Genomic DNA, 141,442 nt, shown 5'->3' on the forward strand with positions numbered 1-141,442 from the left:
CAAGTATACAGCAAAGGAACACATATATTCATTTTCAGCTTTTTTTCCATTACAGGTTATTACAAGATATTGAGTATAGATCCCTGTGTAATTTGTGCACTGGGGTATGTCCATAGTGAGTAGTTTAGCTCCAGGGATGCAAACCAGAAACCATTCTTTTCACAGATTTCACAGAATATACATGAGGTGGAGTAACACAGAGGTTATGTGGGTGCGGGAAGAGGGAGAAGCCATTTTTCCCCTCCTTTAGAGGACAGAGCTTTTTGACGTGAATGTGGTGCAGGATTGCTGCTGTTGTTGTTTAATCACACAGTGGTGTCTGACTCTTTGCAACCCCACGGACTCTAACCCACCAGGCTCCCCTGTCCATGGAATTCTCCAGGCAAGAATATTGGAGCGAGTTGCCATTTCCTTCTCCAGGGGATCTTCCCAACCCAGGGATCAAACCCGCATCTCCTGCATTGCAGGCGTATTCTTTACCACTGTGCCACCAGGGAAGCCATGGTGCAGGATTAGAGCCCAGTTAAGGCAGCCCAGAGGATGAGATGGTTGAATGACATCACTGACTCAACAGACATGAGCTTGAGCAAGCTTCCAGGGGTTGGTGATGGACAGGAAAGCCTGGCGTGCTGTAGTCCATGGGATCGCAGAGAGTCAGACATGACTAAGCAACTGAACTGAACTGACCTGACCTGACCTGAAGGCAGCCCTGGAGAGTGGAAAGGAAGCAAAAAACAGAAACAAGATTTTACCTTGTCACTGTTTCTCATCCAGCATTTTCTTCATCTAGATCTTGATAGGGATTGCTCCAAGTCTCCCAAGACTGAAACAAATTATAAAATGTGAAAAATAAACCATCAAGCCAAAATTTCAGAATAAGGGAGTGACTTGCTAGTCTACTTGGTATCTTCAAATTGTAACTGTTCTTTTAACATTCAAGCTGGTTTTAGAAAAGGCAGGGGAACCAGAGATCAAATTGCCAACATCTGCTGGATCATCAAAAAAGCAAGAGAGTTCCAGAAAAATATCTACTTCTGCTTTATTGACTATGCCAAAGCCTTCGACTGTGTGGATCACAATAAGTTGTGGAAAATTCTAAAAGAGGTGGGAATACCAGACCACCTGACCTGCCTCTTGAGAAATCTGTATGCAGGTCAGGAAGCAACAGTTAGAACTGGACATGGAACAACAGACTGGTTCCAAATAGGAAAAGGAGTACAACAAGGCTATGTATTGTCACCCTGCTTATTTAACTTCTATGCAGAGTACATCATGAGAAATGCTGGGCTGGATGAAGCACAAGCTGGAATTAAGATTGCCGGGAGAAATATCAATAACTTCGGATATGCAGATAACACCACCCTTATGGCAAAAAGTGAAGAACTAAAGAGTCTCTTGATGAAAGTGAAAGAGGCGAGTGAAAAAGTTGGCTTAAAGCTAAACATTCAGAAAACTAAGATCATGGCATCCAGTCCCATCACTTTATGGGAAATAGATGGGGAAAAAGTGGGAACAGTGGCTGACTTCATTTTTTTGGGCTCCAAAATCACTGCAGATGGTGACTGCAGTCATGAAATTAAAAGAGGTTTACTCCTTGCAAGGAAAGTTATGACCAACCTAGACAGCATATTAAAAAGCAGAGATATTACTTTGCCAATAAAGGTCCATCTAGTCAAAGCTATGGTTTCTCCAGTAGTCATGTATGGATGTGAGAGTTGGACTATAAAGAAAGCTAAGAGCTGAATAATTGATGCTTTTGAACTGTAGTTTTAGAGAAGACTCTTGAGAGTCCCTTGGACTGCAAGGACATCCAACCAGTCCATCCTAAAGGAGATCAGTCCTGGGTGTTCATTGGAAGGACTGATGCTGAAGCTGAAACTCCAGTACTTTGGCCACCTGATGCGAAGAGCTGACTCATTTGAAAAGACCCTGATGCTGGGAAAGATTGAAGGCAGGAGGAGAAGAGGACAACAGAGGATGAGATGGTTGGATGGCATCACTGACTCAATGGACATGGGTTTGGGTAAACAGGGAGGTGCTGATGGACAGGGAGGCCTGGCGTGCTGCGGTCCATGGAGTCGCAAAGAGTTGGACACGACTGAGAGACTGAACTGAGCTAAAGCCAAGTTCCTTGAACTGGTGGTTAACTAGCTTTCTGTGTGATAAGGCTTCTTTTCCCTCCCTCCACCCTTAGAGTTGCTTTTGCTCCTTCTCAGGACAGAGCAGGGCCAGTGCTTGCCAGCAATTTATCATTGTGCAGATTCATACAAGAAATCTTTTCTCATGACACTTCTGTCTGTTGGAAAATTTGTGTAATAAATAAATCCAAAGTGTGTGCTCTATGGCTGGCACCCCCAGGTAGGCAGGACCCCAGGTGTGTCGTGGGGCTGTTGTCTACCTGTAAGGCTGATATGTGGCTAGTGTTGGCCTGGTGGTAGGCAAGGTGGGGTCCTGGCATAACTAGGGGACTGACAGGGGCCTACGGCAACTGCAGCCTGCTGGCTACTTGCCTGGGGGTTCCCAGGACTGGTGCAGACCCAGGCTGGGTCCCAGCTGCTAAAAAATTTAGAGGAAGGACTCTAAAATAGTGCCAGTCAGCACCTTTGTCCTCATGGTAGAATGAACTCTGCAGAAGGCTGTTGCCAGCATCTATGTTGCCAGGAGTTTTGGTTGCTTCCAGTGACTCTCCAAGACCAGTGGGTAGGTCTGACCCAGGCTCCCTTTAAAGGACTGCTTCTGCCCTGGATCTTGGAGCTTGCGAGCTCCCTTTTAGAGCAGAGTCTCTGTTTTCTATAGCCCTCTGGCCTTCCTGAAAGTCAGCCCTGCTGGCCTTCAAAGCCAGGTATTCTAGGGGGTTCATCTTCTCAGTGCAGGACGGGGCTAAGGAACCCACTGTGGGGCTTGGGCCCTTCACCCCTTCAAGAGAATCTTTCCAAAAGTGATTATCTTCCTGTTTGTGGGTTGCCTACCTGGAGGTGTGGGTCTTGACAGCACCATGCCTTTGCTGCTCCCAGCCTTATTGTGGATCCTCCTTTATATCTTTAGTTGTAGATCTTTTCTGTTAGTCTTCAGGTTGTTCTCATCCACAGTTGCTCTATAAATAGTTGTAATTTTGGTGTGCCCGTGGGAGGTGAGCTCAGTCTTCCTACTCCACCATCTTGGCAGTTTCCCTTTTCCTATCCTTCCTGGTTGCAGCTCCCAAACCAGCTCCTGGTGAAGAGGATCAAAAAATGTACTGGGAAAGGCAGCCTCGCGCATGTGGTCTTTCAGGAACGTACGGAAGGGCTTTCCCAAGAGCCCACACACCTGTGCTGGGTTTACCAACTTGCATGGGAGTAGAGTTCCCTGTTTCAGACTCTCCGGGGGCTCCTTCGTTTTTCTTAAGTGCCTGTGTCCGTGCCCACAGCACTCTCCCAGCTTTCTGTAAGTCAGCCCACCTGTGTGGGGTTAGAGTCTGGGTCCTTCTACTGCAGCACAAAAGACAGGGCGTGCAACCACTCAACCCTGAATTGTTTGCTAAGTGGATCAGCTGGCCCTGGGGCCTGACATATTGCAAGGAGCTGGATCTTATGCATACTTTCTCTCCTCTTGCTAGGAATAAATGCTGTGTCACTTGAGCTTGGTGTGTGCGTTGTCTGTTCTCAGTGACCTCAGATCACGCACTGGTTTCTTCTCTGGGTGACTGCCCTTTAGCCTTGGCCTTGGCCCCACTCATGTTGTACTCTATCTGCAGCACAGCCTGACCATCTAGTGGTCACCCAGGTGGTGTAATAACCTGAATAATGGCCCTTCAAAGATGTTCACACCCTAATCCTCAGAAACTGTGAGCATCTTACTTTAAATGGTAAGAGGGACTTTGCAATGGGATTAAATTAAGGATCTTGAGTTAAGGAAATGCCCGTGGATTACCCAGGTGGGTCAATGCAATCACAAGAGAGGCAAAAAAGGGTGAGAGTTATGAAGATGTGATGACAGACAGAGGGAGGAAAAGGAGATGTGATGAGAGGCCACAAGTCAAAAAAGGCAGATAGCCTCTGGCTGCTAGAAAAGGCAACATATATTCCCTTCTACAGTCTCAAGGAAGAACTGGTTCTGCTACCATCTTGATTTTAGGCCAGTGAGATTGATTTTGAACTTCTGACCCCCAGAAATGCAAGATAATAAATTTGTGTTGTTTAAAGACATGAAATGTGTGGCAGCAATAGGATGCTAATAAAGACAGCTGGCAATCAGACCCAAGAACCTTCTTTCCAGCAGGCAATTCACAGGCAGGAAGAAGGGAGCTAAAACGTATTGAGTGCCCTGGCATGTGCAAAGTGAAACGGTACACATAGCACATGTGTTCTGCTTGGTATGACCGTGTAACAAGCAGGGACTTGGAGAAATCAAGAAGCCCAGGGCCTGAGAGGAGTCCAGCTCTAGCTGCGTGGATTTGCATTTCTGAACTTCACTGTAGCTCATGGCAAGATGCTGGTATTAACCTTGTTGTTTTGAGGACAAGACTATATCTAAAGCACTTATGATAAAGTATTACTAATATTACTATTATTGTTATTATCACAACAGCAAAGCATGGTGTCCACACGGCTCCTATTAGTGTCAATAAGGCCACATCTCAGTTTTAAATAGTCCCTCTTTGTTTCCTGGTTCACTGGCTACTCCTTGTTACTATGGCCTGTTCCTATGGCCTCGGCTCCACCATAGCATTGCAAATGGTAGTTGCTTTTAACTCTCCTCTTAAAGACAGAGACCGCAAAGATAGTCCCCTCTCCCCACCCCACTGGAATATATGGAATTTCACTACTTGTTGCCTAGAGGGTGCTTGGGCAAGAGCAAATTATACATGGATAATGGTATTTACAAGGCCTTTACAGTTTTCTGAGCTGCTTCCCCATTTTTTTAATGAAATATTCTTTTCTTAATAAAAAATATTTATTTATTTGGGTGCACCACGTCTTAGTTGTAGCCCATGGGTCCTTTAGTTGTGGCATGTGGGATCCAGCTTCCTGACCAGGATCAAAGCTGGGCCCCCTGCATTGGGAACGTGAGTTTTAGCCCCTGGACCTCCAGGGAAGTCCCTTCCCCCATTGTTTGAGAGATCCTTAAGGGCTCTCAGGTGTCTGCCTCTCTCACTATTGAGCAAAACCTCTCAATCTTGCTGTTCAAGAAGCAGGTTAGCCAACAGTGGTTTTTCTGCCTGCCCCCATCTATTTTACTAGAGAAACCACCTTATAATGTGGCAGAAAATATTAGAATTCACGAAAGATATTCCAAAGAATTGTAAATAAGTTAGATTAGTTTTGCCTGTGAGATGTTCCTCCTGAGGTTGAGTGATGAAGTGATATTTTTTGGAATAAAACAAAATACCACTGATAAGCTGGCTGAACTGGGGAAAATTATTTAACCTCTTTAAAAATGTGTGTATATGTATGTGTCTGTGTGTGTGTGTGTGTGCACAGAAGTAATATTCCACATGCGGGTACTATATAAATAGCATGTGTAAAAAAAGTACACAGTAAATAACCTGTTTCCTTTCTTTTGTTAGTTTATATGTGCTTATTTTAAATTTTGACTGCTTTCCTGTTTCTGTTTTGACCATTGTTTAGGTGTATCCTCAGTTTTTCTTTCCCCTAATTGTGGGTACGAGTTTAGTGAGGTCTTTCCTGACAAAATGAATAAAAAGAAACAATGACTATAAGAAGGATATAGACAATTTCAGTTTGGTATATTGGTCATCATGTAGGATAATCATTCATATAGAACAATGAAAGCTTACTTTGCATTTTTATGGTGGATGAATCCTTATAAATGTTTATTATTGCAAATACATGAAAGTTACATTATAACTACATACTCTACTTACATGAAGGAATTTTAAAGAATTCACTCAAGTATAGAAATACAAACATCTAATAGCCTTGTTCCTCTTTGGGTTACTTCTCATAGTGAAACAGAAACAAAAGCAGTACCTTAAAAGAAAATATAAAAAGCAAGAGCTTATGTTTGTTCCGGAAACAGAATTCAAATTAAACTTAAGAAGGAAGCTTGCTTCATCTTGGGAATCAAACTGTATACAAATAAATCGGAAAAAAAAAAAAAGCGAGTTATGTAATGTTGGTTGATAAGGAACTTAACTGTTGATGAGTCAGTCATATAATTAATTTTACTTTCACTAAAATGAAACTATTTCTTCTCAAGTGGGGCAAAAATTTTCACACTTATGGGTCTACATACCTCATTAATTCAAACTCTCCTGGGTTATACAAGATTGATATTTTGACTGGGTTTCATATTCACAAAAGTATTGAGAGGAGATGATTCTTGATATCAGGTGGCCCAGGGGGTGCTAGTGGTAAGGAACCCGCTTGCCAATGCAGGAGACCTGAGACCCAGGTTTAATCCCTGAGTCTGGAAGATCCCCTGGAGAAGGGCTCAGCAACCCACTCCAGTATTCTTGCCTGGAAAATCCCAGGGACAGATGAGCCTAATGGGCTATAGTCCATAGGGTTGCAAAGAGTCAGATAGGACTGAAGTGACTTAGCACAATTCTTGATAGGTGATAGCAAGGCATCTGGCATTTTTAAATGGTCACCTTTTTAAAAAAATACTTTATTTTAAGCATTTATAGATTAAGAACAAAATCTAGCAGAAAATGGAGTGAAGGATTTCCCTGGTGGTCCAATGGTTAAAACTCTGCACTACCAATGTAGGGGACACAGGTTTGAACCCTGATTGGGGAACTAAGATCCATATGCCACGTGGGAAGACCAAAAAAAAAAAGAAAGTAGAGAATTCCCACATACCCCCCTACTCCCATACATGCACAAATTCCACCACTATCAATATCCCACACCAGAGTATTATACTTGCTACAACTGATTAACCTACACTGACACATCCTTATTACCCAAAGTCCATAGTTTATATTAGGGTATACATAACTCTTGGTGTTGGACATCATGTGGGTTTTGACAAATCTGTAATGGTGTGTGCCCACCATTATAGCACCAGACAAAGTACTTTCACGGCCCTAAAAATCCTCTGTGCTCTTTCTCTTCATCCCTCCCTCCTCTCTAACTCCTGGCAACCACTGAATGAACTTTTTACTGTCTCCACAGCTTTTCTTCTTCCAGAATGTCATGATATTTGGAATCATACAGTATGTAGCCTTTTCAGATTGGCTTCTTTCACTTAGTATTATGCATTTAAGTTTCCTCTATGTCTTTTCATGGTTCGATAGTTCATTCCATTTAGAGTTGAATAATATTCCATTGTCTGAATGTACCAGTTTATTTACTCATTCACCTACTGAAGGACATCGTGGTGGCTTTCAACTTTTGGCAATTATGAATAAAGTTGCTATGAACATTCATGTAAAGGATTTTTGTGGACATACATTTTCAATTCACTTGGGTAAATAAACAAGAAGTGGGATTGCTGTATCATATAGTAAGAGTACGTTTAGCTTTGTAAGGAATTGCCAAGCTGACTTCCAAAGTGGCTGTACCATTTTGCATTCCCTCCAGCAATGAACGGGAGTTCCTCTTGCTACACATCCTCTGCAACATGTGGTGCTTTCAGTATTTTGAATTTTGCCATTCGAAGTGTGTGGTGGTATCTCTTTATTATTTTAAAATTTCAATTTCCTAATGACATGTGATGTTAAACATCTTTTCATATGCTTATTTTCTATTTGTGTATCTTTGGTGAGTTTTCTGTTCAAATCTTTTGCCCATTTCCCAAACAAGTTGTTTGTTTTCTTATGTTGAGTTTTAAGAATTCTTTGCAAAATTTGGATAACAGTCTTTTACCAGATACACCTTTTGCAAATATTTTCTCCCTGTCTTTTTTTTTTTTTTTAAATAAAATCATAGCACACAACCTGGTACTAAGCCTTGATTTTGGGGTGGGGTGGCTTGATGGGACAATATCAGGATGTTAGGGTATGTTGACTACGACCTGGAAACTTAAGTAAAATCATATGAGTGAGAAGCTTCTACCAAGTGTGGCCTGTCTAAAAGGCAGAGAAGGAGGAAATACAGCTTATCTAAGAATCATTTTGCTATGACTATAAATCCAATATGGTTGAATGACAGACAGACTTGAGCTTTGCAGAGTTAAAAAGCTGGATTCTTTGTACTAAACTAAAGTCAGAGGAAGCAAAGAAAAGGGAAAGGGGTTGGATATAAGTTTGAGATCTGGAGGAGTCTGATTCCTCAGCCACTAACACAACCTTTTGGGGCTCTTTTTATTGACAGAGATGACAATTACCCCCGCTGTAGAAACCATTCCATGATGCCTAGCATGGTGTAAGGGGAAGAGATGAACCAGTCTTCTCCAACCCAGGCTATAGTTTTCCACTGCCAAGTTTAATGCTGAAAACTTACAGAATGGATGGAGCTCTAGAACCTGTTGCTATATGACAGAACCCCCCAGATTTAGCTTTTGACTCCAGAACCATAAGTCATCAAGATCTGTGGAACTGCTGCTGCTGCTAAGTCGCTTCAGTCGTGTCCGACTCCGAGCGACCCCATAGACGGCAGCCCACCAGGCTCCTCCGTCCCTGGGATTCTCCAGGCAAGAATACAGGAGTGGGTTGCCATTTCCTTCTCCAATGCATGCATGCATGCTGAGTCGCCTCAGTCGTATCCAACTCTGTGTGACCCTATGGACAGCAGCCCACCAGGCTCCTCCATCCACAGGATTCTCCAGGCAAGAATACTGGATTGGGCTGCCATTTCCTTTTCCTGAATAGATGTGAATCAACAAAGGCTAACAGAAGAGAAACTGCAAGTTTATTTCCCAAGAAACCAAAGGCCTCTTTAGGTCATCTGAGGTAAAAGAAAGTAAAAGTGAAAAGCTAAATAAAAAGAAACTTACTCCTAAATGGGCTAATTCTGGGAAATCAGAACTGAAGAAATAAGCACACATTCAAACAGATCCCTACAGTCACTCTTCTACCCAAACACCCAGACATGTGCAAGGAAAAGCCATCTCATGAAAGCACCTTATTTTATTTAAACTCAAAAGAGGTGTGAGTGAATTCATGAGATAGTGTTACAGGCATTTATTTACTTCTGGGATCTGGATCTATAGTACACTGATCCTTCTCAGACTAAACTGAGAATACTTCAGGTAAATTTTGCCAGCTAACCTAGGTACACTTAGGTTCATCTCTTTCCTTATTTGTTTACTCTGGTAAAAATACATTTGTAAATCTTACACCTAATTTTTTTCCTTCTTTTCCTGATTCTATCTTCAAAAACCAAAGAAAATCAGAGAGACTAGAGATCAGAAAAGGAGAACAGAAAAAGGAAGAAGAGAGAAAAGAGAAAACACGGGAAAAGGTCTGAACATAAGGAATATATCTCCTTAATGTGTTTACTATAAGATGAAAACATTATAAAGAATCAGTAGGGCCATTTTCTAAAGAAAAGAGGAAAACATTCCTCATCTTTACAAATTAAATATATAAGTATGGATATTTATTTTCTCCAATGCATTTTTTTTCTTTGAAATAATGATAATTCTTTGGAAAGACCCTTGGGGTTTAAGAACATCAGCTTCTGCCCAGAGTCAGTTCCTTGTTATTGTGACTTTTTTTTTCTTTCATGAAGCAGGATAAGGTAAATCTCTTTTAAGTCGTTTCCTCTTTTCTTTCTTTTTAAAAACAATTTTATTTATATATTGGCTGTGCTGGGTCTTTGATGTTGCTTGGGCTCTCCTCTAGCTGCAGTGAGCAGGGGCTACTCTCTAGTTGCGGTGTGCAGACGTCTCATTGTGGGGGCTTCTCTTGGTGCGGAGCACAGGCTCCAGGCGTGTGAGCTTCAGTAGTTGCAGCACCCAGGCTCAGCAGTTGTGACACACAGGCTTCATTGCTCTGCAGCATGTGGGATCTGCCCTGACCAGGGAACAAACCCATGTCCCCCGCATTGGCAGGCAGATTCTTAACCACTAGACCACCACGGAAGCCCCAGGATAAGCTAAATCTTGACAGGCAAAGCATTCAGTTAAAAGGATTTGGTTTTGTTTGCTTGTTTCTTTTTGTTTTGCACTTGCTGGGGTAGAATGAGAGAAGGATTAATCAATTTCTTTCCTAGGTCCAGCTGCCTCTCTCTCGTTCACCTTTGGTAAGGCTTCTCAGTCACTCATGAACTTCCTGCCACCCAATGGTATGAAAGGAAAGTAGGCTTCAGTCCAAAATATCCCAGTGGATTTTCTTTAGCACTGGAATCTCTACCGAATAACTTTCCTTAAAACGTTTGCCTTTTCCTAGGTGAAGATGCCTGGTAGAAAGATGGGCAGAGGTCCAGAGGCCAGAGATAGGTTGTTTGGTTCCCTTTTCTGCCCAGAAAATCTAGGTCCCATGGGGACACAGTTCTGAGCTATATAATGAGTGTATGCTGATGTGCACTGAGGGAGAAGCAGAATTTCAGAGTCCTGAGAAAACTTTCTCCCCACGTCCCTGAGGATGTGACTGGCATGCTGATTTTGTTATAAACACAGCAAGGACCAAGAAATAACTTATTGTTTCTCCTTAAAATTCTGAAAATTCTAGAATTCAACCCAGACAAATCCATACTAAGTCACTTAAGGCAATCAAGGCCTATGAGTCTGTGTGTTGGAAGTTTCCCCTCAAGAGTCAGTCTAACAGGCAGGTGTCCCTGTCTGTTCAAACTCAGCCAAATTCCCTGAATGACCTCTAAGAAATCTCCTCCCTTCTTCCCTCCCTTGGTCCTGCCTTCCCTCCCTCCCAAAGACAATGCAGACAGGAAAATAAGAGCAGTAATTATACTTTGAGTTCTCCAGAAATAAATAAATATTATTACTTTAACAATTAGTTATCAAGATATAGATAGACAGATATTGCATAGGGTATATATTCATGTATATAGTAAATGAATATATATATATATATATAGTTTACATGTATGTATCCTGAGAGCTGTAGGAATAGCTTGTCTATCTTATGGTTCTCTTAGATGAGAACAGTATTTTCCCTTTACACTTTATTCCTCAGGTAAAGAGAACACGTGGGCCATGAATTCAGCTGAGCTGGTACAGTCATCTAGAAACGCTCCCTCAGTGGCTAACACTCTCCTTAACTGATTAACTGCTTCCCTGGTGACTCAGATGGTAATCTACCTGCAGTGCAGAAGACCCTGGTTTGATCCCTGGGTTGGGAAGATTCCCTGGAAAGGGAAATAGCTACCCACACTCCAGTGTTCTTGCCTGGAGGAGTCCATGGACAGAGGAGCTAGTGGACTACTGATGGAAAGTTAATCTGGAATTTGCCAAGGACAGGGTGGAGTTCTTAGATAAGTTTTGAATTGAGTCCAAGATTTTATGAGACTGCACGTTTCTTTTCAACTTAAAAAAAAAAAAAAAAAAACTGAACAGAAGCTTTAATAATCTAAAAAAGAAAAAAAAAGTCTTTCCCTGCGTGGAGAGGAAATCCTGATAAACATGACAGAGAAGGGAAAAGGAATAATAACTTTTAAACACTAGCTTTAGAAGTAGGTGAGCTCAGAATGTGTATTTAGAATTTTCAGGTAGCTTGCTTTTATTTCAAGTTGCTGCTTCCTCTCACAGGCTGCAGTGCAAAACTGTTGGTTTGTGATTTTGCCCCGCCCTGCAATTTGAGGGCACCGAATTTGACCCTGTTGCTTTTTTGTGTTGCTATGAGATATATTCAGAGGGGGAGGAAGTGTGCACTGATCAGGCTTATTAGAGTAAATCTTACAGGTCTGTAGAGCCTAGAGTTCTATGAGAAATAAAGGCTAAACAGGGTTTATAAATCCTGGTGTATGCTTCTGTGGTCTTCAGCCTTCCCCTGACAAGAGTGGAAATTGAGAACTTAGGTTAAGAAATAGAAAGTGAAACTGACAAAGCTATTTGAAATAAAACAACTCATCTATGCCCTCTGTCGACTCCCCAGCATAGTACACTGGGTGGGACAGGAACTTTGAGAGGTCCTTTTACTGGTTTTCTTTCTGATACAGAATTCAAATGCTAGAACCTTCTTGAGCCTGGGGGGTAGGGGTGAAGTGGAAATGTGACCTTGATATCTCCCTCTTGCAGGGATGGTGTGCACCCCTCTAGGAGGGAGACTTCAAAAAAATGTCACAATAGAAGGCCGTGTATTCAGTGGAGACATTACTTAGATGTTAACATGGTCAATAAACTTCTAACTTCCCCCACTTCTTTTCATCCTTGGAGACAGCTGTAAAGAGAAAAGGATACTTCCCTTTCCTAAGTCTAAGGGGGTTCGCTCCAGTTACAGCACTGCTGCTTGTGAGCTGGGGTTCCTCGGGTGAGTCATTCAGTTTGCTGAGTCTGAGAGTCCTCCTCACCTGTTTCTCCTCCACGTCCCTTGTAGGGTATAGTTCTGGCGAGGCAGAAAAGGAAAGACGACCTCAACAGAAGTAGGTTACCTTTATTTATTTATTTATAGGTGTTCAAGCTGGTTTTATTTATTTATTTATTTTCAATTATTTTTATTAGTTGGAGGCTAATTACTTCGCAACATTGCAGCGGGTTTTGTCATACATTGACATGAATCAGCCATGGAGTTACATGTATTCCCCATCCCGATCCCCCCTCCCACCTCCCCCCTCACCCGATTCCCCTGGGTCCTCCCAGTGCACCAGGCCCGAGCACCTGTCTCATGCATCCCACCTGGGCCGGTGATCTGTTTCACCATAGATAATATACATGCTGTTCTCTCGAAACATCCCACCCCCGCCTTCTCCCACAGAGTCCAAAAGTCTGTTCTGTACATCTGTGTCTCTTTTTCTGTTTTGCATATAGGGTTATCATTACCATTTTTTCTAAATTCCATATATATGTGTTAGTATGCTGTAATGATCTTTAGGCAAAACACTCTCTGACATGAATCACAGCAGGATCCTCTATGACCCACCTCCCAGAATATTGGAAATAAAAGCAAAAATAAACAAATGGGACCTAATGAAACATAAAAGCTTTTGCACAACAAAGGAAACTATAAGTAAGGTGAAAAGACAGCCTTCAGATTGGGAGAAAATAATAGCAAATGAAGCAACAGACAAAGGATTAATCTCAAAAATATACAAGCAGCTCCTGAAGCTCAATTCCAGAAAAATAAATGACCCAATCAAAAAATGGGCCAAAGAACTAAACAGACATTTCTCCAAAGAAGACATACAGATGGCTAACAAACACATGAAAAGATGCTCAACATCACTCATTATTAGAGAAATGCAAATCAAAACCACAATGAGGTACCATTATACGCCAGTCAGGATGGCTGCTATCCAAAAGTCTACAAGCAATAAATGCTGGAGAGGGTGTGGAGAAAAGGGAACCCTCTTACACTGTTGGTGGGAATGCAAACTAGTACAGCTGCTATGGAGAACAGTGTGGAGATTTCTTAAAAAACTGGAAATAGAACTGCCATATGACCCAGCAATCCCACTTCTGGGCATACACACTGAGGAAACCAGATCTGAAAGAGACATGTGCACCCCAATGTTCATCGCAGCACTGTTTATAATAGCCAGGACATGGAAGCAACCTAGATGCCCATCAGCAGATGAATGGATAAGGAAGCTGTGGTACATATACACCATGGAATATTACTCAGCCATTAAAAAGAATTCATTTGAATCAGTTCTAATGAGATGGATAAAACTGGAGCCCATTATATAGAGTGAAGTAAGCCAGAAAGATAAAGAACATTACAGCATACTAACACATATATATATGGAATTTAGAATGATGGTAATGATAACCCTATATGCAAAACAGAAAAAGAGACACAGAAGTACAGAACAGACTTTTGAACTCTGTGGGAGAAGGTGAGGGTGGGATGTTTTGAAAGAACAGCATGTATATTATCTATGGTGAAACAGATCACCAGCCCAGGTGGGATGCATGAGACAAGTGCTCGGGCCTGGTGCACTGGGAAGACCCAGAGGAATCGGGTAGAGAGGGAGGTGGGAGGGGGGATTGGGATGGGGAATACGTGTAACTCTATGGCTGATTCATATCAATGTATGACAAAACCCACTGAAATGTTGTGAAGTAATTAGCCTCCAACTAATAAAAAAAAAAAAAAAAAAAAAGAAGAAGAGGTGGCAAAAATACACAGAAGATCTGTACAAGAAAGGTCTTAATGACCTGGATAACTAAAATGGTATGGTCACTCAGCTAGAGCCAGACATCGTGGAGTGCAAAGTCAAGTGGCCTTAGGAAGCATTATTACGAACAAAGCTAGTGGAGGTGATGAGCTATTTCAAATCCTAAAAGATGGTTCTATTAAAGTGCTGCACTCAACATTCCAGGAAATTGGGAAAACTCAGCAGTGGCCACAAGACTGGAAAAGGTGTTTTTCTTCCAATCCTAAAGAAAGGCAATGCCAAAGAATGTTAAAACTACCGCCCAATTGCACTCATTTCACACGCTAGCAAAGTAATGCTCAAAATTCTCCAAGCGAGTTTTCAACAGTACATGAGCCAAGAACTTCCAGATTTTCAAGCTGGACTTAGAAAAGGCAGAGGAGCCAGAGATCAAATTGCCAACATTGCCAACATAGAAAAAGCAAGAGAGTTTTAGGAAAATATCTACTTCTGCTTCATTGACTACACTAAAGCCTTGACTGTGTGGATCACAACAAACTATAGAAAATTCTTAAAGGGATGGGAATACCAGACCACCTGACCTGCCTTCTGAGAAACCTGTATGCAGGACAAGAAGCAACAGTTAGAACTGGACATGGAACAACCCACTCGTTCAAAACTGGGAAAGGAATATAAGACTATATATTGTCACCCTGCTTATTTAACTTATATGCAGAGTACATCAGGCGAAATGCCAGATTGGATGAAGCACAAACTAGAATTAAGATTGCTGGGAGAAATATCAACAACCTCATATGTGCAGATGACACCACCCTAATGGCAGAAAGAGAAGAGAAAATAAAGAGCCTCTTGATGAAGGTAAAAGAGAGGGAAAAGGCTGGCTTAAATTCAGTATTCAAAAAACTAAGATCTGGTTCCATCACCTCATGGCAAACAGATGGGGAAAAAGTGGAAACAGACAGATTTCATTTTCTTGGGCTCCAAATTCACGACAGACAGTGACGGAGGCCATGAAATTAAAAGACGCTTGTTCCTTGGAAGAAAAGCTATGACGAACCTAGACAGAATATGAAAAAGCAGATACATCACTTTGCCAGCAAAAGTCTGTATAGTGAAAGCTATGGTTTTTCCAGTAGCCATGAATGGATGTGAGAGTTGGACTATAAAGAAACTGAGCACTGGAGGACCGATGCTTTCGAACTACAGTGCTGGAGAAGACTCTTGCGAGTCCCTGGGACTACAAGGAGATCAATCCAGTCAATCTTAAAGGAAATTAACCCTCAATGTTCATTAGAAGGACCAGTGCTGAAGCTGAAACTCCAATACTTTGGCCATCTGATGCAAAGAGCTGACTCATTGGAAAAGACCCTCATGCTGGGAAAGATTGAGGGCAAGAAGAGAAGGGGATGACAGAGGATGAGATGGTCAGATGGCATCACTGACTCAATGGACTGTAGCCAGCCAGGCTACTCTGTTCATGGAATTTTCCAGGCAAGAATATTGGAGTGGGTTGCCATTTCCTTTTCCAGGGAATCTTCCCAACCCAGGAATCAAATCCACATCTCTTGTGCCTCCTGTATTGGCAGGCAGATTCTTTACCAACTGAGCCACCGGGGAAGCCCCAATGGACATGAGTTTGAGTAAACTCAGATAGTGAAGGACAGGGAAGGCTGCTGTGCTGCAGTCCACGGGGTCACAAAGAGTCAGACTGAGTAACTGAACAGCAAGAACAACAAGAGATGAAAATAGTATCCATATCAAGAGGGTTATAAATAAATCAAAGTAAATTTTATCATCATTACTATGATATATGATTAAATTGGTTTTGTTCTACCTCAAGGAGTCACATTGTTTAAGGAGGGATGGTTTTACATTAAAAATGAATTAGTGTTATAAACTCTCAAAAAATGAATAGCATAGTGCTAACCAACTGATCTTCCAATCTACACAGGACATCAGTAATCATCTGCATTGTCTAATCCTCATAAAGACTCTGAAGTAGGCAGAGTAGTACTCCTATGTCAGACATATCAACACTGAGACCCAGATTGGTGAAACAAGCCCCCAGAAGACAAGGAGAGACCAGAGTAGAGCTAAGGTTTTCTGACTCACAGACCTGGCAGTACCTGCTCCACCATGTCACACTGGCCATGGTATGCACAGGGCAACTTCTGGTTAAGTTTAATCGTTAATTTCTATGTGCGTCTCTGGTTTCTGCATTGATATGAGTTGGGTCCGTCACCCTGTTTCAATCACCCATGCTCTTTTCATCAATCAAACTGTGCTGGTCAGTGAACTTTTCCACTTACACACATGTACTCATAGGGTCCTTTTCCTGCCAACCTTCAACACTAAAATCATATTCTTCATCCTTCGTAAAGTATTTCCTAATTTACTTCATGTAGTACTCTGTTTAAATTTTAGCCTGTTTTGAATCCTGATAACTGTTTGTTCTCCCACTTACTTGTACTTATAAAGCTGTTTTGCATTTCAATTATTTGGGGCAATCATCTTCCCCCTATGCTTCTATTATTTATCTTAAAATCTCTTATAGTACCCAGCATAATGGTTAAAAATGAAAGATGCCTAATGGGTGTGTATTGAATAAATGAATGAGTTAATGATGTAACAGCTAAACGTTTTTAATATATATTTATGAAACGAGCTTGAGGGCATACATCATAACACACAGTAATACCTTCCTTGGTTGGGATACTTGAATGTAGCCTGTGACTTGCAGATTCTACTTGCATTTCACTCATGAAAAATTTTTTGAGATTTGAAAAACAGGATTCTTGCTCAGTTGTCCTTGGGTCTGATCTCATTAATATACTGGAAACTAATTTGCTCCTTTTTGCGGGCACAATTGTTCCTACAGGCCACAGAGATAAGGCAGTCACAGAAAATCCCCTGAATGTCAAAATGGGTCAGAGAGCCAAGCCAGAGCTCATTGGTGGCAAGTAGGCAGACAACCTTTCCCCAGGTGGGTCACAATGTTCCTGCCCACAGTAACATCCTATTCAACTGGTTTGTTTCACAGACTTCTCCATATAGTTAAGGAGACTGGTAGGAAAACTCTCTTAGGTGTGGCATAGTTGATTATACTATCTAATGTAAAATGTGGTCTTAGAAATTGGGTGAATTATCCATTTTGATTTTTATGCACTTCAATTTTTTAATGTCCCCTTTTCTGACCTAAAGATGAGTTTCGTATGACTTGAGATAATTAATACAATATATTTTATCTATTAAGAGTGTTGAACTAAGTATGCAAATTACAATATAAAATAGCTTTCTACTTTGAACCAAAGAACTTGAGCTTTTAAAAAATAAATTTTACATTTAAAAGTTTAAAAGACAAAAGGCCTTAGTTCTTTTTGGATGATAAGTCATTTTTATCTTCTGAAATTCTCAGTAACATCAAAGGTAAGTGGATGTGAATTTTGCCATCAGGGAAGTACGATGGGAATTTCCAGAATGTTATCAGAGATGAGTGCGTCAGAGGTTTGGAGGTGAACCAGATGAAACATAAACAACAGCTGAAGACCAGATGAAATAAATAACAGATTGGCTGATCTTAGAACACTTGCTGAGAAGAGTTATGTATTAGTCTGAGTCCTCCCAAGAAATAAAACCAATAAGAAATAGGAGATATATATTCAAACATACATATACACACACAAACAAATATATGTAGTTGACCCTTGAACAAGTGGGAGAATAAGGAATGCCAGCCCCCACCCTCTGATCCCTTATAGTCAAGATCTGTGTACTGCTATCTCTTCCTCAAAAACAAAGAATTGATTAATGACTCACCCAAGGACAGGAAGCTGAAACAGTTCAAATAAAATCAGGACTAAAACCCTAGTTCTGCTGATTCTGCATATTGTGATCTTTAATGGAACACAAACTTTTCCCCATGCTTTGTTAATATAAAGATCTATAAAATGAAAATACAGGCACTATATTTATTGGAAAAAATCCACATGTTTATAAGTGGATCTGCATAATTCAAATTGTTCAAGGGTAACTGAATAAATATCTGTATATACATGTATATATTCAGATATTTATAATATGTGAGGGTAATATATGTATATACACATATGTTTATATGTATATACATATATTTTCAGATATTTATAATAAGGAATGGGCTCATGACAGATGCCGAGCCTCCCGTGATCTCTAGTCTGCAATCTACAAACAGGAGAGTTGGTGGTATAATTCTAGTTCAATTTCAAAGGCCTGAGAACCAGGAAAGAAAATGGAGTAAGTTCCAGTCCAAGTCCAAGTTCAAAAGCAGAGAAGACCAATGTCCCAGCTCAAAGACAGTCAGGCAGAAGGAAATCCCTTTCTATTCACAGGCAGTCAGCCTTTTTGCTCTAGTTAAGTCTTAGTTGTTTGGATGAGGCCACCCACATTGGGGGCTTCCCTGGTAGATCAGCAGGTAAAGAATCCACCTGCAATGAGGGAGACCTGGGTTCTATCCCTGGATTGGGCAGATCCCCTGGAGAAGGGAAAGGCTATCCACTCCAGTATTCTGGCCTGGAGAATTCCATGGACTGTATAGTCCATGGGATTGCAGAGTCAAACACGACTAAGCAACGTTCACTTTCACCCACATTAGGGAGGGCAATCTACTTTACTCAGTCTACCAAGTCAGACGTTAATCTCATCCCAAAACACCCTTACAAACACTCAGAATACTGTTGGACCAAATATCTGGACTTCCTGGTCCGGTCAACTTGACACACAAAATTAACCATCACTTGTTTTTTAATAGGATATCCTTCCACTGCCCAAAACAATCAATGCAGCTTTTAGGACTTCAAAGTCAGGATCAGAAACTTACCTTCTTTGGGTTGAAGTGATGTGATGAAAGATCACAGAGCACAGACTTTTGAGTTAAATTGATCTGGATTCAAATCCCTTGTCTCAGCCACTTTCCAGCTATGTGATCTTGGGTAAGCTAGTTAACCTCTCAATTCCCTCATCTCCAAAGCACAAGATACTGCAGACTGTTAGGGAAAATTATTGCAATATGCTTATCACATATATAAGCATTTAATACATCATATCTATTATTATTATTGTTTCCCTCGGGATTTATATAGTGATAGTGAAGTCACTCAGTCATGTCGACTCTTTGCGACCCCATGGACTGGGGTCTACCAGGCTCCTCTGTCCATGGGATTCTCCAGGCAAGAATACTGGAGTGGGTTGCCTTTTCTGGATTTATATAGCATTGTTCTAAAAAAGTAATCTCTGGGTACTTGGTATTTTAGGTAAAACAGAAAATAGTTTGTACACGGAAGATAAATCAGAGTAGCTTGAATGTAGTATTTTTTAAGGTATGTCCAGTGTTCTTTTAAAATCATCAAAGTGTATCCAAAACTTTTGGTAAAGTCTTAAAAATCAAACCAGATCATGATGTTATTACTTACTATGCTCCATCTTCCTCCATCATGTGCTTTGATCTGATACATCCTGAATCTTCACTGGGTGTCTCATATACCAGATTTGGCAAGGTAAGCCAAAGAGGAAATAGGACACATCTCCATTGATGGACAACAAAGTGTCCCCTTGTTTACAGAACTCTTTCCCTTTTAGATCATGCCGATTTGGAAACTGAAAAAAAAAAAAAAATCATGATGGGTTGGGACTACTTACCTATTACATAGGCAAGACACTGTACACTGTTAGGGGAAAATATTGCAATATGCTTGTCACATATGTAAGCATTCAATACATCATATCTATTATTATTAGTGTTTCTCTCAGGATTTATATAGCATTGTTCCAAAAAGTAATTATTGGGCACTTGGTACTTTAGCTCAAAATTCTCCAAGCCAGGCTTCAGCAATATGGGAACTGTGAACTTCCAGATGTTCAAACTGGTTTTAGTAAAGGTAGAGGAACCAGAGATCAAACTGCCAACATCCATTATTGGATCATCGAAAAAGCAAGAGAGTTCCAGAAAAACATCTATTTCTGCTTTATTGACTATGCCAAAGGCTTTGACTGTGTGGATCACAATAAACTGTGGAAAATTCTGAAAGAGATGGGAATAACAGACCACCTGACCTGTCTCTTGAGAAACCTGCATGCAGGTCAGGAAGCAACAGTTAGAACTGGTTCCAAATAGGAAAAGGAGTACGTCAAGGCTGTATATTGTCAGCCTGCTTATTTAACTTCTATGCAGAGTACATCATTAGAAATGCTGGGCTGGATGAAGGACAAGCTGGAATTAAGATTGCTGGGAGAAATATCAATAACCTCAGATATGCAGATGACACCACCCTTATGGCAGAAAGTGAAGAAGAACTAAAGAGCCTTTTGATGAAAGTGAAAGAGGAGAGTGAATAAGTTGGCTTAAAGCTCAACATTCAGAAAACTAAGATCATGGCATCCGGTCCCATCACTTCATTGGGAAATAGATGGGGAAACAGTGGAAACGGTGGCTGACTTTATTTTTTTTGGGCCCCAAAGTCACTGCAGATGGTGACTGCAGCTATGAAATTAAAAGACACTTACTCCTTGGAAGGAAAGTTATGACCAACCTAGACAGCATATTAAAAAGCAGAGATATTACTTTGTCAACAAAGATCTGTCTAGTCAAGGCTATGGTTTTTCTAGCAGTCAGGTATGGATGTGAGAGTTGGACTATAAAGAAAGCTGAGCACCGAAGAATTGATGCTTTAGAACTGTGGTGTTGGAGAAGACTCTTGAGAGTCCCTTGGACTGTAAGGACATCCAACCAGTCCATCCTAAAGGAGATCAATCCTGGGTGTTCATTGGAAGGACTGATGTTGAAGCTGAAACTCCAATACTTTGGCCACCTGATGCGAAGAGCTGACTCATCTGAAGACCAACCGTGATGCTGGGAAAGATTGAGGGCAGGAGGAGAAGGGGACGACAGAGGATAAGGTGGTTGGATGGCATCATTGACTCAACAGACATGAGTTTGGGTAAACTCCGGGAGTTGGTGATGGACAGGGAGGCCTGGCATGCCGTGGTTCATGTGGTCACAAAGAGTTGGACACGACTGAGCGACTGAAATGAAATTGAACTGATACTTTAGGCAAAACAGAAAATAGTTTGTAGATGGACGATAAATTAGAGTAGCTTGAATGCCTACATAGAACTTTATGTTCTTTTGGGGCACAGATTCATTATAGTCCCAGGGAAAAGAACAAATGCTGACCACAAGGACAGACAGAACACTATTTATCCTTTTAACCTAGTGTCTTACTCCCTTTCAGCAAAACTAGGCAACTAATTCAGCTTAATTATAATTGATGTGGCTATAGATTCAATCCTGGAAGTGAATCTTGGAGGCAGCAATAATGAAGCTTGTGTAGGCAACAGGGACAGGGCCAAGTAAAGTTATAAAGCAGTGATTACTGCTTGTTGGTGGCCTTCATCTTCTATTTTTACATTTTTCTCTTTTCCAGGCCAACTTTCATTACGTACTTTCCTTTCTTTTCTGTATTCTCTCAAGGTGTTCTATTCTCGTTGCACTTATGCTGACGTATTTTGGAATTAGTAACTTGATACTTTACCCTTCTGGGGCATTTGGCTTTTAAACAAAGATAATTACATAACAATGCCCAGCACAGAGACGTATGTCTTCTGACTTGGGTTTCAGTTCCATCCCCCATTCATTAGTCAGTACATATCTTTTCAGAGTCTCAGTTATTTACCTGCAAAATCAGTACAATTAAAATGACTTCCCAAGTTGAATGAAGATTAAATAAGATGTAGTTGTTGTGTTTTTTAGTCTCTGTCATGTCTGCCTCTTTTGCAACCCCATGGACTCCTCTGTCCATGGGATTTTCCAGGCAAGAATATTGGAGTGGATTGCCATTTCCTGCTCCAGGGGATCATCCTGACCCAGGGATCAAACTCACATCTCTTGTGTCTCTTGCTTGGCAGGCCAATTCTTTACCACTGGGACACCTGGTAAGCCCTTTATAATAGCTCTAAGTTATTCCATAAATGTTTACACACTCCACCAATCCTGTTTGTGAGGTAAGTGATCATCAGTAGTGGTGTCATATAATAATACAGGGATCCTCCCAGTGTGTGTGGCATCAGCGGCAACAGCATCACCCAGGACCTTGTAAAAATATAAATTACTGGTCTTAGTCCCAGACCTAGTGAATCAAAGATTTGGGAGCCAACAATCTGTGCAGCAGTCTATGTTTTAACAAGCCTTCCAAAGGATTCTAATACATGCTAAAGTCTGAAAACCACTAAAGGGGCATATTCTTACATATGCATTTTAATGCTAGGAACACCATTCTCCACTTCTTCACCCTACACTCCACTAGAAAGGACTTTTTTTTTTCAGCTCAGTGGCCTCAGACTGGGGTGCAATGATGCATCAGAATGACCCATGAAGCTTGTTCAAAATCCCTATGTCTAGGCCCCACACTGGATTCACTGAATCAGAATCTCAAGTTTGGGAACCACTGATCACACCACTGGGGCTTCCCAGGTGGCGCTAGTGGTAAAGAACCTACCTGCCAATGCAGGACACATAAGAGGCACAGGTTCCATCCCTGGGTCGGGAAGATCCCCTGGCGGAGGGCATGGGAATCCACTACAGTATTCTTGCCTGGATAATCCCATGGACAGAGGAGCCTGGTGGGCTACAGTCCATGGGGTCACAAAGAGTCTGACACAACTGAAGCAACTTAGCACGCATGCACAATCACCCATCAGTTCAAAACGGTGAGAAACCACAACTGGAATTGAGATCAGCAAACCTGAAGGGAAAATGTTCGTCATCTGGAGACTGTGATCTCTGAGGAAATCAGAGTTACTTTTGGACCTGATTTTATTTAGATGGTTGCTCACTGGGAACAGGGAGAGAGGGTTTTCTTATTGTATATAGCTGGGTCACATCTGTGGCAACTTCAGATGTAGATAAGAGTGAGTCTGTTGTGAGGTATCTACACACTTTCTCAAAGACTCTACTTCCATCCATTGCTCATGCTAAGTGGCCATGTCTTGTAGTTACCCCGGGCCAAATGATTACATTCAACCCATATCACTGGCTGGCTAGCCACCAATAAGATCTCTCTCACAGAAATGTGCACTTGCTACCTTCAGTAGGCCTTGCTACTCAAAGTGTGGTCTGCCCACCAGCAGCATTTGGGGATTATCTTTGGAGTCTCAGGACCCATGTAGACCTGCTGAATTAGGATCTGCATTGTAACAAGATCCCCAGGTGATTTGCATGCAGATTAATGCTTGACCGGGCTGGCTTAAGAAGCATAAACATTTTAGAAAGTCAGTAGTAGGTGCTTTAACCCTATTCAGAGTTGATGGTCACTTTTGATCATACAAACTTAAGATGGATTAATAAAGCAAGCCAAGAAAGCCTGTCTGCTGAGAGAAGTTAGGTATTTGGAAGGACAAGAAGGAAGAAGCATGAGTTAGATATACTAGGAGACAGAAGAAGAAGACTGGCTTCTTGAATTTTCAGTACCAAACTCCCTGAGACCAGGCTTTCTTTCATTTTTTATCTTGGATGTACAGAAGATTTCTGGTTGTATCCTTACAATAAACCTCCCCTCTTACTTAAGCTAACCTGAATGAGCATCTATTTCTTACAAGACATGACTTGCAAAGATATGGACTAAATCACCACTAAAAGGAAATAAGAATAGATATGTGGAGTCATTTTGCATACCCTATACTGTATAGATTTTATTTAAGAGTAGATTGATTTTTTCTTTACTCTTTTTAAATATTAAATAACACATAGTCATTATAAGATTTCAGAGGGAAGCAAAGTTGTTACTACTCCCTGGAAGTAATCAGTTAAGTGTCTTGTATAATCTTTAATCATTTTTCTATGCAGCTACCCATGATGCCCCCTGCTTTTATTCATCTTGGCATCAGTAAAATAACAGAAAGCCAATAATCTTATTAGCAATATGGCTAGAGAGATGCATTTAATAATATCAAAAATTTAACTTGTAAAAAGTGAAAAACCAAAAACCTTAATCAAATAGAGGTGGGAGACCAGAGCAAGGGTGCTCTTGTGCCCTGTGGCAACAATAGAGCCCAACAAGAAAACAGAAGCTTCTCAGGCAGCTCAGTAGGTAAAGAACTCATCTGCCAATGCAGGAGACACAGAAGATGCAGGTTCAATCTCTGGGTTGGGAAGACCCCCTGAAGGAGGAAATGGCAACCCAGTCCAGAATTCTTGCCCGAAGAATCCCATGGACAAGAGCCTCAGTTCAGTTCAGTTCAGTTGCTCAGTCATGTCCAACTCTTTGCGACCCCATGGGCTGCAGCACGCCAGGCCTTCCTGTCCATCACCAACTCCCAGAGTTACTCAAACTTATGTCCATTGACTCGGTGATGCCATCCAACTATCTCATCCTCTGTCGTCCCCTTCTCCTCCTGCCCTCAATCTTTCCCAGCATCAGGGTCTTTTCAAATGAGTCAGTTCTTCACATCAAGTGGCCAAAGTATTGGAGTTTCAGCTTCAGTATCAGTCCTTCCAATGAACACTCAGGACTGATTTCCTTTAGGATGGACTGGTTGGATCTCCTTGCAGTCCAAGGGACTCTCAAGAGTCTTCTCCAACACTACAGTTCAAAAGTATCAATACTTCGGTGCTCAGCTTTGTTGAAAATCCAGCTCTCACATCCATACATGACTACTAGAAAAACCGTAGCTTTGATTAGATGGACCTTTGTTGGCAAAGTAATGTCTCTGCTTTTTAATATGCTGTCTAGGTTGGTCATAACATTTCTTCCAAGCAGTAAGCATCTTTTAATTTCATGGCTGCAGTCACCATCTGCAGTGATTTTGGAGCCCCCCAAAATAAAATCTGTCACTGTTTCCACTGTTTCCCCATCCATTTGCCATTAAGTGATGGGACTGGATGCCATGATCTTAGTTTTCTGAATGTTAAGCTTTAAGCCAACTTTTTCACTCTCCTCTTTCACTTTCATCAAGAGGCTCTTTAGTTCTTCTTCACTTTCTGCCATAAGGGTGGTGTAATCTGCATATCTGAGGTTATTGATATTTCTCCCGGCAATCTTGATTCCAGCATGTTCTTCCTCCAGCCCAGAGTTTCTCATGATGTACTCTGCATAGAAGTTAAATAAGCAGGGTGACAATATATATAGCCTTGATGTACTCCTTTTCCAATTTCGAACCAGTCTGTTGTCCCATGTCCAGTTCTAACTGTTGCTTCTTGACTTGCATACAGATTTCTCAAGAGGCAGGTCAGGTGGTCTGGTATTCTCATTTCTTTAAGAATTTTCCTTAGCCTCCCAAATAATAAAAATAAATGAAAAAAAAGCGCCTCCAAATAATAAAAACAAACAAACAAACAAACAAAACCCTCCAAATAATAAAAATAAATGAAAAAAAAAAAGCCTCCAAATAATAAAAACAAACAAAAAACCCTCCAAATAATAAAAATAAATGAAAAAAAAAAAAAGAATTTTCCACAGTTTTTTGTTATCCACACAGTCAAAGGCTTTGGCATGGTCAATAAAGCAGAAGTAGATATTTTTCTGGAACTCTCTTGCTTTTTTTGATGATCCAGTGGATGTTCGCTACTTGATCTCTGGTTCCTCTGCCTTTTCTAAATCCAGCTTGAACATCTGGCAGTTCACGGTTCACATATTGTTGAAGCCTGGCTTGGAGAATTTTGAGCATTACTTTACTAGTGTGTGAGATGAGTGCAATTGTGTGGTAGTTTGAGCATTCTTTGGGATTGCCTTTCTTGGAATTGAAATGAAAACTGACCTTTTCCAGTCCTCTGGCCACTGCTGAGTTTTCCAAATTTGCTGGTCCATTTTGAGTGCAGCATTTTCACTGCATCATCTTTTAGGATTTGAAAGAGCTCAACAAAGAGCCTGGTGGGCTACAAAGAGTTGAACACAACCAAGCACAGAACAACAAGAAAACAGACTCTTTTCTTCCCCACAACAATTCAGACAACGAAAAGCCACCAGCTCTTTGTTTACTGCATGAAAGTCAAAGTCGCTCACTTGTGTCTGACTCTTTGTGACCCCATGGACCATACAGTCCATGGAATTCTTCAGGCCAGAATACTGGAGTGGATAGCCTTTCCCTTCTCCAGGGTATTTACTGCATAGTCCTCCCAATTTCCTTTTCCTCTCTGTAAAAGCAGTCTCCTTTCCCTGCCATGTTGGGACTTGCATGTGGATCATCTTGGCTGCAGACCATGAATTGCAATTCCTGTTGATCCCAAATAAACTCATTTTTTGCTGGAGAAATATTTGGTTGCCGACTTATTTCAGGTCAACAAACCCATAACTTAAAAAAGAAAAAAAGTTCTTCTTTAGCTTTAAATAGTCCTTTGAGGCAGGCAGTAGGGTAAGCACTATTACTTTCATTGAGTGAACATATGGATACACTAAGGTTTAAAATAATGTCCTCAGTTTTCACCAAAATTGACTAAATAGCTGAGTTCCTATTGTATTTGCCTTAACATAATTAAGGACATTTTTTCATTAAGTTGCAAGGAGGGATTTTTTTTTTTTTTTAATTCAGTTAGGGAAATACCAGCCCCAAGAAACTGGATTGCCTCAGGAACACTGATAGAAATACCAAATCACTAATCATGTTCTTTACTCTTTTCCTTAACTGCCAGGGGACTCAGAGCCAAACCAGAAGTTAACCACAACTGATTTTTATAGTTGGCATATTTTTGTTCTTTTCTTTGTCTATAAGTTCCTATTCCTATATCACTATTTTGTTATATTTTTACATTGTCAGCAGCTTCAAGTATTTTCAGGGAATGAGAAAGTTTGGGTAAATATAAATTTTAAACGGGGAAACCAAAGCACCAATGAAAAGTTACTTAAATTCACAGAGAAATTTCTAGCAGAGCTAGTACTGGAATTGTGATTTCCTGAATTCTAGCACAGGCCGTTTCTTCTGTTCTAACATGAGCTGGGTGACAAGCTTTTTCCCTTAACCATGGAACATTGTGTATGTGTATGTGTGTGTGTGTGTGTGTGTGTGTGTGTGTGTGTGTGTGTGCGCGTGCGCATGCTAAGTTGCTTAGTCGTGTCCAACTCTTTGCAATCCCATAGACTGCAGACCGCCAGGCTCCTCTGTCCATGGGGTTTTCCAGGCAAGAATGCTGGAGTAGGTTGCCATTTCCTTCTCCAGGGGATCTTCCCCACTCAGGAATGAAACTCATTTCTCCTGCATTGGCAGACTGATTTTTTTTTTTTTTTTTTAAACCACTGAGCCACCAGGGAAGCCCATGGAACATATCTGCTTTTTTAAAGGATAGCAATATGAAAATGTCACTGCTGAATGTTGTTTGAATTGAAAATGTGCTTTAACTTTTAAAGGCTATCTAACTCTGCCTTAACTATTGTTTTCAAAGGCAGTTTCTTCCCAGCTAAGAATTCATCCAGCGCTGGATGCTGGGTTTGGCCAGCAAGCACAACAAAAGATGAAGGTCCTATACTTCCTGCTCTACTAAATGGTACAAAAATGAAGAACACTGTTTTTCTGTCAGCCTTTTCCCAAATGGATGGCAAATATCTACCTTTAGTAAAAACATGTTTTTTTTAAAAAAAGACAAAACACTTCGGTGGGCAGAGACATGCTTTAACAAAGAATCAGTGTGAGTGCTTTTTAGTTTTGCTTTGCTTTGAAAATGCAGTCATTTACTCTAGGTGCGTGTGAGGTGCTCAGTCGTGTCCGACTCTTTGTGACCCCGCGGACTGTAGCCCACCAGGCTCCTCTGCCCATGGGCTTTTTCAGGCAAGAATACTGAAGTGGGTAGCCATTTCCTTCTCCAGGGAACTCTTCCAGGCCCAGGAATCAAACCTGCATTTTCTGTGTCTCCTGCATTGTAGGCGGATTCTTTGCCCGCTAAGCCATTGGGGAAGCCCCTTACCTTTCATAGTGAAGAAAGTGTTAGTTGCTTAGTCATGTCTCTTTGCAACCCCTTGGACTGTAGCCCACCAGGCTCCTCTGTTCATGGAATTTTCCAGGCAAGAATACTGGAGTGGGTAGTCATTACCTTTTATCAGCTGTTAAGAAATTTCTTTTTAAATTCCAGGTGAAACAAGCTGCTGTGTGGATGGCTAATGCCATCTACTTTCAAGAGCGCCCTCTGCTGGCTGTTGCCTTGAATTTTAAAAATATTCTGTAGGCACCAGGATTTCATTTGTTGACCAGATGTCTTTAATGAATTAGTAGCAAGAAAAACATTGGGGGGGGGGGGGGGGGGGCGGGGGTGGAGACGCAGAAAACCAAAACAAACAAATATAAATAAGCAAATATATATAATGGCACCGGGCATAATTTTAGGTCATTGAAAATAACACTATGTTTTAATTGTGACAGCATAAAAACATTTGTTCAGCAAAGATTTATTGAGTGATTATTCCATGAGAGGCACTGTGTCAGGCACTGAAGTTATAAAATGGATGCTGACTTGACCCTGCATCAAGGATCCCACAGTCTTGTGAGGGAGTCAGACCCACTAACTGGCAATCATCTGCTATGTGTTGAGTGCAATATGGGGCAGAGGAGAGACCTCTAAAAACCCCAAGGAGAGGGGAGTTAGGACAGGCTTCCTGGGGCAGACTGGCAAAGGAAGACAAGGAAGGGCAAGGGCAAGTGAAGAGAAGAGTGCTAGGTAAGAGAAACGTGTGCGTGCAGAACTGCATGTTGGTGTTGGCTGACTGCAGCCTAGCACCATATACAGGGCTTGCCAAGAGATGATGCTATATGACAGCACTTCTCAGCTCTTTTGGTCTCATAACTTTCTTATATTTATGAAAAATACTGAGGATCCCAAATAGCTGTTCATATGAACTTTATTGATATTTATTGTATTAAAAATTAAAACTGAAAAAAAATTAAAACAGAAAAGTTTTCAACATATTGGATTAGCTAAAAATTAATTTATGTTTTTCCATAACATCTTAAAATTTCTGGCTAACTCAATAGTTAATAATGTACTTAGTTATTACATGTTACCTTAAGCTATATACTATGGGGGAAAAAAAGTTACTAAATTTTCTAAACACAAACGAGTGAGAAGTGTGGCATTGTTTTATGTGTTTACAAAACTTTTTAATGTCTGGCCTAACGGGAGCCATCTGGATTCTCATATTTGCCTCCACAGTCCATATATTAAACCATTGCATGTCAAGTAGCAGCTGGAAAACTCTACTCTTATGAAAGAAAAACAGTAACAAATAGCTAGTCTGGGTAGAAAGTCTATGTGAGAAGATGGAGCTCTCGATCTGAAAAATCTGGGAGGAACATTCCAAACAAGACACAAAATGTCACCAGCCTCTCTATCTAATGACAAAATGCTGGTGCTGAGTGACAGGGCTGAGCAATACATGTATGCCTACTATAAATCATATTTACATTTCCAGCCTCTGAAATCATAGGAATATTATGCTAATATCAGTATCTTCTAGATATTTAAATAAGGGATCTGTTGGAAAATATGAGATTTTTTAAAATGGGGGATTAAAAAAGAAAGATCACAAGAAAAAGCAATACTAAAACACATACAGTGCATTTTAAATGACCCAAAGGAGAACTGTTGGAACCATTTATGGATCCTGCCAGCAAAATATAGCCACTTATCAGAGGTTTTGTTGGAGAAGATGAAAATAACTCTAATTGAATAGGAAAATCTAATTTACCCACACGTATGTGACCATTTAGAACCAAATTTACCCACACGTATGTGACCATTTAGAACCAAATCAAACAATTTATTCTGAAAAAAATTTTTGTTAATTCCTATGATATTGAATTAAACTGAGCATAACAAACTCAGTCGTGAAATTATTCACTTTGCTTGTAATGTCAGGGTTAGTGTGAAAACTTGCCTTCTGTGCTATCAATACTTCTTTGGTTGAACTTGTTTAAATACAAATTCATATGCACTGTGATACACCCCTAATGTGTATTCAAAGTCCTGAGATGGTTGCAGGGTCTGCCTAGTTTTTATGAATATTCTAGTCAGTTCAAGGCAGGTTTCCAGTATGAGCAGCACATACTGTATCCAGACATGAAATGAATGCCATGAAGGAGGCCACTGAGCCCTTCTCAGTAATTGAAAGGGAGCTGGAGTCCAGGGGGCAAAGATTTGTGCAGCATTGTGGCCAGGGGACCTGGAATATGGAGAGAAAGGGAGATGGGAAAAGCAGAAAATGAATGAGGGGAAGTGAAAGAGGCACATTCCCAGACAGAGACAGTTTATTTACAAACATGAATCAAAACAGATTTATACTTTCCTACCTCCACAGTGGATTTTTGTCTTACAAAATAGATTGGCTACCAAAATCCTTCATAAAATCTGCCTTCCCCTTTGCAGTGAGAAATAAGCAAAAAGTTAAAGGTTAAAAGATCATGCACAAAATATTATATTCCCAAATATAATTATACAAGTCTTTAACTTCTTCACAAATCAATGATAAAAGATTAACTAACTTATACTTCACTGTTTTGTAGCACTTTAAGATTTTTTCATCATATATTTATGTCCACATTGCACAAACAACATTATAAAAAGACTGTCCACTTCTTTTCTTAAAATGGGAAAACAAAGCCATAACACTTAAAAAAATCAATTTGCGGAGCATGAACTTTTTTTTTATGAGAACAAAACCTAAAATAAACTCATTTCAAACCGAAAAAGCTTCAACATAAACTCTATGTGTTTCCCAAAGGAATTCTCAGCACTCAGATTTTGGTGGGTTTAGCCTCTCTTGTGGGCTTCTCTGGTGGCTCAGTAGTAAAGAATCCCCCTGTCAGTGCAGGAGATGTGGGTTCAATCCCTGGGTCAGGAAGATCCCCTGGAGGAAACGGTTACCCACTCCAGTATTGTTGACTGGGAAATCCCATGGACAGAGGAGCCTGGTGGGCTACACTCCATGGGGTCACAACAAGAGTTGGACATGACTTAGCGACTAAACAACAATAAGCCTCTCTTGCATCTAGTGGTTCTTGTGTATCATGATTCCCAATTATTATTCCAAGGAAAATTTCAAGGAAGACCTTCAAGCAAGGTGTGATACATTATCACATACAAAAAAGGCTTTATTTATTTTTGACCTCGCCACATGGCTTGCAGGATCTTAGTTCCCCAACCAGAGATCAAACCCAGGCCATGGCAGTGAAAAGGCCAAATTTTAACCATTGGACCGCCATGGAATTCCTAATATAAGCTTTAATGAAACTCGAGATGCTTCATCAGAAACAGTGCTTGACCCCCTTTTTCTTTCACTCTCTCTGAGAGTGAAACTCTCTGAGAGAGTTCTTCAGAGATCTAGAAGGACTAGATTTATTGTCTATAGTTACTATAAAATTTGGGTCACAACTTTGGGGGGAAATGCCATTTTAAGGAATTTTGTGCATGAATTATATTTTCTTTGTTTCCCTATAAATGGATAACCTCAAAATAAGATCCAAACATTGGTTCCTTCAAATGATGTAAAAAAGAATAGTATTAAATGAGGAGGTTAGCTATCATAGAATAAGAACTAAAGTCCAAGTTTTTCATGGAAAAAAAAATTGATCCTGCATATGTCTGTGTATATGGAATAATGACCTACAAAACAAAACACTGTTGAAGAAAAAGCCAATACAATTTGCCAGTCTGACAAAATGGTTGGAATGTATAATTGGAAGATACCTTATAAAGTTCAATTCTCTGATTTTAGAGGACAGGCATAAAAGGCCCAGAGACGGTAAGTGACTTGCTTGAGTCCATTAGCAGGTTAATCTGTATGATTATTTTTATACACACATAGGCACACACACATATACTCACTGTTGCATTTACTTCCATACATAAAATGCTCGTAACTTAAATAATAAATGAACAATAAATATGCAGAGTCTCATTTGTTATTTCATCCTCATAAGTAGGAAATACCTATCTTCCAAATGAGTAAAAAGGTTCTACTTTCTTTCCACTGGTGAATTTACTATATCAAGGCTTGGCTGTATGTCTGCTTTCTGCAGTGCCTGAAAGAAGCACAGATTGGAGCAGTAGGAAGAGTGGCAGGAAGGAGCAAAAACATAGTCAAGTTGAATCAGAACTGGAGCTTCTTTCTGTGCCAAAGATGTCCCACTGGCAGTGAAGGCTTCACATGAAATGAAACTTGGTCTGTTGTAACTTCAGACCTAGCTGGAAGGTGATAATGAAGGATATCACCACAAGAGTATGAAGTAGCTCCTCCAACCACAGAGAGTAGAAATGACCAGTGTATATCTCATCTAAGTTACTGAACTATGAACTTAGGTGACTTTACTAGGTGTAATCATAGTGTCTAATTATTTTAATTTGTTATGCATATAAACATCAAAATATTTAGGCCTTATATTCAATATATAATAATATTAATAGCTATTTTACCTCTTTCCATAAAATTATTTGTGGATATAATTTTAAAGTCACTTTTTTAAACCTTAAGGTAGTTATTTTTTAAAAAACATCATTATCTTTAATATTCTTTACTGACTTTATCCTGAAAAATCTTGTCTAGCTATATATATTAACATTAAATAACTTAAAAAAATAAATGATACATTATATATACCAAAATAGCCCCATTTTAAAACTACGCAAGTGAAAAGGTTGAGTTTTCCAGAATAAACTAGACCCTCTAAAGGCATTTTTCCTAATTTTAATATTAAATGTATCTTCTTCTCTGACTATGCCATATATATACACACTATTCTTAGTAACTTATGTCAGATGTAGCAGATGTAGCCATTATGAAAACATTGGGTTGGTTCACTTGTCTATTTTACTTGTTTTGTAAAGGAACATTTATTCTAAATCTAAATAAATTTGCTCCCAGAAGATCTCCCCCAGGGAGATGGCATAACCAAAAAACAATGGTGTGCAGATATCCAGTGCATGCAACCTCATATTTTCTAATAATAGTGGTAGAAAGTAACTTTCAAGTATTATCATAATCCAACTGGACTTATAGATAGCTATCATATAAATTAACACTGTAAAGGAAGAAAGTCATTTGAGAAACTTGTCCTTGCTAGAACAGCTTTGCCAAAATTCCCATAGGAAACAAAGCCACCCATCCAAAAAGAACAGAGGGCATTTGGTACCCAGCACTGAACTTGAAGTACCCATATTTAACACTGCTCTAAACTCAAAGTAAACTCTAGAAAGCTGAAGAAGAGCCCACATTTTCTTTACTCATTGAAGGTCATCCACAGTGGGTAGAATTTCTTCTAAAAAGAACCTGATGGAGGCAATACCCAAGCCTAATTCCAGCTCCTAACCCTGCTGTCTATAGCTGTGGGCATTAGTAGTAATTTGATTAAAACATGAACAGAGAGACTGGCCCACTTAGAGAATCAGATTCAGATGTTTTTGCACTTAAGTTACTCAAAAGCATTTCTTAAAATTAAATTAACATGAAGTCTGCAGGGAATAGAGATTCCATAATTCATAAGTAATGAGAAGAAATTAGTCGACTAAAGAGTCAATGTCTTTCCAAAGCAGGTGCAGGAGGTCAGGAGGGGCTCGAGCTTTTCAGAAATCTCACTCCTTCACAGGTTTTGATCCAGCCACTTGATGTAACTATTTCTAGTCCGAATTCCCACTGAGAAGTTGGTCGGCCAGCTGGTGAAAATCATGCACCCGTGGAAGCCATCCTCAAAGTGATCCAGGGTCACCTCCACACCCGCACTCTCCAAACGCTTTGCATACATGATTCCGTCATCTCTTAGGACATCGTGCTCACAGGTCAGAATATAGGTCTTTGGGAGGTGCTGCAGGACCTCCTGGTCTGCGATGAGTGGGGCCGAGCGGGCATCCAGCAGCTGAGGGATCTCCTGGACAATCCTGGAGTTGCCAGTGGTCTGCATGACAGGCTTATAGTTCTTTGTGATGGAAGTGGGCAAAAGGGATGTCCAGTTTAGACGGGCCCTGAGGGAAGAAGCCTCATCCACATCCAGTGACGTGTGATTGTTGACTATCATTGCCTGGACAAAGTCATAATTGCCATTGAAGTAGTCCACCCAGTACTTCACCATGACATACCGGGGCAGAATGGGGGTGTTCATATTTTGCTGATAAGAGGGTGTATTAAAATCTAAAGCTTGAAGAACTGGATAAATTAAAGCTTGCACTTTGAGCTTGTTTTTTAGGTTGGTATCTTGATTAAACTGGAGAAGAAAAAGCAAACACATTATTTCATCTCACTTTGAATGGCCACCACCATCACCACCACCATTCAAGCTGTTGGATATTTACTAAGAAAGGTGTGATGTTTGCAACTCATAGTTTTGAGTGAACACTTCGAAAGTATGTGATCTCTTAGGTCTTTAAACGCCCATCAACACTCTTTGTATCTATCCTTTGGCATAATACTCATCATGCTGGGTGTTATGGATGGATAGTTTTGTATTCCCAAGAAAGGCCCCAAAAGGCAGGGCCTTACTGGGGAGAAAGAACTAGTCTGACTCTTCCAGAGGACATGGGTATGAAAAGCTAAATGAACAGATGATGGGACTCCAAAGTCCTTTAATAGGACCTCAGGGTCTCTCCTCTGATGAGCCTAGAGTCCTCACAGTTGGTGAGAGGGAGGGGATTTCAATCATGCTGGCAGTGCACCTTCCATTGTACTTCATGAGTGTGTGTCTGAGAGTGCAACTGAGATGGGAATGTGACTGAACCCCTACCACTGCAGAACTCCATTCCCCCAGGTCTCCCCGAAATGCAAATAGATTGCCTCATTTTGTAATTCTAGTGTCTAAAATGATATATTTTTTACATAACACCTAAAAGGCAGCTCTAGGTCACTGTGTTTCACAGGCTACTCAACAATCTTCAAGATAACTTCAGCCAAACAATTTTGTTTCACAACAGACTTTAGAACCCTATCCTGAGGGAAGATGTAATTGCTCTGTAAAAGCAGTTTTTAATACATGCCAAGAACTGTACATATATCATCTCACTAAGTCCTGGCAACAGCCCTTCATTCAGATGGCACGATCCTCATTTTCCTGAGACTTGCCCAAAGCCGCACAGCTCCCCTAAGGGGGCCTGGATTCCACCCAGTTCTGTCTGGTTTTAAAGCCCATGATTCTCTCCCCAGTGCACCAGGACATGTGGATAGCAAACCCACCAGTGCCAAGCGGAGAACTAAGTTCTTTAATTACAGCAAAAGAGAAGAAGTCAGGACATACCACAAATGAAAAGGCAGATGCTATTTGAGAATGCCAAAAGAAATCTGGAGGTAAGAAGATAGAAATGCTATTCTTATTTAATCCATAAGAGGGGGAAAAAATGTACACAGCTGCCCAAACTTTGGGATGCCATTAGAGCTAGACAAAATTTAACCAAGTAAAACTCAGTGAGTGAGTGAAGTCGCTCAGTCGTGTCCGACTCTTTACGACCCCATGGACTGTAGCCTACCAGGCTCCCCCGTCCATGGGATTTTCCAGGCAAGAACACTGGAGTGGGTTGTCATTTCCTTTTCCAGGAGATCTGCCCAACTCAGGGATTGAATCCAGATCTCCTGCATTGTAGGTAAACACTTTACCATCTGAGCCACCAGGGAAGTCCCTGAAGTAAAACTCAGATTAACATATATTTTAACATTCAAAGTGGCTGAACCACTTAACTTAAAAGTTAACATTTAACTTTTTCTTTTATATTAACAAACACTTTAAAATTTTTAAATTTGGCTCTAAGTTTAAGGAAATAATCTTAGCAATTGAAACATAAGCAAAAATACTGTTTTTCAAGTCCAACATGGAAAAAGAGCAGAGAATACTTCATTTCCATGCATATCCCTGAGGGGCAAGGGTCGGATGCTAAAATGCTAGCTCTCCTCTCTCATTAATTGTAATCAGGGCCTCTCCAAGGACTCGAAGATGACACTTCTTTCAATGACCCATTTTCCTACTTCAGAAAGATCTCTGAGAACTTTCCAGTGCAGTCATCTCAGTAACCTGGCCCCTGAGTAACCAGCCTACCCGGCGAGGCCTTCGCCATGCCCGGTGGACACGTGCTGTCTGCTGAACATTAACATGCACCCTCCTTTCACCAGCCCCTCAGGGATCTCTGTTACCTGTTGGCCCAGGGCAGCTGCCAAATTCCCACCAGCACTGTCACCAGAAATGCCGACTCTGCCTGGGTCAACTGAATACTTGTGTAAGACTTCTGGCTGCAGGAAGTACTTCGTGGCACGTACAACATCGTGAATTTGCTCAGGAAAATAAACCTTTGGAACTAGCCTGTATCTGTGAAGAAAACACAAAGTCTTTACAGGTCTTTTAAAGGTTAAAGGGAAACTGGTTCTTTTGAAACCATGAACAAACAGGTAAGGAATTATAATAAATATAAAAATAAACCATTTTCATACAATTCAAACGCGTAGTTTAAAAAAATATAATGATTTTGTCATATATGTATGGCTGAGTTCCTTCGCTGTTCCCCTGAAAACATCACAACATTGTTAATCAGCTGAACCCCAATACAAAATAAACAGTCTACCAAAAATGCAATGATTTTGTAATAGTAATTTTTTTCTATCAGTCACCAAACCAAACAAGCAAAACAAAAATCTACAGCTATCACCAAGGAAGATAACAAAAATTTGAAGTAAAAGGCAGATGTTGATTACTAAAATACAGAGAGAACCACAGCAGATTTTGGAATACTATTTCTGGAAATCAGTGTTCCATTCACAACACTTTTGGGTTAGAAGGTGACTTGGCAGCACTAACCACTTCATTGGTCTCATGTTTATTGAGCCCACATGGTATTTTTCATGACTTACTTGATAAATAAAATCATACTCCAGTAAAGCGGTCAGGCCTTCCTGACATTAAGCCCAAGCAATGTGTTTGCTCTTTGGAAGGTTGAAACTAAGATTTCAGCTGTCAACCAGTAAAAGGGGAACCAAGTTTCCAGAAGGCCCATGGCAGGCCCTCTGGGACACTTCTGAGGCTTCTTCTACCACCTTACTTTTCAAGATGAGAGTCTCTTTGGGATTCTGCTCTGTACACTTAGTTAAGACTGATATTCCCTAAGAGCCCCAAGAAACTTGGTTTTGTCAAATGCCCCTCTTGTAATGTCATCTTATGAATCCATTAGTAGTCTCAGCTTGGAGCATCCCAATGTCTCCACCCTCCTTTCCTTGTTTATTATTTCTCAGTCATCCTTTAAGTTATACTTGAGAGTTTGCTTCCTCCAAGAAGCCTTCCTTGAGTTTAACTCCACTTGCTTCTGGGGCTGAGCTGGCAACCATTCCTTGATAATTCTCTGTGTTGGGGTATATTGCTGTTTATATTGCCTCATATTAGCATGACTTCTTTCTGTATTTCCTCTTAAGAGTGTGTTCTCTGATATCAGGATCTGTGTGTTTCCAGTGTATATTTATCAATGTGCTGAGCACACAATCATCCATCTAGTAAACCTTTTTTGAGTATTAACATATCTTCATTTTGCAAATGAAGAAACTGAGGCATAGAAAGCTATTTAACTTGTAAAATAAATCAAACACCAATCAAAATAAGGTAGGATAGAAACCAATTACTTAATTAAAATCTAATAATAGTTAATACTCAAGTCCTTTGATTTCAAATTTATAATTAGCATATTTATTTTCAGAAATTAGTTTTTTCTATACTACTCTACATAGGCCATTCATTTCCCCCATCTAAATTCCAGATATATAGTTAATTAAATATCTTGACATTCTGGGAGTTCCCTGGGACTCTGTTGGTTAGGATGCCATGCTTCCATTTCAGGGGGCACAGGTTCAATCCTTGGTCAGGGAACTAAGATCCCAAAAGCTACACAGTGCAGCCACCAAAAAAATCTTGACATTCTGTGCAGACACAATCAGATCAACAAATATTTGTGAAATACTCTGATAAACAGTGAATGTATATCTTGGTCTTTCAGGAATTACTACATTTTTTAAAACATAAAATGCAATAAGAAATTCCCTTAGTGGTTGCCCTGTAACAGATAAAATAAGTTATCTAATTTCTTTTCTACTTTTCCATCTGTGATGATCAAGTAATCATCTGAAATTATTTTCCTCCAGTTGATTTTCACAGCGCCTTAGTGAAGCTCCCACATCTTTGGTTCATTTATTAATAATGGGTGATAGGAGTAGGAGTACACCACTTTGTCCAATAGGTGGAGTCATCTTATATGATTCTGTTTACCATCAGTTCTGGGATGAGGTTTCAATTTTTTAATTTCATTACCAAGCTGAATTCTTAATTCTTTCAATGAAATAAGAATAAATGCACTTTATGACTCAAGGTGAGAAAATAAAGGCTGTTTTGTCTCAGAAAGGTGCCAGACAGCATGAGAGGCTGTCTTGCTGGTGGCCCAGGGGGTGAGAACATGTTGTGCTATGTTCTGAACATACATGTGAATCAAATGTTCAGATGTTGTTTCACAAAAGATATTAGTGACTTTTGAACCAACAGGAACTGATAATCTAAAAAACAGTCTATTGCCTCAAATCTTATGAGTTGATTAATGGTGATAAGTTGCTTCAGTCATGTCTAACTCTTTGCGACTCCATAGAATGTAGCCTGCCAGGCTCCTCTAGGGATTCTCTAGGTAATACTTGAGGGGGTTGCCATTTCCTCCTCCAGAGTTGATTAATAACTGGCTCAAGTAACAGAGTAAACAACCTAGTCCTCTTGGTTCCCCTGAAGGTCAGTCTCCTAAACTGCTCCTCCCCTTGTCTTTGTTCATTCTGGAAACATGCTCTAGTTTTAGTCACTAAGAAAGGATACTATTTTCACAGACTGAAGAATGCAGTCAAACTAGATATTTCTGAGGTCACCTAGTGTAAGACGAACCTTCAAAGGAGCTCAGGATTGACCTGAGAAGCATCACAATAATTCTGTAATAGCATTACAGACACAGAAAACTGAGAGTCAGGAGGAAATTTATGAGTGGTATAGTCAAAGAAAGCATGCATAGATACATGTACCTGCTGCTTTTGTTCAAGGCTGTGTCCCTGCAAAGTACTCAAAGAGGATTCTGCCTTTTCCCTCCCCAGTTGTATTGAGTTAAAGCACCTGATGAATTTGTGGTAAATACAGTCTCAATTTGCCTAACTCAGTGAAGGATAGATGACTCTGCAGTGTTTAGCTTCTGCCTATCTAATAAAACACGTGCCTCCTACCAAAATAATAAAGTTTGGTGTAAACTCGAGAATGAGGTTTACTCAATTTAATGAATATGTACACTCTATAAAAATTAACTTTTTCCTGCTAGGTGAGGCACCTCACCAGGTGCGCTACAGAGGTTTCGCTCAAATCTCAGAGCAAATCTGTGGGTTTAAGAGTGTGATCATACAGCTCAAAGGGGATGCATAACCAGCCTACAATAGCTAATAAGTGGCAAAGCTACAATCCAAATTTATACCCCACATGCCTCATCCTTTTAAAATATTCTCATTCTTCAAAACCCGCAGACTTCAAATGTACATGTGCGTTCTTACTACTTCGTCAAAGCAGTAAATTCTCAAAACTGTAGATTTCTCACATCCCAGAACTTCTCTCATGATTTCAATGTTTTTGCAATATTCTCAAAACAAATCACCTGAGACAGCGTCTGGCACATGGTACATCTTTAATTATCTGTACATGATAAATCTTTAGATAAATTTAATAATTTAATAATGATATTTTTATTCATCCCAAACAAAATTTTAATTTTGTTTATACCTTTTATATATTTAGTTTATGCCTTTTATATGTAAAATCTGTCATTATAGTAGCACTACTATAGTATGGAAAATATTAAGCCATATACCTTAAAAGACATTAAAAAAAAGAAATTGTTCCTTAATCACCTACTCTTCAGGCACGTCTTCAAGGGCTGTCTGTAGGCCCTGCATAGCTCAAAGTTTCTCAGCTCTGTATGCACCTTAGGGTAATCTTGGGAGATTTATAAAAAACAAAACACTGAGGTTTGAGCTCCTCTACAAAACATTCCCATTTATTTGATCTGAGGTGGGGCCCAGCATATCTGTATTTGAAGAAAAAGTCCTCCAAGTGATGCCAGGGTTCCGAAATATCACTGAATCCAGCCATACCATCAGTATCCTCTGAACACATCTTCCTGTTCCTGTTCCCAAAGCATTGATCCCTCTCTCCATCTCATTAGCCCTTCACCCAGCAATTCCGTATCAAATGTTCCCATTCTTTAAGTCTCATCTCAAATGCAGCTTCCTCCATGAAAACTTCTAAGAGCCCGACCAAATGCAGCTCTCGTTTTTTTGGAGCCCTCAAAGTCTCAATAAGTCATAACAGACATGCCAGCTTCTAGGAATAAACAGAAAGTCATAATTATGTACTAAAGTGGTCCAGGCATAAGCTGTGCCATTTCCACAATCTGTTAATTCATTACCTACTTTATTAGTGAGCAGAGAGATGGAGCAATGCTCAGAAAGACTGACAAACTCCTCCTTAAGTCAAAGGTAGATACATGAGTCCAGAGTTGACAGGGGATGACTCTGGAAATGGAAACCCTAAGTGACACTAGTGTTTTGAGACTGTGATAAGTACATTCTTCCTCAAAATAACCTGGCCTGGAAACACTAGGACAGCCTTCTGCAGTGGGCAAGGACACAGTTCTATTCATGTAGTGCCAGGCGGGTGAAAGGTACACGATATTCTGGAATGAAATTCTACTCCTATTTGATTCAAGAGGGAGACAAAATCACATTCCTTTTTTGCCCCCTGCCCCCACTTTTTCCTCCCTTTTTACTGTCTCCCAAGAAGAGCTCAATAGATTCATCTTGAGAACATAAAAAATGTTAATATTTTGCTCAGTCTTAAAGAACCTGTATGTTCAGCAGGGGTTATCTGAAACAAATCAACAATTACACTCTTACTGTGCTGTTTGAGGAAGACAACTCCAGAGAAAGAATCTGTTTATTCTTCTAATAGGTAAAGAGTCCTTTCCATTAGAAGAATATATAACAAAATTTATAATAAAGTTATGAAACACTGTGAATAGATAATTGTTTCTCTTTTCATTTGTGCAATAATGTTTGCGCATAAAGGTTGAAGAAGGGTTTTCCTTTCTGTTTCTTCTCTCAAAATCGCCTTCAGAGATAGCTTTGACTATCAGTCATTCAGCAAGGGAGAGCTGAGCTTAACAAAAACTTGGTTGATTGGACAATAAGTACATTCAAAAGAACTGACAGATGTCAGGATGTATCACCAAAATCCTAGGAATGACTGATTCTAGAATTATGATCCACTCAAACAGTGTGATTCCTGATGCTGTTTACAAGTTAAGGCTTCCTGAGACTGGGAGCTCCCCAGGCCTCCCTTCCCCCATTCAGATACAAACCTTGCCTTTAACTTCAAGGAGCGCTAAAGAGCCAAGCAGTCCCTCAGGGGCCACTGGAGCCCAAGTAGGCTTGGTACAAAGTCTCTCTGACCTACTTTCTCTGTGATTTCAGAAGCTAAACTGAGCTCTGGGCTCAGGTGTGGATGGAACTAAGCTTCCCTACCTCACTGCTTGTTGATAGCACAGGCTTTCTGTACAGCTTCACCCTCCTCCCCACAAATTCTAAAAGTCCTAAACCACAAGAGAGAAACCAGTGGATTTTTTTTTTAGTCAAAAACAGAGTCAAGAAGACTTTACCTTAATATGTCTAAAAAGGAGACATTCATTAGTAAATGATTCTTAAGGATCTAAAACAACCTACTTTTTAAAAAGAAGCCACAATATTATCTTTCTGTAGCATTAAACTGTTTGTAACACTGGCCTTTAGGTTTGCTAATACAGTGGCCTGGACCGAGTGAAAGGAAACTTTGGGCCAAATCTCCCCTTTCTTGGAGGGAACCCTGAAGAATTCAGTCTGCCCACCTCCCGGGGCTGCCTGGGTCGGGGTGATATGTGAGGATTTCTCCACTCAGGACAGGAAGGAAGAGCAGGAAAAGGAGCAGAGGGCAAGTCACAGTGAGGTGACTGTCACGTCGTGTCTTTCAGAGTATCTTGCTTGAACAACTATCAACATGGACGTCTCACTGTGCCTCCTAGAAGCTTTGTGATTTTGTCAGCTTGCACTCATCTAATCTTATGGATGAGGAAGACAGAGTCATGAGTCCCATTGCTTATAACTCTGTTAGCAGCAGACCAAGAAACACACTCCAGCTTCCTTCCTGTCTCCTGAGCAACGTTCTTCTTTACAGCTCTGGCAAGTTTTAAGTTCTCTGTGCATACTGCTACCTGATATTTGGTGGAGGGGAAAAGGTCTCCATCAACACAAAATAGAAAGTTTGAGTGTAGCAAAGACTTAAGCAAAACACAACTTGAAACCACTTTTCACAACCAAAAAAGCTAGAATTTAATAATATCCAGCATAATAATACTTTGTTATTATCTTACATTTTATCTTTTTGTAATTGAAGTACGATGACCACTTAATATTATATTGTATGTACAACATACTGATTTGACATTTATATATATTATGACATGATGACTACAATAAGTCTAGTTACCATTTGTCACCATACATAGTTAATACAACATTACTGACTATATTCCCCATGCTACACATTAGCATCTTATCTTTCAAAAAAATTAAATATTCCTTCTCCCTGGTGTTTTATGGTTTTAGTATTTTGTTTCATTATATAAACTACAGGTAAAAAGTTATCACGTTATAGTTAAACTGCACTGAAGTTTATGAAAATAAGCTTATAAACATAAACTTCCCTCCCAGGTTATGTACATGAGGATACAACCATGTATTTTTGGTATTACAAGATGAACTCTTTCATTTACTTCACAAATACTTATTGTGCAATTATGTGTAAAAATAGCATAGTGTTGTTGAAGCTACTGAATAGAAGTCATGGCCTATTTTTATGCCTTAAGATCTTTATCTACCTTAGTTGTTAGATCTGTCCCCAGAATCTTGAGCCAATACCAATGACATTAACTCAGGAGTTCCAGCTCATGGGTGTGCTTCATGTGAAGTGATTTCATCCTCAACCCTTGCCTATCAGCTTCCTCAGATTATATAGAACCTTCCAGAAGGACATCCCCACACTGAAACAAAGCCATGACACCACTACCCCACTTCTGTTAGCATCAAGGATAAGGAGCAGTTGTGTCCAGACAGCCTCCCTGCTAGGAGAAGGAATTCCAGGAGAACCCAGAGTCCACCATCCTTCTGAAGGCTCCCAGGTATATACCCATATTTCTTATCTCCAGAAGCATGAGTCCCTCCATTAGTCATCTCTCATATTTCACTTCCTTAATGTTCTCATCCTCCTCCTTTCCTCCCAATCCCTCTCATTTCCCCATTTTGTACTTCCATGACCAATTCACTCCTTTAACTAGGTTCTGCTCATCCTTAGGAGTACAATTCAAATCTTCGAACTAGATAACACCTTACCTATTAGATGCCTCCATCACTACTTCCCTTTCTACTTCAAATCACTTATCATGTTTAACATTATTTGTTCAAGATTTGCCTTCCCATCTAGATTGTAAACGCTATGAGGGCAGAAATTATGTTTATCTCAGTCACACTATTATGCATTAGAATTTAACACAATAGCTGGCACATTACAGGAAGTCAATAGATATTTATGGAATAAAGGAAGAAAGAAAGAGGTGAACAGTGAGGAGAAACATGGTCCCACGTCAGACCTCTGAACATACTTTCTAAGAGAAACATCACAGTCATATGATGTTGGCCATACCTCAACTAGAGCATAAAGGTTATGTGGCTCTTCAGGGGTTGGCTGGCCTGGATGGATCCTAATCACCTTAGCTCATTATTGCTGCAAAGAAAAGTTCTGTGACTTCCAAAATTGTTGATGAATACAGTTGGACTTTTCTGTCCATGGGCTAGGGCACTGAGCCTCCAGACTTGCCTAGTGCCTTAGCGCATCCAAGGTCCTTTCATCTCAGATGTCCAAACTGATTCTTGTAACAACTCTCTGAAGTCCCTAACCATCTCAAAGTGTATTCATTCATTCAGTTCAGTTCAGTTCAGTCACTCAGTCATGTCTGACTCTTTGTGACCCCATGAACTGCAGCAGGACAGGCCTCCCTGTCCATCACCAACTCCTGGAGTTTACTCAAACTCATGCCCCTTGAGTCAGTGATGCCATCCAACCATCTCATCCTCTGTCACCCCTTTCTCCGCCCGACTTCAATCTTTCCCAGCATCCGAGTCTTTTCAAATGAGACAGCTCTTTGCATCCGGTGGCCAAAGTATTGGAGTTTCAGCTTCAACATCAGTCCATCCAATGAATACTCAAGACTGATTTCCTTTAGGATGGACTAGTTGTATCTCCTTGCAGTCCAAGAGACTCTCAAGAGTCTTTTCCTACACTACAGTCCAAAAGCGTCTATTCTTCGCTACTCAGCTTTCTTTACAGTGCAACTCTCACATCCATATATGACTACTGGAAAAACCATAGCCTTGACTAGATGGACCTTTGTTGGCGAAGTAATGTCTCTGCTTTTTAATATGCTGTCTAGGTTGGTCATAACATTTCTTCCAAGGAGTAAGCGTCTTTTAATTTCATGGCTGCAGTCACCATCTGCAGTGATTTTGGAAACCCCCAAAATAAAATCTGTCACTGTTTCCACTGTTTCTCCATCTCTTTGCCATGAAGTGATGGGACTGGATGCCATGATCTTTGTTTTCTGAATGTTGAGCTTTAAGCCAACTTTTTCACTCTCCTCTTTCACTATCATCAAGAGACTCTTTAGTTCATCTTCACTTTCTGCCATAAGGGTGGTGTCATCTGCATATCTGAGGTTATTGATATTTCTCCAAGCAATCTTGATTCCAGCTTGTGCTTCTTCCAGCCTAGCATTTCTCATGATGTACTCTGCATAGAAGTTAAATAAGCATGGTGACAATATACAACCTTGATGTATTCCTTTTCCTATTTGGAACCAGTCTGTTCCACGTCCAGTTCTAACTGTTGCTTCCTGACCTGCATACAGATTTCTCAGGAGGCAGGTCAGGTGGTCTGGTATTCCCACTTCTTTCAGAATTTTCTGCAGTTTGTTGTGATCCACACAATCAAAGGCTTTGGCATAGTCAGTAAAGCAGAAATAGATGTTTTTCTGGAACTCTCTTGCTTTTTTTGATAATCCAGTGGATGTTGGCAATTTGATCTCTGGTTCCTCTACCCTTTCCAAATCCAACTTGAACATCTGGAAGTTCACGGTTCACGTATTGCTGAAACCTGGCTTGGAGAATTTTGAGCATTACTTTACTAGTGTGTGAGATGAGTGCAGTTGTGTGGTAGTTTGAGTATTCTTTGGGATTGGAATGAAAACTGATCTTTTCCAGTCCTGTGGCTACTGCTGAGTTTTCCAAATTTGCTGGCATATTGAATGCAGCACTTTCACAGCATCATCTTTTAGGATTTGAAATAGCTCAAGTGGAATTCCATCACCTCCACTAGCTTTGTTCATAGTGATGCTTCCTAAGGCCCACTTGACTTTGCATTCCAGGATATCTGGCTCTAGGTGAGCGATCATACCATCATGTTTATCTGGGTCGTGAAGATCTTTTTTGTATAGTTCTTCTGTGTATTCTTGCCACCTCGTCTTAATATCTTTTGCTTCTGTTAGGTCCATACCATTTCTGTCCTTTATTGTGCCCATCTTTGCATGAAATGTTCCCTTGGTAACTCTGATTTTCTTGACGAGATCTCTAGTCTTTTGAATAAGTGTCTCGGGTCTTTCACTGGCTCACAGGTATATTGTTCTTCTGCTGTGACCTGCAGGGTTTCTGTAAAAGAGTCAGACCCAGCTGAACAAGTCAGACCCATTCTATTGTTCTATATTTAACTTCTTTTAAAAAAATCTTAAAAACATCCTTTCTATCCTTCTTTGTCTTATGATACACCAGGGCTTAAAGAACACTTAGAAGATTAGGCTCATGTGGAGAATCCTCATGGTGCCAAGTGAAACAAGACCACCTTCTGTCCTTTCCTCAGGCCTTTGAGGAGCTGGAGCTACACAGGAAACCACTGAAGAGGCCCTGAAGTCAGTTCACTGGCCCTGAGCTTCAGGGCCTTGATCTATAACGGGGTTTCATCTGCCTGAACAGCTGCAGTCTTCCTTTGACCAGCTGCCCAGGCCATATGATATGCTTGACGCTTCCTGCAATATAAAATTGCACCAGGGGCCCTCGAGTGATCTGGGAGGCCCTGATGATTTATCTAGGATGGCCTGGGAGTTGTCCAGGGCTGTCTAGTGTCAAATTTGCTGAGGAGGCTGCCACAGCACCACTCTGGTTCCAAGACTCTTGTTCACAGGGTCAGAGCTGCTTCAATGACTCTGGACACTAATCCTTCCAAGGGACTGGAGAGGCAAGGATTCCCTTAGGTTTCCGATCCAGAGTAGGGGCAAAAAAGAGGTAAGCTGTGAAGGGGAGCTCAGCTGGCAGAGAGAGGCAGAGGGAAGGTAAGCAAGGTCAGGGCATGGAAAGTGGCAATTGTTGCCATAAACCTGTCACTCGGCATCATTAGCTTCCTTCAGTGTTAGCTTTCTTTTTTTCAATTATTTTTTGAGATTATTTTCCATTATAGGTTATTACAAGGTATTGACTATAGTTCCCCATGCTGTAGAGTAAACCTCTGTTGCTTGTTGCATATCTACTTTTTTAAAATAAGAAACGTAGCATTCTATTCATACTAAGTCAAACAAGTAGAATCAAAATGTCATAAATTTTTTAGTTAGGCAAACTCATGTTTTCTAAAATATATATAAAAATTATTTATGTGTTTGTGTGCTTAATCGTTCAGTTGGGTCTGACTGTTTTGCAGAAACCCTGCAGGTCACAGCAGAAGAACAATATACCTGTGAGCCAGTGAAAGACCTGAGACACTTATTCAAAAGACAGGTACCGTCAATAGAGAAGTAGAACGATGTAGTAGGTTGCCTCCTATGTAAAGTCTTAATGGGGCTTGGGGCCTCTCTTGTTTCCTTGGCTAATGTGGTTCTGGACAATTGTCTGGCCCTTGGTTGTCTTCTGGCAGAACAAGGCAGAGTTTGTACATAACTCATACTTCCTGCTGCACTTGGATCAATGTGACAGGACAGTCACACACTAACTAACTAAAAGTCACTCAATCATGTCTGACTCTTTGAGACCCCAAAGAGCCATCAAGCTCCTCTGTTCATGGAATTCTCCAGGCAAGAATACTGGAGTGGGTAGCCGTTGCCTTCTCTAGGGAATCTTCTCAACCCAGGGATTGAACCCACATCTCTTGCATCTCCTGCATTGCAGGCGGATTTTTTTACCACTGAGCTACCAAGGAATCCCCATATGTATGTATACAAAAGTTTTTCTGCTACTCTTGATAAAGGCATGAGAAAGAACATCAAAAAAAAAAAAAAAAAGAGCTGGAAAAATTGGAAAACATGAACTATATGAAATGGGAGCACTGAATATAAAATATAAAAAGTGAAACAAACTAGCTGAAAGTATTTAATCATCAAATAGTTCAGTTGTTTTTAAACATGACTGTTCATTAGAAACATATCTGGAGCTTTGGAGAGAAAAAAACAATACCTGGGCATTTGTATTTTTCAAAAAATTCCAAGGTAATTCTGATATGCATCGGGATTTTAAAAAGTGATTACAAGTTTTTCTATTAAATGGTAGTTTTGATGATACAGAATTCTATTATTTTTTGGTTGATCAATCATGATACAATGGCATTAAGTGGGTAATAGTTACATAATCACAATAATAAAAGAAGTTTATCAGTTTTCACAATCAATAGCCAGACAAAAAATAAAAGATAATTATAATTGTAAGTCATAGTGGGAATATGATTAACTTAACAATATAAAATAATTACATACAATTGAGGGGTCAAGCAGAGTGATGTGGTAAGTGGAAGTGCATACATGCACATGTTTTCATCCACCCAGCCAGTCTATGTCTTTTGGTTGGTGCATTTACATTTACATTTAAGGTAATTATCAATATGTACAATCCTATTATCATTTTATTAATAGCTTTGGGTTTATTTTCTGTACGTCTTTTCCTTCTCCTGTGTTTCCTGCCTAGAGAAGTTCCTTTAACATTTGTCGTAAAGCTGGTTTGGTGGTGTTGAATTCTCTTAATTTTTGCTTGTCTGGAAAGCTTTTGATTTCTCCACCAAATCTGAATGAGAGTCTTCCTGCTGGGCAGAGTATTCTTGCTTGTAGGTTCTCCCCCTTCATCACTTTAAATATATTGTGTCATTCCCTTCTGGCTTGTAGAGCTTCTATGGAGAAATCAGCTGATAACCTGATGGGAGTTCCCTTGTATGATATTTGTCATTTTTCCCTTGATGCTTTCAGAATTTTATCTTTGTCTTTAATTTTTGTCAGTTTGATTACTATGTGTACTGGGGTGTTCCTACTTGGGTTTATCCTACCTGGGACTCTGTGCTTCCTGGAATTGGTTGACTATTTCTTTCCCATGTTAGGGAAGTTTTCAACTATTACCTCTTCAAATATTTTCTCAGATCCTTTCTCTCTCTCTTCTCCTTCTGGGACCCCTATAATGCAAATGTTGGTGTGTTTAATGTTGTCCCAGAGGTCTCGTAGGCTGTCTTCATTTTTTTTTTCCATTATTTTTTCTATATTCTGTTCTGCAGCAGTGAGTTCCACCACTCTGTCCTCCAAGTCACTTATCCATTCTTCTGCCTTAGTTATTCTGCTATTGATTCCTTTTAGGCTATTTTTCATCTCTGTTTGTTCTTTAGTTCTCCTAGGTCTTTGGTAAACATTTCTTGTTTCGTCTCCATTCTGTTTCTGAGATCCTGGATCATCTTTACCATCATTATTCTGAAGCTTATCTCCACTTCATTTAGTTGTTTTTCTGGGGTTTTATATTATTGGCCTTTCATCTGGGATACAACTCTGCTTTTTCATCCTGATTAACTTTCTGTAATGTAGTTTTCTTTCTAGCTGCTATGGGATTGTAGTTCTTCTTGCTTCTTCTATCTGCCCTCTGGTGGATGAGGCTAAGAGATTTCTGTAAGCTTCTTGATGGGAGGGACAGGGTGGGAAAAGCTAGGTCTTGCTCTGGTGGGCAGGGCCTTGCTCAGTAAAGCTTTAGTCCAACTATATGCTGATGGGTGGGACTGTACTCCCTCCCTGGTAGTTGTGCCTGAGGCAACCCAGTCCTGGAGTCTACCATACAGGCTCTATGGTAGGGTTAATAGTGACCTCCAAGAGGGTCTATGCCAAGGGGGACCTTCCAGGACTGCCGCTGCCAGTGCCCCATCCCTGTGGTAAGCCCCTGCTGATCCAGCCTCCACAGGAGACCCTCCAACACTAGAAGGTGTTTTGATTCAGTTTCCTGTGGGGTCATTGCTCCTTCCTTCTGGGTATTGGTGCACACAAGATTTTTTTGCACCCTTTCCAAGACTGGAGTCTCTGTTTCCCCACGTCCTGTGAAAGTCCCGTAATCAAATCCCACTGAACCTCAGGGTCAGATTCCCTGAGGATTCCCAGTCCCTTTGTCAGATTCCCAGGCTGGGAAGCCTGATATGGGGCTCAGAACCTTCACAACAGTGGGAGAACTTTTTTGGTATTATTGTTCTCCAGTTTGTAGGTCACACACCTGGCAGTTATGGGACTTGATCTTATCCTGATTGTACCCCTCCTACTATCTCAACTGTGGCTTCTTCTTTGTCTTTGGATGTGGGGTATCTCTTTTTGGTGGGTTCCAGCGCCCTCCTGTCTGTGGTTGTTCAACAGTTATTTGTGATTTTGATGCTCTCACATGAGGAGATGAGCACACATCCTTCTATTCCACCATCTTGAACCAGAAGCACTTCAATGTTAGTTTGATTCTAGCTCAAAGAAGCATAGGAACCAGAGGTGTGATTCCACCTGATTTATTCTATTCTTCCCTCCACCTATGTGACTTCACGCAGGTTACTTAACTTTATGGACCTCAAATTCCTCATCTATGAGGAAAATTATCAAAATACTTATTTTGGATGACTTTTACGAGAGCTAAGCAAAACTCTTTACTCATTCATTCCATAAAGAGGTATTAAATGCTCTTCTGGTGTTATGTGACTAATCTTCAACATGTGTTTGTTTTTTCTTGGAAGGGGGGCTGGGGTAGGGGAGGGGCTTGTCCCATACCTCCATCGAGCAGTGCACCAGACATCAGTTGGGTGTCTAACAGTTCAACTCAATTCTGAGAGTATCTATGGAAATAGCATCAGATTCCACAGATTAAGGGATCAACATTTGTTCTCTGTGGTTCAGTCAGTAAAGAATCTGCCTGCAATGCAGGAGACCACCTGAAATGCAGGAGACCTGGGTTCAATGCCTGGGTCAGGTTGGGAAGATCCCCTGGAGAAGGAAATGGCAACCCACTCCAGTATTATTGCCTAGAAAATGCCATGGACAGGGAAGCCTGGTGAGCTACAGTCCATGGGGTCACAAAGAGTTGGACACAACTCAGTGACTAAACCACCACCTACAAAACTGTAGGATTCCCCCCTACTTCAGACATCACACACAAGCCCAAGTAATCACCTATGCTTCTCAGCAAGTTATAGACCGGAGGTTCCAACAATCCCCTCCAACACAGGCTGCCAACCCCAAGTCCAAGTACTTCTGACCACCTGGCTATAAATCAGAGGGTTCCACGACTTCCTCCTCAGGCTCAATTAATTTGCTAGAGTGGCTCACAGAACTCAGAGAAAGGTTTTGCTCTCTAGGTTACTGATTTATTATAAAAGGATACAACTTGGGAACAGCCAGAAGGAAGAGATATAAAGGGCAAGGTACATGGGAAGGGTTCAGAGTTTCCATGTCCTCTCAAAGGTGTACCACTCTCCCATCTACATGTGTTCACCAAGTGGAAGCTTTCTGAACCCTGTCCTTTGGGTTTTCATGGAAGATTCATTACATAGGTATGACTGATTAAATCACTGGCCACTGGCAATTGATTCAGCCTCCAGCCCCTCTCCCCTCCTCAGAGACCAGGGTGTAGGAAAGTTCCAGCCCTCTAATCACATGGTTGGTTCTCCTGGCAATCAGTATCCCCATCCTTAGGTGCTTCCAAAGATCATCTCATTCACAAAACAAAGACATCTTTAATACTCTGAATACAGGACATTTCAAGGATCTGGGGAGCTGTGAACCAGGAACTTTGGATGAAGACCAAGTACATATGAAAAATATATATTTGGTTATCTGTATGACGAAACATATATTTCTAAAAGTCACAATATCATAAATGTCCTCTATCTTCCAGGGACAATTCCAGACACTAATGATCAGCTATGAGCAAAGCAGACAACCATCCCTAAAATCTCTGCCTTCACAAAATTTACATCTTTTATTTCTACCTAATACAATAAACACATAATAAGTTATATATATGGTCTGTCAGTCCACTGATAATTGGAGATAGTTTTGAAAATGTGGAGAATTTTAATTGATAATTTTGGAGAAAAATAGAAGAAAAGTGGACTGAAATTTTAGGGGTGTGAACAAAGGCCTTGTTGAAAGGATAATATTTGGACAAAGATCTGAAGGAGGAGAAACAGTGTACACATAGCACCTGCACATGTCTGCCACGGAACACCATGATTTTTGTGTTACTACAATCACTGATGTTGTTAAAACTATTTTTCACATTCTTCAGTTCAGTTCAGTTCAGTCACTCAATCGTGTCCAACTCTTTGTGACCCCATAAAATGCAGCACACTAGGCTTCCCTGTCCATCACCATCTCCTGGAGAATACTCAAACTCATGTCCATTGAGTCAGTGATGCTATCCATCTCATCTTCTGTCATCCCCTTCTCCTCCAGCCTTCAATCTTTCCCAGCATCAGGGTCTTTTCCAATGAATAAGTTCTTCCCATCAGGTGGCCAAATTATTGGAGTTTCAGCTTCAGCATCAGTCCTTCCAATGAATATTCAGGACTGATTGCCGTTAGGATGGACTGGTTGGATCTCCTTGCAGTCCAAGGGACTCTTAAGACTTTTCCAACACCACAATTCAAAAACACCAATTCTTCAGCACTCCACTATCTTTACAGTCCAACTCTCACATCCATACATGACTACTGGAAAAACCATAGCTTTGACTAGACTGACCTTTATGGCAAAGGGATGTCTCTGCTTTTTAATATGCTATCTAGGTTGATCATAGCTTTTCTTCCAAGGGACAAGTGTCTTTTAATTTCATGGCTGCAGTCACCATCTGCAGTGATTTTGGAGCCCCCCAAAATAAAGTCTGTCACTGCTTTCTTTCTTTCCCCATCTATTTGCCATGAAGTGATGGGACCAGATGCCATGATCTTAGTTTTCTGAATGTTGAGCTTTAAGCCAACTTCTTCACTCTCCTTTTCCACTTTCATCAAGATGCTCTTTAGTTCTTCTTTGCTTTCTCCCATAAGGGTGGTGTTATCTGCATATCTGACGTTATTGATATTTCTCCAAGCAATCTTGATTCCAGCTTGTGCTTCAGTCCAGCGTTTCTCATGATGTACTCTGCATATAAGTTAAATAAGCAGGGTGACAATATACAGCCTTGACGTACTCCTTTCCCAATTTGGAACCAATCTGTTGTTCCATGACCAGTTCTAACTGCTGCTTCCTGACCTGCATACAGATTTCTCAAGAGGCAGGTCAGATGGTCTGGTATTCCCATCTCTTTCAGAATTTTCCACAGTTTATTGTGATCCACACAGTCAAAGGCTTTGGCATAGTCAATAAAGCAGAAGTAGATATTTTTCTGGAACTCTCTTGCTTTTTCAATGATCCAGTGGATGTTGGCAATTTGATCTCTGGTTCCTCCGCCTTTTGCAAATCCACCTTGAACATCTGGAAGTTCATGGTTCATGTACTGTTGAAGTTTGGCTTGGAGAATTTTCAGCATTACTTTGCTAGCGTGTGAGATGAGTGCAATTGTGCAATAGTTTGAGCATTCTTTGGCATTGCCTTTCTTTGGGCACATTCTTCTTAGATTCCCAGAAAAACAGCTAATACAGAACTGGTAGAAGCAACTCAAAACACTGATATTAATACTAATAATGATAATAATAGGCTATACTAAGAATAGGTCTGAGTTATAGAACCTAACTCCAGGAGAATACCTTTTCCAACTCTTGGATGTAGAAGAGATTCTCTTAAAGTGTTTATTGGTTTTTAGATATAAAAGGCAGTAATCAAACTATATACTATAGATAACTGATTGCATATTTCTCTCAAAATCTCAGTAAATTCCTTTTCCAGAAGTTTCTAAAACTAAAGTAAAAAAAGATAATTTGAGGCATTATAAAGCTAGTTCAAGAAATTCTACGTTACATCAGAGATCATTTTTTGTGACCTCGGGAAGATCAGTTCACCTCTCCGGACTTTAAATTTAGATTTTATCACTTGTGAAATAAAGTAACTAGATAGTTACTTAGGATCCTTTCTTAAATTTTCTCATATGAGAATTATTAATTACTTACTCAATGGAGACAATGACAGCATTCAATTCCTCAGCCATGGCTGTGCACAGTTCATCATAATACCTGATTTCTAAAAGAGACAAGAGAGCAATCACTCACTATAAAGAAGTCTACTTAATACTGTCCATTGTTAAATTCTGCTAACTGTGGACTGTTTTAGACTCAGACTTCAGTTATTAATAGTAAGAACAATAAAAAGTAAATATGAACATACATCTCATTAACAGAGTTACAAGTACAAATACAAAAGAATTAACCTGGTTTCTGATAAAATGCAATTGCTATAAAACAACAGGAAATCCATACTAGATTACCTTCAAATGTGTTTTTAACTAAAAATTTCTTTCATAATCATCTATATAAAGTACATTAGATTCATTCTGATTTTGTAATTCTTCAAAGAGGTATGCCTTTCCAAAAATTATAGTGAATAAGCAGTTCCTCCTTAGAACCAAAAAATTTTCTTTTAATACCCTCGTTTGCTGTGATTCAGAAAAGTCACCAATTTGAAGACTATGGTATTCTGTTTAAACCAACATATAACAAATAGAGTTTTAGGAAGTCTTAGCATTTCTTAGAAAGAGAATCCAAAAGTTTTTATATATTTTAATATGTAAAACTTTAATCCCTTAGCTGTTCTTTGGATATATTAATAGTCTTACATTAAGTGCTAGATTGTCTCAACAGAAAGCCAAAAAATACCTTATTTATAGACTTTCCAAGGCAGTATTAGAACCAGAAGTTCAATAACTACATAAACAGTTGCATATCTCCTCCAGACTGAGCCTTTCCTCTCTGACGGGACTGATGAGTCAAAACTGTGTGGAAAAGGCTAGGCTGACTCATAATCCATACCATTCCTGGCACTTCCACATCCTGGCCTCTGGTGTACTGTCTCTCCTGGCAAGCGTCCAACGCCTCAGACGCAATCTTTTCTAGGGCAGAGACTCTGTTTTACTCATTTTTGTTTCCCCATCATCCAGCACACATTATAGTAACCAAAGGTCCAGGTTTGCATACAACTGTTTGAGGTTTTGTACCCAAAGTCCTATATCCCAGGAAACCTCTTGACCCTGGGCAGACCTACATATTCAGTAATCTCTGTTGGAAATGTGAACAAATCAATGAATAAAATAACAAATGATGAATATGGAGTTAAATGAAATGAGATTACTAGAGAAAGTTACACTTTTTGGCCTTTGTCACATTTTTTTTTTTAAAGACAAACCAGAACAAGTTGCCTTTGCCTTTTTTTCAAAAAACTTTACTGTTATTTATTTGTTTCGCTTCCTTAGTGACTCAGCCAGTAAAGTGACTCGCCTGCAAAGGAGGCGACCCAGAATCAATCCCTGAGTTGGGAAGATCCCCTGGAGAAGGGTATGGCAACCCACTCCAGTATTCTGGCCTGGAATTCCATGGACACAGAAGCCTGGTAGGCCACAGTTCATGGGGCTGCAAAGAGTTGGACATAACTGAGTGACTAAAAACAACAACATTTATTTATTTGGCTGCACTGGATTTTAACTGTGGCATGTTGCAGCATGTGGGATCTAGTTCCCTGAAGCTAGGCGCCCTGTATTGGCAGTGTGGAGTCTTAGCTACTGGACCACCAAGGAAGTCCCACCATAGCCTTTAAACTTAATGGATGAAAATAATCTCTAGGCTGAAGATAAGAAAGTAGCTCCATAATAATTATGAGCAGAGGTAAGGCCCTTATCTCTCCTCCTTAGTATGCTTTTCACTGGCTGCTCCACTTGGCTGCCTGCCATTTTTAATGTGTATTCTGCTCAAGAAAGTTATCCAATGCTAAAGAGAATGTTCTTGAATTTTTCAAGGTCATTTCCTTTTAACTGGGGCATACATTTAATATTTTCATCTTTGGTTTCATAAGCAGATAAAATGTTGATGAGTTAACATGTATACACAGAAATCCTTGTTCTATTTCATAGAAAGATGTCTTCAAAACACAAGTTAGTCTAGAGCTACAGATACCTGCCTCATATTCTGGCCCAACTTTACCTTGTTTGAGTATAGAAAGCAACTTCAGTACTTCACAATAAGTTAGTGTATGATTTAGATTACAGGAAATATTTTCAAAACAGTCTGCCTGAATTAACAAACAAACAGGCAAAACTCTTGGTGTGGGGTAGCTATACAACTAATCATCCAAACCAGGAACCTTTCAAGAATGGAAAGTGGGGAGGAGGGGATGCTATGAATAACTTTGCTGGGATGGTAGGGATAACTGGGACTGCCAGGGGGACCAAGTCCAGTGGTCCCTTCTCCTTACCCAGTAAGAAAGTCAACCCAGTCATATATCTGCCAGGGCCAGCCACAACCCCAAACAACCTAAAGGTGAGGACATACTTGCGCTTGCCAAGGCCCAGCCTCCTCCATGGATATAAACAACACTGCGTTTCAGAGGCTCTTCTGGCTTTGGAGGGCCTTCAAACACTCTGACTTCCACACCATCAAAGTCAGTGTCAGTCACCTTCACCCGAGCAGACGACCATGCGCTTTTCTTGCCAAAAGAAACGATGATGAAGTTCAGCGCGAGCAGATGATGACTGAGGCCCAGGTAGTGTATCAAGTTGCTCTGGAGGATGAGGGGGGAATGAGAGAGAGGGTGCGTCAGCTTTGTCGTCACCTGAGCCACACTCACCGACCCTCAGCATTTGAATTCTTACATGCAATTGCCACTACCCTTGAGGACTCACTGGCCACTTTCAATAAAATAACACAGTGTCTCTATCTTTCATTCCTTGAGCTTCCAGAGTATTTTCTTATATGAGATCTTCTTTGATCTTCAGATAATCTCTGAGAGGGAAATGTGTCACTAGTCTTGTTTTATCAAGCAGGCTTAGAAATTAGCTGAATGTGCCCATCTTGCTGGTTAACTGGAAGTTCTGCAACTCAAACCTGGGAACTGTGAATTCCAGTTTTTAGTCCCTTTCTTCACCCTAAATTAGCACATCACATTTCCAATAACATATGAGGAGTGAAGGAAGAATACTTTATTTGAATACACATAAAAGAGAGGAAGTTTTATATTTACTGTTAAGTATTAGAAATTTTTTTAAGCTTATATATTTAAGTGTGATTGTTTTGAGAGCAGGAGAAAGGAATGAGTGTGTGAGGGAGAAGAAGCAGAGTTGGCTGCAGCCCTGGAGTTTGGAAGCAGAGCAGCTCAGACATAACCAGGAACTTTGCAGAAATGTGCAAAGAACATGCAGCCTGTTGTCTCTTCCCCCTTTAAGCTCTGAGACCATCGAGTTCTGCATTAAGAGTTCACAGGAAGTTATCTGGTTGGAAAGGAGACCCAGGCTAACCACCCAGCAAAGACCCTGAAGAGTGCACTCCCTCTTTCTGCTTCTCATACAAGCTCTTCCTATTGAGTACACTTATAAAACTAACCTCCCTGCAAGATCTACAGGCCATGTTACAAAGTCAGAAAATTGGAAGCCATCTGGAAGCCAGTGACTAGTCAAGCTAGAGAGGCTCAGAAGTGTCACAGAAGTGTCACCTTCCTGGCACAGGAGCATGAACTCAGATACTGTATCTCCTAGTGGCTCTCAAACTTGACGGGGAGCAGATGAAGAGTAACAGTGTGCTTCTGTAGAATATGAAACAGAACACTGATGATTAGTGAAATATTTAATGCCATCATAAGATCAAGAAGACAATGTCACTAGTAGAAATAAGAGCTCTGTAATCTGTAATCCACCATAATACAGCTTCCCAGCACACACATGGAGCACACTGTTATGCCTTGAAGAGGACACAGATGTGCTATGACACTGATCCTCTCTGTCTCTGGGCAGCCAAGTTCCTGAGCCATTTACCCCACTGTCTCATATAAAATATTATTACTGTATACATATACCCTGCCGTGAAAAGAGCTGGAAAGACTGCATTATAGAACAATTAGCCAGTGTTCATGAAAAGCAAGAACCAGAAGCAATTTATCTAACCATGAACAGTTTTTCCAGCAATCTCATTACTATCTAGTGGCTGCCAATATATGCAACAGCAAAGCAAATGAGTATTAATAAAATAACTCAATTTCAGTATGTATCAATCAACCAATTTATCGAAAAAGTTAAAACAACTTTTACTGTTCTTGATATGAAACAAACAAATGTGTTTGTGCACACACACACATATACAGAGGAGTCTAATCATAAGATTAAAGGTTTAAAGTCTTTGGCAAATTAGGAAGAGGTAATCATCATTTGAGTTTTTTGTAACACATCAGTCTAATGTGGGAACATGGAGATGCACTGGGGCCTAGTTGAGAATCTCTGTATTCACTAAAATTTCTAGACTTCACACAATAAACCCTTGTGAATTAACAGAAAACACACAAGATCAATTCTATTTCTCACAGCCAAAGTAGCTCAATAGGCATGAAATAATAAAATATGAGCAAAGAAATGGCAGGCTTGACTCAGTTACTTTATGGACTACATTTTTTGCTTTTGCTAAATGAAGACTTTATTAAATATTTAAAACAAATTATATGAGTTTCTTCAAGTAAAGGAAAGCTGTAAAACAAGTGAACTGTCTTTACAAAACAGTAAGATTACAGTAGATTATTCATTTTACACAGAATCCACTCCAGGTTCCCCTTATGTATTGCATGCAGACTTATCTCAATCTGCCCATACCTTTCCTAAAGCACTTCTGCTGTATTAGCTTACTATTACTGACATTAATGGGATTTCTGAACAACTATCTGCATTGTTTTACAACATTGACAAGGGACAAAAATGCTCATTGGAGAAGGGACAGTTTGTTTATGAAGGAGAAAAAGGTAAATAGATGCATGTAAGAAAGGCTAGGTGGGTGTTAAAACTGTGCTAATATTTGGAATTCATTGATAAATGTGAGAATGAAAAATAATTATCCTACAGATAAGAGTGAGTTTGTTTCAAAATTTGAAAATAGAGAAAATCAAATAGCAATCTGTCATTAACCAATTTATTATTACTATTATTAATAATAGTTATTACTGCCTGAGTGCCTATAGTGTGAGGAGAGGTTGTTGCATTCTGGCTACAGTTCTATTATTTTCCTCCTTCTGAGGAAGAGAGAAAAGAAGCTGAGAGACTAACCAGTATAGAAGCTGGATTCCGGGAACTGTGAGAGGGCTGCAGGACATACAGAATTACCCTAGAGATGCTTGTTGAGAACAGTGTGCATCCAGGAAGCTGCTCTGAAAACTATCCAGGATAGGATGACATTCACCTGTGTATGTGATATCGTGTGGCAACTGTCCAGCAAATAAAATCAGTAGCCAAGCCTTTCTGTAGTTGTTACCTCAAGGAAGGAATATGAGAACAAATAGCAAACAAACAGGAGTGTTTTTCTGCTTTTAATTTTCAAAAGCTTACATCCTTTGGAAAATTAAAACAAAAAACAGACATTGATTTAGAAGATTACATGATGAATAAGAAGTCGCCTGAATAGAAAGTGAATCTCCAAGCTAGGTGGTGGGAGATGTAAGGAAAAAGTATTGAAGATGAAATGAGGAATGTAAGGATTGATATCTGAGATTCAACGAAGAAAGAATCTTGGGACACAGAAACCCTCAGATATGTCTACGGAATCTGAGAGCAATAGACATGTGTCTCATGCCCAAGACAGAACCCTGGAAAAAGGCAAGACTCTTGGGAAGACTGACTTCAGGATATGTCTAGGAAGGTGGTGCCTCAAATGACCTCAAAGAGCTCCTTGGGCTCCAGCTGGTGCAGGAGCAGCAGAACAATTCCATGTGCCCAAAAGGCACAAAAATAGCAAGGTTGCATGAATGTCTTGCAGATGTGTCTGAGACAACTTCTCCATTATCCATGGCCCATGACACATTCTCAAGGGTCCAACAGGAATAGAAGAAAGCATTAGTAGATCTGAAAGGCTTTCATAAATAAGAACAAAGGATATCCCAGGGCAATTTGTAGGAACCAAACACCAAGGACCAGGTGGAACAGGAATGTGGGCTGAGGATGTGTACCCAGATGCCTTCCCCCACCACCCAATTATGCCTCAATATATAAAACACCCCAAAACCTGAAAGAAAACAGTGATGGTGGAATACCTAAATTCATTGGAATTTCTACCTAAAGAATGAACATGACTGAGCGACTGAACTGAACTGAACTGAAAGAATGAAGGCTTGAAATATAGATCAAGTTATACTTCTTGCATTCTTAAGTTCATAAAATGATATTCACATCCACCCAAGAGATATTCTCAAGTTGTTGTTTCCTGAAACCGTTTTAGAAGTAGCTGGAAAACTCCAGTAGCACAAAGAAGCATTCCAAGTGCTAAGAGTTTCACGGGTTGTGAATTGACCCAGTCTCGGCTAGCTTAAGTACCCTAAGGCAATGCTAGAGGTCTTAAAACTTGTGGCATAACTATTCCAGAATCTAGAAAGGAATTCTGCCTGAGGAGGTGGAGATACCCATTACACCTTAGTAGAATCAGATATGCAAAATATTTTGGCCACTGGTTCCCTACCTGGGTCTGATGACCAAAGGTCAGAGGACAAGCAAAAATCAAAGGAAGTCAAGCAAAAACTATATTCTGCTTAAATTATACTCTGTTCATTTTTGTGTTTATGAATGGGCTTGTTCTCTGCTAATTCATTCATTATACGAATAAGAAAATATATTCAATGGATAGGGAAACTTAAGGGGGAGAAAAAGACAATCTTCTGGAGCTTAGAGAAATAGAAGAGAACCAAGAACTGTAAATGAATAGCTGATGTTAGTTAGTTAAGTAATACAAGTTTAATAAGAGAAACCTAGATAAAGGGTTGCACAAGCCCAGAGATGGAAGGAATTACCTGCACCTCTTCTTAGCGAGATGAAATTCAGTAAGGCATTTATTTTGAACTGTGCCTTAATAGAAGATGAAGGGGCTTCCCAGGTGGCTCAGTGGTAAAGAATCCACCTGCCAATGCAGGAGATTTGGGTTTAATCCTTGGGTTGGGGAGATCCCCTGGAGAATGAAATGGCAACCCACTAAAGCATTCTTGCCTGAGAAAATCCCATGGAGAGAGGAGGCTGGCAGGACCCAGTCCATAGGGTGCAAAGAGTCAGACATGATTGAGTGCACACACACAGAAGATGAAGTGTGAAGAGCAAGGAAAAGGATAGGAAACCAAGATGCCAAAGTGTTAGACAAATGCCTATGGGAAGAAAATGTAAACAAGGGAAGTGGAGGCATGCAGAGCATGGCAATAGAAGGCTCAATGTAAGAGGAATGTCAGTGTCAGGTTTTATTTTCTTGGGGTTCAAAATCACTGCTGACAGTGACTTCAGCCATGAAATTAAAAAATGTTTGCTTCTTGGATGAAAAACTATGACAAACCAAGACAGTATATTAAAAAGCAAAGACATTACTTTGCTGACAAAGGTCCATATAGTCAAAGCTATGACTTTTCCAGTTGTCAAGTATGGATGTGAAAGCTGGACCATAAAGAAGGCTGAGTGCTGAAAAACAGATGCTTTTGAATTGTGGTGTTGGAGAAGACTGCTGAGATTCTTGGACTGCAAGGAAATCCAACCAGTCAATCCTAAAGGAAATCAACGCTGAATATTCATTGGAAGGACAGATGCTGAAGCTCCAATACTTTGGCCACGTCATGCAAAATGTCAACTCACTGGAAAAGACCCTGATACTGGGAAAGACTGAGGGCAAAAGAAGAGGGCAGCAGAGGACTCAATGGACATGAATTCGAGCAAACTTCAGGAGACAGTAAAGGACAGGGAAGCCTGCCATGCTGTAGTCCATGGGGTCGCAAAGAGTCAGACATGACTTAGAGACTGAACAACACCAAGAGTCATGTCAAACACCAAAGTCAGTAGCAGAGACTCCACAGTGATGCCTGGGTTAAAAGCCCAGCTCCCCAACCACCAGCAGTGGGATCTCAGGCAAGTTACTAATCCTCTCTGTGCTTCAATTTCTCATATATAAAACAGAAATAATAATACTAATTGGTTGAAAAGACTGCTGTAACGCTTAAAAAAGTAAAAACAGGTACTAGAATAGTACCTGGCATATACTAAGCCTTCTACTGTTATTGTCACATCGCTGATCTGGAAGATCCTGCATGAGGAAACGTGAGCCCAGGGATAGACAGCCCCATGCTTCCAGGGAAACGGAGATGATCGTTTTTTACCCATTACATAATTTGTTATTAGGGACCACAATGATTACCAAGTTCTGAAATTATTACAGGTTAAAAAGATGTAAAATTGTTATCTCTAAAAAGTTCATTTGTATGCTCATGTCAAAGTGGGAGGAAGAGGTGGGGAAAAGTCCTAGTACACTCCACACACATCAATAACTCAGTGTGTGATCAAATTTCAACACAAATCAAACACATTAGATACTTAGAGCATCTATTATAACTCACTACCTGCTTCATTTCTCACATTCAAGAGTTTGTATTCCACACAAGTGGTTCTCCAACTTTTCTAGTGACGGCCATTTCACCCTGTCAAGCAGTTTTCTAATTCTCCTCTCCAGAGTCTGCCTTTTTCCTGCCTGTTATAGGACAACAACTTCATAGAACAAACTTATCTGCATGACCATAAAGTCACATTTAAAAGAAAATTTATTTATTTTTGACTGCTTCAGGTCTTAGATGCAGCACTTGGGGATCTTCAGTTGTGGCACATGGGTTCTTCACTGGGGCACCTGGGCTTCTCTCTACTTGTGGCCCACAGGCTCAGTAGTTGTGGGGCATGGGTTTAGTGTCTCACGGTATGTGGGAGCTCAGTTACCCCATCAAGGATAGAACCCATGTTCCCTGCACTGAAGGTGGATTCTTAACCACTGGACCACCAGGGAAGTCCTGGTCGAATTTTTTTTTTTTTTTTTTGACTGAAGGATAATTGCTTTACAGAATTTTGTGGTTTCTGTCACACATCAACAAGAATCAGCCATAGTCTGGTCACATTTTTTAAACATTATAAAGTTTGAATATACTTTAAAATGCATATTTATTTATTTCTATTGGTGTGCAAATTACATGACCTGCACTTTTGAACACTGTACAGATCACCTGTGACTCACTAATGCAGTATTTTTTTTTTTCTACAAACAACTTCAATGTTTGTGTCAAGAAACTACCAAAAGTCAGGTAACAATAATTCAACAAGTATTAATGAGGCCCTGACTAGTATGCGTAAGGACTTCCCAGGTGGTGCAGTGATAAAGAATCTGCTTGCCAATCTGCTTTCCTTGGTCAGAAAGTTTCCCTGGAGTAGATAATGGCAACCTACTCCAGTATTCTTGCCTGGAAAATTCCATGGACAGAGGAGATTGGTGGGCTACAGTCCATGAGGTCGCAAAGAGTTGGACACGACTGAGGACTGAGCAGGCACACACAGAGTATATGTAAAGATTCTGCTACATGTGACAGCAGTACAGAGATAGGCGAAAGATGGACTTGGAACTCAAGCAGTTAAGAATTCAAATCTTGACTGACTGCTGCAAATTTCCATCTGTCTTTAAGCTTTCACAGTTAACTAAACTTTCTCTGACTTTAGCTTTTAAGGGAAATCCTCTGATTTTATTTTTTTTATTTTTTCCTCTGATTTTAAATCATTGATTCAGATCGATTTTTTCTTGAGTTGCAGACCAAACAAAACTTGCCTGCAGGCCAAATCTGGACTAAACCACCAACTGCAACTTCTGATGTAGAAAATGATGCAGTCTGACTAAAGGGGAAACTGGAAAGATGGTGGCAGATGAAATGCTCTTAGTAGTTAATGGTTAAACAGCAAAGATTTTGGACACTCTTTTTAATGAGATTATATTTTGGGCAAAATGATGCAGCCTAGGTGTACACAGTAGATTGGTGAGAGAAGAGACTAGAGGACAACAGCCGTAAGCATTTGGCAACTGTCGACAGGACGAAAATGAAGGTCTGCCCCAGGAGAATATAGGGGAGGGAATATATTCAAGATGTATCACTGAGGCAGACTTGATTCACCTTGGTAACTGCACACAGAGTAAGATATGGTATCAGGAAGGCAGGCTGGTAGGACACAGGCAAAGGACTGAAAGATCCTGGAAGTCTTCACTTAGGGTATGAGAAACACAGAATACAGGCAGAAGAACAATCAGGAAAGGTAAGAAAATTCCATTTTAAAATTAATCCATTTATAGTCAATGGAACACCTAGGTAGGTAGTCAGGTATAAAAGACAGGGTCAGAGATTCAAGGAGTCAAGGCCTGGAGGAAGAGCTCAGAGGTATCTGTTAACAACTCAGACAATAGTATGACTCAAGAGATCTAGCAAAGAAACAAAACACAGTGACAAGGAAATAGACCAGAGAGGAAAATATTCCTTCTCCTAGCCAGGAGAAGTTTTGGGCACACTGTGGAGGCATAATCCAATTATTTCAATAGTCTAATCACTGCCAGCTTTGCCCTCTGACTACTGCTCCCTTAAGAGATCTAATGATTATGCCAACCTCCTGGGTATTTCAAGATCTTCTCATGCCTTCTGTTCCAGCCTGCAGAGAATTCCCATGACCATGGTTGTTCAAACCAAGCAGCAAAAGTGTCAGTCCAGGCTAAGTGATACTAAGAATTAAAGCACCATTATCAGCTAATGATATGATGCAGAAACTTAAAAAGTAGAGATACAGGACTTAAAGGACAAAAGGTATGTACAACGAGCCTGCGAGAAAAGAGAATCTGTCTCATCTGGTTGCCTGGAGGCAGTATCAGCTGATTCAGTTCAGTTCGGTTCAGCCGCTCAGTTGTGTCCAACTCTTTGTGACCCCATGAATCGCAGTATGTCAGGCCTCCCTGTCCATCACCAACTCCCGGAGTTTACTCAAACTCATGTCCATAGAGTCGGTGATTCCATCCAGCCATCTCATCCTCTGTCATCCCCTTCTCCTCCTGCCCCCAATCCCTCCCAGCATCAGGGTCTTTTCCAATGAGTCAACTCTTCGCATGAGGTGGACAAAGTACTGGAGTTTCAGCTTCAGCATCAGTCCTTCCAATGAACACCCAGGACTGACCTCCTTTAGGATGGACTGGTTGGATGTCCTTGCAGTCCAAGGGACTCTCAAGAGTCTTCTCCAATACCACAGTTCAAAAGCAACAATTTTTCAGTGTTCAGCTTTCTTTACAGTCCAACTCTCACATCCATACATGACCACTGGAAAAACCATAGCCTTGGCTAGACGGACCTTTGTTGGCAAAGTAATGTCTCTGTTTTTTAATACGCTATCTAGGTTGGTCATAACTTTCCTCCCAAGGAGTAAGCGTCTTTTAATATCATGGCTGCAGTCACCATCTGCAGTGATTTTGGAGCCCCCCCAAAATAAAGTCTGACACTGTTTCCACTGTTTCCCCATAAACAGAGTTTAATGAGTGATCAGTAGGCTGGACAAGGAAAGAAGGGTGGGGAAAGGCACATAGATGTTTGTGGTTGTGGAGCATGTGTTCCACACTTGCACCTTCTGCCCACCACCTTTACTTTGCTTTACAAATGTTCAGCATCCTCCTCCTCCAGTAAGGAAAAGATATTGAAGTCCTCTTTTCTACTGCTGCCTAGATTACAAGGACAAAAACATCCTTTTATTTGTTGAGGGTTGGAGATCTCTAATCCAATCCAACTCTGATGAAAGGACGGGCTCTGCTGGGAGGCTCTAGGCCATATGGTGCATGCATGCACAGTTGTTCAGTTGTGTCTGACTCTTTGGAACCCCAGGGACTATAGCCTGCCAGGCTCCTCTGTCTTTGGGATTCTCCAGGCAAAAATACTAGAGTGGGTTGCCATTTCCTCCTCCAGGCGATCTTCCTGAACCAGGGATAGAACCCAGTAGGTTCACCAATGATATCATGACCCTACTGCCCACACCAATGACATATTTGGCTTCTGCGGGTATTTAACAACTTGTTCTTTCTTGAAGCTTTCATCCTTCTGTGTTTCACTAGTCTCTTGCCACATTAATAATTAATTCCTCCTTTTTCTCTTTTGGGTATTTTATTGATTTTTTTCTTCCTTTCCTGTCCACTGGCCTTGTAAATGATGGTTTTCCCCAAGGTCAGATTTTTTATTTTATTCATATACATAATTCCTGCTTTCCCTGAGCAAGGCAATGCACTACCATGCCAAAATGCCTGGAAAATAGGAAGTGCTTACTAGCAGCTTCATAAATTAAATGGCTATGATCTCTATCCATGTGCTGATGACTTGCACATCTCCTATCCATGGTCTATCTTTCTTAAGCTCCGGGTCCACATTTCCAACCATCTCCAGGATTATAGCCTATAAATTCTTCAAAATGAATATGTCCTATAATTTTTTCCCCAGTCCTGACTCAACAACTCACTCCATTAAATTCTCCGTTAATGATCTGACCATAAATCTAGCTTCCAAGCTAGAAATCTTGGAAATTTTCTTCAGCTCCTTCCTTCTCCCATATGATATCCAATGAATCAATTCATGTCAATTCCACCTGCCAGCATTTACTGAATCTAGTTCTACCCCCAGCCTCCACCCCAACTCCCACTGCTACCTTGATTAGATGCTCCTTGTTTCCATTATATGCCAACTAACTTGAATTCTAGAAGCACTTTCTTTCTCTATAACCAGAGTTCTTATCCAAAAAGGCTGATCACAACATCTGGCTGCGTAAAAACTTCCACTGACTTCTAGTTTCTTACTTGGAAAAAAAAAAACAAACACGAACTTGACATTCCAATCTTGTCCCTCTCTTCATTCCATCTCCATCTCTTACTGCACCACCCTTTGTACTTTTTAGTCATAACTTGCATAAATTAATTTTTTTTCTGTACCTAGCTATTCTCTTTGGCAATACCCTTCCGTTTTCTGCTGGAGCCAGGTCTTGCCATGTCACAAAAACCAGTGTAAATGTACAAGTCACTTGACATCAATTCAGTAGCTTGAAAGCAGCCGCGGTGGGGGCATTTGTATTATGGAAATCAGTAAAAGTTCCAAATCAGTGTTTCTACCCCACCCCCAACCCCGGAGAGCACTCCACTGCCTCTGCTTGACCCTTCCTCATCCCCAGTCGTCCAGAGCATAGCACAGTATTTGAGAGTGTGGATGGTAAAGTCAGTCAGCCAAGGTTCCATCCTGGCTGTAATACTTGCTAGTTGGGCAATTCTGGGCAAGTCACGAAATTCTCTTTGTCTCAGTTTCTTCACCTGTAAAATTGGAATGATCATAAGATACCTGGCATAGAACTTAGTACATAAGTGCTCATAATATTATCTCTTTTTATTTGCTTACATCAGGCCTTCACAGCATGTCAGTTTGTTCTAGGAGTGAAATCTCACTACCTTAGGTCAGCTCTGGTAATTCACAAAGTAAATCTCACATTAACTTGAAGCCAGGCTGAATCACCAGCTTGGGAGTGTGCTAAGTTGCTTCAGTTGTGTCCACCTCTTTGGGACTCCATGGACTGTAGCCTGCCAGGCTCCTCTGTCCATGGGATTCTCCAGGCAAGAACACTGGACAGGGTTGCCATGCCCTCCTCCAGAGGATCTTCCCAACCCAGGGATCCAATCCAAGTCTCATATGTCTCTGGCATTGGCAGGCATGTTCCTTAAACTAGCGCCACCTGGAAAGCTTGACTCACCAGCTGCACATTCCTAAGCTGAGAGCTACATGCAGTTGGTCAACACTGAAATCAGATTGATTATATTCTTTGCAGCCAAAGATGAAGAAGCTCTATACAGTCAGCAAAAACAAGACCGAGTGCTGACTGTGGCTCAGATCATGAACTCCTTATTGCCAAATTCAGACTTAAACTGCAGAAAGTAGGGATAACCACTAGACCATTCAGGTATGACCTAAATCAAATCCCTTATGACTATACAGTGGAAGTGAGAAATAGATTTAAGGGACTAGATCTGATAAACAGAGAGCCTGATGACCTATGGACGGAGGTTTGTGACATTGTACAGGAGACAGGAATCAAGACCATCTCCATGGAAAAGAAATGCAAAATGATTGTCTGAGGAGGCCTTACAAATAGCTGTGAAATGAAGAGAAGTGAAAAGCAAAGGAAAAAAGGAAAGATATTCCCATTTGAATGCAGAGTTCCAAAGAATAGCCAGGAGAGATAAGAAAGCCTTCCTCAGCGATCAATGCAAAGAAATAGAGGAAAACAACAGAATGGGAAAGACTAGAGATCTCTTCAAGAAAACTAGAGATACCAAGGGAACATTTCATGCAAAAATGGGCTTAATAAAGGACAGAAATGGTATGGACCTAACAGAAGCAGAAGATATTAAGAAGAGGTGGCAAGAATACACAGAAGAACTGTACAAGAAAGATCTTCACAACCCAGATAATCACAATGGTGTGATCACTCACCTAGAGCCAGACATCCTGGAATGTGAAGTCAAGTGGGCCTTAGAAAGCATCACTACGAACAAAGCTAGTGGAGGTGATGGAATTCCAGTTGAGCTATTTCAAATCCTGAAAGATGATGCTGTGAAAGTGCTACACTCAATATGCCAGCAAATTTGGAAAACTCAGCAGTGGCCACAGGACTGGAAAAGGTCAGTTTTCATTCCAATCCCTAAGAAAGGCAATCCCAAAGAATGCTCAAACTACCGCACAATTGCACTCATCTCACACGCTAGTAAAGTAATGCTCAAAATTCTCCAAGCCAGGCTTCAGCAATACATGAACTGTGAACTTCCAGATGTTCAAGCTGGTTTTAGAAAAGGCAAAGCAACCAGAGATCAAGTTGCCAATATCTGCTGGATCATCAAAAAAGCAAGAGAGTTCCAGAAAAACATCTATTTCTGCTTTATTGACTACGCCAAAGCCTTCGACTGTGTGGATCACAATAAACTGTGGAAAATTCTGAAGGAGATGGAAACGCCAGACCACCTGACCTACCTCTTGAGAAACCTGTATGCAGGTCAGGAAGCAACAGTTAAAACTGGACATGGAACAACAGACTGGTTCCAAATAGGAAAAGGAGTATGTCAAGGCTGTATATTGTCACCCTGCTTATTTAACTTATATGCAGAGTACATCATGAGAAACGCTGGGCTGGAAGAAGCGCAAGCTGGAATCAAGACTGCCGGGAGAAATATCAATAACCTCAGATATGCAGATGACACCACCCTTATGGCAGAAAGTGAAGAGGAACTAAAAAGCCTCTTGATGAAAGTGAAAGAGGAGAGTGAAATAGTTGGCTTAAAGCTCAACATTCAGAAAACTAAGATCATGGCATCTGGTCCCATCACCTCATGGGAAATAGATGGGGAGACAGTGGAAACAGTGTCAGACTTTATTTTGGGGGGCTCCAAAATCACTGCAGATGGTGACTGCAGCCATGAAATTAAAAGACGCTTACTCCTTGGGAGGAAAGTTATGACCAACCTAGACAGCATATTAAAAAGCAGAGACATTACTTTGCCAACAAAGGTCCGTCTGGTCAAGGCTATGGTTTTTCCAGTGGTCATGTATGGATGTGAGAGTTGGACTGTGAAGAAAGCTGAGTGCTGAAGAATTGACGCTTTTGAACTGTGATGTTGGAGAAGACTCTTGTGAGTCCCATGGACTGCAAGGAGATCCAACCAGTCCATCCTAAAGGAGATCAGTCCTGGGTGTTCATTGGTAGGACTGATGCTGAAGCTCAAACTCCAATACTTTGTCCACCTCATGCGAAGAGTTGACTCATTGGAAAAGACCCTGATGCTGGGAGGGATTGGGGGCAGGAGGAGAAGGGGATGACAGAGGATGAGATGGCTGGATGGCATCACTGACTCAATGGGTATGAGTTTGAGTAAACTCCGGAGTTGGTGATGGATAGGGAGGCCTGGCGTGCTGCGATTCATAGGTACGCAAAGAGTTGGACACGACTGAGCGACTGAACTGAACTGAACTGAAGGACTTTAGGGTAGAAGAGCCCTTTAAGTGACATAAACTTCATCCTCAAGGTTTTCTCAGAAGAAAAGTTTGTGAAGAATCACTTCTCATTATCCTGCCTTGAGATTCCTTGAGCAAGAACAGAAAGGCTTAAGGAAATATGATAGTGAGACAAGAACACAGAACTTTGACAGAGCCCAAGGCCAAGTCCTGGCTCAATCATTTATTAGCTACATCACCTAGGGAAACTTCCCAAGTTGTCTGGGCCCAAGTTTCTCAGGAAAAAATAAATGTATTAAGAGTGCACATGAGGAGTAAACCCACATTATCTCTTGTTGTCCCTTCTTGCTGGAAACCCATCATTGGCAGGATTCTCGCTCAGGCCTTTAGTAGATCCCTATCTGGTTAAGGAGGGCTTCCCCGATAGCTCAGTTGGTAAAGAATCCACCTGCAATTCAGGAGACCCTGGTTCGATTCCTGGGTCAGGAAGATACCCTGGAGAAGGCATAGGCTACCCAATCCAGTATTCTGGCCTAGAGAATTCCATGGACTGTACAGTCTATGGGGTCGCAAAGAGTTGGACATGACTGAGCGACTTTCACTTTCATCTGGTTAAGGAACCTTCCTTTTGTTGTCCTTTCTCCCTTTTTCCCTTTAGTCAGCATTTATAAAATAAACCTGGCCACACTCTGAGACTATGCATGGACCAAAAGAGTTCTAGCAAAGCACTGGAGGGAATTATTAAGCCAACCTGTGAAGCACAAATATAATTATGTATTAATAACAGTAGGGTTCTCTGACACAATTGCTCTATTACAATTTCGTCTTTGTTCATTCCTCCATCTAAGATTTTCTTATAAGCTACAAAACAAACCTGATGAAAACCTCACCACCACTCACTGATAAGGTAACCTAGAAGAGAGAAAGGCAAGAACTCTCAGAGGGATCTGACACCCTAACCTCTTCTCCCTAAAGCCTTCAGTTTGTTCTCTCACTGCAGTTCAACCTGGGAGAGCACAAAAAGGAGAGGCTGGTCTCTTTCCAGTCCCTAAACTTTTTTGTTTATTTTTCACTATCACACAGAAGACAGTTTCTGTATTGCCAAATTACTTGCTTAGTTCCAAAAGTCCTCTAAATTTGAGGGGGATAATAGCTCATACATATTGACATTTGCAGGCAGGCAAATGGAGTCACAAAGAGTCAGACAAGACTTAGCAACTAAACAACAACAACAAATCACTGTTCTTCATGTGAAGTCTCAGGCCAAGAGTGGTCCATGAAAAGTGTCACATAGGCATGAAGTGGTGGCCTGGACTGGAGCCCACTCTGGCTCTGGAAACCTCATCCATCATTCTCTACTGTCACTGACTAATCAACTGAGTCTCAAACCTACTTCATGAAACCGGAAGATTTTTACATCTGGAATGACCCTTTAGTTTCCCATATTACACAAAAGAAAACTGAGGCCTGGAATGGATATGTGCCTCTCCCAAGATCAGCAGCTCTAGCCATGAACCCTCTGGGCTGAGGAGGCCCCTCCATCTGCCCTTTTTTCTCAGCTCTTCCTCACCAGCATGTTTCTTTCTCAAGCCTTTTAGCAACTTGAGACAAGATCTGAGACTTGGAGATCAAAATTTTTTTCCAGTGTCCCATGTCCATGGTCATAAAAAAATGTCCTTCATGAGGTTATACAAGCTGCAAAAAGCCTCCCTTATTGCCAGGACAAGTAGTATTTGTTTTCATGTGAGTGTTCCAAATAGCAGCTGACTCAAGGCAGCACAAAAGAATTAAACTTCTAAACGAAACCTCCTAAACTTCCTTCTGCTATAGGAAGTACAGAGCTTGCCCACTCATGCCCTCTGCCTGACTTCACAAGTGTGTTACAGAGGATACTGCAGGAGTTGAGTTAATCTTTTGCTTTATGTAAAGTGCAGAGAAGTAAATTTGATATTTCTTTGAAAAACTGTTTATTAAATGGCATATAAACCCAAAAGATAAAGGGCAAATGATTCTTATAGATATTTACTACACATCAGAAGAGCCAGATTCAGATGCTAACTATAGTAAGCTAAAATCTCTTTGTGTATATTGAGAATGTGATTATAATAATAGCTATTATATAAAATACAAAATACACAATAAATTATAATATTTATAATAATTATTCTGTATATTGCTTTACAGTTTATAATCGTTTGAACTTTCAGTGGTCTGAATTTCACAAGAACCTGTGAAACAGGAAGAGTAGATATTATATTCTTTTTTTTTTTCATTTCAGGCTTAGAAATGTTAAATGCCTTGCCCAGGATCATAAAACTCCAAGTGACAAAGTACTAGAACCCAAAAGCCCAAGTGACTGCTCTATCCCTCTGAATATTATTACTTAGAGCTCAGAAGAAAATCAACAACTAAACCACTGTTTAAAGCTGAGTTTCTCCCATCACACAGGTTTTGAACACCTAAACGAATAAAAAAGGGCTAAAATCAGGCTGGAAAGTGCAAGAAGGTCATGAAATGTATCCCACCCTACTAGCTACAAGTTCTCTTTGCCAGCAGATCTGCTGGGCTGGGTAGCAGGACCAGTTTGCCTAGGTAAACAGTGCCTAAGAAAACTGGCATCAGTGCAAAAACAAATGGCTTTACAAGCAATTGGAATTTCTACAGTCAGCAGTTTCAAGTTAATACAGCTCAGTCACTTGTTGGCCTGAGGCATTAGGAGACAGGCTGGACCACCAGGCTCAGGAAGGACAGCAGAAGGCAGGGCTGTTGTGAAAGAATTTGGGTTCCGCAGTGATGGAGGTTTTACTTTTACCCTAGGAGAGGCTTCTCAATTTAACAGATTCAGGAAATTGAGGCAATTTACTCCTCACAAACTTTTATTCATGATTCATAGCTACAACAATCTAATGTGGTTAATGCATAACCTATTAAGTCTAAGTCAAAATACCTGTACAACCGATGAGATAACTATACAGTGGTCCTCAGTACCCACAGGGGATTGATTCCAGCACCACCACCCCCAGCACATACCAAAATCTGTGGGTGTTCAAGCCCATTATATAAAGTGGCATAGTGCAGTAGGCCCTCCACATCCAGAGCTTCAAGCATAGAAAACTGATTCAGGTGAGGAACAGCAGAAACTAAGGACTGACCATACTTCTGTCCTAACATGAATTTATAAGTTACATATCCCATCATAAGGAAAATGGTCTATATCTATGATATGACTTTGAATCTCTCTTTATGATACTTTTAAAGAACATCTATTCCTCTCTTGCTTGAGCCTCCCCCCCTCCACCCCTGTTTCAATCCTAGGGAACTGAAAGTCTGGTCCCAACAATAGATATCAAGACCAAATGAAGAGACAAAAGGAGTTTGGCACACCAATAGGTTAGTAAATTGTTTGGTTTAAAAATACATTTGTTTTTTAAAAAAAAAAAAAAGATCCAAAATCCAAACTATAATATAAAAACAGTAGAAGTTATAAGACATATTCTGTTTGCTATATAGTCTCATTTAACACACTGCATTTTTAATTTACGTATCTTGTTCACGAACATAACCAAATCTTTGAGTCCAACAGTGATATTTACAGAGGTCTATAGTTCTACTAATATCTTGGATGGCACTGCAATTTCCCTGAAAAGGAGTGTTACTTCTCTCTGGTTTAAATTATGTTTTCCCCAAGGAAATGTGGTTCTTTGTGAATTGCATTTGAAGGAATGTCTGTCTAGAGCAGAGAACTCTTTTACAACATAGCAACTTATACTTTTTCTTTGATGGCTAATTCTAAAAGAAGATCCCTTACATTATTTACTATAAACACACTGGTATCTATTATTTATAATAGAGTGGGGCAAAGCTAGAATACACAAAAAAGTTTAATAATCAATAGTTGCCTTAAGGCAACTTTGTTCCTTAGAGGTAGCAAGGTCACAATATATTTAATTTATATTTTAAAGTATGTACTTCTACTTTTTGTGTCAAAAAGAGAATTCTTTTTTTTGTAAACAAAAATAATTTAAAGAAGTTTTTCTCAGCTGGAAAACTGATGGTCCTCCCCATCAGCTGCTTTGGAATGCTTTGAGAATAAATTACATTTTAATGAGCTCACACTTCAATAGCTTTAACAATAATGCAAAAGTATATATATAACTGATTCATTTTGCTTTACACCTATAACTAACACAAGATTGTAAATCAACTATGCCCTGATAAAATTTAAAAATACACTTGTTTTTAAGAGAAGGTCATTGAGAACTAGTTCTTTTGTCCCTTATCTCTATTATCCTCATTACAGAATCAGGCAAGTGGTCTAGTCCGAGATTACACAAAAGGTGTTCCCCAGACTGGCAGCATCTGAGCACAGATTCTTGTGGCCTACCTCTGGGAGTGGGACCCAGAAATGTCTCCAGGTAGTTCTTCTGCAATTAGAGTTGCCTATACTATGTACTTGAGGGCTTCCCAGGTGGTGCTAGTGGTAAAGAACCCGCCTGCCAATGCAGGAGACTTCAGAGATGTGGGTTTGATCCGCGGGTTGGGAAGACCCCCGGGAGAAGAAAATGGCAACCCACTTCAGCATTCTTGCCTGGAGAATCCCATGGACAGAAAAGCCCAGTGGGCTACAGTCCATAAGGTCTCAAAGAGTTGTACATAACTGAAGTGTCTTAACACGCACGCGTACTATATTCAAAGTGTGCAACAGTCTCTCATCAGACAGTTTTTGTTGTCACTGATTTTCTTTGCAATGTGTGGAAGTCCTGGGACAGTGCTGCCAAGGGCAGGGCTTGCAAATGACAAGCCATAGAGGAACATCTGGCCCACAATGGCCTCCCTCAGGCTTGAATGATCCCTTCCCTGCACCCTTCCTTATCCTTCAAGACACCTCCTCTCTGAAGTCCGCTCCCCTCCCGCCCTTGGCACAGAACTGATTTCTTTGCATTCTGTGTGTCACACTGCGTGTCAAGATGTGGCTTGAATGTATCTCCATTTCTGCACCTCTCCTCTCTCAGTGTGAGGTTTGCTTTGTATCCTGCTCCCCCATCCACTCTTTGAGAGTTAGGAGCCCATTTGAAGACATTTGCACATTCAAGCAGCTGGTGCGCAGAGATGAACGGACGCGGAGCCGGGCTGAGGGCTGCTTCAAGGTTGCTGAACAGGGGAGACTTCTATCTCCCTGCCTCCTTTTGTGCAAGAGATTCGGTCACAAGCTTGCCCTTTTCCACTCCTCCAGCCCCTCCCAAGCTTGGACCAGTTTCTTTCCCTGCAGCTGGGCCCCCACAGGAGCTACCCCTCACCTTGGCCACTCCTCTAACACCACAGATTTGGGGAACAAGGGGCCCTCGGAGCCAAGCCAGATGGTGAAGGAGGTGGTACCATGATGCCCAGTGCATGACGGAGAATGAGGGTGTGCTGGTCACTTGGTAGATGAGCCGCAGGCTCTGGAAGAGAATGTACCAAAGCCTAAAAATTACTTCAGTGACAGCTTGACTCACTCTGTGAAAAGCTGAGTCGTTTCCCTCAAAAAGCTGCGGAAGCAACAAGACCAGATAGAAGCTAAATTTGAAAAAATTTCCATCTCTGGCAACAAGCATAATGACATCTGTAAACTCTTACTTATCAAGATCCACGAGAACACAGGCAAAATGGAGGGACAGGTGGACCTTAGAGGCTGAGGACTCAGGGACAAACAGGTGGGAGGAGGAAGAGGAAGACAAACACAATGAGCCCAGGATCTCCACTCCCAAGTGTCTGATGACTCAGAGAAGAAGGGACAGAGGTTGAAGAGGAGAAAGAAAACCAAAGGAAAAAAACAAAACAAAACCCAACTGAAGCATTTAAACAATGGGTGGACTTAAGAAAGGCTCAGGTTGTTCATTAAAATACAACGTGAACTTGTTATGACACTTCTGTGCTGTGTTGCATGCTGTGCTCAGTCGTGTCCAACTTTTTGCAACCCCATGGACTGGAGCCTGCCAGGATCCTCTGTCCATGGAATTCTCCAGGCAAGAATACCAGAGTAGGGTGCCATTTCTTACTCCAAAGCATCTTCCCAATCCAGCGATTGAACCCATCTCTTGCATCTCCTGCATGGGCAGGCGGATTCATTACCACTAGCATCACCTTCATTTTTTCATATCTATTAAATTTCCTTAAAAACTGATTTGGGAAGAATTGCCTAGTTTAACCCCTTTGTTTTACAATCACAACTGAACTGATATCTAACCCAGGCCCTCTGCATTGGGACTGTGGAGTCTTAACCACTGGACCAACAGGAAAGTTCCCTATTATTTCATTTTTATCCTACATCCATTCAACACAGCACTGTGCTGGGTTCCCTGTTATACAACGTTATGCAACACTGAACACTGAGACGCGGGCCTGCAAAGCCATCCTACGGATCCTTCCCAGGGGTTACAGGGAATTAGAGGAACAAGTGCAGAACAAAATGTTCTGGAGGCGATTTGAGGGTGACTCTCGAGATAGGGGCCTTAGTCTCTAGGTGAATGTTAGGTAAACCTGGGTCTCTCCTAAAACTTGCTGGTGCTTGCCAAACTACCCTCCCTTCCTATCCACACTTCCTTTTCATTTTCTCCAAGTTTTCCTAGTTGATTCTAGAGACCTTACTAGGCTAAAAATCAAGGTCTCCTGTCCATTTTTTTCTTGAGGGAGGGAGAGCTAAGAAGCCATAACACAAAGAAGGAGTTTTTAAAAAGTGGAAAACATGCTTTGCATAAAGAGAGATGGGCCAAGTGTTTGCACAAGCTGCTTGCTACTTTTGGTATGGGCATTTCCAGAACAATTGTAAAGTGAATAGACAATGATGGGAGGAATTAAAGAATGGATGTCAGACAGTATTTGCCAATGAGGGGCAGCCGAAAGTCCGCTAAACAGCTCCTTTATCCAACCAAACTCTCAGGCCTACTTATAGTTCCCCTAACTGTTCATTCTTACCAACTTGCTTTTATTCATATTTTATATTCTTTTCTTCCCCTTTCCCCTTCCCCTCACCTACCTGCAGTGTTATTCTGACCCTTTCTTCAAGACACATCTTTGATCTTTACCCTCTCAAGGTCGATCCAGTCCTTCTCTGAGCTTACAGCCCTTGTTAACTCCACTGCCCATTTGGGAATTGCCCATGTATACTTATTGCCTCCTGACACCTCTAGGTTTATGCACTTGTATGATTTTACTGGCTGTGTAAATTATGTCTTGTTTCCCCAAGACATCAAGCATAGGAACCTTTTGGAACACTTGTGCAAAATGAAAAATATTTGTTAACTATATGAAACATTAAATGAGTGTTAACTGTAGAAAATAGGTCATGAACTCATGTCTTCAGGGGTCAGGACAGTGCACACAAATAAGTAAAACAGGTGTAATACATCAGAGAGTGGGGACGTTTGTGGCAAACTGGAAAAACAACGCCCTGAATAAGGAAGAAGCTGTAGGCCTCCCCAGGTGACTGTGTGATGTGGCAACTCTGGCCCAGTGTTATCAGATGATCTGGTTTTTCTAGAAAGTAGGAAGTCCAAATTATTGTGTGAGATGTTTTTAATTTTAGATGTTGGCAATGAAGTTTTAAATGTTTAATAAGCAGTATGGGCCAAAAATAACATATCTGCATGTCAATCTGCAGCTCTCAAGCTTGCTGTTGCAAAGTCAGATCACTTTTTTTTTTTTTTCATACAGACAATGTGCATAACTGACAATGTCCTATTCCAAAACCTGGACAATAATAACAAAATTAAGGCATAAAAATAGATATCTTTGACTTTTTTGGTTTCATTTCACATTTTAAAATTGCAGTGACACAAAGTAGTTTAACTAGAAAGTAGTGACAATGGACATGGGGATTATGGAGAATCTGAATGAGAGCTATGGACCCTCCCAAGGACTGTACAGGTTGATGCACTTGTCTCTTTTTAAAAATTATTTTCCCTTAAAGAAGATGTGGTACATACACACAATGGAATATTACCCAATAATAGAAAGAAATATTGCCATCTCTGGCAATATGGATGGACATAGAAAATATCACACTAAGTAAGTCAGACAGAGAAAGAAAAATATATGATATCACTTATATTGAATCTAAAAAATAATACAAATAAATGTATACACAAAACAGAAACAGACTCACAGACAGAGCAAACAAATTTATGGTTACCAAATGGGAAAGGGAGATGGGGAGGGATAAAAATAGGAATATGGGATTAACAGACACAAACTACTATACGAAAAATAAGTTAGCAACAAGAGTTTATTATATAACACAGGGAACTATATTTAATTTTTTGTAATAACTTATAATCAAAAAATAATCTGAAAAAATATGCATAATTGAATCACTTTGCTGTACATCTGAAACTAACACAATACTGTAAATCAACTATACTTCAAATTAAAAAATTCTTTTTCCCTTAACACCATACAGATTTCCTTCTCCTTGACTACAGTCTTGTTAGCAGTAATTATGGTCATTCTTGAGGGATCACAAAAAAAATGGGGGATAAAGACTAATTTTTCTGAGACAATTAATTGGGTTAGATAGCTCAGTTGGTAAAGAATCCATCTGCAATGCAGGAGACCCTGGTTTGATTCCTGGGTCGGGAAGATTCCCTGGAGAAGGGATAGGATACCCACTCCAGTAATCTTGGGCTTCCCTGGTGACTCAGCTGGTCAAGAATCCGTCTGCAATGCAGGAGACCTGGGTTCGATCCCTGGGTTGGGAAAATCCCCTGGAGAAGGGAAAGGCTACCCATGAGGTTGCAAAGAGTCGGACACAACTGAGCTTTCACTTCACTTCACTTCAAGAGGATAAAAGGAAACTATGTTAAAGAGACTCTAATATGATATGACATGTGAGTATACAAGGTGGTCCAAGGTGCCTTAATGTTACCTCCTTCTTGGTCCTCCTATCCCAAGGATGTCAGGAAGTGACATCCAGCTATTTATAACTGGGTGTTACAATGATCAGTGCCCAGTACTGTGCTAAGGGTCACTGGCCCTTCTCCTTGAAGTTGTGAAAGTGAAAGTTGCTCAGTCATGTCCGACTCTTTGGGACCCCATGGACTATACAGTCCATGGAATTCTCCAGGCCAGAATACTAGAGTGGGTAGCCTTTCCCTTTTCCATGGGATCATCCCAACCCAGGGATCAAACCCAGGTCTCCCACATTGAAAGCAGATTCTTTACCAGCTGAACCACAAGGGAAGTCCACCATGCAATATAACCCGAGACTTATTACTCACTTGACAATACACCCCATGTAATTCTGTATACAAAATGAACCTAATTAGTGTAATATCTCTCTTTGGGATATTTTATGGACCCTCTGAAGCATCCCAAAGTTAGCTAGAAATCTTCATTAGAATGATTTAGGCAGCTTTGTCAACAAATATCAAAAAGGTTTAGAATACTCAGTCAGATAGGATTATTGAAGTTGAAGATGTGTTAAACATTTGGCGATAACCCACAGGTGCTCTGAACACGCAGATCCCATAATTCCAACAGGAGTGGAAGCTGACAGTTCTCACAAAAACTGAAAACCAAAGCAGCTTCCAAAACTCTTGCAAAGAAGTAAGGCGTTCACCATATGTGATCTAACTGACCAAAAATACTTTTTACAACTACTTTCAGAGACTTTGGTTCACTCCTTTATATCCTTAATGAGGCAAATCCTCTTTCCATGAAGTTGGATTTTATTTCTGGAAAAGCCAAAGTTCCTCTAGATAACAAGATGTGTGATGAAGCTGAGGATCACATTTCATTCATAAACAAGATGAGACTATAAAGTAATGAGACGGACATTCACATGCACCTCATGAAATGAATTGAAATGAAATTTTTAAAAAAATATTTTAGACAAGTTCTGAGTACAAGCAATAGCATCATCATTAGATTAAAGCTTAGAGGAAGATACTTGGAGGAACAGGAACTTTGTTAACAAGCTCCTATTATTTCCCTTTGAAGAGCAGCATAGCAGATCGCAAAGATCAAGGGACTGAAATAAAAAAAAACAAGTCTAAATTCCTTCGTAGCCGCTTACCAGCTGTAAGAGTTTTGCAAAAATATTTTACTTTTCAAGTATTTTTTTTAATGAAAGTTTCTTTAAGTGTAACAATATACAGTGTGAGAGCAGGAATTATACTTGATTACTATTATTCCCTAGAATAGAGCTAATATAAAGTACACATACAATAAAGTCATTGAAAGAATGAGCAAAAATTCTAATGTCAATTGTTTACAAAGAAACAATTAAACAAAGCATCCATGTAAGCTATTAAATTAACAAGTTTTTAAAAATCAATTGCAACAGCTCCTGCTGTCCAGTACAGCCCAACTGGCAGTCTCTCTCAGTGCTATTAATCATATAAATAGGAAAATAACTGGGAAATAAGCAGTAGGACCTGCAAAAATATTTACACTCTTTGATCGAGTAGTTCTAATTTGGGGGAATCTCTTGGGAAAAAGTCCTAGAAGCAAAAAAGATTATAGACACAAATATGGTCACTGTAACATTACTTATAATAACAAGAAACTAAACAGTCTAAGTACCTGGTAATAGACAAACAGTTCTGTCAAAAATGGCACTGCTCTTCAATATCAATACATCCATTACAAAGAGAAAGGAATACTATGCAGTAATAATGCAGTATGTTCTTCTGATGTAATGACAACTAAAATAAGTTGTGCATAAAACTGTATAACGTGACATCTAACAAAGGACAACATACACACTAGAAGAGAGACTGAAATATGACAAAAAGCAAATGGTGTTACAGTGAGACTGTAGGTAAATTTTTGTATTTTCTAAATTTTTATAGCATAATTATGTACCTCATGCTATATAAAATAATTCAGTCCTCCAATTTACTAAAGGAAATATGCTTCTATGGAGAGAAAAATTTCAGTGGCTGTGATAGTCAGAGATTACATTCTCCACCCTCTGACATCTACCTACTGCTCAAACAACCTTTTACCTACTCATATTCCTACACACCACTGACCAGTACCCACCTCCGCCTGTAAAACTTGCCTGTCTTGCCCATGTAGTATTTACTACATGGTACAGAAAAGCTGAACTGCATCTTCTAATGGAATTTCTCCTGCATTACCAAATTCCAGTTCCTCCTTCAGAGACCATCTCAAATGTCCCCTCCCCTGTGACACCCTCTCCAACGCACTTCTCAGACAGTTGCTCCTGCCTCAATGCTCTCTAGGTTCTGGTTCAAGTTTCTATTTTTGACACCTGCTGTATTGTCATTATGAGTTTCAAGGTCTCCATCTTTGTCCCCCTTGGTCTATTATTATGCTTGGTACATAATTAGTGGTCAATATAATTTCTGATGATATCACTCTAATGGCAGAAAGTGAAGAGCAATAAACAGCCTCTTGATGAGGGTGAAAGAGGAGAGTGAAAAAACTACTTTAAACTCAACATTAAAAAAACTAAGATCATGGCATCCAGAAGACTCTTGAGAGCCCCCTGGACTGCAAGGAGATCAAACCAGTCAATCCTAAAGGAAATCAACCCTGAGTATTCACTGGAAGGACTCATGCTGAAGCTCCAATTCTTTGACCACTTGATGCAAAGACCCTGATGCCGGGAAAGACTGAAGGCAAAAGGAAAAGAGGGTGATAGAGGGTAAGATGGCTAGATAGCATCACCTATTCAATGGATATAAATTTGAGCAAACTCCGGGAGATAGTGAAGGACAGGGAAGCCTGGCGTGCTGCAGTTCAGGATCACAAAAAGTCAGACACCACTTAGCAACTGAACAACATAACTGCTGAATGAATGGCTTATATTGCTGACTATAATTTCTTTCACTGTTGCTTCAAATTCCTTCTTTCTCAGAAACTTTACTCCTTATCATTTCCTACTTGGGCTCTTCATGGACAGGAAATAGGAATCCTGGGCAAAAGCAAGCACATTTTGCTGGTTGGTCCTATTGATGATGATGCCTTATTTGAGAAGTAGGATGTACAGGGAAAATTTCCTGTCTGGTTTTTATCACTAATCCTCTTTATTGTGGAAGCTGTCCAGGGGCTTTGAATTACTCATCATCAATCCACTTAGCATTTATGAGAGTGTTTATTTTCTGCCAGGTGCTTTTAGGAGCTGGGTACACAGCAGGGAAGCCCACAGACCTCCTTCCTCCCTTCACAGAGGTTCCAACCTAGTAGAGAAGACCATTACTTAGAGAGAGAAATTACTTAGAAGGAATAAAAGAAACAATCACCAATAGCAATATGTTCTATGGAGGGAAAAATCAGGGTAGAACGAGAGAGGAAAATAGGGGTGAAACAGAAACTAGACTGGGTGGTTAAAACAAGAGATTTCTAATCACAGACCCTAACCTGTTTGATGAACATTCAAGAAGTTCTCGTCTCATAAGGCACCACAGCTGCCAACAACTGCAGTGTTTCTTTCAAACTTTAAGCAAAGAAATACTTTCTGAAGCAGCACTTTAGGAACACAACAAGAAAAACAAAAATTTCTTTAAGTCGGTCTAAGGCAAAAAGCTTCTAAAACCAAACAACAGTAGAAAGACAAATTGTTTTCAATCAAATTATGTATTTGGCCACTAGAATTTAAATGTTATTCTACTAGTCTGTAACACAGAATATTTTTAATAAGTAGTTTAGAGCTTATTTCACCAAGTAGTACATATTCTTGAAAAATCATATACTGGTTGTATGTTTTCATTATCATATTAGCTTACTTAAAGTTACCATAATTAAAACAGTGAAATATATCTTAATGACACAAGACTGAGACTATTTCCACCTATGTCTTAGTTATGCAAAGATCTCCTTTACATGTTTCATAGCTCTCTGAAATACAAAAGAAATAACTCCTGGGTATGTGTCCATGCTGTCCCATCTCAGGGATTTGCACCGCTGTTTTCTTTTCCTGGAATGCCCTTCTTCCCACATCTGTGTGATATGCTTCTTCTCATCCTTCCAGACTCAGCTGAGCCAGAACTCCCTCTGGGATCCTCTGCCTGAATTCCCCACCCCCCGCCCCCAACTGGCACACACACAGAGGCTTCGCTGCTGGGCTCCCACAGCACCCACTACATACCACGAACCATAGCGAACCATAGCACTTAGTAGGCCTTGTTGGAAGTGTTCCCTTGGTTTTTCCAAACTAGAAATGTGAGCACCTCAAAGTCTCTAGAGTGTGTGACACCTCCTGGGTGATCAACAAACTGCTGAAAGCATACTGGCACTTTAGAGAAAGCACAATGCACCATTTTCCTCCATAAACAGAAAGAGAAAGAAGTGAAGCTGAGCATAACACTAGACACTAAGCATCTTTTCAGTGGTTACAAAACACCTTAGGGAAACCCAGCTCTCCCCCATGCACTAAAAACCATAGGAACCAATCTTTAATGAGACAACTTTAAGGATCACAAGTATATAGAACTTAAAACATGCTACCCAGGATTGTTTCAGGTTCTCCAAAATCTGAAAATGGAAATAAAATTAAACAAAAACAAAAAATGGGGATGAGGGAGATAATGGCAGAAGACATTTAACCACTGACAACAATCAAATGAAAGTCCAACTTTTTAAGCAAATTCTAAGATTTTCCCAAAAACATGCTTTTAGGGAGCCAGGAAATCATGCTACTGTTTTAGAGTAATTGAAAATCATTTTCCAACAAGTTCCTTCTGTAGACATAACCAATGACAATGTTCTTTTCATCCAAGATATATCTTCATTTAAGTTGCAATATGGTGCCATTTGGATTGGCTATGTGAGGCAATCAGACAGAAGGTATTGGTTTTGGTCAGTAGGTGCTTCTGTGGCCACTAAGCCCTGAATCTGGCACACTCTGCATCTGGTAAAATTCTGGCCCACTCTCCTTGATGAACATACAGCACATGAATTTAAATGGTACACGGCTAATTACAGAATTAATAGGCATCAATCTGTAGGGAGCAAGTTTAATATTCATCTGGTGTGACCCTCATTGGGAAGCAGACAGGAAAAGCTACTTAGTCTACAAGAGTCCAGATTTTAAAACATGTTTCCATGTAGTTGAATCAACCAACACAAATTTAAAGATATTCATTTGAGGAAGAAGAGCTTCTTGACTTCTTATTACCTCTTGTTTCTTAGTTTTATAAATATATTTTTTATTTTCAAATGTACATTTACTTCTTTAATGTACTACTAGTAGTTATATATTGATAATTTTTATATATTTATATATAAACCTGTTTAGCACCTCAGTAATATCCATTGGTAAACTCCATGTCAGGTTCTTTTAATTACAAGCTATGAAGGAGTTTTTGGCTGTTTTCCATCATAAGTGATAGCTCAGTAACAACATTGCCAAAGTCAAAACATTATTTTTGGCAGACATCCTTGAAATCATTCCAGCAAAGAGGCTAAAGGTTGAGACGCTGAAATGTAAAGGCCACTGTTGCCTGAAAGTACGTTTTGTGGCTGATCCACTAAAAGGTCCACCAGGATGCCTAACGAAAGGGCTCGATTCCATCCTCAGATTTCTCATTTCTCAGAAGAATCTGACACAGCTGACCACCCCCTCCTGGTGGAGCCTTTGTGGTTTTTGGTTATTTTGACACTCTGTTTCCCCAGTTTTCCTTTGTTCCATGATTGCTCTGCCTCCTTTGTTGGCTCCACCTCTTCTTGCCAACTCTAAAACCACTCTCTTATTCAACACCATTTCCTTAGGGGATTCCAGGTCCTTAGGAAATTTCAATTACATTAACCTGCCAGCAAGTTTCTCCATATTTCCTATATTTCCTTTATATTGGTGTTGTTTCAGTTGCTAAGTTATGTTTGACTCTTTTGCAACTCAGTGGTCTAGTTCATCTGTCCATGAGATTTCCCAGGCAAGTATATTGGAGTGGGTTGCCATTTCCTTCTCCATTCCTTTATATTACTTGCCACATATTTTTGGCTTAGGGTTGTTAACTCCAGGAAGGCCAAGTGCTGTTTGTTTTGTGAATTGCTATAACCCCGGAGCCTGACATTTACTGATTGCTCAGTTAAACCAATGGTAGAGGCCATGGTGAATTTCTTTTATTATGGTGGTCAAGCTGAAGACATCTGCCTTTAGTAACTTTAAAGGTCAAAGTCATATTTTCCAACTTTATAGGCCAGATTTCTGAGCCCAAAAGATGGCAATCATTTGAGCAAATTCAAAGCCCTTTGTTTAGGAAAGTATCAACCTGCTTGCAAGTGCTTCTTTACTATCTTCACAAGTGGCAGATGGCTCACCATCAGGGCAGGATTCAAGTAAAGCACTTTCATTTATGTAACAAAATGTCATGTCACCAACTGTACCTCAGATTCTTAAAGCCTAAGGAACTCTTTTCAGGTGACACATATTATGCTAAAACGAACTGATATCTTGGCAAAGTCTGATAAAGATCTTTGACATAAGACAGTAACGGTCTAAAAGACATGCAATTTCTTCAGCTTTTAGAGTACTAACTTCAAAGCCAGACTGCTTGAATTAGCGTTCTAGCTCTAGGAGTGTGATCTGGGCAAGTTACTTAACCTCTCTGTGCCTCAATCTCTACATTTTTAATATAGGAATAATAGTACTTAATCACAGGGTTGTTATAAAGATTGAGTTAATACATATGTGAAATGGTTAGATGGTATATGTTACCTCTATGATGATGACTCATATATCCAGGCAGATATATCATCAAACAAAGCCCATAGACTCCAAAATTTTAACTACAGGAAGAGGTTTCTAGTTCTTACTATATACCAGTTGCTATGCTAAGAATTTTACATACACAATCACATTTATCATAGAAAAAGCAGGGGAATCTCAAAAAGCATCTACTTCTGCTTCATTGACTACACTAAAGCCTTTGACTGTGTGCATCACAACAAACTGTGGAAAATTCTTAATGAGATGAGAATACCAGACCACCTTACCTGCCTCCTGAGAAACCTGTATGCAGGTCAGGAAGCAACAGTTAGAACTGGATATGGAACAACGAAATGGTTCAAAATTGGGAAAGGAGTATGTCAAGGCTGTATATTGTCACCCTGCTTATTTAACATATACAGAGTACATCATGTGAAATGCTGGGCTGGATAAATCACAAGCTGGAATCAAGATTACCGGGAGAAATAGCAACATCCTCAGATATGCAGATGATATCACTCTAATGGCAGAAAACAAAGAAGAACTAAAGAGCCTCTTGATGACAGTGAAAGAGAAGAGTGAAAAACCTAGCTTAAAACTCTACATTCAAAAAACTAAGATCATGGCATCCGGTCCCATCACTTTATGATAAATAGATGGGGAAAAAATAAAAACAGTGACAGATTTTATTTTCTTGGGCTCCAAAATCACTGCAGATGGTGACTGCAGCCACAAAATTAAAAGACACTTGCTCCTTAGAAGAAAAGCTATGACAAACCTAGACAGCATATTAAGAAGCAGGGACATCACTTTGCTGACAAAGGTCCATATAGTCAAAGCTATGGCTTTTCCAGTAGTCATGAATGGATGTGAGAGTTGGACCATTAAGAAGGCTGAGCATTGAAGAATTGATGTTTTTGAATGGTGGTGAGGAGAAGACTTCTGAGAGTCCCTTGGACAGCAAGGAGATCAAACCAGTCAATCCTAAAGGATATCAACCTTGAATATTCATTGGAAGGACTGGTACTGAAGCTGAAGCTCTAATACTTTGGCTACCTGATAAAAAGAGCTGACTCTTTGGAAAAGACCCTGATGCTGGGAAAGATTGAGGGCACAAGGACAAGAAAAGGATGAAATGGTTGGATGGCATCACCAACTCAATGGACATAGTTTGTGCAAATTCTGGGAGAGAGGGAAGGACTGGAAAGCCTGGCATGCTGCAGTTGATGGGGTTGCAAAGAATTGGACACAACTTAGCTACTGAACAATAAAAACAACAAGACTTGAGGGAAGCACTGTCATTATTCCACTTTTATAGGTAGGGAAACTAAACCTTTTAAGTTTTAAGTTACTTAAGAGTTTAAGGAACTTGCCCAATTAGTCTCATGACTGCTGCTGCTGCTGCTGCTGCTAAGTCACTTCAGTCGTGTCCGACTCTGTGCGACCCCATAGACGGCAGCCCACGAGGCTCCCCCGTCCCTGGGATTCTCCAGGCAAGAACACAGGAGTGGGTTGCCATTTCCTTCTCCAATGCATGAAAGTGAAAAGTGAAAGTGAAGTTGCTCAGTCGTGTCCCACTCTTAGCGACCCCATGGACTGCAGCCTACCAGGCTCCTCCATCCATGGGGTTTTCCAGGCAAGTGTACTGGAGTGGGGTGCCATTGCCTTCTCCAAGTCTCATGACTAGTAAATGGTAAAGCTATGATTTAAGCCCAGTAGCAGGAGCCAACAGCAGGCCAGGTAAAAATGATCTACAGTTGTACAGAGATCCACGATCTTCAGAGCAGAAGCAGATTGACAAGAATAAAGGTGAAAATTAAAAATAAAACTGCACACTACTGTTGGAGTATACTGCAGACAGCTGCCAAAAGTCAGATGAGGACCAAACATATTTATTTTGTGACAGGTTATTATTCCAAGTGTTTTACATATTAACTACTGTGGGATGATGACAAACAATAAAGTTTTGTATATATTATCATTTGCAACCTTCAAAATAACTTCATGAGCTAAGTATCATGACCAGCTACCAGATCAGGAAACACTCATAGGTTAAATACAAGGTCATAGTCACACAGCTAGTATAGCTCAAATTGGGATTTGAGCACAAGTCTCCCTGACCCCCAAACCATGCTCTAGAACACTATGAAAATGGACCCCCAGATTCTGTAAATATACCATCAGTATCATGAGGTTCAAATAAGGATTTGATAGTTAATTAAATATGGGACTCAACTAAATATCCTTTCTTTAAAATTCAAAATATATGTCAGTATGACAGGGATTCTGAAACGTTTCACAGTTAAAAAAGAAATCCTGATTAATTCTGTTTAACTCAGCATTTCCTAGTCTCACTTACCATGGAACACTTTTCAATGTGTAACATATACTAAAACCCTCTAGGACTAAAATTTGTAAACAGTACATAGCAGGCTCCTTGCCCACGAGATGCATTTTCAATGTGGATTTACACAAAAGATTTGTGGGTGGAATAAGAAGGGGAAGAAGGGAGACTGAACAATCTAACAGGAAGCTGTGGATTCAGCAGACCAGATTCACAGCCAGCCTCCCAGTCAGTCCCATGTCTGTGAACCAGTTACTCAACCTCATTGAGTTTCTGTCTCCCTTAACTGAGGACATTACCTACTATTTCACAAGGTGACTGTGTTTATTATTCAACAAATGTATCCATTATGATGCAGACACCTACCAGTAATCTTATTCTATTAAAAGTCAATCATCTTTTAAAAGCAAAATTGATTTGTCTCATGAAGAAAATTAAGGAGGCAGGGATTATGGCTCCTCTGGACTTGCTTCTCTCCAATAGCCATGAAATGGAAGTGACTGAAACCTTGGGATAGAGTGACTCTATTTTAGAACTGATGCATAAAGTAGGAACAGTGAAATAAACATCTTGTGTTTTAGGAAAGTAGACTTCAGAATGGTCAAGAAAAAGGTAATTTGTGACCCAGGGCAGAGACAATATTATAGGACAGGTGGCACAGAAGAGTGCCAGTCAAATTAATTTCTTATGGGACACTCATCAATTATCCATTCTGAAGGAAAAGAGAAAAAGAGACTGATACCAAACGAATGTGGGAATTTGCCAGTTATCTTTTAAGGAGACGGCCTGTAATATAACTAACATTTAGCAAGAAACACGTGATTCATTACAAATTCAAAAACAACCATAAATCTACAAAAATATTCTAAGGAAATCAGAAACCCAGAAAACAGCAAGGCTTGCAAAAAACAAAACAAAACAAAAAAACCTGCAAAGAACAACAAAAAGCCATTTTTGAGATAAGTTCAGAGTCAGAAGCACAAGAAAGCACCAGTTCTGATGTTTGGGGCAGATGGAATAACAGGGAGGACTGAAAGAAAGCAGAACCATGAATTCTTACTTCCTCTATCATGCATTATCTTCAAACCCCACTCCCACTCAGAAACCCAAGAAACAAAAATACTAAAACAGTAAGAGAAAAATTATGTCTATGATAGGTGAGAAACCTTATGATTTAGTGGGGAGTTTGTATGTAAAGAAATATCAACATTAGGAAACATACAAGGGCCATAAAAGAAAAACAACATGCTAGCAGAGTATGAACGGGAGAGAGATGAAGGTTGACTGGGAAAAGAGGGGAAGTTTCCAAAAGACATGATCTTTGAGTGGGTGTTGAAAGATATGTGGGATGTTGGCTAACGTAAGAGGGTGGGAGGGCATGTGAGGCAGAGGTGACAGCAGGAGGAGAGGTGTCAGGATGGTCATGGGGACACTGAGAGGCTAGATTCAGCAGAGTGGTACCAGTTTGGACCAGGCCCTAAGTGCCAAAGAACTGAGCGCTTTCGTTCTGCCGCTATCCTACAGAACAGGAATTCCACCTGGCGTGAGGGGTGGGAGCTGGTTCCCTGGAGGATTAACAGTAAAATCAGAGCAGAGCAGGGAGCACAGCAATCATTCCATAACTTTGAGTTGATTATGCTGATGAATGCACGTCACATAAATGCAGGCGGAGCATATGTCCAAATTCATCTGGGAATAGTTCTGGTTTAAAACGGTTGTCCTGTCATGATTATTAATAGCAACCCCATTACTCTCAGACATGGCATGGTTTGAATAATAAATTTTGAGGCTACCCTAGGTACATGCAACTTGGGGACACTCTCTCTGTGTTTAGTAGCAATATACATGTATTTAAATAGTTACAAACTATAGGGCTTCCCAGGTGGTGCAGTGGTAAAGAATCTGCCTGCCAATGCAGGAAACACAAAAGATGTGAGTTCAATCACTGGAGTTGGGAAGATCTCCCTGGAGGAGAGCATGGCAACCCACTCCGCTATTCTTGCCTGGAAAATTCAATGGACAGAGGAGTCTGGCAGGTTACAGTCCACGGAGTTGCAGAGTTGGATGTGACTGAGTGACTGAGGGTACAAACTATAGGAAAGAGAGCTTCCTTACAGTTTACATGCTGTACCATTAGCAGCCAACAGGTAGGCTACTAATTGGTTACAGATGAGCTATAAGACACTGAAAGTTAGGTGTTTTATAGAGGTAAAACCTTAAAAGCATTTTTTATAACTATTCAAAATCTATCAGAGTTGGCATTCTCTTTGAGAACCCTTTGTATAATTTTCTTCATGAATCCTGTGAATTCTGTCATTCAAGGCCTTATAGATTCCCCTAGTATTTCCTCCATGTTCCCCTGGCGTGTCTTTTACAAAGGTCATCAAATCTCTGACAGGAAAAAAGACTGGAAAACACCAGCGTATATTTATTTAATAGCAGGAGCTCAAAAAAAAGTCAGGATACAGTGTACCCGTGATAAAGTTATCACGAGCATACCCACATGCATGCCTGCAGCTATGAGTGCCTGTCGGAGAGAAAGCACCAGGAACAAAAATGGGCAAATCCTTCATGCAGGACTTTGTTTTCAGGTCACCTGGCCCAGCAGTGAAAACACAAAATTAAGAGTCTAGTAATTTTCATTCCAGTCCTGTTTTATCACTATTATCATGTGAACGTGGGAGTGTCATTGACCCTTTCAGAACCTGTTTCCTCACTTGACAAATGGAAATAACTATCGTCAGCCAGTTATTTATTGTAAAAATAAAATGAGATCATGTAAGTGAAACCCTTTGTAAAACCTGCAGTGCTATAAAAATGTAAGGTATAACCAAAGGATTATGTTCTTCAGGGTCTCATTCTCTTAGGGCTGGCCTCCTTTCCTCTCACTGGTGAGCTCCTGGGGTTTTCTTGGTAGGATCCCCCAATCCTCCTCTCACTCTAAACACATTCATTCCCACTGCTCCCACCACTACCCATTCATTGACCTCTGCCAAACCTGTATCTTAAGTTCAGCTCGCTCTCTCTCCCCCCCAAATTCTGGTCTTATATATGCAAACTATTTATGAACAGCTACCCTTAAACTGGTCCAATGGACACTTCAAAGCAAGGTACCAAACTCTATGACCTTCACCCTCAGACCTGCTCCTTTTCCTAATCAGGCTCGTCATCACCATTCACCCAGTTACTGCAGAGTCTGCCCCAGAAGTCATCTTTGACTCCTTTCTCTCCTTCACTCTCGCAATCAGCAGCTATGGTCAGCCTCACTCCAAACCTGTCCCATTTTATTAGTTCATGGTCTCCCCTCTCAACTGGATAATTGCTTCTCAAGTGGTCTTTTGCCCTCATTTATTTTCTTAAGCTCTATTCTCTATACTGCCACTGAGAAAACTGTTCTCAAATACAGATCTGGCCATGTAATTTCCCTGCTGAAATCCTTTCAGTGGCTTCTTTCCTGTGCTTCCTTTCTACCTCACCTCTCTGACTTCTGAGCTTTACACTTCAGCCACTCAGAATTACTTTTAGGGCCTTAGCTTGTACCATCCTCTCCCACTGGAACACTCCTTTTGTCTGGGATGCCCTTTTCCCCCTCCTTCCTCTCCTTCTTCTCGTCCTCACCTCTTTCACTCAGCTGGCTCTTATGGAAAGGCAACCTAGCACAACAGTTGAGCTCTTAAACTCACAGTAAGACAGGCTCCACCTCTTACAAGCTTTGTTATCAAAAGCAAGTTACTTTTCTTTACAGTTCCTCCTTTACTTTCCTCCTTTGGAAAATAAGAACACCTATCTCATAGAATTATAGCACAAACTAAATGAACTGTATGTAAAGCACACAGCACAGTATCTGGCACAGAGTAAATGCTCAGGATATGCTTAATAGATGTTATTTTTACTGTAAATGGGCTTCCCTGGTGGCTCAGATGGTAAAGAGTCTGCCTGCAGTGTGGGAGACCCAGGTTCGATCCCTGGGTCAGGAAGGTATCCTGGAGAAGGAAATGGCAACCCACTCCAGTATTCTTGCCTGGAAAATCCCATGATCAGAGGAGCCTGGCAGGCTACAGTCCATGAGGTTGCAAAGAGTCGGACATGGCTGAGCGACTTTCTTTACTGTAAATGCTCACTCAGCCTTGATAATTCAGAGCTGATATCAATGTGAAAGGGAAACACCTGCTCCTGATGCCAAGGTCAACACTTTGTTGTTGTTTAGTTGCTCGGTCATGTCCGACTCTTTTAGACCCCATGGACTGTAGCCCGCCAGGCTCCTCTGTCCATGGGATTTCCCAGGCAAGAATATTGGAGTGGGTTGCCATTTCCTTCTCCACGGGTTAACATTAGATGTCCTTTTTAAGGCAGCAACCCACAAATGCCTCTATCATAATTCTTCTATCATTCAAGTCACATTCTGTAACTGTCAGTAGATTTATCTCCCTTCACTGGGCTGTAAACTTGTAAAGATTAGACATGTGTTTTATTGTTTAATCAACTCCTAGCATTGTTGTTCATTGAATTAATGATGACTTCTGAATTTTAACTTTATTAAGGATAGGATATTAAGCTAGGATATCGATTTTATTTTGGAAACAGTAGAAGACTGTTAAAATTTCATACTATGACACAGATTAGGCAGGGAAGATAGTTAGGCCTGTCACCATGAAATTTAATTACACATCTTAATTCTTTATAAACATAAATGAAGGAGAAAATAAATGGTAGACAGTTACCATATAGTTTCATTTGTCAGTTAAAGTAAACATATGCTCACTAATTTAAAAGAAGTAATTGTGCATTAATAGGATGCTTAAGAATGATTATTACACTTTCACACCTCAGAAATATTTTCATATCAAGCTCAAGCCACATGTTAGCAATAGGATATCCCACTAAAATAAAGTAATAAGGTTGGCATTTGTGTGCTCAGAGCCATATTTGTAGAGTTTCAGGAAAAGTAAAAAGGAAACTGGCTAAACCTCAATACAAAATAAAAAAGTTAAAAAAATAAGGAATGAAAAGGAGAACTACAAATTAGGCATTGCCTTACACACTTGTAGTTGAATCAACCTGACTTTAATATTTGATTGGTTCCACCAGCAGGTACTATCGAGACCAATTCATTTTGCTCACTTGTCAGAACTAATACTATTTAAATATTGTATCCTCGAGCTATTCTTAAAGCCATTCTGCTGCCAGGTGTGTTTAAAGAAAATTTCACTAAATGGGCTAAAAATTACTGTGCTTAGTGAGTGAGATCTCTAATTTACCTGAAGAAATATGTGTCAAGGCAAGTCTAGAAGGCAATAAGCAAAACTTATTATATACTAATGTTTTAAAGTTAAATTTAGGAGTAAACATTCCAGTTCATGAATGCTTATGAAGAAGGTTACCAAGCTGGAGTTCTGCATGACACCCAGCTGAGCTATCATTCAAAGCATACCCACACAGCCCAAAACCACATCATGCACAGAGAATTCAGGTGAGGTCACATTCGATTTCAACAAGTTTTACAGGATGAAAAACCTTGCTCAATTAGTCCAAAATCACTGTCATTTATAAGAAACAGGGGAAGCATTCAGCAGAAATATCAGTTTCAATAATTTCTCTTTTACATTATGTCACTGAAAGGATACATAGGATAAGAACTAGAAAGTTAAGAGGTGATTGAGGTGAGAAGTCACGCTCTGGCCCATTATTACCTTCAGTCATTATCTTTATCATCCCCTCTAAACTGTACAAAACCACACCCTCCTATGAGCTCCTGTAACTGTATCCCTTCTGTAATACTTGTCAGCTCTTGCCTTTTTAATAGCTATACATGAGCTCAGTGTCTTCATCATACTAAGCTGCAGTTTCTTGTGGGTCAGACTCACACACTAAGCTTTCAATCTGTGTTACATCTAAGTGACTGGACATGAAACCTGCTATCATGATAGCGGTCAAAGGATCCAGGATACCTTTTTTAAAGAAATCTATTTTAGGGAATTCCCTGGTGGCCCAGTGGTTAGGACTCAGAGCTTTCAGTGCCTCAGTACCACGGCTGGAGTTCCATCTTTGGTCAGATCCCACAAGCCACATGGAACAGCCAAAATAGAAAAGAATATTATTTTCTTCACAGAACAATTACTGAAGTACTAATCACATTGATATGTATGCACATTTCAATTCGACTTTAGAAGTGGAAAACCTACTACAAAAATGTTTTTAATTAATTTCTTATTTCATGATCATTGCAGAAAAACTAGACTATACAGATAGGAAACCTGAAGACATAACCTTATGGCCCAGGAAAAAACTCACTATATTTTAAATTATGTCCTGCTTTTTCTACACATCTATATATAGATTTATAAAGCTATGTGTTTTGATGTATAGATATTTCAAATGGTATAATGGCATATATGTTTTTTGCAGTATTTTCTCACTTAAAGCTCAGTATAAATCACTTGTACATCATTAAACTTTATTTTTACAACTTAATTTTTTGACCGCATAGTTTCCAAAGTATGGGTTTACCATATTTATGTAGTCTCTTATCATTCTGAAATTCTTTAAAATAACACAGAAAATAAAAAAAGAAAAGAAAGGTTGCTGAATGTTCTCTCATATATTTCATAAATGGCAGTGATTTTGGACTAGTTTAAAAAGATTTTTGTACCTATGAAATGTTTCTATCTTTATAGCTACAGCTTTGACTATATGCATAATTACGTGAATTCATCCAGAGGGATGGTAGGGTCAAAGAATAAATACTTCCGCAGCTTCCCATGGACACTGCCAAACTGCCATTAAAAAAGCTGTTAAAATTTACATTTTTTCCAGCAGTGTATACTTCTCAGTATCTCTACCTGTACCAGGATTACCATTTTTAAAAAATTTTTGCTTGCACAGCATTTTGAAATGTCTTCAGAACATCCACCAAACTCCTTCCTTTTGTTCCCCTAATCTTCATCTACATCTCTCTCCATTGCCCTTCCCAGACTATTTTTGGCTGTGTTTTTCCACTGTTCAAGTCTTATGATGGCTTTGCTATCACACTGAAAGATGCCTAGCTATTTTATCACCTTAGACTTAAGAGCCAAAGTATCAGCTGACTAATCTGATAAACACACTAATGTGAAGGGCTCATTTCCAGCAACATGTATGCAATATAACTTGAACAGTTTAGGAAAAATATATTATCTACATCAGCAGTGTATTATTTAACTTACAGAGTAGTGGTTCTCAGTTTTTGCTGGACACTGAAGTCACCTTGGGAACTGTTAAAAATACTGCTTCCTGGGACTCCTCTCCCAGAGATTCTGCATAAATCTGGTATATGTTGTGAATTGGGCATTAGGATTTTTGAAGGCTACCTAGGTGACTCTAATGTAGCATCTGTATTTGAGATGACTTGAGAAAGATCCTAGGTAGCTTCTTCTTAGGTAATATTGAAGGACCCCAAGGAAGAAAAGCACAATGAACATAATCTCAATAATCTGACTCATCTGCAGAAGATAAAGGACATGAGAAGGGACAGGGAGTGGTGAAACATTTGCCAATGACAGCAGAATAAAAGTAGCATTCACTTTTTTTTTTGGCCACACCACATGGCATCTTAGTTCCCCAACCAGGGATCAAACCCATGCCCCCTTCAGTGAAAGGCACAGAGTCTTAACCACTGGACCGCTAGGGAAGTCCCAAGCCTTCACATTTCTTGATGTTAGGCAGGTGCCTGCTGTATTAGGAAGCTGACCAAGCCTTACCTCTGAAGTAGCTTTTGTAACGGAGCCAAACAATTCAAACTAAAATGATGTGGGCAACAAACTTTATGCCAGGCAATTTAGTGGTAGCATTCCAGGTTTCAAGGAGGTAGTCTACTTCTGGTTTACATTTATTTTATTGTTTCAACAAAGTTGAGCAGTACTACAGATTTTCCCCACAACCCACAGTGGCTCTTTGGGACAATACTTAGAAGAAGACTGGAGTGGGTTGCCATTTCCTTCTCCAGGGGATCTTCCCAACCCAGGGATTGAACCCGGGTCTCCTGCACTGTAGGCAGACACTTTTACCATCTCAGCCACCAGGGAAGTCCACTTAGAAGAATAACTACAACCAATTCCAGTCATTAAAATACATTACAGCGCTCTTACAAAGCATCAATAGCTATCAGCCCTATTTTACAAGGAAAGCTGAGGATCAGAGAAGGTTAGTTAATGGGCTAGCCTCACAGCCAGCAAGTGGCCTGGCTGAGGAGAGATTCAGGGAGGCATGACTAACATGCTCTGTTTACTACCAAGCTCAAGCACATTGCCTTTTCCCCAGGACAATTTGAAGTGACACTGGTAAATTGCTTTCCTGGGTAGAATATGCTTCCTTGTGGGCTGAATGATGTTTCTGATATTTTACAGTTCTGAAGACAAATGATGACACCCACGTGTGTGCTAACCCAACCCAGCCACAGTGCCCAGTGAGGATACTCTGCTACCTTATCTGTCTCTGTGACCCGGCACTATAAACATTATCATTCCCAAACACCAGCTAAGGGCACACTCTACAGATGACCGTAAGGTCCAAAGTCCTTACTGGAATGGTTGCTTCGTTGGGGAAGAAAGACATTTTTCCAATCATGGCTTTTTTCCAAATTACTTATGATAGGGAAGATTTCCTTGGTGATCAGAAAGGCAAGAATAATCTCTGTGGCCAATACAATAGTTTGACTTATTTTTTCTTTCTTTCTGTTTTTCTTATCATTAGGGATTACTCTTTTTTACTGTAGAAGGCCATTTAAGCCACCCAGGTAAATATCATTGTATCCCAGAATCTTTAAAGGGTGCTACTCCCCAGCTACAAAATTTCTGGAGGAAGAGAGTGATTGCAGAGCATCCTGCACAAGACTGCCTTCCTTGGAGCCAATGCTAGAAAAGGGGATGGTCATCCTTTCCTCTTGTCAATGCTGTAGTAAGCAGGAGGGAAGGAAGAGGCTCTATAGCATCATAGACCTTTCCTAAGACAAAATGGGGGACTTGAGGGTGGAAACGTGGCTGGATTCAAGAAAAGCAAAATCTTCCTAGAAATGCGCTATAATACCCTTGTTAAGGGATTTTTGATAGGACAGTGCCTCAGACTAGGTAATGCTACACACAGTTGGAATTCACAGGGAATATCAACCGTCTAGGAAAATCCTGTTTGTTTCTTTCTCTCTCCCTAGTTGTCACTCTTTAAAGGAGTTTACAAAAATAACCTGAGGTTAAAGCCCAAGGTTGGGGGAGGGGAGGAGTCTCGGCTTGGGGGGAGGGTCAGGAGTTTAGATAGAGCAGGATGCTCCGGGAAAACCCTGTTCAGTCATAGGGCTCAGACTTGACAGTTGACTGTAGTCTGGATTTTAGATCGTCTGGCACTAAAAATAATGCCTCTCACATAGAATAAACCAGAAAGTGACATTCTTCTGTCTACGGGGTTAAAACAAATATACACTCACGGTACAGTAAAGAGAACTGTCACCCTGCCAGGCTAAGCCTGGATATCCTTACTCAGGCAAAGGTTAGCTCTTCCACAGTTACGGACAGAAACGAAAGGCTGCAGCGCAGGCGGAAAACAAGAGCATCACGCAAACACCTGCTGTCACCACCTCCACAGCCTCTCCCGCCGCCAGCCAGGCCTCTCCGCCTCCTCTGTTGGGCTGAGCCGAGGAGGGCCGGCCATGACGTGCAGATCTGTGCCGTTCCCTAAGGACTGGGGGAGCCCGGGCTGCTGCCCCTGGCAAGGAGGGCTCCACTGTCGGACACAGAGCGAGATCACCGTGCCAAGCCTGCTCTTAAGGTGGCTGCATTCCCAGAAACCAGAGCCCTCCTACAACACTTAACTCGCTCTCTGCCGCTCTCTGTAAGAGAACAAAATGGGGGAGGGGTGGGTTATAAAACGCTGGAAGCTTGATTTTTGACGTTGCAAACCAAGATAGAAGGTGACATTTAGGAAAGACGAGGATTTAAACAGTCGTCAAATTCTGCTCAAGAACTTCACCTTCTCCGGTATCAACACAGACGAAGACCTACACACAGACCACTGTTAGCCAAGAAGCGAATGCGACATCCTGAAAATGTCAGCCTGAACGACTTTAAAAAGCAATAGCCTTATTACGCTACAAAAATATGCATCTCACGGGACAAGGCCGGAAATTCTCTTTCCTCTTTAAATATTGCCTAAGAGAAGGGAGAGAGAATCAGCCCTGGGCTGCGTCTCACCACTTGCTGTGCGCTCCGGAAAGTGGCGTCCAGCAGCATCAGCTTCCAGGGATCGGAGACGGAGCTGGGCAGAGGGATGTAGATGTAATAGGCGGCCAGAGCCACTAGGGCGGTAAGCAGGACACAGGACGACCTCATCCTCCTCCGGCTCGGCTGGCCTGCCGGACGTACGAGGAGGAACGGGCAATACCACCCAAAGACCTCAAGCAAGTTTCTGCGAGGGCCAGCCGCTCATTCACCCGTTTCTTGTATGCCCAGAGCCAATCAGAGGCGGCGTCGGGAGGAAGTCAGAGCGCTGACTTGCCCCCTCCACTGTGTCCTTGCAAAGTGTTGCAGACACTCCAGGTTTGAGAAAGCTGTGGGGCTGTGCTGGGCGAAGAACAGCGGACCCCGGAGGACACAGGTGTGTATTGCACACCAGTGACCAAGGACTTCCCTTCCGCAGGTTTCCAAACAGAAACTTAACTGCATTAAGTTTCTGTCTGTCTAAAGCACATCTGACTCAAAATGGAGTCATGTGAGAAAGATAATAAAATGATAATAAAAATCCACTGACTTCTACAGCCAGATTTGCAATGGAATATAAAGCCTATCTGATATGTGGTGAGAGAAGAAATTCTTATAGCTCAAGCGAATGATAAGCAGGTAGTATAATACATCAAGCACACAAATCTTGGTTTCCAGATCTCACCCTCCAATAAAAAGAACCATGACTCTGCCATGGCTCCTTGGAGAAAAGACTGTAGGGCTGAGGCAGGTAAAGTACAGGATGGACCTGTTCTAGAAGATGAGGAAGTGCTAAAAAATGATGGGATCTTGGTCAAAAGGAGATAGTTGGCAGCTTTAAGGGTCTTCCAATGTCAAAAACTGGGATAATTTTAGCATCAAAATAAATAATAATAATGGATTATAAACCATTAAATAAAATAAATATCTAGTTGTCTATACTAATATAAATAATTGGGAAACACTATGTGAAAAAAATTCTTTCAGTGGGTCAGTGGTAACAGAAAAAGTATTTGAATCCAGATTTCCTATTAAAGATAGGGGGAGGGGAGTGGATATAGAATGAGAGAGAGACAGAGAGAGAACTTCAGCAGAATTACAACCAGAGATCCAGAAGGAAAAATTTGGAAGAACTGTTTTAAGGAAGTGGTTAGAGAATAACTCCAAACCTATTGATCAAGGCCTTAAAACATCTGGCACATATAATTCTGCAACTTAATATAGTAAGTTAAATTTAACCTAACCCAAAGTAATAAAATAATCATAAATTGGGGGCTGAAAATGAGATTATTGGGAGAAAGTTGGCTTCCTATTCAAAGTTTGGAGGAAAATACTTATGTGAAGGGTATACTTCAATGATGTTTCAAGCATTCAAGTTTGAGATCATCATTTTATATCTTTTTGTATTTACTCATTAAGTGTATAACTCTGAAAAAGAGATATATTAATTTGTGGGCGTGTGTATGTACATAAAGTTAGAAGCTAGTCTCTATGGGTGATTACAGATAATCCCAGAGCTATCAATAGAGTTGACAACTGCATTGATTAACATTTTAATTAATGTTAACATTAATGATGACATTAATTTGCTTTCAGGTAATCTGTAAAATAATTCAGAGTTTTACGTTATAGACTTTAATATTTTTCTCCTGAATTTTGATTGTATTCATAAAATCATAGATCTTAAAGCTGATGACTAAACAAATAACCTGACCCATCCTTCTGTCTTCAGCCAGTAGTAATAAGCTTGATATATAGATGAGCCTTCTGAGACCCAGAGCAGCCTCAAGAAGCCTCTTCTAGTTTGTAAGTGGTAGAACCAGTATTTATTTTTTCTGGACTTCCCTAGTGGTTCAGTGGTTAAGAATCCCCCTGCCAGGATTCTCGTGCCAGAGACATGGGTTTGACCCCTGGCTCAGGAAGAGTCCACATACTGAGGGGCAACTAGAGCCGTAAAATCTGTGGTCTGCAACAAGAGCACTGAAGGCAGATTCTTTACTGTCTGAGCTACCAGGGAAGCTCATCTGGAACAAGAGAAGCCACCACAATGAGAAGCCTGAGCACTGCAACTACAGAAAGCCCATGCATGCAACAAAGACCCAATGCAGCCAAAAATAAATGAGGTAATAAATGTTTTAAATACTGTTGGTTGGAATTGAGAATATAAAAACAGAAACATTTTTTAAAAAATATTTATTTCTCCTGACTCCCAATGCTGTGCAACTTCTCTTCAGCAGTGCACTAAGAGATAGAAACTAAGAAAAAAAAAAAAAGAAACCACTACCTTAATAATCTTCAGTGCTTCTTCTGTAGATCTGAGAGTCCTTAAAAAAATGAAACCCATCTGAGATAAATTTAAACACCTTCATCATTTGTTTCTAATACTTCATTCATTCAGCAAATATGAATGAACAAATAGTGGTCCACACTAGGAAATAAAGGAGTGGGGGGCAAGGCAGTAAGCTCTCTGCTCTTTCTGATTTGTATGTGTTTGGTGGTGATGGTGGTTGTGGAGTGAGAGTAAGGAAGGTACAGAAAGGAAAGGCAAACAGCAGATAAACAATATAACTACAACCCAGGTTCTGTGGTTAACATTTTGAATGTATTAACTCATTTAGTCTTTACAACGGTTCTCATGCAGTATGTACTTTTATTATTCTGAAAACAGAGGCACTGGAGGATGAAGTGCTTGTCCCCAAGTCACCCAAGTAGTAGAGGTGTACTTGGGAGTTGAGCCCATGGAGTCTGGCTCTTGTGCTCATGTGCTTTACCACTCAACTCTGCTGCCAAGAGGTTAGGACTGGGAAGAAAATAGAACAGTGTGGTGTGACACCTTGTGGCTGGTTGCTGCTTTAAAGTGGGTGATGAAGGGGACTTCTTTAAGTCGCTTCAGTTCTTTAAGTTGCTTCAATCATGTCTGACTCTGTGACCCTTTGGACTGTAGCCCACTAGGCTCCTCTGTCCATGGGATTCTCCAGGCAAGAATACTGGAGTTGCCATGCCCTCTTCCAGGGGATCTTCCAGCCCCACATCTCCTGGGTCTCCTGCATTGCAGGAGGATTCTTTACTGCTGAGCCGTCAGGGAAGCCCTCTTTAAGGAGATGTCATTTGAACTGAGACCTGAGTGTCTAAAGAGTTAGCCATGCAGGAATCTAGAGGGTAGGGAACAAGTGCAGTGGCCTTGAAATGTCACCAGGTCAAGGAACAGACAGCTGGTGAGACAGCTTTCTCTGCAAGGGGTGTGGTGGAGCAGGCTGTCGAGAGGTAGCACGGGTGCAGAAGGGTGGGTTATCTAGGACTGTGTAGGACATGATAATGAGGTGCCATGGAGAGCCACTGGAGACCTTGCAGCAGGGGAGCAACAGAATCTGATCTGTATTTGAGAAGAACCACTCCAGCTGCGGTGTAGAGAATAGTTATCCAGATCAGAGAGGATGGTGACTTGGAGGGGCCACCGTGGTGGGACAGAGGGAAGGGGCAGATTTAGGACACTTTAGAGCATTTAGAGCATTTAGCAATTTAGAACATTTAGAGCATTTAGCAATTTAGAACATTTTAGAGATGGGAGAGATATGACATACTCATAGATTGTGAACGGTGATAAAAATCTCCTGACTCAAAACTTTACTGTTCTGATTTCAGGCTGATTGGAGAAGAGTATATGTGGGAAGGATCATGGCCAGTATCAGTGGCTGTTTGCTTTGCAGAAAAATGACCATGGCACTCCTCAAAGAACCTATTGTGTGCACACGCCTGTGCATCCATGCACACGCGCATGCGCGCGTGCGCACACACACACACACACACACACACACACACACACACCTATCTTCTAAAAAAATACAGAAATTTTAAAATCTGAAGGTAAATCAGGTCAGTAGAAAACATGAGACACCATTTTTTTTTTAACCAGCATTGGTCAGCATTAGCTCAGGTACTACCAAAGGAGAAAGATACTCTGAAGTAAAACACAAGCTGGTATCTTTGACCAAAGGTGTGTGTGCATGCTCAGTCATGTCTGACTCTTTGAGACACCAAGGACTGTAGCCCACCAGGCTCTTCTGTCTATGGAATTTTCCAGGCAAGAATACTGGAATGAGTTGCCATTACCTCCTCCAGGGGATCTTCCCCACCCAGAGATATATCCCACATCTCTTTTGTCTCCTGCATTGGCAGGCAGATTCTTTACCACTAGTGCCACCTGGGAAGCGCAAGGTTATTACTCCTTTAAAGGCTAGGTACCTTTGCATTTCATTTGCATTTCATGCAAAGATGGGCTCAATAAAGGACCGTTGCACTCATCTCAATAAAGGACAATTGCAGTCATCTCACACGCTAGTAAATTAATGCTCAAAATTCTCCAAGCCAGGCTTCAGCAATATGTGAACCGTGAACTTCCAGATGTTCAAGCTGATTTTAGAAAAGGCAGAGGAACCAGAGATCAAATTGCCAATATGTGCTGGATCATCAAAAAAAAAAAAAAAAAAAGCAAGAGAGTTCCAGAAAAACATCTATTTCTGCTTTATTGACTATGCCAAAACCTTCGACTGTGTGGATCACAATAAACTGTGGAAAACTCTGAAAGAGATGGGAATACCAGACCACCTGACCTGCCACCTGAGAAATCTGTATGCAGGTCAGGAAGTAACAGTTAGAACTGGACATGGGACAACAGACTGGTTCCAAATAGGAAAAGGAGTACGTCAAGGCTGTATATTGTCACCCTGCTTATTTAACTTATATGCAGAGTACATCATGAGAAATGCTGGGCTGGAAGAAGCACAAGCTGGAATCAAGATTGCTGGGAGAAATATCAATAACCTCAGATATGCAGATGATACCACCCTTATGGCAGGAAGGGAAGAAGAACTAAAGAGCCTCTTGATGAAAGTGAAAGAGGAGAGTGAAGTTGTCTTAAAACTCAACATTCAGAAAACTAAGATCATGGCATCCAGTTCCATCACTTCATAGCAAATAGATGGGGAAACAGTGGAAACAGTGGCAGACTTTATTTTTGGGGACTCCAAAATCACTGCAGATGGTGACTGCAGCCATGAAATTAAAAGACGCTTACTCCTTGCAAGGAAAGTTATGACCAACCTAGACAGCATATTAAAAAGCAGAGACATTACTTTGCCAACAAAGGTCCGTCTAGTCAAAGCTATGGTTTTTCCAGTGGTCATGTATGGATGTGAGAATTAGACTATAAAGAAAGCTGAGTGCTGAAGAATTGATGCTTTTGAACTGTGGTGTTGGAGGAGACTCTTGAGAGTCCCTTGGACTGCAAGGAAATCCAACCAGTCCATCGTAAAGGAGATCAGTCCTGAAGGACTGATGTTGAAGCTGAAACTCCAATACTTTGGCCACCTGAGGTGAAGAGCTGACTCATTTCAAAAGACCCTGATGCTGGGAAAGATTGAAGGCAGGAGGAAAAGGGGAGTCAGAAGATGAGATGGTTGGATGGCATCACCAACTCAATGGACATGAGTTTGGGTAAACTCCGGGGGTTGATGATGGACAGAGAGGCCTGGCATGCTGCGGTCCATGGGGTCGCAAAGAGTCGGACACGACTGAGCGACTGAACTGAACTGAACTGAAACTTATCTTTGGACGTAGATGTCATTTATTTTCTAAAATCTGCAAACATTTACCACTGACCTATAAAGTGTTGCACACTGTATTATGCTTGGGAAGGGGACAATATCCCTGCACCGAAAGAGTTCTCAGCCTAGTAGAAAAGGAAATAAATAATACACAGGAAAAGGGACTTCCCTAGTGGTTCAGTGGTTAAGAATCTGCCTGCCAATGCAGGGGACACAGATTCGAACCCTGGTCCAGGAGGATCCCACATGTTGTGGGACAGCTGAGCCCTTGCTGCAACTACCGAGCTTGCATGCTCTGGAGCCCACGGTCTAAAACAGGAGGAGCCACCACCATGAGAAGCCTGAGCACTGCAGCTAAAGAAAGCTTGTGAGCAGCAATGAAGACCCATCACAGCCAAAAATTAAATAAGCAAAGTTAAAATAATAATAAACAGGAACATGAATGGAAGAAAACTTGCTAAGTTTTATAGTAGAGGTGCAGAAAGAATGTCTGCACAGAAGTATACAGACAAGGGCAGAAGGCATATGCAAGCATATTGTGTCAAAGGTTTGGTGGAAGAGCATGACACTTTCCAGGACCAATTTCTGTTGATTTGTGAATGATGTAAACAAATCTGTTCTTCTTTTTTTTTTTTTTTAACAAATCTGTTCTTAACTGAACTACTGGTAGAACCAGAGTCAGCGATTTACAATCAGAATTCATTTCACTGATTTAGTTGCAATAATGTAAATCAATGACAGGAAAATCAGTGTATACTTCTCAAGAATAAGTGATTTAGGGACTTCCTGGTGGTCCAATGGTTAAGAATAAGCCTGCCAATGCAGAGGACATGGGTTCAATCTCTGGTCTAGGAACTAAGATCTTACATGCCGTAGGGCAGCTAAGCCCACGTGCCACAAATACTGAGCCTGCTGGCCTAGAGCCCGTGCTCCACAACAAGAGAAGCCACAGCAAGGAGAAGCCCGCTCACTGCAACTAGAGAAAACCCATGTGATACAAGGAAGATCCAGTTCAGCCATAAATAAATTTAAATAAATAAAGAATATGGAGATGGAACTGGCAATCTACTCCAGTATTCTTGCCCAGAAAATCACATGGACAGAGGAGTCTGGCAGGCGATAGTCTATGGGGTCTGAAAGAGTTGGACACAACTAAGTGACTAACACTTTCACTCTTTTCTTCACTTGCAAAAATGTCTACTGGGCTAAGTTCTTGGGTAAAATAGTCAAGATGACATTTTAATTTTAGCAACTAAATATGTTAAAAATAAATCAAGTGAGTTATGTATTCAGTTAGGTTTCCCTACTGCCTCTTAGTTTTTAAATACTCATCTTAGAAAAATAAACCATTGATTAGTTCCATTGGCATTAATTTTGTTAGGTCACTAGCATATTCCGAGGAAGTATTCTGTTTAAAAATTTGAACCACAAATTAAAGTTATTAGCTACTCCAGTGCTTGCTCTAAGCCCTATGTCCAGGTCTCTTCTCAGTTCTAAGCACATAGCTGAAGTTCAATAGATGTTTATAGCTGGTAAAGTCTAATATTTAGATCTGAGGGACTTCCCTGACAGTCCGGCAGGGGGTCGATCCCTGGCCAGGGAACTAAGATCCCACATACAGCACAGCAGAGCAAAAGATAAACATAATAATAATAATAATATTTAGATCTGAAAGGCTGACAGTGTGAAGAAGAGATCATTAATAGGTAAGAACTTATATATGCCATCTTATCAATTGTTTCCTGGTTGTTTTGTAGTTGCTATGTTCCTTTCTTCTGCTCTTGCTGCCTTCCTTTGTAAATGAATGGTTTTCTGTATTGGTATGCTTTGATTGTCTTCTTCTTATCTTTTGTGAATCCACTTTAGGTTTCTGCTGAATGGTTACCATGAAGCTTACATAAAATATAAATGTTATAGTCTATCTTATGCTGGTAACAGCTTAACTTTGATTGCATACAAAACTCTATTCTTTACTCTCCTTTTATGTTTTTGATGTTACAGTTTATCTTTTTTAATAGTGTGTATTTATTTAAGAATTGTCTTTTACACTTTATATAGAGTGAAGTATTTAACACTCTACCATGTTACATTATTAGAGTATTCTGAATTTGACTACATATTTACTTTAACAATGTGTTGTAAATATATGGTCATATGTTTTCATGTTACTAATTATCATCCTTTCAGCATGAAGACCTCCTTTCAGCATTTCTTGTAAGGAAGGTCTAGTAGTGACAAATTCCCTCAGCTTTTGTTTGTCTAGGAAAGCATTCATCTCTCCTTCCTTTCTTAAGGACAGCTTTGCCAGGTAGAGTACTCTTGGCTGCAGGTTTTTTTTTTCTTTCTGCACTTTGAATATAACATTTTACTCTCTTCTGGCTAGTAAGTTTTCTGCTGAAAAGTCTTCTAATAGCCTTTTGAGAGTTCTCCTTTTTCCTCTCTGCTTTTAAGATTTTCTTTGTCTTTGATTTTTGACATTTTTATTCTAATGTGTCTTGGAGAGGGTTTCTTTTTTTTTTCAACCTTTTATTTTGTATTGGGATATAGCCAGTTAACAATGTTGTGATATTTTCATGTGAACAGTGAAGGAATTCAGCCATACATATACATGTATGTATATGTATATAGATTCATATACATGTATCCATTCTCCCGTCCCACCCAGGCTGCCACATAACATTGAGCAGAGTTCCACATGCTATACAAGAGGTCCTTGTTAGTTACCCATTTTAAATATAGCAGTGTGTACATGTCCAGCTCAAAAGTCCCTAACTATCCCTTCCCCCAGCCTTCCCCCTGGCAACCATAAGTTCCTTCTTTAAGTCTGTGAGTCTCTCTCTGTTTTGTAAGTTCATTTGTTTCATTTCCCTTTAGATAGATCCCACATATAAGGGATAGCATACGATATTTGGAGAGGGTTTCTTTGACTTTGTGTAATGACCTGTGAGCTTCATGAACTTGGATATCCAAGAAAAAAGTGAGTGTTAGTCTCTCAGTCATGTCTGACTCTTTGTGACCTGATGGACTGTAGCCTGCCAGGCTCCTCTGCCTAAGGAATTCTTCAGGCAAGAATACTGGAGTGGGTAGCCATTGCCTTCTCCAGGGGATTCTCCCGACCCAGAGATCAAACCCGGGTCTCCTGCATTGCAGGCAGTTTTTTTTTTTTTTTTTTTTTTAACCATCTGAGACACCAAGGAAGCCCCATAACATTGTTTCCATGCGTGCATCCTTAGTCGTGTTTCCATGTGTGCATACTTAGTTGTACCCTACTTCTGGCGATCCCATGACTGTAGCCTACCAGGCTCACCACTGAGCTACCAGGAAAGTGGTTGGATGCCCAATTCTCTCCTCAAATTTGGGAAGTTCTCAGCCATTACTTCTCTAAATAAGTTTTCTATGCCTTTCGCCTTCTCTTTTTCTCCTGATCACAAATTGATCCTTTTGATAGTATCCTATAACTCACATAGGCTTTCTTTCTTCTTTTCCTTCCTTTTTTATCTCTCCTGACTGGATGATTTCAGAGTTCTTATCTTCAATATCATTGATTTTTCTGTTTGGTCAAGTCTGCTCTTATGTTCTCTATTGCACATTTAATTTCATCCATTTTATTCTTCAGCTGTAGATCTTCTGTTGGTTCTTTCTTACAATTTCTGTCTCTTTGTTAAATTCATTTTGTTCATGTTTCCAGATTTTGCTGAATTGCCTCCGTGTTTTCTTGTAGCTCATTGAGTTTCCTTAAAACAGTTATTTTGCATTCTTTATCCGTTAAGCCGGAAATCTTCATGTCTTTGTGTTCAGTACCAGAAGATCATTGGTAGTGTCATGTGTCCTTGATTCATCATATTCTTTTGAGTTTTTGTGTTGCTGTCTTCACATTTGAAGCAGCAATCATTTCCTCTAGTCTTTACAAAATGCTCTCTTCAATGCATATTTTTTTTTTTTTTTTTTGGCTCCAATGGAGTATGGGCATTTCTCCTCTACAAACATGGAATTCCACAAAGGCTCTTTGCTTTGTGAGTGATTGTCTAAGTCAGTGTTCTCTAAGGACTACCAGATCTTGATTGAGAAAAGCTGAAAATGGTTTATGGGTCACTGCAAGGACCACAGTTAGAATCAAGGTTTGTCTGCCTGTTACCTGACTCAGGATAAGAATTAAAAGGTAAGGGGAAAGGTTGTTTAAAAGTGTCAGATTTTAATTTTTGCTTGTGCATGTGTGTCATTAAAAGGGGAGTTTTACAATTAATTCAGCAAGTTATAATTTCAAGACTCCTGAGAAGTGATTCAACTATTGCAGCATTTTATCATGTCAATTCTGTTTTAGGATTATTTTCTTCTAGAGTTTGTAACTCAATAATAATTTGTTACACATAAGAAAAATATGGTAGACTTCTGATGCATTTGTTTAAACACTTAAAATTTCTGTTATTTTAAAATTTTTATCAATATAAAACTCCACTGATAAAGATAAATACATTTGAACAATGTTTATATTCATGTAGTAGAAAAACACAGCTAGTAAAGAAACATAAGAGACATATAAAAAAATGTTTAACCTTCCAAGAGTCAGGGAATGTGAAATAATTATCAGGGTCCTATTTTCCCTCCAAAAAATTATAAAGTTAGAATAGATCATACAAATGTTAAGAAAGGTAGATAAATAAACAGTATCCAATTTTATTTTATAAATGATACTACAATATGAATCTTTATGAAGAAAACATTCTTTGGTAAAGATTAGTTATTTAATTTTTTTTAAACACCTTGGAAACAATGTAAATGGTTTCTTATAGAAAAATATTTGTATATAAATAAGTTTCTTTTACATATTAAAATAAGTAAATATTATATTTAAATGCAAACAGAATACCTTGTTCTTAAAATAATTTTAAAAATAGGGTACCAGGACTTCCCAGGTAGTCCAGTGGTTAAGAATCTGCCTGCAAATGCAGGGGACATGGGTTTGATCCCAGGTCCAAGAAGATCCCACATGCCATGGAGTAACTAAACCTGTGGGCCACAACTACCAAGCCTGTGCTCTAGAGTCCACAAGCTGTATCAAGAGAAGTTACCACAGTGAGAAGCCTGCATATGATAACCAGATAGTACCCCCTACTCTGGACAACTAGAGATAGCTTGCAAGCAGCAACAAAGACCCAATACAACCAAAAATAAATAAATAAATAAAAATAAATAAAAACAGGGTACTACCACACACAAAAAAAACTCCTTAGTTGTAAGTGAATGAATACATATTAATATTATGGCAACAATTATGTTTAAAACAACACAAATACAATAACTGGAGAGAAATATACCCATAGCTCAAATATATTTGTGTTTGTATAATAGAACTTTGAATAATTTTACTTTCCTTTTAACTTTGAAATTTTTTATTTTCTTCACTCATGACTCTATAATGTGTTAAAAATAACTTAGAAACAAAAAGTCACTAAACATTCTAAAAAAAAATGTGCCATCTTATACCACATAAGCGTGGACTTTCATTCAAAGTTGCATCTATTTACATGTGTTTATCCAATTTTAAAATTATACTTATAAAACAATCCTTCATAAGTTATTTGCTCAAATAGCTTATCCTAATAGAACACTGGCTGGAAGTTAGTGACTTGACTCTATCACAGGCTATCTATATGAACTAGAGAAAATGACTTTTCATTCTTGAGTCATTCTTTATCCATAAAATAATAGTCTGGATCTAGTATCTCTAAGATTTCTTCTAGCTCCTAGAGCTATAAGTCATATGAGTATGCAAATACAGGCTAATTATATGCCAAAAGGTACTTTACGGTTCTAAAATGTACTTTTTAAAGAAAAATACAATAATTATCACACAGAAAAAGTAATCTATGTGGGAAAAAATAAAGTATCATTAAAATACAGTGTCAGTTCAATAGGTGATCATAAATTACAGAAATGTTTATTTGGCAAGAAACTCTATCATTGGAAAAAAACATGAACCATAATAAAGCTCTTCTAGACTTATTGGCCTAAAGTTATTTTTCCTTTCCTTAGGTAAAAATGAATCATTCAGCTTTTACAATACTCATAACTAACTCATTACATGTTACTTTATAGAGCTTTAATGAATATAGAATTGCAAGATCAAGTCTATAATCAGTAGTAAAGATCTCAGCATCCAACAAAGGAAGTTGTGTTCTTTCTACTCCTAGTAAAGAAGAGACTTCCTTCCCTAGCTATTCTGAAAAACATACATATAATGAACTTTTTATTGTATAATTGGCTTATTTCTAGTAAATGAAGGTCTCATTAATTTTAGAAATTCTTTGATCACCTACTTAATAACTGCATCTCTCTAGTTTTTAAATTATCTTTTATGCTAACACTTACTTTTGTTGTTTTAAAATGTTATTCTTTCCGTTCTTTCCAAGTCCATGTATGACTTTCTAAGTCCACCCAGCCCAGGCCTGTTCCACAGCTGACAAGTCAGGGTAGCAGATTTTTAACTAGACACATTTATCATTAGTAGGGATAGGAAGGAGTCCAAACTCCGCCTCTTTGGGGTTAGAGACTAAATGTGCCTCTCCTTCCTGCAGAGATGCTGGGCACCTGAACTTGTTTAGCCTGGGCCTCAGGGAGGGGAGAAAGGTGGGCACTGCAAGCACCTACCTCTATTACCACCCCTTTCACTTACACTGCAGCAGTGGACTATGGGAAATGGAAGGAGAATCTGCAGAAATCTTCCCCTTAAGTAAGTGGGGCCTGTCCCCTGTGGGAGTCCAGGAAGATATGAATGACTCTTGTCTCTTCATCCAGAGACCAGAGGAGGCATACAAGCTCTGTCAAGCTGTCCCAAGACAGTCAGATACTCTGGCGTCATTTTATTCCAAAAGGAATGGAGGTACTGGGCACTAGCCTAGAGTCAGAAGACAGGAAGCTCCCTGCTGACTTGTGACCTTGACTGAATATGGTCTGTTTCAGGTTCCCCAGTTGCAAAGGTGTAAACTGCTAAAGTCCCATCTCAGCCCAGCATTATTGTGGAGAACAAGATAACACATATGAAATTCCTTGTCAACCAGATATTCTGTGCAGATGTAAGGGCACCCACTCAGTGACCTCATCTCTCTCAAAGCCTTATTTACATACTCTCTTCCATGCGAAGCCTTCTTTGATAGAATTAATACCTATTCTGAATTCTCTGACTCATTTCCACCTTAATATGGCCCTCTGCTCTTCGATGTCAGGGACCAGATCATATCTGTGACACTCAACATACAACATAGCCACAGACACAATAAAGTCAGAAATAGTAGCAGATTCTGCCCATCCTGCCCTGCCCACCCTCCCATCCATCACCCATGACAATTCCCTGAGGTATGCTTTCAGCGGCCTCAATTTCACAACAGGAATCAGGCTGAGAATGAAATGGTCACTTGCCCAGGGTCACTCAGCTAATACATGACTGAGCTGGGATTTGAACCTGGTCTGACTGCACAGTCATGTTTGTTTCGCACTGACTGCTGAGTCACTAACCCAGACTATTTCAACAAATAGGGTCTGGTTGGCACCAGCTTTGGCAATGGGGAGGCTCTGACTGAGGTGGTTGCAGTGGAGCAGTTAAGAACCTGGACTCTTCCAGTGGTTCAGACTTGGCACTTTCATTGCAGAAGGTGGAAATTCAATCCCTTATTGGGGAACTAACATCTCACAAGTCGTGTGGCACAGCCAAAAAAAAAAAAAAAAAAAAGAACATGGACTCTTAATTCAATTCACAGCTATGTCAATAACTTGGCTGTGAGATAATCTCTGTAAGCCTCAGTCTCCTCATTCAACACAGGGGAGTATAATAATGCCCACATCACAGTATGGTTGAGAGAACAATCTGAGAGAATGCAAATGAAAGTATCCTGTAGGGACTTCCCTTGTGATCTAGTGGTTATAAGACTCTGTGCTGCCAATGGAGGGGGTGCAAGTTTGATATTTTGTTGGGGAACTAAGATCCCACATGCCATGTGGTGTGGGCAAAAATTAAAAAAAAAAAAAGGTATGCTGTAATTGTAAAGAGTGATATAAATTAGAAGATACTGACCCAATGATAACAAATATTACAACTAAAAAAATTAATAAACAGAAACCTTAAAAAATTGAGTTGGGAAGCCAATTGTGAGTTGCTCTCACACCCTGCAATGTTAGAAGAAATGACAGAAGGAAGAATACTTTCCTGTCAAGGATTCAGCCAATGAAAAGCTATAAACTCTTTGTTTACTATAGCCCTCCCAACTTTCTTCACGCTTTTGTCAAAGAATTCTTCCCTTGCCCTACAAGGACTTGCTTGTGTCTCATTGTGCTTGTAGAAACCAAATTGCAATTCTCTGCTGATTCTAAATAGACTGACTTCTTTTCTGCTGGAGAAATAAGTGAAGTGAAAGTCTCTCAGTCGTGTCTGTATCTTTGCAACCCCATGGACTGACTATACCGTCCATGGAATTCTCCAGGCCAGAACACTGGAGTGGGTAGCCTTTCTCTTCTCCAGGGGATCTTCCCAACCAAGGGATCAAACACAGGTCTCCCACATTGCAGGTGGATTCTTTACCAGTTGAGCCACAAGGGAAGCCCAGCTGGAGACATAACTGGGAATCTATTTGTTTTAGGTCAGTAAGAATGACCATTTGATTGGCACTGTGGGCAAAGCTGTTTTTTGACAGTGACCTCAGGGCTAAGGTAATATAACCCTACCCCAGGGAACAGTGAATGCCCTGTAGACACCCATATTGAGTACTGCCACAAACTCTTAAGTAAGTTTCTGCTGGAGCTTGGCTCTGAAATCTGTGTTTCTCTTGCCTGATCCTGGCCCTTTTTGCAGCCCAACACTCAGGGGCAGAGGAAGGAGCTATCACTTTGCCTCCGCCTTCTGCAATAAGTTAAGCCCCTCCAAAGTGGCATTGCCTGAAACTGTGTTGCTCTTTATTTATTTTAGCATGGTTAATTTATACTGATTATTTGAACAAAGAGTATTCTTTTAAAATAGAAGTCATAACCAGAGATTGGAGGGAAGGGTTGCTGCAGAGGGCCATTTGGCTTTGAACTCACACCCACAAACCACCTCAAAAATGAACTTTGTATTATTTCCAAATGAGGTTAGTACATGAATACAGACTTGCTCCAGTAGGACTTGGCAGGGGAGGGGGGGTGTTCTCCATAAAACATTAAGCTTGTATTCTTATCTCTTTAGTGGACCATGGTTTCTTGTGATATAATATTTTTGTATATATTAAATCCTTTACTTCATTAATAAAATATTTTGTTAAAAAAATTATTTCCTACAATGCATGCCTCCTGGTATTAGACTAATGTCTGATTACTCAAAATAAGATTTTGATTTTAAATACTTCTAGAGATTTGACAACTTCCTTTCAGGATTAATCAATCTAATAAGAAAACTCTTATCTCTCTTAAGACTAACAACATAATCTCTGCTGATTAAACTTAATCTTATGAGTAAAACTGTTCAATCTTGTATGGTCTCAAATACTAAACAAATATTCATTGCTCACTTTCTAAATGCAGGCCTTCATAAATCTGAGAAATGTAACTTGACGTGCTTCAAAGGTATCTTTGGTTCAAAATGTGCATATATGCCTTCCTATCCTGCCCTGGTAGACTATCCTGCCCCCGTCGGACCCCTAGGCTCCAATATACAACTCAGGGCAAGTCCTACCCCTTGGTAAGAAAAAGGAACAGTAAATACATCATAAAGGACATCGATTGTCAAGGTATAGCTTAGGCTTTATACTAACCTAAAGGCTAAGGAAGTTGTTTGAAATAGCCTAGTGGAAGGTAGGCTAATGGAAGTCTGCACTCAATATGCCACCAAATTTGGAAAAATCAGGATTGGCCACAGGACTGGAAAAGGTCAGTTTTCATTCCAATCCCAAAGAAAGGCAATGCCAAAGAATGCTCAAACTACCACACAATTGCACTCATCTCACATGCTAGCAAAGTAATGCTCAAAATTCTCCAAGCCAGGCTTCAACAGTACATGAACTGTGAACTTCCAGATGTTCAAGCTGGTTTTAGAAAAGGCAGAGGAACCAGAGATCAAATTGCCACCATCTGTTGGATCATCGAAAAAGCAAGAAAGTTCCAGAAAAACATCTACTTTTGCTTTATTGACTATGCCAAAGCCTTTGACTGTGTGGATCACAACAAACTGTGGAAAATTCTTAAAGAGATGGGAATACAAGACCACCTGAACTGCCTCCTGAGAAATCTGTATGCAGGTCAGGAAGCAACAGTTAGAACTGGACATGGAACAACAGACTGGTTCCAAATAGGAAAAGGAGTACGTCAAGACTGTATATTGTCACCCTGCTTATTTAACTTATATGCAGAGTACATCATGAGAAATGCTGGGCTGGATGAAGCACAAGCTGGAATCAAGATTGCTGGGAGAAATATCAATAACCTCAGACAGGCAGATGACACCACCCTTATGGCAGAAAGTGAAGAAGAACTAAAGAGCCTCTTGATGAAAGTGAAAGAGGAGAGTGAAGAAGTTGTCTTAAAACTCAACATTCAGAAAACTAAGATCATGGCATCCAGTTCCATCACTTCATAGCAAATAGATGGGGAAACAGTGGAAACAGTGGCTGCCTTTATTTTGGGGGGCTCCAAAATCACTGCAGATGGTGATTGCAGCCATGAAATTAGAAGACACTTGCTCCTTGGAAGAAAAGTTATGACCAACCTAGATAGCATATTAAAAAGCAGAGACATTCCTTTCCCAACAAAGGTTCGTCTAGTCAAAGCTATTATTTCTCCAGTAGTCATGTATGGATGTGAGAGTTGGACTATAAAGAAAGCTGAGCACCAAAGAATTGATGCTTTTGAACTGTGGTGTTGGAGAAGACTCTTGAGAGTCCCTTTGATTGCAAGGAGATCCAACCAGTCCATCCTAAAGGAGATCAGTCCTGATATTCACTGGAAGGACTGATACTGAAGCTGAAGCTCCAATACTTTAGCCAACTGATACAAAGAACTGACTCCTTGGAAAAGACTCTGATGCTGGGAAAGATTGAGGGCAGGAGGAGAAGGGGACGACAAAGGATGAGATGGTTGGATGGCATCACCAACTCAATGGACATGAGTTTGAGTAAACTCTGGGAGTTGGTGATGGTGGACAGGGAAGCCTGGTGTTCTGCAGTCCATGGGGTCACAAAGAGTTGGACACGACTGAGCGACTGAACTGAACTGAAAGGAAGGTAATTAACATTATCAGATCAACATTAAAAAAAAAAGATCATTCTGATAACATATGCCTGTAGTGGGTAGGGTAAGATGAAAGTCAGGATGTTAGCCTGGAAGTATTACTTCCAAGGTCTGTGTGAAAAGAGCTGAGACCTGAATAAGATAGTAGCAGGAGGGGTGGTAATAACTGGATGGATTTTAGAGGGGCATAATTCACGGGACTGCTGGACTTTTCCAACTTCGCAAAAGGGAGGAGTGAAAGATGACTCCAGAGTGTTAAGTCATGGGCAGTTGGGTAGGTGGCACATTCACTCAGAACATATAGCAGAAGGAGGTCTGTGTAATATTGAGTTCAGTTTGGGGATTATTAAAGATTGAGTAATTGTGAGACTTCCAAAGTGAGATTCTGGTAGGCCGTTCAACATATAGATGTGGATCTCAGAAGAGAGATTTTATGAAATGTCTAAGATATGAATACTTAAAACATTAACAGCATGAAAAAGCTTGGTAATTCACTCAATATTTTCTTAAAATTTAATGCGGTTATCACTTATACAGATTATTGAAAAATATTTAGAGAAATCATGTATGTGTGCATGCACGCTCAGTTGCTCAGTCATGTCCGATTCTTTGCAACCCCATAGACTATAGTCCACCAGGCTCCTCTGTCCATGGAATTTTCCAGGCAAGAATACTGGAGCACGTTGCCACTTCTTACTCCAGGGGATCTTCCTGACCCAGAGATTGAACCCACATCTCCTGTATCTCCTGCATTGGCAGGCAGATTCTTTACCACTGAGTCACCTAGGAAACCCCTGTAGAGAAATCACAGATACAAAAAAAAAGGATGAGGGAAAAGGAGGAAGAGTAGGATGGAAAGTAAGGGATAAAGAGGAAGTGTTGGAGGGAAAGAGAACAAAAAGAAAAAATTTTAATTACTTATCTCCTTGAAAATACTCATTTTATTCCATGTTAAAGAGTGAATCATCTGACCCTTCGTATACCTTATATTGAATATGTTTGGGGGCATGTGAATGGGACATTATTCCAAAGAAAACTTACATGAGAACCATAGTGGGCACCTTGTAAGTTTGTGGCCTCTCGGAATCTTCTGAACATTCTAAATGTTCACAATTTCCCACACTGTGAATCCCAGGTCTGCAAGCTAGAAACTATGTTTGCTACCTCTCCAATCTCTCTCTCATCTCAGACAACCAGCGTATGTCCTAGGTTCTGCCGTCAGTGGAACTCATGGAATGCCTTTGACTCATAAGAACATTATGAAGAGTCTGACTGAGGCACAGAGCGCTCAGTGGTGTCAGAGGTGAAGGTTGGTGATAGTATCTGTGCTCACTGTTCCCAGAGGCACTGTGGACAGTCTCATGGCTTTGGTTACAGCTCCAAGAAGCTTTGGGCTTCTCTGGTGATTCAGTAGTAAAGAATCCACCTGCAATGCGGGAGGTGCGGGAGCTGCGGGTTCAATCCCTGAGTTGGGAAGATCCCCTGGAGGAGGAAATGGCAACCCACTCCAGTATTCTTGCCTGGAAAATTCCATGGCTAGAGGAGCCTGGTGGGATACAGTCCCTGGGGTCGCCAAGAGTAAACACAACTGAAGGGACTTAGCACGTATGCACCAAGAAGCTTTAACCTCTGAGAATGACTGGCCCTTCTCTGTTAAAACTAGCTAGGCTGAGTTGGTTCCATTGTTTAGAAGAGAAAGGAAGCCCCGATATAACCATTTATAGCATAAATTCACAATGATGATGATTTTTATTATTTTCTAAACACAGCTCATTAATATATGAGAATTCCTGAAGGCAGACACTAGCCAGTGGTGGCACATACATAGGAAATAGAGGAAATACAACTTAGTTGCATTTATTCTTTTTCCTCCTTTCTATCCATATACAGGTCTGGGCTATGTGCATGCTAAGTCGCTTCAGTCCTGTCTGACTCTTTGCAACCCTATGGACTATAGCCCACCAGGCTCCTCCTCTGTCCATGGGTTCTTCCAGGCAAAAATACTGGAATGAGTTGTCATGTCCCCCTCTAGGGGATCTTCTCCACCCAGGGATCGAATCTGTGTCTCCTGTCACTCCTGTATTGCAGGCAGATTCTTTACTGCTGAGCCACCAGGGAAGCCCATCTACAGGTCTATACCACCGCATTTCCAGAATTAAATTAATGAATGCACATAATAAAAACATATGCTGAACCTGATATACATATATATTTGTCCACTTTTTCCAAGACACAAATAAACACAATGCTGAGGCATCTCTGAGAATTTACAGAATTTCAGAATAGAGTTATAAATGGCAGTGAGGGGTATGAGGAAGAACACTGACATTAATTCTAGCATTCTAGTTAATTATAAACCAATCATGTGATCTTGGGCTTCTGTGATCTAGTTTTCCCCTCTGTAAATGGAGGGTTGTGTTAATAACAATAGCTATTATTTTTTGAGCACATACTTTGCTAGTCACTGCTGAAGGGGTGATAAGCAAAATTACTACCTCAGGCTAAGAAAGAAGATAAGAGAGGTTAAGTAAATTGCTCAAAGTTACATGGTTAGGCAATAGCAGAACTGTATTACGGATTTGATACATATTTACCAAGTTTTACTCCTTAACCTTCATTAAGTGATCTCTTATGTTCTTTCAGCTATACCCCTCTAAATAAACTTGTGTTCTTTTTTAAATCAAGAACTGCAAGAAAGATGTAAGTTGACTTTCACAAGCAACACTATGCATTTTGATTTTTAAACAGCCTAAGGTAGTTTTAGGTTCTTGTTAGGTTTAACATCCTGTTAACTCCTGTTGAAACTAAGAAAAGTTGAGACTAAGAAAAGGAGTCAAGAGAGTTAGCTGCCAAGGGAACAATCTGTGATTAATGGTGAACATGTTTAGAACAGCATAGTGATAAGGCAGAGACCCTGGGGCAGGGTCTGCACCAGCGGTGAGGGAACACTCATCACGTGGTGGTGGCAGCTGAGCTACGGAATAGAATTAAAATCCCTGTGGTTACAGAACAGCAGGAACAGGACCGGCAAAAGCAGAGAGGTCCCAGCAGCATCAGCAGCCGCACCAGAAAAAACCGTGGAGTATTTTTATGTACCGGGCCATGTTCTAACTATTTTATGTACATTATTTAATCTTTTTTAGTCAATATATTTCTATCTTTACTATGGATAAATGAATATATTTATAAAAATAATCTTGTACAATATTAAATTTTTGTCACCTGCTTTTGTAATTTCATATACTTGAATACCTTCCCATGTCTTTGAAAACAGAGTTTTTCAAATTGTCTGTGAAGGACCAGGGTCTTTCCCAATCCTCTCAGACCAATATTTTGTTAAGTGACTCTGCTCATGCTCTTGAACGTCACAGCAATGTTAAACTGGTATTAAAGTTTATACTTTCTGTAAAATACAATTTCTGTATTTATCTCACTGTGAATTGATAACAGTTTATTGACTGGTTCTAATATACAGATCATGCTTTAGGTAGCACTGTTTTGAAGCCCCTAAAATTATTGCATAGTATGAGGAAAAAAACAATTTAATAACCAATCCTGCTGGGGACATAAGAAAGCACTGTTCCACAGCAATCACTCCATGAGTGGCTCTACTAATTTTATTGCTTGAGAAACAAGGCCTTTGTTGTGAATATACTACACCTTTGTAATAAAATCAACTCCCCATAGCAAGATACCAATTACAAAAACTTGCATTTCAACTCAATCAGTTAGCAGTTAAGTCTTCAGCTTTGTTTACCTTACCTCTGACATCTGCCTTCTCTTTTACTGCCATCATCCTGTTGGAGACCACAGAATCATGATTCCTGGCCGTCTTAATTGTCTCCTTGCCACCAGCATCTTTTCTCTTTTTCTTCATTTGAAAAATGAAGTGAGCAGAGACTGATGTTAAGGCGTTCTCTAGCTTTAATACTCCATCATTTATCCCCTGCAGTTCTTATCAACTCTGACTTTGTTTCTGCCCAAAATAGCATATCCTAAATTTTCCATTAGAGACTTTGCTACAAACATAATTTTGAAAAGGAAGTACAACCTGGAGATCAGCAACTGAGATTTGAAACCAGGCTGAATATTCTGACAGTTGAGAAACTATAACCTTGGCTACTCTGCATTGATGTTTTCTGCTCTTTAATTTGGCACTACAATCCTCAAGGTAATTAATATTTCTGTAGTTCTAGGAAGGTAACCTCTAAGGGTAATGAGAAATAACAAGAATCATATAGAAATAATGAAAAACATAAATCTAAATCCAGAGTATTAGTACTTTTTAGTTGCTTGAAATATAAAAGTAGTAATAAGTTTCATAATCAATATAATCTGTTTTTTAGTATGATAAATGTGTATATAATATTTAAAAAGGTCTGATATCTGGAATGTGAGGTCAAGTGGGCCTTAGGAAGCATCACTACAAACAAAGCTAGTGGAGGTGATGAAATTCCAGCTGAGCTATTTCAAATCCTAAAAGATGATGCTGTGAAAGTGCTGCACTCAATATGTCAGCAAATTTGGAAAACTCAGCAGTGGCCACAGGACTGGAAAAGGTCAGTTTTCCTTCCAATCCCAAAGAAAGGCAATCCCAAAGAATGCTCAAACTACTGAACAATTGCACTCATCCCACACGCTAGTAAAGTAATGCTCAAAATTCTCCAAGCCAGGCTTCAGCAATATGTGAACCATGAACTTCCAGATGTTCAAGCTGGTTTTAGAAAAGGCAGAGGAACCAGAGATCAAATTGCCAACATCCAATGGATCATCGAAAAAACAAGAGAGTTCCAGAAAAACATCTATTTCTGCTTTATAGACTATGTCAAAGCCTTTGACTGTGTGAATCACAACAAACTGGAAAATTCTGAAAGAGATGGGAATACCAGATGAGAAACCTGTATGCAGGTCAGGAAGCAACAGTTAGAACTGGACATGGAACAACAAAAGGAGTACGTCAAGGCTGTATATTGTCACCCTGCTTATTTAACTTACATGCAGAGTCCCTGGATGAAGGACAAGCTGGAATCAAGATTGTGGGGAGAAATATCAATAACCTCAGATATGCAGATGACACCACCCTTATGGCAGAAAGTGAAGAAGAACTAAAGAGCCTCTTGGTGAAAGTGAAAGAGTAGAGTGCAAAAGTTGGCTTAAAGTTCAACATTCAGAAAACTAAGATCATGGCATCCAGTCCCATCACTTCATGGCAAATAGATGGGGAAACAGTGGAAACAGTGGCTGCCTTTATTTTGGGGGGCTCCAAAATCACTGCAGATGGTGATTGCAGCCATGAAATTAAAAGACACTTGCTCCTTGGCAGAAAAGCTATGACCAACCTAGATAGCATATCAAAAAGCAGACACATTACTTTGTCAACAAAAGTCCATCTAGTCAAGGCTATGGTTTTTCCAGTGGTCATGTATGGATGTGAGAGTTGGACTATAAAGAAAACTGAATGCCGAAGAATTGATGTGTTTGAACTGTGGTGTTGGAGAAGACTCTTGAGAGTCACTTGGACTGTAACGAGATCCAACCAGTCCATCCTAAAGGAGATCAATCCTGGGTATTCATTGGAAGGACTGATGTTGAAGCTGAAACTCCCAATACTTTGGCCACCTGATGCGAAGAGCTGACTTATTTGAAAAGACCCTCATGCTGGGAAAGATTGAGGGCAGGAGGAGAAGGGGATGACAGAGGATGAGATGGTTGGATGGCATTACTGACTCAATGGACATGGGTTTGGGTAGACTCCAGCAGTTGGTGATGGACAGGGAGACTTGGCGTGCTGTGGTTCATGGGGTCGCAAAGAGTCGGACACGACTGAGCAACTGAACTGAACTGAACTGATATATCAGACATGATTTTTAATAAATATGAAAGTTCAATTATATGCTTCAATGTTTAAGTAAATAATCAATGTTTAAATTTAATTTGTTTTGATTTAGTAGCTCATAATAATTCATGTTTAAATAATTAGTGCAGTAAGTTAGCATTGAACAGAGTACCCATAGCAGTGAGAGTTCCTTTCTGTAAAAAGCTCCATGATGTTAAAGATCTCATCAGCACTCCCACCGCTGCCCTTAAAGAAGAAGGCCATTTTGTGTTTCAGAAGATTGGAAGGAAGAGGAGAAGACAGAGATCAGTTCCCTGAGGTGAAGATGGATTCAAGTCTGGCTTTGGGGGCATTTTTCCTGAAATATGATGGAGGCAGTCCTGAGAGTGAGGAAGATCTCAGACCCATGCAGCTCCCCAGGAGACTGAAGAAATGGCGCGGCTGCTGAATAGGAGCAGCTTGGAGAGGACTGGGGATTGAAACCGTGTCTTGATTTGGGGACTAGATGATCCTCTTTTTCAAGCATGGTATTAAAAGAGTAGGGGATTGAAACCGTGTCTTCATTTGGGGACTAGATGATCCTCTTTTTCAAGCATGGTATTAAAAGAGTAGGTGTACTTCCCTGGTGGCTCAGTGGTAAAGAATCCACCTGCCAATGTAGGAGACTCAGAGATGCAGGATATATCCCTGGGTTGGGAAGATCCCCTAAAGGAGGAAATGGCAACCCACTCCAGTATTCTTGCCTCGAAAATCCTATGAACAGGGGAGCCTGGCAGGCTAAAATCCTTTGCGTTGCAAAGAGTCGGTCATGTTTTAGCAATTAAACAACAACATGAAGAGTAGAGGTGACTGCCTGTAAATAATTTATGCAGGCATCAATAATTAACATCTCAGAGGTGATCAAAGGATTTGGACTGAAGACCCAAATCCTTTCCCCCAAATTTTCTGATGTTGTATATGATGACCCAGATTGTTTATGATCCTAGAGAGAGGTGGAGCCTGTCTGCCTTACATGAATTCTCCTATATAATCAGCTAAACTTCCAACCAATTCTGTTGAGTAGAAAGCTTAGACAGGCATCCCTAATTAAGAACAACAAAGAAAATGACGTTTTTTTTGAACCCAGGATTGTGAAGAGGATTCACATCCTTTGCAAATATAGTGGAGCCCAGTGTACTCTGACGAAGCCTGAGCTATTAATATTTAGGACCTACAGAAAAGGAAGACCACTGTGGGATTACTGGTTCCTGACAGAGTGTGTCCACATTTTGAGAGGAGATACCGAAAAGGACCACCAAATGAAACAGGTAGAGGTAAAGCCCAGTAATGTGATGTAAGCCAAAGATGATAAACTAGAACCTAGTCCTTTATTCCTATGGCCTAGGAAACAAAGCCTATGTTTAAATCAACTTCTCCTGGTTCAAGAAAAGGAACTGTGCCACAATATGAAAACTTTTTTCTGTCTTGAGGAATTCTAAAGTACAGTCTGGAAATCAAGAAGAGCTTGCTTAAGACAGTAACAAAGTCTGCTTTACTAGAAATTCTTTTCCCTATAATAATCTTATGATAATCAAACATATATTTGGTTTTTCTTTATAAAACTAAGATAGTAAGATAGTAAATATATTCATTACAGTTCTAACAAGATAATGTAGTAGACTAATAGACTGAAAATTCATCTATTTTTGTTTTGAGATTTATACTATTACTTGTAAAGTTTATGGATAAATGTGTTAATATCTAATTAAATATTATTAAAACTTAAATTTATAAATATGTAAAATGTGGTTTCTACCTTAAGGTATTCCAAGAGTCTCCAGGAAATGGGTCTTTTAACTTATGTTCCTTATTTTTAAAGCATGAGAAGATATTTGTACTTGTTACTTGGGAGAGAGTTGGTAAAAGACCTTGGATATTCATGGGAAAATGCCAGGATTGGTACTTTTGGGAGCAGGAAGTCAAAGGTTTGGTAAAGAAAATGGCACAATTAGGACTGTTTTGTTTTCCCAAGTTTTAAATTATAAAAGTAATCCAGGTTTACAATTAAAAAAAATCAAACAGTATAGGAGTGCTGTCTAAAAATATTTACTAGATAAAATATTGGCTTTTAATTTCACATTGGTGTTCCCAAGAGCAGTGATTTAATACATACCAATTCTGTGGTCAGTCACATTCATGCAAAAAAAGAAAAGAAAACAAAGAAAGGATTCTAATTAGGAAAATGAAACAATGTAATTTGAAAATATTGATAAACATTTCAAGTCTATGATATTATACATAATAGCTCCATTTAAATCTTCAAAAAGAGAAGCCTGCAAAATGTTAATAAAAAATTAAAGGAAATTATGCTTAATGAAGGAGAAAATACCCTAATATTTTAATAGCCTCTATAAAATAAGTTCAATTGTGTGTGAAAGATTAGATAAAAATAATGAGAGACAAAGCATTAGTTTTTGGGTTTTTTTTTAACGTCTGTGACTATATCAAGCATCACAACTTTCATGCTAGTATGCATTAGGAAAACATTTTTTATTTTATATATATTAATGTAAAATTACCTATTATGGATGGTGAGCATGCAATTTTGCCTCGTGAACTCCAGCTGTAAGAAAAGGAAAGCACTGTGATGAAATGGAGGTTGTCAAAACAGAGCTCACTAAACTCTGAGCTCAATGGTGGCAAAGGCCACACCACCAAGTTGTTTGACAGTTTTATCCTCAGTGCCTGGCACAGTGTCCAGTGTATAATAAGTACCTAAAAAATTGTCAAAAACACAGCAATAGTAATGTTTAACATTGATCGCTTTCTATGTGTTATTACTCTAAGCACTGACATCATTTTATACAAATCTTGAAAAAAAACTCACAGACTACTTCATGAATTAGTTTCTTCACTATAGGTCAAAGGTTAAGACCTTCTGGAATTACCTAAATGCCTGAATTTTAGGTCTCCTGTGATTCACCTTTGTTGTCCAAAATATGGAATTTCTTTTCCTGTGAGTGGCTCTCTGGTCTTTAGCATCTTACACACTACTTAATCCCTAATGCTTGCTAGAATTTCAGTAGCTCAGTCATTGTCTGTTTAAAACTTCTTGCGTCCCAGTGCCTTTGAGTTCATATCCCATAAATTGTGAATTCCTGCACTGAGTCATTCTTTTGTTCTGTTTCTGCTCCAGAACTTATATATCATAACCATAGGAAAAAAGAGAACTGGTAAATTCATAAGGGCAATTTACATGGATAAAACAGTATAAATTTGGGGAACAAACAAAGAAAAACTTGCAAGATCTAAAAAATCTGATTTTCTTATTTTGGAATGCCTCTTTAAAAGATAAGATATTTTTAAAGACTATAACCATAGTACCATTATCACACACACGAAAATAATTCCCTAACATTATCAAATATCTAATCTGCATTCATATTTCATTGAAATCCCCTTATTTTAAATATTTTTGTTGAATCTTTTCCTCAAAATTTTATTGTGAAAATTTTCATACCACAAAGTCAAAATAATTTTACAGTGAACACCTATTTTCAGACCATCTAGATGATACCATTAATGTTTTACTATTTCTGGTTTTATCATATATCTATATATATCTGTGTATACACATTAGTTCATCTGTTTTTTTTGTTTACATATTTTAACGTAAATTACAGGACTACCCTGGTAGTGCAGAGTGCAGAGTACTCTGGTACTCTGGTGGTGCAGACGTTAAGAATCCATCTTCCAATGCAGAGGACATGGGTTTGATCCCTGGTCAGGGAACTAGGATCCCACCTGCCTTTGGGCAACTGGGCCCTCACAGTCACTTGAGAGCCCAAGCTACAATAAAGATCCCATGTGCCACAACTAAAACATGCTGCAGTCAAATAAATAAGCAAATTTTTTTTTTAAAATGAACTACAGACATCAGTACAAATGAACAAATCTAAAGTATATATTGAGTTTAACAAACATATCTGAAACTCAAACTGCTATCAAGATACAGAATATTGTCACAGCCATCATGCCCCTTCCCAATTATTCCCTATCTCCATTCCCTAATGGAGAAGGCAATGGCACACCACTCCAGTACTCTTGCTTGGAAAATCCCATGAATGGAGGAGCCTGGTGGGCTGCAGTCCACCGGGTCGCTAAGAGTCGGACATGACTGAGAGACTTCACTTTCACGCATTGGAGAAGGAAATGGCAACCCACTCCAGTGTTCTTGCCTGGAGAATCCCAGGGATGGGGGAGGCTGGCTGGTGGGCTGTCGTCTATGGGGTCGCACAGAGTCTGACACTACTGAAGCGACTTAGCAGCAGCAGCAGCAGCCATTCCCTAAGAGATAACCACTGTTCTGATTTTTCCCCCCAGAATAGGTTAGATTTGACTGTTCTTAAACCTTATATAAAGAGGCTTCCTCTTTTCTGTGAGGTTTTTTACACTCATCATGATGTTTTTGAGTGTCAGTCATCCATATTGTTGTGGGATTCAGCAATTCATTCCTTTTTACCTACTGAATAATATTACCTTGTATGAATATACCACAGTTTGTTTATACAGTCTCTGATGGACACCTGGGCTGTTTCCAGTTTGGTGATATTATGAATAAAGCTATGAAAAATCTTATATAAATCTTCTATTGTGGTCAGATGTACTGATTTTTCCTAAGTATTAATGTCATAGGGTAGGCACATACTTAATTTGGTAGGAAACAGTCAGAACTTTTTCCAAAGAGGTTGGAGTTTTTTACATCCACCAATAATGGTTGGTGTGATTTTCTCACATCATCACCAAAATTTGGTACTATCAGTCTTTTTTATTTTAGTTCAGTTCAGCCACTCAGTTGTGTCCAACTCTTTGCAACCACATGGACTGCAGCATGCCAGGCTTCCCTGTCCACCACCAACTCCTGGAGCTTGCTCAAACTTACGTCCATTGAGTTGGTGATGCCATCCAACAATTGATCTATCAGATCTAATCCCTTGAATCTATTTCTTTCTTCCACTGTATAATCGTAAGGGATTTGATTTAGGTTAAACCTGAATGGTCTAGTGGTTTTCCCTACTTTCTTCAATTTAAGTCTGAATTTAGTAATAAGGAGTTCATCATCTGAGCCACAGTCAGCTCCTGGTCTTGTTTTTGCTGACTATATAGAGCTTCTCCATCTTTGGCTGCAAAGAATATAATCAACCTGATTTCGGTATTGACCATCTGGTGATGTCCATGTGTAGAATCTTTTGTGTTGTTGGAAGAGGGTGTTTGCTATGACTAATGTGTTCCCTTGGCAAAATTCTGTTAGCTTTTGCCCTGCTTCATTTTGTACTCCAAGGCCAAACTTGCCTGTTACTCCAGATATCTCTTGACTTCCTACTTTTGCATACCAGTCCCCTATGATGAAAAGGACATCTTTTTTGGTGTTAGTTCTAGAAGGTCTTGTAGGTCATCACAGAATCATTCAACTTCAGCTTCTTCAGCATTAGTGGTTGGGGCATAGTCTTGGATTACTGTTATATTGAATGGTCTGCTTTGGAAATGAACAGAGATCATTCTGTTGTTTTTGAGATTGCACCCAAGTACTGTATTCTGGACTCTTTTGTTGACTATGAGGGCTACTCCATTTCTTCTAAGGGATTCTTGCCCACAGTAGTAGATATAATAATGGTCATCTGAATTAAATTCGCCCATTCTGGTCCATTTTAGTTCACTGATTCCTAAAATGTTGATGTTCACTTTTGCCATCTCCTGTTTGACCACTTCTAATTTACCTTGATTCGTGGACCTAACATTCCAGGGTCCTATGCAAATATTGCTCTTTACAGCATTGGACTTTACTTCCATAACTAGTCACATCCACAACTGGGTATTGTTTTTGCTTTGGCTCCATCTCTTCATTCTTTCTGGAGTTATTTCTCTACTCTTGCCCAGTAGCTGATTGGGTACTTACTGACCTGGGGAGTTCATCTTTCAGTGTCATATCTTTTTGCCTATTTTAATACTTTTTATGGGGTTCTCAAGGCAAGAATACTATGTGGTTTGCCATTCCCTTCTCCAGTGGACCACGTTTTGTCAGAACTCTCCACCATGACCTGTCTGTCTTGGGTGGCTCTACACAGTATGGCTTATAATTTCATTGAGTTATCCAAGGCTGTGATCCATGTGATCAGTATGGTTAGTTTTCTGTGACTGTGGTTTTCATTCTGTCTAACCTCTGACGGATAAGGCTAAGAGGCTTGTGGAAGCTTCCTGATGGGAAAGACAGACTGTGGGGGAATCTGGGTCTTTTTTATTTATCAGTTTTTACATTCTAATGCGTGTACAGTGTAATTTCATTTTGCTGTTTATTTGCATATCTCTGATGATGAATGATACAGAGCACTTTTTTTTTTTTATGTGTGTCTTGGTCATTACCATTAGTTTGTATCCTTTTGAAATGCCCAATGTAATAGTGTTAGAATGTAGGGCCTCTGGAAGGTGCTTATGTCACGAGGGTGAAGCCCTCATGAATGGGATTGTTTTTCTTATAAAAGAGACTGCACAGAGACCTCTCCCCCTTCTACCATGTGAGGATACAGTAAGAAATCAGAGGTCTGCAATCCGGAAGAAGGTCTTCACCAGAACCTCACCATGCTGTAACCCAGATTTTGGACTTTCAGCCTACAGAACTGTGAGCAATAAATTACTGCCATTTGTATACCACCCAGTCTCTGTTCTAACAGCCTAAATAGATTAAAACAACATGTGCAAACTTTACAACCATAGGAGTTCATTTACCATCTCCTGTCTCTCTCTTTTTTTTTTCCAAATTGCTTCACATTTATTTAGCATTTTACAGTTTAGAAAGCATAGTTGCTTGTGGTAATCTTACACTCTTTCCTATTACAAAATTATATTTTGCTCCAGTATCTTGTTTGATGTATCTTTTTACCCTCTCTCTTTCTCCTAATCCCTCCCTTTTCTTTTCTCTTTCTTAGGTATTTCTTTGGTATAAAAATTTAGTGTGAGAGTTCCAAATGAGTCATTTTTCTGTTTCCCTAGCTTGGGGTTTACTCTTCATTCTGGGTCCACTGTTTGTGGTTGAAAGTTCTGTCTCTGAACCTGAGGTGGAGATAGGTAAGGCGAAGACAGAATGATGTTCCATACACAAAGGAATATTACCCTGGTCACTACAGACTGACTCTCTCTCCCTGCTCTTTCCCTCACTTCCCTAGCCTCCATGGGCAATATAGTGTCTGTCTCTTCTCCCGTCCTCTTTCCTTCCCTCCTCTCCCCTCTGCTTCCCTCCCTTCTCCTCTCCTCTCCTCCCTCCCTCCTCTCTTCCTTCCGTTCTCCCTCCCTTCTTCCTTTCTTTTTCTTTCTCTGTTTCCCTCTCTTTCTTTTTTTTTTTTTATTAGTTGGAGGCTAATTACTTCACAACATTTCAGTGGGTTTTGTCATACATTGATATGAATCAGCCATAGATTTACATGTATTCCCCATCCCGATCCCCCCTCCCACCTCCCTCTCCACCCGATTCCTCTGGGTCTTCCCAGTGCACCAGGCCCGAGCACTTGTCTCATGCATCCCACCTGGGCTGGTGATCTGTTTCACCATAGATAATATACATGCTGTTCTTTTGAAATATCCCACCCTCACCTTCTCCCACAGAGTTCAAAAGTCTGTTCTGTATTTCTGTGTCTCTTTTTCTGTTTTGCATATAGGGTTATCATTACCATCTTTCTAAATTCCATATATATGTGTTAGTATGCTGTAATGTTCTTTATCTTTCTGGCTTACTTCTCTCTGTATAATGGGCTCCAGTTCCATCCATCTCATTAGAACTGATTCAAATGAATTCTTTTTAACGGCTGAGTAATATTCCATGGTGTATATGTACCACAGCTTCCTTATCCATTCATCTGCTGATGGGCATCTAGGTTGCTTCCATGTCCTGGCTATTATAAACAGTGCTGCGATGAACATTGGGGTGCACATGTCTCTTTCAGATCTGGTTTCCTCAGTGTGTATGCCCAGAAGTGGGATTGCTGGGTCGTATGGCAGTTCTATTTCCAGTATTTTAAGAAATCTCCACACTGTTTTCCATAGCAGCTGTACTAGTTTGCATTCCCACCAACAGTGTAAGAGAGTTCCCTTTTCTCCACACCCTCTCCAGCATTTATTGCTTGTAGACTTTTGGATAGCAGCCATCCTGACTGGTGTGTAATGGTACCTCATTGTGGTTTTGATTTGCATTTCTCTGATAATGAGTGATGTTGAGCATCTTTTCATGTGTTTGTTAGCCATCTGTATGTCTTCTTTGGAGAAATGTCTGTTTAGTTCTTTGGCCCATTTTTTGATTGGGTCATTTATTTTTCTGGAATTGAGCTTCAGGAGTTGCTTGTATATTTTTGAGATTAATCCTTTGTCTGTTGCTTCATTTGCTATTATTTTCTCCCAATCTGAGGGCCAATCTTTTCACCTTACTTATAGTTTCCTTTGTAGTGCAAAAGCTTTTAAGTTTCATTAGGTCCCATTTGTTTAGTTTTGCTTTTATTTCCAATATTCTGGGAGGTGGGTCATAGAGGATCTTGCTGTGATTTATGTCAGAGAGTGTTTTGCCTATGTTCTCCTCTAGGAGTTTTATAGTTTCTGGTCTTACATTTAGATCTTTAATCCATTTTGAGTTTATTTTTGTGTATGGTGTTAGAAAGTGTTCTAGTTTCATTCTTTCACAAGTGGTTGACCAGTTTTCCCAGCACCACTTGTTAAAGAGGTTGTCTTTTTTCCATTGTATATCCTTGCCCCCTTTGTCAAAGATAAGGTGTCCATAGGTTCGTGGATTTATCTCTGGGCTTTCTATTCTGTTCCATTGATCTATATTTCTGTCTTTGTGCCAGTACCATACTGTCTTGATGACTGTGGCTTTGTAGTAGAGTCTGAAGTCAGGCAGGTTGATTCCTCCAGTTCCATTCTTCTTTCTCAAGATTACTTTGGCTATTCGAGGTTTTTTGTATTTCCATACAAATTGTGAAATTCTTTGGTCTAGTTCTGTGAAAAATACCGTTGGTAGCTTGATAGGGATTGCATTGAATCTATAGATTGCTTTGGGTAGAATAGCCATTTTGACAATATTGATTCTTCCAATCCGTGAACACGGTATGTTTCTCCATCTGTTTGTGTCCTCTTTGAGTTCTTTCATCAGTGTTTTATAGTTTTCTATGTATAGGTCTTTTGTTTCTTTAGGTAGATCTGTCTCTCTTTTTTAAAAAAATAATTTATTTTTGGTTGTGCTGGGTCTTCATTGCTGTGCATATTTTTGTTGTTTGGTCTCTCAGTCATGTCCAACACTTTGTAACCCCATGGACTGCAGCACACAAGGCCTCCCTGTCCATTACCATCTCCCAGAGCTTGCTCAAACTCATGTCCATTGAGTTGGTGATACCATCCAACCATCTCACCCTCTGTCATCCCCTTCTCCTCCTGACTTCTATCTTTCCTGGCATCAGGGTCTTTTCAAATGAGTCAGCTTTTAGCATCAGTTAGCCAAAGTACTGGAGTTTCAGAATCAGCATCAGTCCTTCCAGTGAACACCCAGGACTGATTTACTTTAGGATGGACTGGTTTGATCTCCTTGCAGTCCAAGGAACTCTCAAGAGTCTTCTCCAACACCACAGTTCAAAAGCATCAATTCTTTGGCATTCAGCCTTCTTTATGGTCCAACTCTCACATACATACATACATGATTACTGGTAAAACCATAGCTTTGACTAAACAGACCTTGTCAGCAGAGTAATTGTCTCTGCTTTTTAATACACCGTGTGTGAGCTTTCTCTAGTTGTGGACAGTGGGGGCTATCCTTTATTGAGGCGTGCAGGCTTCTCATTGTTCTGTCTTCTCTTGTTGAGGAGCATAAGCTCCAGGTGCACCAGCTTCAGTAGTCATGGTGCATAGGCTTAGCTGCTCTGTGCCATGTGGAATCTTCCCAAACCAGGAATCAAATCTGAGTCCTCTGCCTTGGCAGAAAGATCATTATCCACTCTACCACCAAGAAAGCCCACTACCTCCTGCCTTTCCTTATGCTGTCATTGTTATATATATATTTCATTTCTATTTCACCCCATAGAAAAGGCTATCAATTTTGTTTTAAGCAGTTATCTGTGTTTTAAAGAAATCAATAGATTTCAATTACATTTACTCAGTTACCTAGCATTTCTTAAAGTTCTTCATTTCTTCCTGGGGATTAAAGTTTCTAGGTAGAATCATCAGCCTGAAAAACTTTCTTTAGCATTTCTTGTAATGTCAGTATGCTAGCAATTAATTCTTTGTTTTCCTTTACTTGAAATGTCTTTATTGTGCCTTCTTTCTGGGAGGATATTTTCACTGGATATAGAATTTAGGTACTAACTAAAAAAACTAAAACTAAAAACTACTAAGTTTTTTCTTTCAGTATTTGTTTAATGTTGTACCACTGGTCTCCTGGTCTCCACAGTTTCTAATGAGATGTCAGTATTATTTGCAAATTGTTGTCCTCTTATTTGTAATGTGTCTTTTTTTCCCCCATGGCTGCTTTTAAGATGTTGCCTTTTCTTTGGATTTCAACAATTTGACCGTGATATGCAAGCCATTCTTTGTATTTATCCTAATTTGTCTTGAAATAGAAACTTTTTCTTCTGGCAAAAGCTATGTCTCTGTCAAATTTGAGAACATATGGGTCATTGTTTCTTAAAATTATTTTCCCCCTTTCTCTCTCTCCTTCTGGGATTCCAATTATAGTTACACTTTCCCACAGGTTCCAAAAAGCTTTCATTGTTTATCCAAAAATTTTCTCTTTGTTCTTACAATTGGATACTTTTTATTGATTTATTTTCAAGTTGACTGACTCCATTCTGTTATTAAGCCCATCCTTCTCCTTAGTGCAGCAGGGGTAATCTACTATTTAGCCCACTATTATTATTATCATTAATGACAATCTATTATTTAGTCCACCCAGTTAATTTTTTAGCTTAGATATTTTATTTTCCATGCCAAAATTTCCATTTGGCTCTTTTTAAAAGTCATGTTTATTAAAATATTACTCAGTACAGTAAAATTCATGACCTTTGGCAAAGATGTACATTTGTGTAACTGCTACCAAATCAAGACATGAGTACTTCCATTCATCATCCCAAAGAGTTCTCTTGTGCCATTTTGCAGTAGACCAACTCCTACCCCTTCACCCTGTCAACCATTGATATATTTTTTGTCCCTTTATCATTGTCTTTTTCAGAACGCCACATCAATGGAGTCATACAACATGTAGATTTTTTGCTTCTGGTTTTTTTTTCCCACTAAATATGATGCTTGTAAGAGTCATCCATTTTGTTGCATGTAAACTGCTGATTATTTTCCCAGGTTTTGTATTTCCTTTTTATGCATTCACTAATGATATGCACTTGGGGTTTTTTTTTTTTTTTCCAGTTTTTAGCAATTTTGAATAAAATTTCCTCAAAGTCTCCTCCCATGCACATCTTTTGGATTACCTCAGGTTGAGTTTTTCCACATGTGTGTGTACATGTAGTATTCTGCCTGCAAATCAGACAGAAGTCACCAAAAGGTCTTTAACTCACCAAAGGTAAATATCTGTATCTGTTAGGATATTTTATATACAGTGCTCAGTTGAGATATATATTTAGCAAAATTATTTTTAAGTGGAAACAACACAGTAAATAATATAAGGTTGCTTGGATGTTGCCTCCTATATAAATCTATTGTATTATTACACTTGTTATAATTTTAGGTTATAAAGGTCTAATTGTTTCACAGCCAGTTTGGGATGAGCTTCATTCATTCCAGTTATGCTGTATATGAAAGTGAAAGTCGCTCAGTTGTGTCTGATTCTTTGTGACCTCATGGACCGTAGTCTGCCAGGCTCCTCTTCCCATGGAATTCTCCAGGCAAGAATGCTGGAGTGGGTAGCCGTTCCCTTTTCCAGGGGATCTTCCCAACCCAGGGATCGAACCCAGGTCTCCCACATTGCAGGTGAATTCTTTATCGTCTGAGCCACCAGGAAGCCTTATGGTGTATGTAGTTTGAATGATATATAAATTGTTCCTCCTCTTGACCACCCCTTCCCATCTCAGTATTTTGCAAGATTTAATTAGTTGTACATCTGGTGCCACTTACTTGCTACAGTTGTTATAATTTGATGACAAACCCACTTCTCATCATTGAAGGAGAGAGAAAAGATGTGTGTCTGATTAGTCCCAAGATTTTTTTGAGCTGTGCCATGCATGATTCTCTCTGCCTATGCAACTCCATCTTGGAATTTTTTTTTGGTCTTATTATTTTTATCACTTTATAGAGAAGAGGCTACTGATGAGTACTAGTCTTTTTTTAAGATTATTTTAAAAATCTATTATTATTTGACTGGGCTGGGTCTTAGTTGTGGCATACAGGACCTTTAATTTTGGCATTTGGGCTCTTAGTTGTGCCAGCATGCAGGGTCTAGTTCCCTGACCAGGGATAGAACCTGGGTCCCCTGCATTGTGAGTGCAGAGTCTTATATGCTGGACCACCAGGAAAGTTCCCAATACTAATCTTAAATACAGTTTTATTTTTTTCTGTCCACAAGTAAATTAATGTCTGCTCTTAAATATCTACTCACACTTTCTTGGGGGAAAAAATCAAGTATTAGTGCTAACAGATGTTGCATGTAAATTGTTAGCAAGTAATGATTACAACTCAGATGATTAAGAATTTTGTAACAGAAAGTTCTGTTATATTTTAATTTTTACATACAATTATGATAATTAGCATATGTAAGAATATAAATCTTTGCTTTTTAAAGTTTATTTTTTACTATTTCTTTATTACCATTGGCTTCATTATGTAAATACTAAATATTGAATAAATTAAATGTCAATTTTTTAATTACCATAGTTCATGTTTCTAATGGGACCTTCAGGTGTTTAGAGATTTTTTTGGAGGTTAACATTCAATGCAAAAGTACTAGATGGTGTATAATTCCAGAGTTGAATTTTAAGATTCCCTAATATGCATACTATCTTTTTATCTGAAGTAATAAATAAGCTATGATCTTGAGAGTGGGGGAAAAAAAAGACTCTCATACATAAGAATGGTATTACTGGGTCTTTTGGCAATTGTGTTCAACTTTGTAAGAAACATCCACACCAGCAATGTATAAGAGGTCATGTTACTCCACATCCTCACTGGAACTTGGTACCAAATCTATCTTGAAGTGAAAAAGGATTTAATTTACTTTGCAAATTCACAGAATCAGTATAAGGGTCAACCTTGAGAAATGGGCAGAAGCTAGAGAGCTCCAGAGATATAGGCAGTGGAAACATAAGCCAAGATTACTGTACCCAAAGTATCTGCTCTGCATTCTGTTGAAGCTATTAGAATGTATATGATCCTTAACCCTCTCCACATGTTTGTACGTCTGTGTTAGTCTCAGTCGTGTCCAACTCTTTGCAACCCCATGGACTGTAGCTCACCAGGTTTCTCTGTTCATGCAATTCTCCAGGCAAGAATACTGGAGTGGGTAGCCATTCCCTTCTCCAGCAGATCTTCCGGATCTAGGGATCTAACCCAGGTCTTCTGCATTGCAGGCAGATTCTTTACCATCTGAGCCACAAGGGAAGCCCTTCCATATCTTCAGCACATGCTAAAAGTTCAATGTTCTCTGAGAAAGCATAAGATTGACCAAGCTCTAATCACGGGAAGAGGATGGCTCCACTCAAATCTATGGTAACATACAAACATTACCTCCCATTAAAACCATATTCAATGAGGAATTCCTCAAAAGGGAAATCACCATTTTTAGGAAGGAAGGGTTCAATAGCCAGGAAAACAACTATCCACTAAAACAGTCATGATAGAAAATTGGAAAAGTACAGAAAAAAAAAAAAAAAAACAGGGAAAGGAGAGAAAGAAATAATCTCCCTAAATGCAACAATCAAGATACAAACACTAACAACATTTTGTATATTTCATTTATGTTAATTTTTTTCTAGTCATGGGATTTATATATAGTTGCATTATGCACTTGAATATCACAACACTATCTCACCTTTAAAATATTTCCCAATGCATTTCTATTATTTCTTACATATAATTTTTCCTCTATTATTAAGCCCACAGTAAGTCTGCTTATGCTAAATGTCTATGCCAATTGAGGCCAAATATCCACAATTTTTTGATGGCCTATGTTCCATTTTTATTTCAACTGAATTGCAATTACATTTTTTCCATTCATTTAAACAGCAGCAACAAAGGATTTCTAAGTATAATCAAAGTATTCAAATTGTTGTCATAGTAAATACTACCTTACAGAGATGGAGTTACTGTCAAAACTAAAATGAAGACAGAATCACTTTGGGATAACTTGTATGTTTACAAGTCAGTTGATAGTATGGAACAGGCAATTTATAAGTATTAGTGTATAATGTATCAAAGTGTAGGTTGCAGGGAAATTGAATTTTTGACATGGATAATTGCCTATATTCATAAACAATGGCACATTTTATCTGATCAGTTTCATACCCTTAGTATTAACTCTTATCCATTTACAGTTGGGCTAAATACAGTATAAAAATCATTCTATTCTTTGGTAATACACTCAACTTTCAATTAAACATGTAAATTATTTTATCCTTTTGTAAATTTATTAATTGTGGAAATATGTTGCTTAATTTTCCTGAAAAACTGTCATAAATATGAATTAAAGTAAAAATAATAGAACCATTTTTAGGGGAGTGGTCACTCATCTATGATCACTCACCTACAGCCAGATATCCTGGAATGTGAAGTCAAGTGGGCCTTAGGAAGCATCACTACGAACTAAGCTAGTGGAGGTGATGAAATTCCAGTTGAGCTATTTCAAGATGATGTTGTGAAAGTGCTACACTCAATATGTCAGCAAATTTGGAAAACTCAGCAGTGGCCACAGGACTGGAAAAGCTCAGTTTTCATTCTAATCCCTAAAAAAAGGCAATGCCAAAGAATGCTCAAACTACCACACAATTGCACTCATCTCACACACTCACATTACTTTGAGTAAAGTAATGCTCAAAATTCTCTAAGCCAGGCTTCAACAGTACATGAACAATGAACTTCCAGATGTTCAAGGTGGATTTACAAAAGGCAGAGGAACCAGAGATCAAATTGCCAACATCACCTGGATCATCAAAAAAGCAAGAGAGTTCCAGAAAAACATCTATTTCTGCTTTATTCACTATGCCAAAGCCTTTGACTGTGTGGATCACAATAAACTGTGGAAAATTATGAAACAGATGGGAATACCAGAACACCTGACCTGCCTCTTGAGAAACCTGTATGCAGGTCAGGAAGCAACAGTTAGAACTGGACATGGAACAACAGACTGGTTCCAAATAGGAAAAGGAGTACGTCAAGACTGTATATTGTCACCCTGCTTATTTAACTTATATGCAGAGTACATCATGAGAAACGCTGGGCTGGATGAAGCACAAGCTGGAATCAAGATTGCCGGGAGAAATATCAATAACCTCAGACAGGCAGATGACACCACCCTTATGGCAGAAAGTGAAGAAGAACTAAAGAGCCTCTTGATGAAAGTGAAAGAGGAGAGTGAAGAAGTTGGCTTAAAGCTAAACATTCAGAAAACTAAGATCATGGCATCTGGTCCCATCACTTCATGGCAAATAGTGGGGAAACAGTGGAAACAGTGACAGACTTTATTTTAGGGGGCTCCAAAATCACTGCAGATGGTGACTGCAGCCATAAAATTAAGACACTTGCTCCTTGGAAGAAAAGCTATGACCAACTTAGATAGGATATTAAAAAGCAGAGACAATAGTTTGCCAACAAAGGTCCATCTAGTCAAAGTATGGTTTTTCCAGTAGTCATGTATGGATGTGAGAGTTAGACTATAAAGAAAGCTGAGCGCTGAAGAATTGATGCTTTTGAACTGTGGTGTTGGAGAAGACTCTTGAGAGTCCCTTGGACTGCAAGGAGATCCAACTTGTCCATCCTAAAGGAAATCAGTCCTGAATATTCATTGGAAGGACTGATGCTGAAGATGAAACTCCAATACTTTGGCCACCTGATGCAAGAACTGACTCATTTGAAAAGACTCTCATGCTGGGAAAGATTGAAGGCAGGAGGAGAAGGGGATGACAGAGAATGAGATGGTTGGATGGCATCACCGACTCAGTGGACATGAGTTTGAGTAAACTCTGGGAGTTGGTTATGGACAGGGAGGCCTGGTGTGCTGCAGTTCACGGGGTTGCAAAGAATTGGACACGACTGAGTGACTGAACTGAACTGAACTGGAATAAAAATAATAGAAAAGCTTTTTTAGGGGAGTGGTCTAGTGATTAGGATTTTGAGCTTTCACTGCTGTGACTTGGGTTCAATTCCTCATCAAGGAACTGAGATCCTTCAAGCTGCATGGCCAAAATGAAGAAAAGAAACCTTTTTTTATTATTTTATAGAAAAGGTATCAGTGATCTTATAATAAAAATAAATTCAATCATTAATTCATTTACTTGTTATTTCAACAAATATTTAATTGAGTGTCTTCTATGTGCTAAGCACATGGATAAAATGATGAACAAAAAGACAATTTCCCTTTGATGTAGATTAGATACTGGAGGAGACAGACATAAATTCAATAATCGCATCTTTGATAAGTATCACAAAAGAGACAGTCATGGTGCTGGGTGCTGTATAATGAGGCTTCTGATGGTGTGGGTAGTGAGAAAAGACCTTCCAGGGAATACTAAGTAAACAAATGCTAAAAGGATGAGTAGAAGTCGCCTACTCTAAGTTAAAAGAATGAGGATTAAAGGAATTGGTAGAGAGAAGAGTAGATGCAAAAATCTTTGAGAAGAAACGCAGGAATAGAACTCAAGAGGAAGAAAGTGAGCATGGTATAAGATGAAGCTGGAAATGAGTAGAGGTCAGGTCATGTAGGCCTAGTAGGATTGAAGCGTTTTTAAGGAGATAGTGATATGATGAGTTTGGATTTGCATAATGTCACTCTGAATGCAGACTGGATAATTAATTAGAGGAAGGCAATATGGATTCTTGGAGATCAATTACAATGCTATTCATGCAATAACTTTTGAGAACATCCTATGTGCCAGGAACCGTTGCTAGGTGCTAGAGATCAATACATTGGTGAACATGACTAACAAGACTCTTATGGGACTGAAAACATCTTAATGTATTCAAAAATAAAATATATAAGCGGTATGAATAAATATATTGGTACTTTTAAGTTTGGGCTACCCAGGTGGCTCAGTGGTAAAGAACCCACCTGACAGTGTGGGAGATGCAGGTTTGATCCCTGGGTCGGGAAGATCCCCTGGAGTAGGAAATGGCACCCCACTCCAGTACTCTTGCTTGGGAAATCCCATGGACAGAGGGGAATGGTGAGCTATAGTCCAAAGGCTCACAAAAGAGTCAGATACAACTTAGCGACTAAACAACAACAACTTTTAAGTTTAATGTGAAATATAAATTAGTATTATTAGTATCTTTAATTTAATAAAAGACAAAACAGATTAATAGAAATAAAAGTTTTGATATTGGTTACCTGACCTTGGTAAAGGAATATAAGCTTTATGTTGTGGGCCTTCGTAATATTCATTTGTAAAAGAAAGAATGAGACTAGTGAACTGAAATTTCTTTTTCCACTAAAATTTTACTAATCAAATTACATAATTGAAAAAATGGCCTCATCATATTTAGAAACGGCTTGCTTCATCAAGGAAAGCTAATTCTATTTGTTCAAGTGAAACTTTAAGTGGTAAATTTGTATAGTCTTGCAAATCTATTCAAGTGATTTATAGCCTAATGATTCATAAAAATAAAGCAATGATTCATATCCTAATTACTGACTATTGAGGTGTATAATAACTTCTTCTGTATCACAGTGATTATAATTTCTAAAGCTTGTTTCACAGGCAGAGATGACAAGTTAGAAGATGCTATATTAAAACCAACTTGGCAATATGACAGTTTAATTGGAAAATGTTAAAGACTGTACTTCAAGAAAGTACAGAATTCCATGCCTACTCATTAAAGATTTTGAAACAAAAATCTTAAATGATAAATTCTTAGAGAAACTGAATCTTTGTATCTCTACCTGCTGTGGCTTTATATATAGTTATGTATGTCATAAATGCTTTGAGGGGAAAAGTATGACAATACAGGAGAAAAACAATTACATGAGTTCTGTGTGCCATTACAATATCTAGTTATGGTAAAACATTTAATCCTATAATGAAATATTAAAATTTACTCTAAAATAGTATTATTGGTGGATGACATTTCATACTTAAAAATAAAACCTAGAAATTGTAACATATTTCATCACACCTTTAGGTAACAAAGTTTATCACAGTGAATATTGCCCATTTATTGCAACAAATTTAATAATTCTTTTAGATATACTAGTTCTTATTAGCAGATAAGAACAAACCACAAAGCTATGAGAAATCTTGTTCATTCTGATTTGAAGAGTCATGGCATGGGCAATGTGCATATTTGTGAATGTGTGTGGGGGGGTATAGGGTGGAGAAAGATATTCCATAATTCTAAACTAACTTTTCTAACTCCCCATTCTCTGCTGCCCTGAAGGAGTACGGATGAAAAAAGAAGATGGAGATGGACAAGGGAGGGAGTAAGGAAAGAAAGAAACTATACACAAAGAGGAGGGGATAAACTGAAGTAAAAACATATAAGATTAAGTCAGGAAAGATGGTCCAGTGCGCCACTTAATTCAGAGATGGAGGTGGGGAAGCTGATCCTCCAAAGGAAGAATTTTATTAGTTCTACCTTCTACATTTCATTTCCCCACCTCAGAAATTATCTTATTGCTTGATGAAAATGCCACACACTTTAATATACTAAGTACTTAAATTTAATTCAATTTTTGCAGTATTTTTGTTTGAAACCTGTTCATTCAGCATCTTGTGAATGACATAAGAATTTTTTTAAATGGTCTATTCTTTCAAAGAAGTTCTTATTTTCATCGATAGACTATATTATCCTGGACTATAAACAGTTTTGTCCCCTTGATATATGCATTCAATAACTACATTTCCAGTGAAGGTGAAGAGATACATTTCACATAAAGAATCTTGGCTGGGACCTGCCTTGGAAGAGGACAGAAGCCTGACCAAGGCCAGCAGCAAGACGGCCTTATCTTCCAGACAAGAGGTGACATCATGAGCACTGCAAGCCTTCCCTTAAAAGAGAAGAGAGATCAGGTTTGGTGTGGAAGGACTGTCCTCTCTCTGGTAGGAAAAGAATGTGATGGAGGTCTTTGCTACAACAAGCTTGGTCTGGTAGGTGGTAGGATTTGTGGCTGGGGAAATGATGGGGCAAAGGGAACAGAAACAGGAACCATTGCTCCTGTGGTCAGAGTTGAGAAGGCAGTGTAGAAAACATCAGTCCCATCAGGTAATTATAGGGCTGCAGCTGAGTTAACGGTAGTGGTAATAGCACCAGCAGCAGCAGCCAGAGTAACAGTAAAAATAACAGTAACAACATCTACTGTTTATTATATGCTTTGTTGTTGTTTGGTTGCTAAGGCTATGTTTTAATTATACATATCAAATTTTAATCCTCACAACAACAGTAATGAGGTAATTGCCCTTTTATAAAAACTCAAACTGAGGCATAGAAAGTTTAGTTATTTGCCTGCAGTTATGTGCCTAGGAGATGAAAAGGATGTCACAAGGTTAAGAAATATTAGAACGTCATAGTGCCTGTTTGCTAGTCAAACTGCCATATATCCCTTAAAAGGAATCAAATACAGAGATTTCTATGGCAGTCTAGTGGTTAAGACTATACTTCCAATGCAAGGGTCATGGGTTCAGTCCCTGGCTGGGGAACTAAGATTCCACATGTTGTGGGGCCAAAAAAATCAAGTATAACTTTTCTTAGGCTATCATACAATTTGTGTGGTGATACATGATAGGAAATCAATAAATTTGTGTACAAAGCCTAACAGGAAACAATACACAGAGGAAATAAGATGCTCTCTTCACTGTGTGTGTGCTCAGCTGTGTTCGACTCTTTCCTCACTAGCTTAATATCTTTTCAGTCTGGAGGTTTTCTGGAATGCTGGGCACACCCTAGTTTAAATACAAAAGTACATTCCACAGTGAAATAGCTGTGTGTGTGTGGGCGTGAAATTTCAGGGACTGTTTTTCCTTGCTTTTGCCCTAACCTTCACGTACAAGCTCAAATCATGCCCAACTCTTTGCGACCCCAAGGACTATAGCCCCCCAAGTTCCTCAATCCATGGGATTCTCCAGGGGTTGCCATTTCCTTCTCCAGGGAATCTTCCAGACAGGGGATTGGACTTGTGTCTCTTGTGTCTCCTACACTGCAGGCGGAGGCTTTATCACTGAGCCTCCAGGGAAGCCCTTGCTATAACAGTTATTATGGCATTAAGTGGAGGGCTGAAGGTAAATATTCTTCAGTTATGAAGAAGGAAACCAGTAATTACCACACTGCTTCACTCATTTTGTGGAATGCATCACATGCTTTTCAGGCATTCTAAAGTGGCCTGACAAAATTAGGAAAAATTCTAAATACTGAGGATCTGCTTGCGATGTTAGGAAGTGTTCCATTACAAAGTATGTTTTCCTTCTCTTGTCCAAATTTAATATTCTAGCAACGGATTTTCCTTTCTGCCTTCATTTAACCAGCAAATAGGTTGAAACTACGCAAAACTCACCTTTGGGAGGAGTGTTTTTTTTAAGAGACTGTGGCACAGAGCATTATATTAATAGACAACAAAGAAAATAAGACTTTCTTTATAGCAATAGGAATTATAGGAAAAATGATAAATTCTTGGCTAGACTTCAGAGGAAAGCAGCAGAAGACCTCGAGGAAGAGCGGGTGCAGCAGGAAACAATTTACTTTGGCTTCAGAAAATTCTAGAATGTCGTGCCATATTTTTACATTTCTTCAAATGCGAGTTTATATATTTTAAAAAGTGCTAGAAACACCAAGAATTTATTCTAATCATGCTTGAAATTCCCTAGCCCAGAG

The 141,442-nt window shown here is 39.9% G+C and overlaps 1 protein-coding gene, 1 long non-coding RNA gene and 1 other non-coding gene across 3 annotated transcripts in view; all 3 read right to left on the reverse strand.

Annotated features, from left to right (window-relative positions):
- The window catches only part of LOC133073896 (uncharacterized), a 20,753-nt gene extending 1,050 nt beyond the window's left edge, over positions 1-19,703 (reverse strand). The window contains exons 1-2 of the long non-coding RNA XR_009697062.1: positions 19,568-19,703; positions 753-823 (exon numbers count right to left, since the gene is read on the reverse strand). This is a non-coding gene — a long non-coding RNA (uncharacterized LOC133073896). The remainder of the gene's footprint in view (positions 1-752; positions 824-19,567) is intronic.
- Positions 19,704-30,356: 10,653 nt separating this feature from the next.
- NCEH1 (neutral cholesterol ester hydrolase 1) lies at positions 30,357-98,038 on the reverse strand. The gene is made up of 5 exons (XM_061168349.1): positions 97,730-98,038; positions 55,998-56,226; positions 53,631-53,700; positions 36,230-36,401; positions 30,357-34,319 (listed from the first exon to the last, which is right to left on the reverse strand). Exons 1-5 carry the CDS (start codon positions 97,865-97,867, stop codon positions 33,702-33,704), a joined length of 1,227 nt encoding a protein of 408 aa, XP_061024332.1. The 5' UTR covers positions 97,868-98,038; the 3' UTR covers positions 30,357-33,701.
- On the reverse strand, positions 95,503-95,575 carry TRNAC-ACA (transfer RNA cysteine (anticodon ACA)). Its single transcript has one exon. It is a non-coding gene; the product is annotated as a tRNA-Cys (tRNA).
- Positions 98,039-141,442: the final 43,404 nt, after the last annotated feature.

Source organism: Dama dama, chromosome 19, assembly GCF_033118175.1.
Source record: "Dama dama isolate Ldn47 chromosome 19, ASM3311817v1, whole genome shotgun sequence".
Taxonomy (NCBI): domain Eukaryota; kingdom Metazoa; phylum Chordata; class Mammalia; order Artiodactyla; family Cervidae; genus Dama; species Dama dama.

Bases quoted from the DNA above. Each gene is read 5' to 3' on its own strand.
- NCEH1 (XM_061168349.1), bottom strand. From the start codon at position 97,867: ATGAGGTCGTCCTGTGTCCTGCTTACCGCCCTAGTGGCTCTGGCCGCC. The intron at 56,227-97,729 runs GTGAGACGCAGC...CTCATCCTCCAG, and splicing joins TCCGGAGCGCACAGCAAGTG to AGCAACTTGATACACTACCT. The intron at 34,320-36,229 runs GTAACAGAGATC...TTTCTTCTCCAG, and splicing joins CAGCTGCCCTGGGCCAACAG to TTTAATCAAGATACCAACCT.